This window comes from Hermetia illucens, chromosome 5 (assembly GCF_905115235.1).
Source record: "Hermetia illucens chromosome 5, iHerIll2.2.curated.20191125, whole genome shotgun sequence".
Classification (NCBI taxonomy): domain Eukaryota; kingdom Metazoa; phylum Arthropoda; class Insecta; order Diptera; family Stratiomyidae; genus Hermetia; species Hermetia illucens.
Window position 1 is genome coordinate 49,091,800 of NC_051853.1, and position 144,179 is coordinate 49,235,978.

The following is a 144,179-nucleotide window of genomic DNA, read 5'->3' on the forward strand; positions in this document are numbered from 1 at the left end:
AGATAGAGGAGAATATCTTATAGATAGTGCTCATGAACTTGATACCTCTATAATTGCTGCAATGTGTGATATCTCCTTTTTATGTATGAGCCAGATAATTCCTCGTTGCCAATCGTCAGGCATTGATTCGCTGCCCCATACCCTGAGCACAAGTTGATGAACTACTTGGTGTAAGTGGTCGCCCCCATATTCAACTAATTCGGCTGTAATTCCATCGGGACCTGGCGACTTATGATTTTTAGCCGATGAATTGCACAGAGTGTTTTCCAATACTTGGTGATGGCGGTATTTGTCCGTTGTCTTCAGTTGGCGGGACCTAGTTCAGTAGTTCATCAAAGTACTCAAGCCATCGCTCCAATATGAACATTCTGTCGAAAATCAGATTTCCCTCTTTGGCTCGGCAGGATGAGTATCGTGGTGTATAAAGCTTCATCCCGCTGACTTGTTGGTAAAACTTCCGCGCCTGGTGTGGTTGCTCCCTGTACTTTTCGAGTTCACAGATTTGTTGGTTCTCCCAGGCTTCCTTTTTCCGTCTCTGAAGTCTCTTCTCGACTCCACTGAGTTCGTGATAAGTCTCTGCGAGTGCCCGCATTCTTTGAGAATGCAACATTACTCGGTATACAGCATTCTTTCGTTCCGTTGCTAGCTAAAATTCATCGTCAAATCAGCCGTTCCGACTTTTTTTGCGGCTGGGGCCAAGTGCCTTCAGGTGGTTGTGAAGATCATTTGTTGGTGCTTCATCTCCAGGACCTCCGTTGACTGCGGTTGTTGCGGCATCCATTTCCCTCTTATAGGTCTTGCGGAGGGCTGTGTTGTGGATGGCTTCAGTATTCACTCTCACCTGATTGTCAGAGGGGATTGTGAGTGGTGTCGTAATTCTAGCTCGAAGCACCATGCCAACGAGATAGTGGTCCGGGTCTATATTGGCCCCCTTATATGTTCTGACATTCATCAAGGCTGAGAGGTGGCGGCGTTCAATCAACACGTGGTCAATTTGGTTGAAAGTGGTCCCGTCTGGAGAGGCCCACGTATGTTTGTGACCCGCTTTCCGCGCAAACCAGGTACTTCCAACAACCATTTCGTGTGATACTGCTAACTGGATAATGCGCAATACGTTATCATTTGTATCCCTATGTAAACTATGGGAGCCAACGTATCACCTGAATACGGGCTCCGTCCCTACTTGACTGTTGAAATCTCCAAGTATGATTTTGATATCATACTTGAGACAGGCTTCGAAGGTCCGCTCAACTGTCTCGTAGAAGGTATTCTTCTCCGACTCTTCAGTCTCTTCTCTAGGGGCGTGAACGTTTATGAGGCTTATATTTCTAAACTTGCCTCGCAAACACAGAGCCTTTCGCTTGTATTTTCAAAGCCAATAACAGCAGGTTTCGTTTTTTGGCTGACTGAAAAACCTACTCCCAGCGCATGGTTTACTGGATGGCCACTATAATATATGGTGTAGCGACTCTTCTCCAGGAAACCGGTCCCTGTCTCATCTCTTGTAACACTGTTACATCAGCCCTATATTGAGGCTGAGTATCGCCTAGCTGCTCGGCAGCATTCGGTCTGTACAGGGAGCGCACGTTCCATGAGAAAATATGCAAATCGTTAATCCGTTGTCGTTGCCGGGTTCATCGTTGTAAGACCCATTTTGTCCGAGGCTCCTTTCGTGGCTTCGTAACATCGGTTTGTCGTGTAGGGTTGTCAGCCCTTCCCAACTTCCAGCCTGGAGGACCAGTTGGTACATTTTGTCTCGTTTTCAGGCGCTGGAGACTCATCATCCTTCCCCGTCTTCAGTCTTTAATAAAGTTTTTTCATTCATAAGCCATCACCCCGTTGAAGTGGAGATAGTGTTTGGTAGTGGAGCTGTTGGTGTTGGTTCAGCAGGCGTTTCCCAGGTTTTATGCTCCATCGTGGGTACCAATCCACGTTTCGCCCTAGAACCCTTTGACCGCCAAAAAGCAATAAAGCTAGACTTATCACTGGGAGTTCCAGTGTGTTACATTTGTTCATAAACAGGTAAACCTGTTTTTGTAGTACTCTATCCAACTGATCATCTCCTGTCCCCATAGCAAGGATTTAAAGTCATCAGTATATTGGTAGGTTTTAGTTGGGTCATTGAGTTTGGAGTGAAGCGGGGATAAGCCACTATTTACCAAGCACGACCACTACCCAGCTTCAGCTCCCTGTATTCCAGAAAGCGCAGGGTCCAGAAGTATATGTCAGATGGCACATTGTTTTATCTTATGATTTCGGCAGGCAGGGGTAGGTCCAATCTCTCGAGCACTTTGCTGACCTCAACAGACGCAGCTTTCATGACTCTGTCCCTACTCTTGGCTACAGAAATTTTCAGCAACAGGTCATTTAAGCACGTCTTGATCGATTTCCCTTTTCTGTACGCATAGCAATGTTCCGCAAGCACGTTTTTAAGGTTTTGTGTAAAATGTTGTTTCGCCAAATCACCCGAGTCTCCAAAGGCAATTGCTCTGGCATTGAAGTCTCTAATGATAATGACATTTTGCAGGTTGCAGAGAAAGTTCATGAGTCTCGTAATTGCGTCCATACTCCCTTCTTGGCTAGTTCGTCTGCTGCCTCATTACCTTTCAACCCAACATGGCCTGGAACTCAGAGTATCCAGACCTTGTAGAGCGAGCCGAGCTTATTCAGTCTCTCAAGCTAGCGCGACGGTTAGTCACAACTGCTTCAAGAATAGACATGGGATCAATGAACAAATTACACCCGCAAAAAGTATGGCAATTAAGATGCGATGGATGACTGTCATAAAGAAGTTTCTTCGAATTGTGCTATAATTCGACTGCTGTAGATATAAACGAAAACATTATTTTTCATAAGTACGCTGTAGTGTTCCAACTAAAAGCAGATCAAAGAAGGGCTAACTATATTGATTGGAGCGAACATAGCTGCGCCAAATAAGTTGAAATAATACGGAGAGAATTCATCAGATGCTCACCTCTACCCTGGGAGCAGCAGAGACGAGGCAGCTCTGGTGAGTTTTGCCTACCCTGAACGAAACTGTAATCGGCCACATTCTTTTAACTTTGGGTGCTAACCTAATAAAGGAGCCTATAAATGAAAAAGATAGAAGAAAATTCCTTTCCGATTGACTCAGAGTTTCCCCAATTCCATACAAAAATTATATTAAAAGTTTCGACATTTCTCAGCTATCGGACTATGTCCAAACTGACGATGATACCCTTATAGCAGATATCCTTGATAAACATCGAATTCTAGAAAATGTTCGCCAAATTGTCACAAAAATCACAGAAAATCACAGAAACAAGCCGCTCAGGCAAGAATAAAGAATTAATTTAAAAATTGAGAGATTTTCTTATAAAATTACAATTTTTTATTATTAATAAATCTCTTGTTTGCTTCCATTTGACTATTTGAGTAGAACGGCTTAGAATTACTTTTTATGTTCATCCATCTTTCATTTTTGTATTGTAGTAATATATAGTAGTAGTATAGTATTCAATTTGAATTAAATATATGCGTATGCAATGAATTGCAATTCTCCAGCCGAAAACTATATAACTCGAACAATTTTTCCTGCCAAGTAAGAATTCAACTTCGAGAGTTTTTACTGTGGTTTGTTTTGTCTCATTAACATTGAAAGCAAATTGTCAAAAATTCTAAAGAATTTGTAGAATAAGAAAAGCGCAACCATTGCGTTATATAATATCATGGCCCAAAAGACGGTTTCACGCTTTACTTTCCACTCCCAAAGTGGCGATTGAGTATTCAACTTTACCTTCCAACTATGGCAGGTATTTTATTCTATACGTGAAAAATATAAATGCGAATGGTCAGAAGTACTTAATATACAAAGTTTTTTGGAACTATAAGCTTTATCACAGACTTTTGCCTTCGACGAAAATTCAACCATGCAAGAAGTCAGTTTTTTACGATAATTTGACAGGTTTGACAGCCTGTACATGCCTTTATTTTCCAATAGGCCCTCTGACTTTCCGGGTTTTAATTTACGAACAACAATGCAACCAATTCCAGATAAAGTTTTTCGTGCAACGAGCCTTGTTGACTCCTCTTAGAATATTTAGTGATGACAAATGCTTTTTTCTATCGTCTTGGCCTTTCATTGCTCCGCGCGTTAGTTCCTCGAATTCGGTGATGATTCCTTGGCGTTTGCTTACAGCACTCGCGAGTCCATCGGTGTAAGGGTCGAATTTGACTAATTTTTCGATAAAAAAGTTTTTCACAATACCCAATATCGTTCTAAACCCTAAGTTTTACATAAAAAGGAAGCCTCCCTGGCAGTATCTTTTGAAATTCACCGTAAAGTGCGATGCACCGTCATATCCGATATCGCTATAAATGCTTCGATTAAAAGTGCAGTTGTTTTATTAGTTTTGTTCTTAGCAAACATGAATCCAGTGGATATCCTGTTTACGTTTATCGGTCCTCTTGAAATGCATCGAATTCTTAAGTGCCAATTATAAAAAAATCAATTTCAATATGGCCAATGCCTCATTTTGGTTAACGCTCGCCTCTTCAGTACTCATAATCTCATCTCATCCAACCACAACGTAGTGAAATTCATTAAAAATTCCTCTCTTTATTGAAAATGAAACATTTTTTTCAACAAATGATTGCAAAAACCATTTCCATGAAAACTCCAAAAAAAAAACAGTCCGCGTAAACAAAAAAAAAATAATTCCAATTAAAAGTTATTTATGAGAGTATGGTTCAATCAAATATAAAATTGGGGAATACTAAATTATTTATAGAAGCTGCTTGTTCGTGTGGTGCACGTACGATGTTCCAGCATAAGCACTGCAACCGTGAAAAAGTGCTTTTGTCATCCCTCTGTCCGTCAAAAAAGTGCCATGTATGAGGGGGTTTGGGGGTGTGTTTCACAAGTGTATGAGATTCATGACTTTCCTGAAAGCCAGTCTACCGTTTCGCAACTATATGCTCCAAATTTCCACGAAAACTTAATATTTCTTTTCCTTCTTTAGCAACAACTTTATTTAGAACGGATGCAAAAAAGAATCCTTGCAATATGAAAAGCCAAATAAATAAACAAAAATAATATAAAAATAAAAAGATAAAAAGCCAGAAACTTACTTTTTCTAAAACTCCAGACCCAGAACAGTAGGGAATTCGAAGAAAAAAGATCATTAAAAAATCCAAGAGGTAGCAATTCCCATAGTAAAATTCCACAAACGAACACCAGGTCCAGGCCCTCCTCCTCGAGAACCACCACTCGCATTATATACATATGCATGCTCTCCAAACTTCTCGCACACACATTTTATCTCTCCCTCTTTCCGCCGGGCAAAACGCAGCTTGACACATAGGCACTTGATGCCAGCAGACAGGCATGGCGAAGGGGAGTGTCTACACACGCAACAATAACTCACTGTCGCCCATCCTCCTTGAATATTTTTCATTTCCCGAGTTCATGCCATGCGTACAAAAACCTGCCCCTACGTCAGAAGTCATGACCGTCGCATATCCTTTCCTGTTTCGGAGTCGACCCTCCCCAGTCAACCAACTGTAATTAAAGTTCAGAGCGAGTGCGACTGGGACAACGCTATCAATACCAGGGTCCATTTTGGATTCAGGTAATAATTTCGTACGCGTGGGCGCGAACTTCTTCTTGTACGGTGCATAAAAATGAGGAAAAGAAATTGTCTGGACCAAAAATGGGCAGGTAGTGTGCGTGCGAGAGAGGGATAGACGATGGAGGAGGAGGGTGTTCTGGTTGGTTGGCGTGTAGACCGGTTCTGTCTTTTTTACTCGTTAGGTGTACTAACGACCGGGCTTGGTCTGACCGGTTTCCCACCCTTGCATGACCAGTTTTCTGACTACTTTTTTTTCAATTTGGGAACTTCTTGGATTTCTGGGTTGTCGCCAATCTTCAAGTCAGTTTCAAGGTGTCGTTCAGTTCGAATACATTTTGTTGGGCGAAGTGAGTGCGGCGCGCGTTTGGAATTCTTGTGTGTTTTTTTGTTTGTCCTGGATTTCTCTATCGGCAAAGTGTTTACGGTAACGGTGTATGAAAACATCGTCGGCAATAAAGTCAACGGGCTTCTATGGATAGTGCACGGATTTTTTAATGATCCTTTTTCTGTGGATTTATACGCGCGGGGCATATTACTAGGTGATTTCAGTGTGATATATTATTTGGCTGAATAATTTCTGTTTACGAGATTTAAACAATTCACTAAGAAGTTTGATTTCGCCGGGATATGTTTGCTGCACATATGCGTACGCTTTACCAATCTGTTGTTTCTCGTTCTTGTGGATTAGTCGCCATTGACCGTAAATAGTGCCCATGTCTACATCTTTCATGCTGGAATAAATAGGATGTACCATAAAAAGGATACTTTATAGCCAGATTTTAAATAGTTGCACAACAAATATCACCACAAATCCCCATGAAAACAAATTGAATTGAGAAGTCGAGGATAATTCGCGTAATTTTCTGATCCTGAGAGAAAGTGTTCAGTGCGGGAACTCGATAAAATCGGAAACATCAGTATTTTCTTCGACTCAAGAAACAATTTGCTGGAAATTACATATCAGTTCTATTAGAGAAGCGTATCCTTTATCGGCAACGCGGCTTTTTGAGAATACCACAATAAAAGGCTGACCCTAAATTTTGAGTGCAGTGGTTTTGAGATCAAACCACTAGAGAGTAATCAGGCAAACTTGGGTACGTAATTGAATGTATAATATTTGACTTGCATCGTGATAACTACTGTATTACCTTCCAAATGAAAATATGTTAGTTCCGTGCGACTTTAGTTTTGCATATTATCAAAAATTATCCATTAAGTAGAATAAACATAACCATCTATTCCATATGCCCCTTAGCGTTGCTGCAGTTTATAAAAGATACAATCAGCTGATTCGATGCATCATAGTCAGTCATAGCGAGTCTGAAAGACCGTTAGATTGTCATATGTTCACATGCTGCTTTCAAAGCAACCGCAAAGCCATGTCTGATGAATTTGCCACTACTTTGAACGAAACCGCATCTCATTTGCTTGCATTTGCATTTCGTGTAAACCAGTTTTGCTATTCATTTATATTCCAAATGAGAACTACAAAATGGCGACGGGGATCACTGAACTGTTTTTCGAAAACAATCCTGAATTTTGTTGTAGACTGTGGGTAATTCCTACTTAAAATAATTTGGCATCTAGGCAACCTTCATTATCTAGACTGATTTTGATACTTTTATGCAAGTAAGCCGGGCTGGCTGATGAATCTATTCAGAATAAGAGGGTCTAAGGATTGCGTTTTACCACATGGATTTTGCAGGTACGATGGCTACGAATTTCCCTGGCAGGTACCACAAAAGTCAAATTATTGAAAACATCTTCGGAGGTACTTTACTGACGAAATCTGCAAAACTCAATTCGCAAGGACTGTCTGATAGTAAGCTCGTCCTAAATTTTGATTATAATTTATTCCCCTATTTTACCAATGTCAGATAGGTTATGCCCTTCTGACTCATAGCCAGTTAAAAGGTAATAATTAAGGACAAATCACATCTCATTCCCATTTAGCCATTCTTGAAGTTATAGTTTGAAGGCTACTTTACATTTATCATTTCAAAAAATCTAATTTGATCCATAACGTGCCTTGTTTCACATCACATCATTGGGGTAAACATCAGAATATTATTGATTCTACAGTCATCTAAAAAAGCAATCCTTTTTCTTCAACAACATTTTAAAAAAGCAATCCTTTTTCTTCTGATATCTAGGATCTGCTATTTTTGCAGCTACATTTTTATTATTACGAGATAAAAAAATATCAATTATCCCTTAATATTGTACCTACTGTATCTAAATAGCAAATTTACAAAATTTTTTTAGAATATTTCCCATTTTTACAAAGTATTTTGGGAATACACGGTTTATCAAGAAACACGGGCAGCTTCTCGGGTACTTCCCTTTTTACACATTTTCTTTTAAAAATAGGACGAATGAAGGCTCCGTTGATACAGAAGATTAGTTCAGGTCTTCGTCATTCTCATGTTTAGCGAACTTGAATTTGGGAATGCTACCGAGACTAGGTGCTTGACGATTTCTTTGTTTAAATGTAAATATTTATAGCTCCTGTCTACCCCTTTAAGTAGTTATCTGAGAAGAAAATAAAGTGACACTTTTTCTTATTTAAAAACAGTTTCAAGACTACAACTTAAATGAACCAATGACCGGGTATGATTGAAGCTATCCTTAGTTTGTAATACTTAAGAGAGCATGAGTATCATATTTAATGGCCTTGGCAAGGATCTCAATATGACCCTATGTAAACGTTTTGTACTGTTGTATGGTAAAGCGCCTGCACAAATAAAATCTTGAAAATCAGTTCTTAATGTGGAGTTTAAAATGGTCAATTTTATTGAACCGTACCTGAACAGAACTTTCATTAAAATGCTTTAAATTTTTGAAATTGTTTCAACTCTTGAAGATAATGTATGTAAGCATGCTTGCCCTATTATTGGGCCCTTAAGTATGAAATACAAAATTTCAAATCAGCGAACAAATACATTCAATCTAAACATTCGCCAGATGGATCAACACAATTTTGTTATCTTAACGGTCTATTGATTATATCGGCAGCAAAGGAGATCTAAAGCCCAAAATAAACGGCTATCCGTTGGTACAAGGTCCGGTGCAAAAGATTAGTTTCAACGTCCAGTTCTTGTAGTTTTAACAATGTTGCACTGTCTTGTACAGGGTTTGGTCTATCCTTGTTCACCAATCTTCGGTTTCGATCGTCAACTTTCTTTCTTCCAATTCCTTACAATATACCTCTGACGTAATTGATTAACCAAGTTTCGCAAAACTATGGTTTAGAAATGACAGTCTGTCATTTCGTGAGGGCAAAAAAATCCAAAATTCAAAACGAGTTCGGCTGTGTTGTTCCGATAAATCATGAGGTATCCGTCTGTCTAACTTTTTAACATTTTTGATCTGTTTCAAATGTTTACTCATTGTTGGAAAAGATACACGAAACATTGCTGCTAATTCATGAAGTTTTTGCGGAGGTCCAGCTTCCAATACGGTTTTTAATTCATCTTTATTAACATTAGCTTCAGATGTTCTACGGATCTGATTTTCAAGGCTAAAAGAAAGTCTCGTATTTTCACTAAAAACAAGCGATATATTAGGAGCCGTTTCTGCTGCGTTTGTTCCCCAACGAGACTCATACTCAAAAAGAAGTCTTATCCACGATTAAAATTACTCTAAACAGTTTAAAGGGCAAACTTTGGGATTGTTTTTAAAAAGCTAAAGAAGATATCGATATTCGGTAAAGAGATGTTTATTACAGAGGAGTGTGGAGGGCTAGTAAATTTCACGAGAGCTATTCAAGACAAAGTAGTGGCTTTCCAGCGTTTTCGAAGAGTTGTCTTTTTTGTCATAGCAGCGTGGCCGGGTCCATACCTGAAACAGTTTTAAAGATACAATACTGAGGCAAAAGGAAATAGATTAGGTATCATAACAGCAACGGATAGGACTTTCTTTCCAGATTAACTTTGGCAAAAATGGAATGTTTTTTAATAAAATAATTGAAAAAAAATCTCTTGGAAGGTGCTAATAAAATTTTAACCGCGCAAAATAATGAAAGATATCCTAAGTAGTGTCGAGGACCCAATTGTTCTAGATATACAGTAAAAATTTCAATTCAAGTGAACCAAAATTATTGGAGATATCTGTCCGACCAACTCGAAATTTATTGTATTGAGAAAAACGCGTTTAAAGTTTTAAACGTCTAAATTGCACTCATATTGAGCAATGAAAGCGACCGCGCAATTCGAGCTTCTGTAGATTTTTGTCGTACATGAAACTTTCTTATGTAATTCTTAAGATATTGAAGTATAACTTAAGCGAAAAAAGAATTTCAATTTCCCGAGCGTACTAGCATGGTGTTCCCTCGTAAAAAATAATTAGAAACTCTAATTTACGTTTAACAGAGCAGGAGTTTACGGGCACATTAAAAAAAATCGAGATCGGATTTGACAGCTGTCAAAAGAAGTATTTAAGATTTTCAAACATTTCATATTTAATGACTTAATATCTTGCGCATATCTATTGGGGACCCGACAGTTTAAATTATGTATAAGAAGATACGGCTGGCGGTTCGATAGATGAGAGTGTTCCATAGAAACAATACACCTACTTTTTTATTAAAGATTCAACATCATAACATTAACATTATTTATTATTAATGTATGATTAATACTCTAAATTTACAAACAAAACAAGTTGTGAAGAGAAAACAATCCTCTAATGATTAAGAAGCTTTTTTTTTCAAAAGATACTAAATCTATTTTTGAAATATTTAGATTTTTATTTTTTAAAAGGCTGAGCGCCTCCTCCATTCATTTTTTTTTTTAAAAACACACTAAATCCCCAATTTTGAAATTTGTGAGAAGAAGTAACCAGAGTATCCACGAATAAAAATAATTATTTTATTTTCAAAACAGTTTCTGAAATAAAGATGCTCATGAGTGATCACGCAATTCCACGGGCGTGAAACCAGTATAAGACAATAAGAGTAATTACTTGTTTTCATTGATTTAATGCTTTACTTAGATAACTAACAGTTATATTTTAGTCTTATTTCTATGCACTTTTCAAAAAGTAGAACCTTAAGGAAATCAGAATATAACACGGCGGCCATATGGCATATTAGTTTGGGGTAGAAACATTTTCACATTTTGACGATACGTTTGAAGTCGACTATCTCTAGCAATACTGGTTCCATTTTCACCAACGCTTAGATGTAGTAAAGATGTAGCTCTAAAGAATGTTTTATGTGAAAAAGCACTATATCTTTCAAAGTGGTAAAAGCAATTTGGATTGAAAACCTACAGCTTCAAGCTATTTTAAAATGTTGGTTCCTGAAAGGCGAACTTTTGAAAGGTCCCGGCGAAAAGGCTTATGTGGTTTACAGAAAGATACTCTAAAAGTCTAAATAGAGTAGTATTGTTTCCAGAATTTATTTATTTATTATTTTGGCAATTTCGATGTAAAGAGAGCCCCTTGCATTGGTCGACCGATATGTCTAAATGACTTCTGAGGTGCTATAATACTAATTGTTACTCGCAAAGCTTGTCTGAAATCGTTTGATTTCACGCGGATTTAATAAAAAACTCAAAAAATCTATATCACATCATTTAATTGCGATTTTTTTAACCAAGTTTACACATGCAATGAACTACCCAAGCGGGTCAAAAATATGTAATTATTAAAACGAATTGCCACTGGCGGTGACAAATCGACTATGTCTGATAATGTCAACCAAAAACCATCCAAGCAGTAGCTATTTGAAGCTGAACAAGAAGGTAATACTCTGTTGCAGGGGGTAGTAGAAGTAAATAGTTAACTATAAGTTGCCCGACTATTCCCAAACGAGTAATTCTAACATACTCTTTATCGCAAGCAATTGATAGAGAGACCCTGAGAATGAGAGAAGCGTTTTAGGAAACCATGTAAAATTGAGGAAATCTCGAAGTGGTATCTTCCAGCAGGACGATACGATACTATAGGTATGGTGGCTAGTTAAAAACTGGAAGAACTAGATTGAGGAGTTTTGATTCATCTACAGTGCAGTTTAGACATTGCACCACAATCTCCCGCCATGAAGAAAAGCTAAATTTGAAATGTGTCTATGAAAAATACTTACTGAAATTTTTGGGCTAAAACCATAGAAGTTTTAAGAGAATGGAACCCCATGGCTACTCCCATGCGATAGAAAGTATTTCAGCAACCATGTCATTTTATAGGAAAAGGTAACACAAGCGAGAATCAAAACCAAAAAACAAAGAATGAATAATAATAATAATAATCGTTGGCGCAACAATCCATATTGGATCTAGGCCTTGAAGTGTGTTAGAGCACTTCATTCAAGACCGTAACGGTACACTACAGTATACTGTAGGAGGCAATGTGGTCAGCATTGCGGTCGCCCGAGATTATTACCCTGATTTGACTCAGGTACTCATTCACAGCTGAGTCGATTGGTATCCGACGTCAAATCACGATACAAATTCCACTGTCACCAGTGAGATTTGAACCGCGACCTTCCGCACGACAGCCTTGTGCTCTAACCACTCAGCTATCCGGACAGCACTAAAGTATAGCTTTAATTTTGAACAAAATAGTCATCTGTTAACATTTTTCAAACCATCATTTTCTTACCAACTATTATTTGGGCCTTTTCCAATTTAGCTCCCTCACTTACGGAAATCTTTGCCTCTTTCAGATTAAATTGTTCAAATTTAATTGAACCAAATTCTAGGAGTAATGAAATTCAGAGAGCTTTTTTTTCAAAATCTTCACTCAATTGTCAACAAACGACGTCCTTCATGTGAATATTTTAGAACATACTTTCATGCATACTTTCGTTGTCCACATTTTGTTAAACCACAATTTTACAAAGCAGAGTTCTTATAAAATTTTGAAAGAGAACTGTCAACAAAATATAAATTTTATTTGATATATCAAATAAATTCAATATATCAAATAAATTTGATATATCAAATAAAATTCATATTTTGTTGACAGTTCTCTTTAAAATTTTTATAAGAACTCTGCTTTGTATGTGTGTATACACCAACCAAGATTTCGCAAGTCACCTGCTCGCTCCTTCGATGTCCAACAAAAGTACAGAACTTTTACATTTTGGTCCATTATTGGATAACTTTTGGTGGCATGCCCAAAATTTTCCTTCGTCAGTCACTAGTTCTTCTGATAAATGTGCTGATCGACTACCAAACTATCGAATAGCTGGTTCATCCAAACAATTCTCCTTTGGAGGATTTCCTAGAATTCCAACCAAAATTCCTGCTGGAGCCAATCTAAGAAAGTTGGTTTACTTACCAATGCGGCCTCGGTAAAAAACTGGTAAATTAGCTGAACCAAAGCCGCAGTTTTTCGTCATGATTTTTCAATAACTATCAAATGGTGTTTTTATTTCCCAGAGGCATGAGAGCAAACCCTGAATAACTAATGTGTGTTTTCGGTGTTTCAAGAACATACAAAAAAATCACGCGCAAACCCCATTTCGGCCGTTTTATGAGCCAGCGCCAGTTGCGAGGTATAATACAATCGAAACGGCCTCTATAATAGAATTTCTTGAAGGCCTGCATGTTGTTCAGTCTTTGGACATTTCTCTCCTCTCTTAGTCGTTTAAAACGAGGATTTTTCGATGACGAAAGCCTAAATAAAACTAATTCGTCTATGTTGCAGATGTTAGAGACTAATGTTCCATTCATGCCTGAAATTTTATCCTAAATTGCTCAATTCATGCTCAATTTCTGCTGCCAAAATTATAAATTTTGCATTTTTTAAATGGGTCTAGTGGCGATCGCCAAAATTGTCCTAATATCCTGATATTCGCACTTTTAGACGTCCATAAATATATCATAAAAGTATATTTTTGACAGGAAGGTACTCTGAATTCTTCGACGTTTTCCTTCTATGAAGGTCAAGTTAGTCCGATTTTTTGAAAGTTTTCTTTTAACTTTTATGTTTTGTTATCCTTTTCAAGCTTTGTTCCATTCGGTAACGGCTTCAATTCGTCTAAATCGGGTTCCCAATATCTCACAATCATAAGGTCTAACATCTTGTTTTGGCGAGCGTTTAGGTTTTCTTCCAATGCTTGAACGTTAATGCCAAACTTAGCAAGCGAGTTATCATCAACGGGGAGGACATGACCGAATCATCGAGGGTACTTTTTCCACAACTTTCCGATGATGAATGCGGCGCCATGTCGGCCATAAACTGTAAAATATTTTTTTTTGGCTTGAATGTCAGCCAAAGTTGTTTTTGCTACTGTTTTTATGCTATTTTTAAATAACTTATTCCACAGTCAGATATTTTAAGCAGAACATTTTCGATTTGTAGTTGGCTTGTATGACTCGAAATGAAAAAAAAACGTCTGAAACGTGGGGAAGAAATTTGCAGACGCATATATTATTTATGCGAAAAATATGACAGACCTGTGGTAGCCTGTGAAATCATGTTCTAGCATTATAGCTTATTTAAATTAGCGAGAAGCAACAAAACAAAATCATAAATAAATAAATAGCATAAGAAAGGATGATCCGTTTGAATCACTACGATCAAAGAGACTTCGATTAATGCGCCGCCGTTGCAAATAAATACCTTTTCCATCGTGTTTCAGCAAAGAGGAAGTTGTTTTATCTACGACAAGGTTTTTTAAAAATACTATAACAATAAAGGCGTGTCTGATATTTATTGTTCTTTCTGGCAAAAACTCCCAATTACCAATTTCCAAGTGGCGCTTCTAGGTTTCATCTATTCCTGAGTTTTCTTTGAAGGCATGAAAGTTGCAGATGTACAAAAAGAATGCTTTTCATTACTGATTGGCATCCGGTATTATACCTTTTTTTAAATCAAAATTAATTTTTGTGAGCTTTATATTATGATCATAGAATGTCAGCTGAATCAATTTTAACTGCGTTTGGTGCAGTTTCCGCTCTTCTTTTTGGTGAACGACACAATTTTCGATAGAGTCCACTGAGCCTTCGGGAGAAAAGTGACCAAAGCCGCAATATTTAGTTTTTTAAATAACTCAAGAAAATCAGTTCCAAAAAACTATTGAATTTGCTGGAGGAACCCATATTTTTATTTTGCCTTCAAATAAAATTAATCAATAAAATCTGTCTAGTTCTTGATGTTTTGCGTTCATTATTGTCTGCGACAGCCAATTTATGACATTAGGACCATTTTGCATAATTTTTTTATTCATAAAAGAAATGGCAAATGCACGGCCTTTTCAGAATAAAGTTATTTGCATTAATCAAAATTTTATATTTTTTGAGATTTTTTGTTTAGGGAGTAACGACATCACAAAATCTTCAAAAAATATCTTTTTTTGTTGGTGTTAAGTATGCTTTCAATTTTCTTGAACAAGGAGAAGAAGCTTAATATCTTCGGGAAAAAAAACTTTCCTTAGAATTGCGTGTTTTTCGTGTGCGAGAAATGCCTATATATGGTGCGTACGACACGTTTCAAGGATATGACCTAATAGATTTGGGACAGTTCGACTAAAATCAGGGCTTCTACTATGAAACTGAAATTGACTGATTATGGTTTTAATGTTAATTTTAAGTTTGCCCTTGGAATCATAAACCTCATTGCCGTTTTTGCTGTTATTTCGCAACACGGTTGATTTAGGTGCAAAATTTTTCCTAGCTGCTCCTCAGGGTTGGCCTTCTAAAGTCTACTCAACTTGCTAAAAGATATAAAATCAAGTAACTGACATTGCAGTGTCTTTCTTCAATGCTGGTTTTGTAATCATGTTGTGTCCGAAACACGTGTCTGCTGAAAACTTATCCTTTCAATAGTTTTACGAAACGGGAGGATATTCCGAAACGAACTATAGGAAACAAAGGAACTACTTTTAAAAAAATTAAAAAAATAGTGCCCTTTTTTCAGAAGAAAATTCTTTTTTTCTTTCAAATTTGTTCAATCTATTCTCCGGTCTTTTTTTGTTTTCTTGGTTAAGCTGGAGAGACGTTCATATCCTCAATTGTTCCGCAAATCCCTTCGAATGAATACCGTAGTTCATTTTTCCATCCAATTCACGACCTTAATGTCTATAGTCCTCCTTCAAAAGCACTTTAGGACGATCGTTGTCGAATTCTGAAAATCGTCAAAATCGACACAATATTCCATTGCAGCAAATTACAAAAGCACAAATATCAAGTGGGATGATTTTCTTTTACTAAATCTTACAAAGACTGAATTTCGGGAACCGGTTACCTCCTTTCATGCTTTTTTTCCATTACTGCCAATTTGGCAAAAAATGAAGCCTTTTATATTGAATCTTGAATCTTTTTAATGTAGGTGCTGACTGTAAAATATTAATTGTTTGGGTAAAATAATTTATTATTATATTATTTTTTTTTGAGGGAGTTGAAGTAAAACAAATCCTCATTGTAATCTGTTCACTGTCGGCCTGACTTTTAGCGAAAACGGTTACATCGATTAAAAATAAATTTGGTTAATATATCTATCAAATTCCCAGCAAAACGTGGGAAGCTTGAATTTGTGTACACTTTAAGGGGGTTCCCTATATATACATACTTATATATATATATACACATACTTTTGTTGCTGGAAAATACAACATACAAGTCGTAGTTTTCATTTCAGCTGCAAAATAGAAGAGTATGGGGTCGGAAAGAAAAAACCGAAGTGAGACAGGATTCATTTTCAAAAACTACGCAAAAATCAGGCTTATATAAAATCTAGGCTTCGAAATACATCTCTTTTCAATATACTCTCACATAAAATTTATTATATGATATTCAGGTATTTCCACACTTTTTAAATTCCCATAAAGCCCATCCTGAAACAACAAGATCATACAACAGCATAAGGTATGATATAGTGCATAATACTGGAAAGTTTAGCGGAAATCTTACTGTTATTAACAATATTGTGTATGATTTCATTATATTTTAAGGCATAGAATGTCAGTATTACATTAAGCTGGATAATCTGACATATAATGCAAAAGGCGAAGGAGTTACTTTTTTAGTATCTTCTTTAAGTGAACTTCTGTAAGCCTGCTAAACTCACTGTGAAACCAGATACTAACGCAAGCAGACTAATATCAATGCGGTACTTTTCAGAACTATTCCTAAAAATAATGCATAATTGAATTTAAAAATGAGTACGAATGGAGCTATGGTGTTCCCAGGGCTCCTTGCATCCTGCTTGCAGTTCACCGACTTGTTTCTTCAGTTTTGATTAATGATTTGCAACATTCCTTTGATTTTAACTAAAAGAATTATTTTAACTAGCAAAATGAAGCGAGAAACTATGTTGACTTATGTTCCAGAGGGGGATAACTAAGAAACGCAAGGTATCTACTTTAAGTGACAAAATACGGAACAAAACGAAGCGCGTGATGCCATATCTGCCTCACCATCTAGTAAGTGAATAACGGCAACGTGCCAACCTTACCAATTAACTCCAATAATTTTATTATTTGTTTTCTGTATCAACGGAGCGGCTTGAATTTCCATATGTTCCTCCCTCAGTGACACGGAGACTATGTAGGGTCATTTATTTCTCCACGAAAATTAACCTAAAATTATGCCATAAAATCACCCTACCTCCAATATTAGCTCATCTTCCTTCAGTATCCAGGCACTTTCCAATCTACAAATGAACCTAGCAACCAAAAAAAAAAATTAATTCTCATCAACCCTCAAAATCAAAAGGAATATCCTCGTGGCTTAAAAAAGATATTTTGAAAACAAATCATTTCTTCATTCAAATGCAAACCAACATGATCATCTTGAATGTGACTAAGAACAAGTTTCTGCTTCTAATACAAACGAATGCAAATTTACCGAAATACATTTAAAATATATTATTCAATTTCTGTCAAATTGCCATTAACAGCTTATATGATATTGTCAAAATTCAACCTACCGAATTTAGTCCTAATGAAAACAGCAAACTTCTAGTTTTATCAGAATAAGCACCAACGTCGCATTGATGTCTATCTTCCTTTCGCTTTTTGAAATTCTTCTTTCTTTTTTCTGTGATTTTTTCTTTGCTATTTATATATTCTGTACCAAAACAATATTTTAATAAATTTTATATCATCTCTTGGAAAAATATGTGGAGAATTTGGCGGTTTTATTGGGGCTGAAGAGGGTTTTGCTGTTTTCTTCTTTGTAACTAAGTGGAATAAAAAATGGCTTGAAAGCGAAAAAGTGAAAAAATGTTTAGACTTAAAAATAGGATGTTGATTTTTTCTTGAACGGGTGGACTTTGCCAATATGACAATCTGCAGTATTACTAAATAGAAAGCACGAAACATATTATGAAATTAAAGTTAAAGTTAAAGAACATTTCAACTTTTCGACACAGTTCAGAAACATCTTCGCCATTACTTACCGAATGTCGGTTTTTAATTAGTCTAGATTTTGGTTCGACACCTTGCTTCGAGTATTCCAATCGAGTTCTAGTTCTAATCCGTACTATTGACTAAGTGACACCACGAATTCTGAAAATTGAGTGTTCTGAGAACTTTTCGGGCAGTAATGATAAAATTTGTATTTTATGTGGCTTGTAACCCTAATGCGCTAAAACCTTACATTGCGCTGATCAAAATACTGAGGGTCAGAAATGCTGGTAAATGCGAAAATAGGTGGAGAAAGACGTATCTTGGCCATTTTCAAAAAGTTGGAGTAAGACAACCGTAGATTATACATAAACTAACTTGAGTGTAGTCATTTGATAATCAAAGCCTTATTAATTCATGGCTTCAACAAACAAGAAACTCACCTGACCCCTTTTAGCTGAGACAGCGTACAAACCAGTTACGGGTAGATGTGTTGATTAGACGGCGTAAGTGGCAGTGGATAGATCAGATTTCAAGAAACGAGCGGCAACAGCCTTGTCGGTTATGTTGTGTCATGAAAGCTAATATCCCAGAGAGGGCCGCCCTAGAAACACATGGTGCAGAACTATGCAGCCAAAAACCATAAAATGGGGTCGTTCTTAACCTTTCTTATGCTGACATTTTCATTGCACGATAGTTTCCTTCAAAACAAAAAAATAAAAGCCATCAACAGCGAATGTTATAGACGCTCTGGGGGCGTTAAAAGGAAGAAGTTGTTAAAAAACGATTACATCTAAACAAGAAAAAAAAAATTCCATCACTAAAAAAATTTCCCGACCGTATTCTCCCAATGTGGTGTTACAACTATCTGCCGTACTTCAGGAAAATAGATTTGAATCCAATCAAGAAGTGGCTGTCGAAACCGAAGTATATTTTGAGGTCCAAGGCATTTCATTTATTGGGGCCTATAAGACGTCATGTACTCCAAAACCACGCCTACTGATAGAATGTAATGAATAAATATGATAACAAAAGCCCAATTAAGCAGTCAGAAATGGTTATATGCTAATAATTGTTGGTGCGACAATCCATTTGAATCTGGACCTTGGAGCACATTAGAGTACTTCATTCAAGACCAGCACCTATACTTATGTAAAACTAGTCGGAATTCCGGACGCTGGATGCTTGGGGTATAACAGTTTCGTATTCATCTTTTGTGAGAAATTTTCTATGAACATTTTCCCACATACCTAAAAATTAAAAATATTTATTGATTTATGTGTTTCCAAACTCCATCTCTGCCATTCATATAAGTTTACTTTATTTGATTATGACGTCGTACACGGTTTAGAGTGTGATAAATTCACGGAAAATACGTAACTTTGGCCTTCTACAACTATGTTAATAATAGTTGGATTTCTTCCAAACTTTCCAAAATTGTGTCCTATATTATTACTTATAATGGTACTATATTTTGCACTTATAGTATGAACTTAAAGGTTTTTTTGATAAATTTCCAAAATTAGGTAATATGCTATTATTAACTTTATTTGAGCAGACACCTGAACGGGATGTATTTTGAGACATAGGTTCGGTATGGATACACCATTATGAATTTTCCCAGATTTTTCGATTGGACAGGTTCTGGGAACGATACCTGTTACATCTATTAGGACACACACTTTGACTCCTCACTCTCATATGTTTCACCCGGTATCAAAAATAAGATCAGTTAGGAAAATTACTAATAGAGTCCTTTCATTTGATATCCCACAAGACCATATTCTGTGAAAAAAATATAAGACCCCTTTTTCGTATATATATTAGGAACCCCTCTTCAACCTAGTGGAAAATGATGCTGTAAATGGATTCATATACTACAGGCTCGCACCAAATTTCAATTTTAATTGGCTCAGCTGTTTTCGAATCAATAGGATGCGACTGACAGACAGACAGACATTGAATCGATTCTAATAAGGTTTTGTTTCAGACAAAAAAATCTATTTTTAAAAAGGATGATCCGTGATTTCGTCTGTGATAAATACAACACATTGCTTCACGCTTGCCCTGGATGCAGCGTGACCGAAGTATGTAGTTCTCAGACGTTGATTGCTTCCTTTTACGAATATATGAATATATACCAGCAAAACATGGGTGTGAATTATAACGCGGAACTTTGTCCCAATTTCCAGTTCCCTCACGACCCTCTAAGCACCGAACTGTTTTTGAAGAAGATAACTTGCGATTTCGTCCAGTGGAAGGGCAACTTCCTGATCTATATTTTTTGAAACTATTTTGGTGTACCAATAATAGCTTACTGCAGAGTTATGCCTGCATTTTCCAATCCATTCCCTAAAAAAGGAAATAAATTAGGCGCAAAACACATGATTTGTTCCATATTTTCTTGAGCCTAATTTAAGGCAAAGTCACAACAACTGTCTGGGTGTCTGGCGAGTAGGTCGCGTTTTGAGGTATGGTGCAGTAACATCGAGCATAAGTCCGATCTTCTCAGAAAATCGTGAGGGGAGCTGAAGCATATCATCAGGAAACAAAGAAGATGCTGCATGGCAGTGGTTGATGTGCTACAACTCCACATAGGTGTTTAATAATAATTTAACCGCTGATTTTCATTCAGCGGTATCTACTTATTTAGTCCATTTCAATCTAACCTTCAACGTTAACAGGTGCAACCACGTGAATATTTTTTTAGAACACAAGGTAATGAAAGGTCAGTGAAACACGTCGCTTGCTCCCTAGTGTGCTTGCCTTGAATTACAGATTTGTATGTCACCCATTTCTCTTACGAAAGTTGCATTTGTCTGAAGTCATACCTAAGAGTATAGTATCTGACTATGAATTTTAAGCCAGCAGTCCGTTCTAGAGTATATTTTGGGCATTTCGGCCTACGATATTAAGGCATAGCTTGGAATTATAATTTGTTTAAATATCAACTTTCCAGAATTTACTTTTAATTGTAAATTATCTTTACTTCTAACTGTGGTGGCAATAGTGGCTGAAGATCTAACTCTACCTCAGAGAAAGGTACTACAAAACCCTAAATATGACGCGTTAAATGTGGTTTAGATGACCTATACAGAAAAAATTAAGAATATATCGAACGCACTGTGTATCTTTTCATCGATTAGATAATGGTGAAGAGAAAAGCTATTCATATCTCGATGACTAATATAATAATTGCTTGGTTTTTATTTTTATTCAAAAATATCTGGTATGCCAAAACTCAGATAAATAATATAACCGTTCAGACAAAAGAACATACTTCACGACAAATTCATCTTTTTCAGGCATCTACCTTGAAAAAAGTTTCAGTTTCATACATTGATTGAAATAAGATGAAAAAAAATTGTGTTATCTAAAATGATCATTTTATGTAAATTTAGCAAATTGATTTCTCGTTTTTTTCTGTTCGATTAATGAGGTTCATTCTGCCTGACGTCTGTTCGGTTTACTTCTCGCTTCTCTGCCATTAAACCATTTCGTGATTTCATATTATGGAAATGCCCAGAAAATCGGAGGGAAGAAAAAAAGAAATCTAGAAGACCCAACGTATAGTAGATATTGTGAAAGAAAAAAGCCATTGAGGCACTTTATCGGAGGATATAAATTTGACACCTCGGTGCTCAAATTTCTGATGGAATCATTGGAATTTTATTTGACTCGGTATCTCCTGTCGCGACAAGGCCAATATTCATCTTGGGCTGCTGACAAAAAGAAATAGATGTGAATGTTGTCTTCGTTTTTGTGGATGGTATATGCGAATGGCATAGAGTTTACTTTCCTGGATTCAGAAAATCAAGTCTTGTTTTTGGAAGAAAGAAAAATGCTTTCAAGAGTAGAAAAACTCGCAACTTATGAAATGTTGCACTATCAACTGGGTTTCATTCAAGAAACGATCAAAAGATGATAAATATCTCTCTGTTTTGAGTGTCTAATGGTCATTTGTCTTTTGAACCTGTGTGTGTTGTGTTTAACGGGCGCCTGACCTGTCGCTGTCGCGACCGATCAATTTGTTTAAAGTCGATTAGTTTGTCAGTCGTATCTGATGCAGGCAGCAAGGTTCGAGTAGTATCTTGAGATTTAAGGGTGTATTCTACTCAATTCATTGAAAGTGTATTGTCTTCTAAGTATATAAACCAATGAAAAATTGACTTTAACTACGGTTAAACAAACTGATCAGTTAAAATCACTTCCATGTCATAAGCTGATGTTCGAACATGTAATATGTTTCCCGTCTTGTAAGATATTTTGCAATTAGAATGTAAATTATTTTATGGTTCACAGAGAATTTAACCTAACTCTAAAAATTGCTAGCCTATGGCCTGAAAGCTCTCCTTAAAATATGAACCTGACGTCTAAATGTTAGAAACCCAGGAACTCACATAATTCTTCGTCAACAAGGAAATATGGTGTATACATTTATGTTTATGGTATTTTTCCAGTATTTTAATCCTATTTGTACCAGGTCTGATTACATCTTAATTTATATTAGGTACTTACAAGAAGCGGCAAAAATGATCTAATTTTGAACACCCGCTTAAGTTGAACCATTACCCAAACCAAGACCTCACACTTCTGCATAAATTGTGAAACGCAATGACAAACATCGAAGCATGAATCCAGATAAACCGGAAATCTTAATCGCAGCAAAGCATCTGAGCAATTCAAAATATCGTGCAAACTCTAGGCCTCAATCAAATTAATATCATTTCTACTTTTGATTTAGAATATATAAATTAATTTATTATATTGTAGTGGATCCTAACTCGTACATTAAATGCTTTTTATCTACAATTAAAATTATCTGATCGTATATTGACAATATGCCAGAAAACCAATAGGCATGCCAATTTGCTCTAAATTAATAGGCGGTGGCTAATGTGCAGACTATAAGGGTTCAATCGATTAATTTAGTATCAATGTGTTATATTTAAATGGAGTTAGTTCTGCAATATGGAGTAGGGACATATTTTCAACTGAATGAATCGACACCGACAGCCTCCATGAACACGCGAGACTGCTAAAGAGTTCAAAGCAATAAAAATATGATGTCTATCTAGGCCCGATTTAGGCAAAGCAACCTTTTAAATTTAGTTTGATAGAAATTAAATCAAATAACTCCTACACATTACACAGTCGAGACTTGACTTTTAGGCAAACAGGAAATCGTTAGGAATATGATTTCTCGATATGATATTTGTTATTGTTCCAAAATTTAAAAATAAACAATAATGACAAAGAGCGGTCGTTGCAGACATAGACGATCTCCGAGATCTTGAGACAATTTCTTGAAGTAATTTTGTATTGTTATTTAATTATAAACATGTTCTGCGGAGCTGGTTTTGTTGTAACAATGGTTTCAAGAACAAGTGATTGTTAATGAATTTATATTGAATGAGAATGGTTTTATTCAATGACTGTTCTTGATTATGAATGAAACAAGTACATTCCTTTTAACAGTGTAGTGGAGTTTTTTCCCGGCACGTGTTATTGGTGTAGCAGGTAGAGCAACTTATAACAATTCAAGAGTATGGAAGCTTAATTCGTGGCAGCATTATGCTTCCACTATTATTTAAGATGAATGAATAATGCTCACCATACGCCACTACATAGCGGGTGAATGTCGCAACACTGGTCTTAAATGACCTACTGATACTGATCTTATAGGTAGCCCTTAATATTTTTCTTTTTTCCTAAAAAAAATGACTACAAACACTTGGATCCTTTTTCTGTGGCCACGACTCTATATCATATTTATACTGACGTGAAGTTTCCTCAATTTTTGGAACAAAAGGTAGAGTCTTCCAGCTGATTTGGTCTGTCAAGTAATTTAAAAAGAAAAAACTAATCAAATACGGGCCTGAAAAAGGCCGGTGAAAAGGGGAAGATTCTGTCTCGAGCTGGGTTTTTTTGGGGACCGAAATTGAAATTTCAGTGAAAGAAAGATCAACCACACCTACTTTCAGTGTCAGTCCAGCGTTATCCTTCGAATGTTCTTACGACACAACTATGAACTACCACTCTATGCATCGTTTTCCCGAACCGCTCCAATAAGGAGCTCTCCTTGTACCACCACGTTCGTGCTATTACTTCTGCTTAGTTCTGGACACCTTTAGCCGGCGTTCTCTAGTATAGTTGCGTCACTGGCGTCGGTGCGTCATGAATGTTTGCGTTCGTCTTTGTGCGGTCCCGCCGCTGTAGGCCTATGGCTTGGGCAGTATTTGATGTACTGATAATGAAACTGAAGCAACTCTCAAAAAATATTATCAATAGGAAAAAGAATCGAAATAAAGACTTGGAAGATGCCCTATACTCCATAAGAAGGCGTCTATAGGAGCCCAAATTAGAACAAATGCATGATAAAGATCAATATGATGACCCAAGAAAACTTGCAAGCCCACGGTTGCTCATTCTATGAAAAGTACTTAATCTTCTCCCTAGCAATGGACCGAGTTCAAGAGTTCTACAAGTGGATCCTAATAAATGAAGTTATTGGTGGATTATCGCTTAGAGAGAGGATTGCAGAAGATACGAAAGTATTATCTGACTGGAATTTGATAAAAGAAAAGCAAATCAAAAAATAGTGCTGCTTACTAGAAAATATTGAATAATTCATGACATCGAGTATGGAGACCATCACTACAGCCTGCTTTAAGCTTTCACTCCCACCAGAAGCGTAAAGTCTTTTTATTCTCTTCGTCACTTTATTCTGTAGAAGATCAGTATTAATCCTTTCTACATCAATCAGTGGGAGTTCAATAGTGATCACGTTCGTTAGGATCATTCTCTCAATCTTTTTCTCAAAGTTAAGTTATGAATGACAAAATGGGCAGGTAGTCCTAAGATGTTTTGCGACAAGCAGCTGGCATATACGCTTTAGGAAGTTGGTATAATGAGCATCTCCCAACAAAGCTGCTGATTCAGTTACTCCTTCACGCTAACCTTTCTACTAAAGAAATGTTCACGTCCGTACCCGCTCATCGATTTAGGAAAGTAGGGGCGGTACTTGTATCGACTATAGCTAGTGAAAAAGCATGTAGTCTGATCGTTAATGTCACCACTATTAGAATGTCTAAAGCTTACAGAGTAAAACATCAATACTCTACTTACCACAATGCAACATCAACAGTGCAGTCAGAAGCTCTGGGATGGATTTGTGCCTCAGGGTTTCCATATTGATACAGCAAAGTCCAATTTGTTCATTAGCAATAGATTAAACGGTCTCATTTCCATACAGCCCCAAGTTTGGCATGCTTTGCCGATGCAACCACTTCAAAATTATTTATGAAGGAGATTATGGCTATATCCTGCGGTATGACCGAGGCTACGGTTTTTTTAATAATATATTCTTTTAGTTCGTTTGTACCATACCGGAGCAGTCTTTTCCAAGCGGTGATTAGTCGAAACAAGTAAATCTGTGAATTCATTTAAAGATAAATTTATATCTTCTCCCCTTTCTGGTGCAATAAGCTCAACCTTACTATCCATCAGAATGGATTAGATGCACCTAAAGGGCCTAATTCAGTGCCTTCCAAAAATTGAAAAAAGGAACACCTGAATTAGGGTCTCTTTACCTTAAGATAAGTACCGGTCTTTCTCAAGTCCACACTTGATATCCACAGTGATGTAAGTAACGCTTACTTGATACCTACTTCTTTGGGTACCTTCACTTCTTTTTCTTCAGCTTGTGTCTCGTTCCAAAAGGGGTCGGCTCATCGTGATCAGTTAAAAAAAAAACTGTCCCTCCATTTTTGCGATATCAACCATAGTCGCCAAAATAACCAAACCGCAGGGGATTAAAGCGTCGGGTACCAGTCAAGAATGACACAACTCGGCATCGGAGACCAAAAAATTTGGAAAATTCGACGTCAAAACTTTAATACGAAACGCAACTTTTATGATGATGATGATCAGAAGCTCAGAAAAAGGACGGGAGTTCCGTACCACAAGAATGAGATGTCTCATTCTAGGTATTGGCAGTATTTTGGCTTTTGATGACTTTGTTGCTAAGAAGCAATTGCTGGTGTCTGTATCCCTCTTGCTGAAGTAAGCAAGCAACAATAAGTTATTGCTTTTTTTGTTATGGTGTATGGCGAAAACTCATTACGTGAAACATTTGAAGGATGAACATGAAAAGATTTTCCAAAATTAAGTCGTGTGGAAAAGCGATCGGCAAATGACATTGCACTTAACGATGTTGTCTAAAAATGCGTTTTTGTTCACTTAATAGCTCATGGCAGATCACGAAGAGTATCTTCTGGTTACCACATTGCTGGAATAAGGGATTGTCGTGGAATCAGCACGTGGTAAACAGCATAGCATACGAACGGCTGAAGAAAGGATTGCGTTTCATAATCTTAGAAAGCACTAGCTAAACATTAACATCGGCCCATAGAGAGTCAGGTGGAAAATTATTACTTAGGAACCGGCCGCATTATGATCATCCAGGTCTACGTTAACTTCCAAATTTTTATTCATCCCATTTAAGTCGGTTTTATCAAAAAAACACAAACCCTCTGAAATCTACCCTTTCTTCACCATAAAAGAGAAGAGGGGATATTATCGACGAAAGGCTTAGAAAACAATATTACAGAATTCTACTGCTAATAGAGTATTAAAGGTGACAGTCAGAAACTGGAAAGACTTGTTCCAGTACAGCGGTAATAGACGTCACCCCCTCCCCTCCTACATAATTGATTGAATCGGAGTTGATTACTAAAGACAAAGTAAACTTCTAACTGACATGCGGGTACCTCCCCCTTAGAAAAATCAATCCTGGAGTCAAGGATAACTAACATTGCACAAGAAGCCAGTGAAATGTCATAGAGATTGTATTGCTTTCAACCAGCCCGATTCGAAATCGACACGGCAAAAACATGGTTTGTCAGGCTGCGGTATATAAATGTCACCCATCGTGAAACTGTCAAGCTTCCAGTTTTTAATCAACGTCCTGTTGTTCCCACGCCGTCACCTTAATTACATTATATTACTCCAACTAAAAATAGATGACGCATCTCAATAAAAAAGGAAATGTGCTCCGAATTTTCCTATTCAATTCCGGAAATATGTTGTCCCAAAGATAACACAATTCAAGCATTCGCTTTGAGATGAATTTTACAAAAATAACTAATTATCTATTCAAGATTTCAGATAATTTGCCTCTAAATTCCAATTTAGCACGCTTGAAACCCAATTAATATTTTGCTAAACTATTTTTATGATTAAGCTATTAAACCAGTGACCCAGGTGTTGCGAATTTATCCAAGTTAGAGGGAAAACAATTTGAAAAATATGAAAAGCGAAATTTCCATGATTTATATTTAACCTGCGGGGTCACGCTGCCAAGTACTAGAAGCGATATGAATATATGTATGACTATTAAAATGCTGATGGCTTAATATCTACATTATAATTTGGAGAATCAGTTATGAAATATATCTCTGCGATATATTCCGCGAGTTCTAAATTTAATTTGAAGCTATAAATAGATACGCCATGGGGCAATTTAACAGAATTAAAACTCATCAACGGATCCACAATGCATATTCAATTGTTTTACATCTTTTAATGTCTTTTGGATACAAAGTTTTTAATAAAGACCGTTATCGATAAAGATTAATGGACTAAATATCATAAGAGTTTTCAGAAAATATTGTTAGATTGATTCATGTTAACAGGAGGATCGAGGTATCGAACAAAATCAAACATGTGTCCAAAACTGGAGATGTAGATCGACCGCGGATATCTTTGGCAAATGGTAGTTCAAACAGACTAGTGTGCCTAAATAGTAAGCTTGGGAGTACAAATAAATTCTTATCTATTTTGTCGTCTCCATTTGCAAAATTCAAGTCATAGTTGGGAAGCGAAAAATAGCTGCCGATTATATGGCGATTGTCTATTACTTTTTTGGAATCTTGACGGTCATTTGCATATATATAAGATCCCTTTACCTCTTTCAATAGTTTTGCCTCAAAGCACATTTTGGTGGATAAACAGGAGAATAGTTAGCAGTACTAAGACGAGTTCCTACTATTATTATTTTTGTGGTTTAATCTTGCTTATTACCAAACACAGAACTAAGTTCAGGGACTAGATAGTAAGAAATCTAGTTGGACGTTGGACTTTCTGGCGTGCGGAATTCAAGAAATTTGTGAAAATAATCTACGGTTTAGGTTCCTAAGAAACAGATAAAATAAGTAGTATCCAAGCAATATAATAGGGGCTGAGATAGTATAAAGTCTGCGTCAATGCTCCTGCTCAAGGTACCGCTCACATAGAAATGCGACGTGACAAACGGATTATATGTAATGGGCCTTTGAAACTAGGGTATGAAATCCAGTTCAAATGAATGGATCTTAACACTGAATATTCTCTGAAATATATGCAACTAATATGCAGCTCAGGGAAAGATGTAGTTAAACATTCATCTTATATATGGTTGCCTTTTATGGGGTATAGTGCACCTACGCGCCATTATTTGCAGTTTCCTGAAATACACTTCAGTTTCCCCCAGGATTTCCAGGTATCTTGGAACTCCAATTTTAAAAGAACGCTGAAGTATATGTACAACCTGGGTAAAACCTATTTTACCAAAATATGGCTTAGTAATGATGAAAAAATAAGAAAAACATAAGTTTTCCGAACAAATAGTTTTGGAATTGGAAGAGTAGACGAAAAATTATCAATGTCACCAGAATGCTGGGACATACTATAAAGACCTCAGAACCCGAGCCGATAACACATTAAAGCGGTCATCGAAGAATGCGAACTTTAATTAAGTTAATCCCATTCTCGTTGCTAAAACAACGGCGGCTTTGGACTACCAGCATTCTTCCTTTCCGAGGTAGTAGCTGCAACGGGTATAGAATAGACCAAGTGTGATGGTCGAGTTCCCAAAATGTACCAGCTGAAGTTTGGTAATAGTAACTCCGGTCTGTCATCAAGTTGTTGGCGGACTCAGGACTCCTTCAAGCCCACGCAAAAATCTTCTTCTAAAATTTACCTCGAAAAGTGGATAATTTCTCACTCATATGGTCCTTGGAGAAGCTATCATTATATGGTGATGTTCTCCCTTATTGCATTTCTTCTTTTAGTCCCCAAGCCGACACTAGCTGCTGCTAAGATTTGACCGACCGAACGGCAACTTGACAATGAAGATGCTGTCATACTTGTTCATCTGCCTTCACAGTGATGGGACCCCAGACAGAACTTGGTATGAGACCATCCGCTGCCAAGTCTACGCATTCATGCAGCCAATAAGTGAACATTTTTGCGAAAAACTCGGGGTCTCCATTACGGCATTTCTATTATTCGTTAAGAAGGGAGACATGAAAACCGTAGTAAGGCTTCAAACAGAACACTGATTCTAGAACTGCCACATGAACAAATTGATGTGGTGGACAACTGTGAGGCAAGAGAAAAAAAACGGCCCTAGATTTCATATGCAGCTGCCCAGCTCCTTAGTCCTTAAAGGATGATATCTCGAAACGAAGAACCCTTGTTCTCTTTGCCTCTGGAAGACGTTTTTAGATCGGTAGGAGTCTGCCGTCGCCGCAGGCAGGAAGCTAGTTAATAGGCGATGTTGAGGGATGGTACAATGAACTCTTCTAAAGAGCTGCTTTCTAATCTTAGCCTATTGTGTCAATAACTATATCGGTAATTTGTTGGCACGAAGTTTGCTACATCTTTTGTGATCTCATTCCCGGGGTATAATATTTTTGGATTATAGACGTATGATCTCCGAAAAGGTTGAATTAAACATTCTTACCTATGCGGCGTTGCATAATTCAATGGTTTTGCCAATATGTTTAAGTTCACCGAAGGTTCCCATTGGGCTGGTTAATTTACTAATGGCAACAAGGTCATACGTTTCCTTGTCCAAATAGGACATAATAAAAATTCTGTAAACATACAGTGAATACATACATACTCGAATAACAATTCGAGTTGAAAAAAAAATCTGTTTGTTCCGAGATAGAAAAGAGAAAATAGTAGATTTAGTAATACACTTTTCACTTCATACTTTTTCAGGTGGTTCATCAGATTTTTGTTTTCATTTCAGGCTAAGTTTCTTATTCGGAAATGGCATTTATCACTTTTAAAAATTTTTTCATCCCGTTAGCTACCATCCTTGACAGCAATCATCGTTTTTTGAACTAAAGGACTTAATGCTAGTCAAAGGTTACTAAGTAGGCGTCTGCATGAAGAAACGGACTAACCGCATTGAGACTGCTTAACCTTTGCACGTTTCATATCACTATATCCGTACGTTGTACATCCTAATGCTCTCAAATCAGGTGGTGAATGGCCTGCCCTCTCAGTCCCTCTTACCCACTCATTTTGTTTATATAAATATTTGAATATTATGAGACAGCTCAACTCAGAAATGCGTTCATTAAAAATTTAATTCTTTTATTATTTTTTTCCCAAAATATATGGAAAATCCGATTTGAAATCGTGAGTCAATAGAAAACTGAGAGAAATAAGATTAAGATAATTTTGTGGTTAAAAAAGTACCAAATACAGTGGTTATCCTACCGATAGAGCCTCGATTGTTTAGAAATAGGCATTTGATGGAACTATGAACGCATAAAAGTACCAAATACATCATTTGTGCGAAAAAATTGTCGAAAATATCTGGAACTTTCATTAGAAGTTCAATTCAAATTTGGTAGTTTAATGAGTGCTTAGAGGGGATAATTGTAATCAAGTGAATTTGGTTGTAAGGATAAGTAGTAGTTGCTCATATGAGAATTATCTTAAGAAGCTTATAGTTACAAAAAGCTGGTGCCAATAAAATTAGGAATTGGTAAATGTTTATCTTCTCTACAGGAAATGCCGTATTATTAACTCAAAAGTCCAGTAAGCATTGTCAGTGTCAGTTTCGCCTCAATATTAACTCGGAATCGTATTTGGTAAACTACTCAAAAAAAAGTTCAACCTACTAATCATTGCCTTATCTAGTTTGAAAAAATCTAATGGTCTACGGCTTTTAGAAAAGAGCCCCAAAAAAGAATTTTCTTACAATGGTTTTCCTGAAGATTCCCTTCCATATTAACTTCAAAATTCATCGAATTAATTTTCGACATATCTCAAAATGCTCTCGTCAAGGGGTTTACTATCATATATACACATATGGTAAGACAATGGTAATTTCTTTGTGAGGAACCTATTGCACCCACAGTCTCTAGCTTCTTATTGTTATCTTCTTTCATCCCAATTTCAATGAGACTCTCTTTCAGTATCATTATCGTGACAATTCATGTTGTGTCAGCGGAAAGCCTACAGTAGTGGAACAAGCACAAAGTCAAACACAAAATTCCAGGATCAAAACCAGGATTCCAAACGCAGAGTCTCACTCAAGTCGGTCAACGCTCTTGGATAATCATTTAAATCTCCAGCTCTCCATTTTCCGCGAATTGCAAGAAGTTAGCACTGCTTATTGTGTAAAGACCTTGCCATAAAATTAGTTTTAGATATTTTTCTAGGGCAGGATGTAGCATTCTCCAGATTCTTTGGACTAAAAAGCACTCTAGATACACATGGTCCAAACAGAATCGCCTGAAGTTCCTTCAACTGCAAATAATGAAACACCTCCACCATGACTAGTAAATGAGTTACTAATCTCATCAACTTAATAACCATAAATCAATTTGTAACTTTTCTTCTTTCCATCCGGAGAATCAACTGTCATTCAATGTGGACTCTGAGATCAATCAACCCAAGATCGAAATCGAATGAACCGGATGTCGCATTGTTAGCCCGATAAAAATATAGGTAGATCTGGATAATAAACATTTCATGATCAGTCAATTATGCAATGGATATCGATTACTACTGGAGCTACTTCAATGTGGCATTATCATAGTTCTGAATTCAATGAATTTCACTATTTTTCAATGAATGTGTTCGAGTTACGCTAATTCATTCTTCTGCACACATTTCGGAGTTTGGAAACATGACCATAGGCTCTATGTTTTGGCCGCTATAATAGGCATAGGCATATTCTTTTTTGCTACAATCTTATGATATTGACTGGAAATAATCAATTTTTAAACTGAGAAAAAAAAATTGGGGTGTTGCTGAGGGGATATTTAGGAGAAACATGATGTTTGTGGCAATATCTTTCGCTCTTAGTCTGTTTAGTCTGTTTTCGATTCTCAATTGAGAAGGCCCTTTAAGTTCACCTCAGCCATTTTTTCGATATGATGATTTAGCTATTTGCAGAGTAGATATCGATATCAAGTTGCGGAATGGTTATATCATTTGGATAGATCACGGTTTGGAATGACTTTAGCGATCGTCATAGTTTACTATTGACTTCTACTTGCATTATCGTGCATATTATTCAACCGCGCCCCCATGTGAGGCAAAGCGCAATCACTCCTATGCACCATCGTTGTTAGTTTCTATCAATGCACCTTAGTTCCCCTACGACTTTCTGAGAAGCTTGCACTCGTCGTCCTGCTTTGCACTAAGTAATTCTACTCTGGGGAAGTGAGTTACATTGCATGGTATAACCCACTGCCGCTTCTGCTTTCTGACCAATTCGTCTTTCTGGGCCATGTGCCGGTGAATCTATCCATTTGTTGCAGGCCAGAGTACCTGGAGCACATTGTTCACGAAGTAACAACGAATGTATTTTCATTCTTAAGCCCATTTTAAAAATAATGAATATTTGTGACTAAATTTTTTTCGTAAAGAACGAACAGAATAGTGATTAAACTTCATCAACTGCGAAGGTGTTAATTCGAAAATTCTCGGTGGCTGGCTCAATGCTCTTAGACTCTGTGGGTGTCCTTCAACAAGTCGTCCAATGAGGCAAATCCAAGAACGCCAATTCGTGAACCTGATTAACAATTGGGCCTTTCGAAAAGTCCTCCACAGTGTATTTTTCGAAAGAAAGAAACTGATGCCTAGTGGCCGTACACAGCCAATAGAGCCCATTCTGTGCCTTATGGCACAAAAATAAGTAGAAGCAGATTTTTTAAATAAAATCATATATAGAGGTGGGGCTATGGTAGGTCTATTAATTGTCAAAACTATCAGGATTCAGAAAATTCATCAGTGGTTCTTGAGAAACTGATACATTTTAAATGTATCACTAATATGAACCTCCGGCTGAAAGGATCTCCGGATTATCTCCTTTAAAAATTTATCAATGTTCTGCTTTGTTGCTTTATTGGTGGTGCTCACAATTGTTGCATAAAAATTAAGGTTTTTGCGCCTAAGTAGCAGGATATGATCATATGTAGGCAATTTTTCAATTATTGCTTAAGTCATTTATTGACAGTTACTTACGTTCTGGTCTCGCAGATCATAGCATCCATCATCGACTTTTTTTGGGTTTCTTGGGTAGAAAGCTGAACTCTGGGCCAACGGGAGTTAGCCACTTTTTGCAATACATCCTAGAAAACTTTGGTAAAGTAATAGACGACCTGATTTGGTTGCTATCTATCAAAAGAGGGACGACAGTTTCGTTCATCTCTGCCCTTGGAGCAGCGTAATTGAAGCAGCTCGCAGGTGTTTTATGCTCCCTTTTATAATTCGCAAAACAGGATAAGGGGCGAATTATATCCAACGTAATCCACCCATAGTTCGGTCCAAAGCTTGGCCGGAGCTTTGGTCCGGTTCGACATCAAGTAGACGCGGACTTAGGACTCCTCAATCCCTAAACAAATACTATCTATCGTTCTGTCATTTTTTCAACCAATATTCGGACGCTTCTGTAGCGGCATATCTAATAGTATATCACAGAATAACTTGCTATTCGTAGTGATCCCAGAATATCTGGAATATAGGGCATAGTATTGGATCAAATTTTGTGAAAAATTTAAAGAAGCACCTACTTTTCCTTCAACTATTCCTTTTATCAATTTCCAAGTTCCACCGTCCAAGTCGCTGTGACTTACTCGAGTTGCTCACATTGTGGGAGACTGCTACCACTAGTTTTCAGCGGAAATTTTTCCTTAGCCTTATAAAAAGCTATTCACTGAAAGCAATTATATTATATTTTTCTTTTATTTTACATAGCCTATAGTTACTCCTTACAGTACCTTCCTTCGTATGTGTCTTGCTTTAGCTCCACTTGATGCAGTGATCCCCAAAAACCAGTGATCGTCTCCATTGGTGTCTTCAGCAACTAATTCTCACATTCTAGGCATATTTGCTGAGATTTCTGTTGGTCGGTACCCAATTTTCTTCCAAAAATTAGATCGTTATTAATTTGACTCTAAAGAATTCGTCATTCACTATTGTTTTTCCCTTTGATCCTCATATCGAAGTCTTCTCACTATTTTCTCCCGGGATAAACCTTCATTTTTTTCCTTCTGTTAGGGTATAGTTGAGGAACACTGCGCAACTTTCAAAGTAAAATTTTCGAATGTAAGTCGTTATACACATTGCGTTTTCACATGATAACACTCACATGATTTTTGAGACTCATAGACTATCGAACTGCATGAATCAGTGTTGTATGCTGCGCGACGCTGGGCTCGAAACTCATCCTACATTGAATATGATTCAAGCTTGTTCTAGCGCGTTCAAAGATACCGCGATAGTGCTATTTCTTCAAGGCGTTACCCATACTAGACGTGTAGCGAGATTTATAACAGAAGAGGTTTTTGTTAGGCTGAATGATATCTGATTTGGACCTCATTCATTCAGATTTTAGTTAGTGCTTGGTGGGCAGTCAGCATCCCCGCAGTCAGATTGTGTTTCTGTTTCACTATCATCACACTTAACCCTGTGCAAGTGATAAGCTCAGAAAGAGCGAAACAAACATAAGACGAACACAAACACCCATGACGACTGGGATTCGAATCCAGAGCAGCGAGACTAGGAGGCTGACGCTCTACCCCTTCAGGCATCGCGCCGTCAGATTTTAGCATGCGCCTGAGGAATGCCATCTGAGATAGATACTGAGGGCTACCAAATACCCCTCTACTCCTTCATCTTCTCTCAGAAAATAGTACGTTTTCATGGCAAGTGAACCACACTTGTTAAACTTTCATGCAAGTTGAAAGACGTTGAAAACACAGAAAAAAAATGTATTAAAAATTTTCGAAAGCCAGAAGAAGGAAATTCTTTTCACGTTTGCTAGTTGCAAATTAGGTACTTCTTCTACTTCAAATATTGAAATAGTCCAAATATAATAGAAGCGCTCCAACTGCCCACATTGGGCGCCTAATACGAATTATGAGGCTCTTCATTGAATTTGAAGATTTATATAATATTTTGATACACCAACATAAAATTAATTGTGCCATTCTCCGGCAACAGAAATTACTCCTTATCTATTGCTTAAGAGGTGTTAACTTCTTTATCAACACTTCAGGCCACAGATTAGCGTTATCAAGATCTTAGATTCAGATTCGATTGCTCTCATATCTTTTATCGCAGGGGATTCCGGCCCCGAAGCATAAAAAAGACCATAAAATCTGCGCTTTGTTCTGCATCAGATTTTGAATATGCAAAATTCGTGTATCTTTATTGACTAGTACAAGCTTAATCCTAATTTAAAAGCAATATGTTACGTATTTCCTGTGAGCGATAGACTTGCTACCGGTTTTCTCAAAAAATTGGAAATTAACAAATTGTATATTTTTTTCTATGTTTACCAGCGACCTATATGCTAATACGACCTATACGCTAATACGTATGCACATATATTTACAGACCGACTAATTTTACGTATCTTTTAATGTCATAAAAATTAAAGAACACCATCAAGCATACATGTGGATCGGTTCCCCTTTGCAATCACAGAAAAATCCAATTAGCTAACTAGAAATACAAGCAATAAATAATAAGAGAATAAATAAAATCTATTGATGTACGGAGTCGGAGGGGAAACGGCACGCCAATAATGCCACCAAATTCCACAAGTTTGAACTGGGAGCCGTGGTCGGAAATGAGAAAGGCTGGAATGAAAAAAAACACGTCCACTGGACAAACTTCGAACACAACAAAACAGTTTATAAATAATGGAACATTAACTAACCAGATGCGGCATGCTGTTAAGACACCTTTATAGCTCTTTCTCCTCCCTATTAAACAGTAGCCTACAACAACCGTAATACTATTTCTTATTAATTTCTTGGACATTTCGAATAATTTTTACATATACAGCGTGACGGACCGGAGACGGTCTGGTCTGCACCTACGGGGTCCCGAAAAATCAAGTCAACATCTTTTTTTCGGATTTTATATTTGTATCTGTTACTTTTTTCTGCTTTGCTGCTACTAACCAACTGAAAATTTATGACATAAATTTTGAAATTGGTATTAATTTCTTTTCATCTTTGCTGATGTTACTGCCGTTGCTGCCGCTGGGTGATGCTGCCGTGGAGACTGTTTAGGGGGACCTCTCGAAAAGGGTTAGTCAAGAATGGTATTTCGAGAAGAATTGACCGGCATTATCATTTCCATGTCGCCCAGTAACCATGACAACCAACAACAAGAACAATAATAAAAACCTGATGGTCATATAATGATGACCGTGAAGAAATATGAAGAAGTTCATCAGAGACACACAATTTTTGAAATTCTCTTCGATTTGTTGGTGTTTTTTTTTGTTCGTTCGGTCACTTTCTTATGAGTGGTCTTTGCGTTGTCAAAAAGCCAACGTCCAAATATCAGAAATGTTGAAAACCAGTTCGTGATAACAAAAACACAGAAAAGCCTAAACTGGACAGTTTCATATGAATGCTGGCTGCTGCCAGATGATATTGGTGGCATGGTCATATGGAGATGGACCGTTTGAATTCAATCCTCACTTGCTCTCTGATTTATTTATACTTTTTTTCTCCTTTCCATTCATTCTTGGCTTTCTTAAATTCACATCTACCAAGTTATTTTAAGTGTAGATATCAACATACATATTTATTGACCTGTAATGCACTCACTCACTCTTTGGTTGTCGCCGTTATAGGGTCCCAATATTGATAAAAATGAAAGTAAAATAAAATAGGAATTCTGGATAGGAAATGCCAGGTGACCGAAGGAAATTGGATTTTGAAAAGTACGGTGTTTTGGTGGTTTGGATAGCTAATATGAGGTTAAGGAACTTACGATCTGAACTTACTTTGCCAATGTTACAAATGCTGAAACGATTTGAGTTGGGCTACCACAGCTTGAAAAATAAGAGATCAGAATCTTATGCAGTAAGCATGAACAATTTTAGTCCCACTTAGAAAATAATTTTTAGGAAGAGCATATTCTGGCAGGACAGCAGAACTAAACAAGTCGGGAAACAGGAACCTGGACGCTTCAGGTACAAACGGTTTTGTGTATTTCTTATATAAAGGGATTTGAGTGTGCATTTGTCCCATTAGTACGTATTACGCAATATAGGCATATATTATGTGAGAATATCCACTTTCGGGAGATATTGACATTCATAGTCTTGAATTTGCAAAGAAGCGACAAATTTGACCTATTCTAACTGTGTTAGTAATAGTGCGATTTCCACCAAACTTGGTAGGATCATGCTCTTTGTCATAACCTATATCACTGCAAAATTTCGTGGTGCTAAGATGTACTCAATGGGGGGAGAAGGGGGGGGGGGTTGTAATCAATTACTAAAAATTATAGTAATACACTATTATTCACTTTATTTAAACAGATATACGTATGGAAGGTAGTTCGGAGCCCAGGCATCATATAGTGACAGCCTCGTGAATTTTTCCAAATTTTTCGGGTGAGTAGCTTCTGAGAACGGCTCGTTAAAGAAATGATCACTTGACCCCCCACATTCCCCATCTATCCAACAAATGTCAAAACTCCGGCTTCAGAAAGTACTAATCGAGACTTTTGATTTGATACCCACATGCCTATATTTGGCGAAAAAAATATACACCCCCCTTTTGCTTTTATGGGGTCCTTCCTGTAAAGTCGACGTAAAACGATGTAACTTACTGTATGCGTGACTGTTCACAGTTCCCACCTTCCCACCAAATTTCCATCAATTTCCGAGAAAAATGAGTGTGACGGAGACAGTAAACCGATTTTAATAAGGTTTAGTGTTACACAAAACCTAAAAATGTCCTTTATTATGGATGAGTAAAATGTTTTAATTGAAACAATACTTTTGCTTTTAGATTTTAGATTTAGATTCACAACTGGGTCGACTGGTATCCGACATCCTTCAGCCACCAGTGAGATTTAAACTACGACCTTCCGCTACGACGACCCAAGGCTCTAACCACTTGACCCATCCATAAACTAAACTTCCATTAGTTGTTAGGGGTGAGAAGATAATGAAGAATACCTGCATAGGGCACCCAACAGTTAACTACAGAGAATAGGGTACGACAGACGGATGCCTATTGTAACTGGTTTTGTCAACATTGAAGGACGAAAATTCACATCGGACCTCCAGCCACGAAATACTAACTTCAATCAGCCTTCATTTTTAGCATTGAAAAAAGGAAGCCTTCCTTTTTTCTACCCTTTCGGTTGTTCGAAATATACTGCTCAGAAAATATTCTTAATTTCTAATCCCATATTCTAAGTTCTATGTTCAATTGCTATGATACATGTATTGCATCCGCCCAAAAACTCTCATAGGAGAGGAGAGCATCCATCTAGTCAAGAGCAAATTTTAAAAAGATCTCTTGAAACCGCATTGGATCACATTCTTATTGTCGTGGCACTGACAACCATTCATTGAGTAGATGGTTGAGCAGAGGGAGTGAAAGCGACTTCGATGAATTTCTAACCAAAGGAACTAATTTCATAAAAAATAGGGCAAGTGGAAATACTATGTCTATGCCAAAAACGCGTTTGATATTCATACTGGTAGGTGCGAAATGATTCGAGTGTTGATGCCTGGTTTCTACAAAGTTCATTTCTGAGGGACTACGACAGTTTTCCGCCCCAGCTAAAATCGCAGATTAGACACGAACTGAAGGCATGCACCTAGGTATATGGGTAGGCATTATCTGAACGCAATTAGAGGAAAACAGTTGTTCTCGTTTTCAACCCAATACGACGTTCTCTAGATATTGATCGGTCTAATAAAATATTTCGCTTATATGCTCGATGGTCTACCTGAAGGTATAACAGTTAAGCCCATTAAATGCATCTAATTCAGGGATGGGAAGTGAACCCCAGTATCTGTCAACAGATAAATTTTGTTAATTTAAAACGTGTCTAACGTCCGTGAATTTAACTAGTTGACCCTCAATCTTATCCTCACCATAACAAAAATAAAATAAAATAAAATAAAAAGTTGATGGAGTACTGAAGAAGGAAATAATTGGTTGCCGAGTTACTGTATATACGAGAATGGACTCAAAACTTGTCCAGAAAAGGAAAGAAATTTTTTAATCACCTCCAAAAAGTGAATTTCCACAAATCTGAGAGACTATTTAGGATCATTGATATGGACTTTCGCTGAAAGGATCTTCGGACTATGTACTTTCGAAAATTCGTCACAACAGGGCAGTTGGTGGTGCTCAAGAAAATCAAGTTTTTTTCAGCCTAAGCAGCAGGATTTGGATGTAGGCAATATTACAATTAATTCTAAATCACTAATATACTGAGGACCAAATGCGGGCTAAGAATTGGCCGAAATAGGGCAAGTTTTGCATCTGCCGCCTTTTGAAGAACATCATCTCCCACCACAGCAATGCATTTCAGCTAGAGAACTACCATATAACTACCATTAATGCTAAGTTATTTGAAAGTGCACTTAACGTTGTCGATTCCGGTTTAGTATTTCTAACTGGCATAACATTCAGTCTAGCGATTCCGGGGACCATCACGAATAGCTACTCTTTTTGGGTACTCAGCCCCTCCAGAATCCTCCGAATGCTGCTTGAAACCTTAGGAATACACAGATTCTAACCAAATCGAGTCGCCGAGTAAATATTTTTATGATTTCGCGTCGAATGGGAGTTTTCCATTAGTGTCAATGCATCTATTCAGCGAATCTGCTTTAGATTTGACGTGGGTTTTCGAGGGCTGATTCATAGGTTGCTCATTAAGCGCGGAGTGTCATTAAATAAGCACCTAAACCACCATTGAGAGTTCCTTTAATTTATTACACACTTCCTATATGGAGCACAGGGACAGCTTTAGGGACTTCCAAGTAAAAAGTAGGTAGTATTTTGAGCCAACCCCAAAAAGTCTCATTAATGCTTCATATGCTCAGACTACTATTTTGAAATGTTTTTCAATGACCACCTATATTGGCGATATTGCAAACATAGCTAACAGTTAACATAGTGAAAAACAAGAGGTAGTTAAGCTCACTTCGCCTGTGTTAACTTACTAACTGAGCTTAGTTTGCGATTGGTTGAACGTTAGCCTTTCAATATCGTGCCTTGGCTACAACTCCTATATGCGGTCATGGCTGCTTGTATCTAGCTTTGTGCTTGGCGGCTTTCTCTAGGCTCAGCACATTCCTGTCGTTCTGGTTGGGAATCCAGTTCAGAAAGGGTATAAAGGCGATATCTATGCTAGAAAAAGAGGTCTCAAATGGAGCGAGAGCGTAGAACAGGACGCCAAACAGCTATAGAGATATCGAATTAGTGGATCTGGGCGTAAAACTGGGTTGTTTGGAGTTCCTTACCAAGGCATTGTGCCCTTGATCATGATGATGGTGATAATTTTGAAGCTAAATTATCTGGTGTTTTAAGCACACTGCAGAAATCAGTGGAATTTTCTACCTTTTAATTAATGAGTGGCTGTTTAAGATGATGCGCTTACCATCAGGTAGGGTAGGTAGGTAAGTAAGCAGAGTCTAGCTGGCTCGGATCTTCGAAGCCAGCCCGTAGCATTCACGAGAGAAAGCGGCTCTCCTACTTTGCAGCTAGAAATCTCTCTGAGGTCCATCATCAGGACTCTAAAATGTATAGAGTAGCTTTGGGAAGTGCACATTCAGTAAGTTGGGTCACTAGCTAATATTCGCAACATCTACATTCATCTTTTTTTTTAATAAGATAAAGTCATAGATTAGCGAATTCGAAGATACCCTGCCTAAATCAGGGATGAAATTGGGGATATAGATATATGACTTGCCCAGTACTTGGGGATGATAACGAAAGCGAAGCATAGTTTCATAAAAAATTGCGTAGTAAGAAAATAACAATTTATAAAGAGGAGAGTTTGTAGTTGCGCTTTACAGTCTACAAAGTAGCGACCATAAATGATCCATCCTCACACACTTTTTGCTTAGAAAAGAAAATTGATATTTCCGCTGGCACAAGAATATGTGATTTTGAAGAAATTAATAATAATCGTTAGGGCAACAATCCATATTCGATCAGCAACCTGGTAGAACACTTCATTCAAGACCGTCACCGTATACTACAGTACAATGTAGGAGGCATTTGCGCTCGCCCGAGATTATTACCCTGATTTGACCCAGGTACTCATTCACAGCTGAGTCGATGGATATCCGACATCCAGTCACCATAAGAAATCCTTCTGTCACCAGTAAGATTTGAACCGCGACCTTCCGCTACGACAGCTCTAACCACCTGAGCTGGACACTTTCAAGAAATTAGTTGTTAAAAATTGGATGCACTTTGAATTCAATTGGCTACAAAGAATTATGTTAGTAATTCCAACAGTCCAAGAGAACCCATTCATTCAAAATCACTAGGTTCAGGTGTTACTCACATTCCAGAATCCACCATCGAACCATATGCCGCTTTTATGTAAAAAATCATTCCCAGAAAAGTCAATAATCTTCCACTTATTCCAGTACCATCTCCAGCAAACCCTCCCATTTCAGCCTTTCTTCTGCACCATTGCACTTCTATTTCTAATCTCAAAAAAGGTAAACAGTGAATAAAGTAATCTTTCTAATCAATCCTCTTAAAATCATTGTAGTGTAATCCGCGATGTCCATCATCAAATCAAAAGTCCATTAACCTCCTTTTTCGATCCCATTTTTACTCTGAAGCTATTCAAAGACAACTGCGAAATTGGAAATTCCAATTGCGTCGGCAGGAGCTCTATACTGTTTTGTAAAAATCTCAAATTACGAGGACCCTGAATATGCGGATGACAGGTTCATGGTCCTTGATCCGCCCTGAATGTGTACATGGAATTTCAAATTGACCGAAAATTTCGATGATTCTCTTGGATTCATAGTAAGGATGATGAACACCCATCTTTTTGAGTCAAAGTACTGGGTTTCAATAACCAACTTGTCGTCAGTTGGGCTTTGTATCCTAACTACATATTCATAACATATCTCATCAAGAGGGGTTGAGAATCTAACGATTTTTGCGGATAAATGAAAAACAAAATTAGTAATCTAACACTCCATTCAAGGTCTAAGAAGCTGATCCTTATTGGTAAACAGGAAATGCCTAGAAAATCAAGTGCAATGTCACGTTGATTCATTGATTCACCTTTTGGATGTTTTCGGCCCCGTTGCCTTCAATTCATTTCTGGTTTCGCTATGGCAACAAAGATATCAAGTGAAGTATATCACGTGCGCTCCATCCTTGTAAGTAGGTGTTTTGTTAGTCTTATTCCCGATACCCTCACTTTTCGCTAAACGAAAGATGATGATGGTGGTGTGTTGATGATGATGAGGTTACCAACGATATTTCAAGGGCTCTTGAGTGCCACTACTGAAAACACTTGAGAGATCGGAGAATTTCAGTTGTGTAAAAGGGATCGGGCCTATTGAGCTCGTGCCAACACTAAACTGTTGAATGGTGGTGTAATAGTTGATTCGCATATAGTCTGGGAGTGTTGGTTTGGTTCAGTTTAGATGTTTTAAAGTAAAGTATAGGTTTCAATGAATGGATGGTGTCACTGAGATATTTCACATCGTTTGCGTGATAAAAATCTGTTTGTTTTGCGACTGTTCAATTACCAATAGTTTGGGGTGAATTACCAATTTTTCTTTTTTGGAGAAGCTTGTTCTCGATCTACTTGCTTGTAAAAAAGCTTTCATCCAAACTCCAGATACGTATTCAAAAAAGTTTTCCAGTGTGTAAAACAAGTATCTGAAATTCATTCGATTTAATACAACATGGGATGGATTTCAACGCACAATTCAAAATCTTTAGATGAGTTTTTATTAGTAATGACCTCTAAAGTTGATGTTATTTTTAGAGCAAAGTGTTTTTCGATAGCCCAAAATATGGCAAAAGCAACAACATTTTTCTCTCTTCCATTTCTACATAAACAAATTCCTATCCCCATTCATTGACAAAACATCACAGAAATAAAAAAAGTCATACGCATACTCAAATTTATCATTGATTTTTCTTCACGGCGTAGACACAATAGACTCACTGTGGTGGCCAGCTTCATCGACCAAGAGTTGGTTATTGCTTGTTGCTGCCATCACTAAAGTAATTTTAGGAATGGACAAACAACGGCAACTGAACAATACAAGAGACAAGAAAAAATAAACTCAGAGAAATAAAAAAAGACCAATTTTGGGACACTGAAAACTCTTAAAAGCTTCAATAAATTACAGTTGGAGTGCTGATAGCGACCTGAGGAGTCTAAAAGCCAGACAAAGTTTGGGCTTTTGATTTTGAATTGGGGAAAAAAATAAAAGATTGTTTTAAAATTTCATTAAATTATATTTTGGTGATTTTATTCATTAGACAAATTTGAATATTTTGTTCAGGCTTTTTTGGTTTCTTGCACTTAGCGACCACCTGACAGGGTTTAGAATTTGATGCAGCAGCATGAATCCTAAGCTAGAGGTGAAAACCAGCAAGCGCAAAAAGCCATGCATCGTTACAGGGATGACACTCTTTCCGATTCGCAGATTTCATACGCAATCCATTGTTCATCACCAGTTTGAAGATTCTTTATGGTGTGGTCGTGGATAGGCTGTGATGTCTGTTTTGATTTAATACGATATGCATGGACGTAACTCTTCTGATCCTAAAGTGAAAAAATGCTTATTATCTTTTATATATCTTTCAATGGTAACAAAGGAAGTACAAAGTTAATTAAAAGCGAATAAATAATAAAAGTAACAACATCAGTCAGACAAGGATAACGCTGATGTGAAACTTTCAATATGTCTATCTACCAAAAATTTCAAAAGACACCCATCGAAAGAATATTCAAAGTGGGTCCTATTGATTTTTGCAGTTCTGTTGCCTATAGAATTTCATACAGTTGCCAATTTAAAAATGTCAGTTACAACATTGTCACCCGATCTTTCAAAACAACTTGAGGTCTGTCTCGCATTACCTCCGTACTGCAGCAGGTTGTTAAGCAACTCAACGCAATTTACAACAATCTAATCCGATTGAATTTAGCAATATTGCACACATATATCTTTTAAGATTCGCGGAGCTCAGTTTATCTGTATGCACCTACAAGTCCAATTCAGTAAACAATTATTTAGGACAATATCAAATTCAATCCAATTATTTCCCAAGATGGCAAAATATAACAAGAGAGAAAGTTGCATTTCATACTTTACGCTGTAGCTGATCATATTATCTGAAACGCAATATTTTTTAAGCCTCCGGTAATAATGGTTGGAGGTTGGCATAATACTAATATTTTAGCTACGAATATTAATGTAATGCACATATATATTTCGCCCAATTGCTGATCTGCACACCAGGTAACATTTCAACTGCCCATTGGTCTTTTTTTCTGTTCATTTTCAATTGCTTTCAAATTAAATACCAACGAAATCTATTGTGTCCGGGACGAATTTGAGTAATTTTGGGGCTTTTTTTTTGTTGCATTTCAACTTTATTTTGATACGTAGGTACTGAAAGTATTTGTTCGTTTTCAAGGAGATGAAATTAACTCTTTCATAACATTTGGAATATTGCCATTTTGGTACGTGAAGTGATGGTTGTGGATGTGGATAAGATATTTATTTAGATAGATGCTGTGGTGACGGAAATGATAATTAAACTGGCATTTTCAGAAATTATTTATTGTCCTGGGTGTTTGCATGGGTTGGATTTTGAACCAGGATATTTGTGAACGAAACTGAAGTTTAACGACGAACCTTTAAGATTTTTACCATAATTTTGTTCTAAATATGGCGTTTGTGAATTTTTGTAGAATTGTAATGACGCGCGAATATTCTTGAAATATAATATTATCCAAGTTAGCCAGACTTTGAGAAACTAATTTCTTTTTCTTTCTTAGTAGGTAATGTGACATCACATCACTTTTAGAAAAAGGGCACATTACAATATAATATCACATTATTAGCCTACTCGTGCATGTGATATTATATCACCAATATCACATGTTAAACTTAATAGCCGACATTATTAAATAATCCTTATCACTAAATGATCTCAACTATAGTTGCAATCGCTACTCGTTAGCCGTGATCGCCACTTGCAGAAAGAACGGTGATGTTCGGTGATAGTTTGTAGTGTAACATCATATCGGCATGTACAGATAATACAAATACCACTTCTCTACTGGGTGGTAATGCTGTAATGTTATAATGTTGTGAGTGAGGGTGTGATGGTGGGCGTTGTTTGGATCACGTTTGGTAATTCTAATGTAGTATCACATTTTAAAGTGATTTCACTTCGTGCTATTGCATACGATATCTACTCACCCCTAAACCAAATAATCAACAAGAGTTAACTATCATATTACAAATTACTAGAGCAGAAGTATATCTCACCTTGGGAAAACTAGCGATTGGTAGGTCTTCAAATCCGCTCATATGAACATGCCCAAATGGAAATGAAATTCACAAAACACCGCCCAACCACCTAAAACTTTTACCAGTCCATGACACTGCTACCGTTCTTAAGTATATATATAAGAAACAAACAAAGGTCCCAGACACGTATGTACAAATTTCATGGCTCTTTGAAAGCCATGAAAGTGAGAGAGTCAAAAGAAAATTTTCTGACGGTGTTTTGTGGTGGCCGTGCTTACGTCTAAATTACTAGTAAGGTTCCTTCTGGACTTAATGTCTGGTTTTATTCATTACAACTCGGAGACCAAACCCCTTAATTAAAGCAAAGTTGCTAAAGAGGTCAAGTATCCACCCATTGGTATGCATGCTCACCCCGCACTGAATATGGAACACTAAACACCACTTCTGTGGCTATCCGAATAGGGCAGTTAAACATAAAGTCCCTCAGGCTTACACACTGCTTTCGAATTTTTGGCCAAAAAAAATTTCGCAATATTTTTCCAAACCATGATCGGTCACTTATGTATCTCCTCCAGATAGCTCTCCTCGGAAAGCGCCAATCCAATCGAATTATTCAACGATACTTTTTTTTGGCCAGCAAGCGCACGTCAGATATAATTGTTAATTTCTTATCATGGATTTTGTTGGCAAGAGGAAATATTTTACACTTAGCACCAGTCACAAATATCATATTTTTTTATGTATTTTTTTCGCTAATATCGACATTTCGGAAACAACTGACTCTCATCCTTAGTGCAATGCGGCTGGTGAACTAAACAATTTATACCCGAAATATTGAGATTTTCGAAAAAATTGTGAAGGAAACGTCGCTCAATGTTTTTGATCTCTATCTACAAAAGATAACAATAGGGAGAATAAAAACATTCTCCTAAAAGAAAACCGCCATGGTTGGGAGAATAGAGTGCTAGTCTTTTAATTTCTTTACCCTAAGCTCGAATCTCGAAATGTAATTTAACTTCCACCACGTCTTATCAAAAGGCTTACAGTTTATCCACCCCGAAATGCTTAATTTTACTTAGCCACTTGTTTTCATACTTCAGCGTTCTATTAACTTCCCATCTCACAACTTCAGTGGCGATAATTGACTAAACAATATTCCGAGCCGTAATGTTTAACTTTATGTAATCATTTGCAGGGGTAGGTATCGATCAGATGTGCTTTTTCAAACAGAGATTAGGTGTGTTTTCAGCTTTCATTCCATTTTAAACAGATATAAGGGAAATAAGGATTTTTAAGGAATATTTTCCAGATTAAAAAAATCTGAGGAAAAAGTGGGAGCACAAAAATTAGTGTCCGAATTACCACTAAATATAATCCCCCCTTAGATTTACTATACAATCATCTAAGAACTCATAGTTTCTGTATCCCTCCTTTAGATATTGAGTTGTCGCGGTACTCTTCGAATATTTAGGTCAAAGCCGAACCCTTCCTTCCCCATCAACTAGAACCGAGTGATAATTTCCATGTTATCTTCAACCTAAATGGGCTCCAGCCCCACAATCTTTCCAATTAAAATTATGAGCAAAAAAAGCGAAGTGAATGTCGAATAATAATATACCAACACCCGGTTTTTTAAACGGGATTTAAAATCGAATCATTCTTCACTAACCAGAATTTAAATCTTCCAATTCATATATCAAATGGAAATTACCCTTTCATTTTTCCTTACACAAAGACTAAAATTTCCCAAGTTTCCTTTCCGATTCTATGGCACACTTTTCGGATAACTTTGGCCAGCAACCATAAGTCCCTAGCCTAGCCTGTGATATTCAAAATCAGCTTTTCAGAAACATTAATAGGTAAATGCTTTTAAATTTCTTGAACGATGAAAACAATCAGATAAAAATGAAAAGAATCTCAACTAGAAAGAAAAACATATTTCCTATTATCTTCTAACACTGTAAATTTAAATTTTGACAAATTGGTGGACCGGTTTTCGATAGTGCGGTTGGCTTTGTCGTCATCATCATAGTCTTGGACATTTTGTCCTCTTTTCGTTTTTTTTTTTCTATATTTTTTTTGTCAATCATTTCACTAATGAGTAAGAAAAAAATCATGCCTACATCGTAGTCTAAATTTGAAATGCTTCATTTTTTCTTGTAGATTTGTCGGATTTCTGCATCTTTGATTTAAAAATATTTAGGCGTGCATCTATGATGTTATAAATGAGTTTATCAAGAATACAATCAAGGAAAGGAAATATTGAAATGAAGGTTAAGAGAAAAAGGAAGTTGAAAGCCAAAAATAAATGCAAAAGAAAATACAATCCAGAAAATTAATTTATTATCGATAATCAAGTTCAGCGTACCAACTTAAAAAAGATTTCCGATGGCTGGAAGAAAAAAACTAATTAGCTTACTAGTCTTTAAATTTCAATTTTTAGCACTTTATAAGAAACGTGAAATGTTAAACGCCCACGCAAATGTCATTCATATTGATATGCAGAGTGGATATAACTGAGTGACGCTACTGTGCATTGAAAGGGTTACCAGATAAATCGATAAGTTTCTGAACAAATTACCAAGACTAAAATTTGTCAATTGCTTAGCAACATCCGGAAATTTTCTAATTTCTTTATCGCTTTCCACTTTTTATTTCAATGCTCAATATTTTTCATATTTATTTATATCTTCTTTGCCTGACACAGTTTTCATCTAAAAATAAGTTTATGGTCTTCAAAAAGATGTATAATTCCTACTCAGACAAAATTATTCAATTTCACATTAATATGCGATCCACCTGTATCATCCACCTGAACTAATGTTCAACTAAGTTCATACTCATCAAACTGTGCTTCCTGCCTCATACTTACCTAATCGACAACACCCGTCGTGGTATGTCCACCGGCGACTCAAGAGCAGTTCAGTTGATTTTTTTTATAGAAAAAAAAAATTAATTCATTCCTGACATTCACACTAATTTTATTCAGTCAAATCAAAATCAAATTTGTTGTAAATTTTCTATATGCATACAATTATGGCGAAATATTGTAATTTTTGCTTCGCCGGCAAAGATGTCCAGGGCGTAAAAGACAGGCCATAGAATCTAAATATTGTAAGAATCAGATAATATGATTCGACATATTCATAGATGTTATTTCTATCTACCCACCGCTGTGTTTTTCTGATTTCTCTTACACGATCGTTCACATTTAAATGACTAAATAATTTCCACATTTCCATTAATTAATAAAACAGTAGTAAATTTATTTTCATGAAAATGGTTATCATGAATTCATTTAATTTTTGTGTGTGGATGTATCTCTTTCGGGTTTGTATTCTGTCTTTTCCTCTTGTTGATTACGTAAAACCATATTTGTATTTGATAAATAATTGAAATGCCAAAATGCCAACGGGAGCCGAAAAGATGCATGGACATGAAAGCATGGAAGCAATTAAATATTTAAAAATGTGATTTTTTTGAAAGAGAATAATTGGATTTGTGTTTTTGGTTATTTATGGTAGCAATGACCATTAGCCATCATTCCTACAAATTTGGATGGACAATGTATTGGCTATGAAAACTGTGAATTAGCCTCAATTATTGTATGCATAAGCAGAGGAAAACATGCAGATTTTAGGAACACCCTCCAGCAGTTCAGGCAACATACTTGAAATATTAATTTCTTATTATAAAAATGATAAACTTTGCCTCCAAAACACACATTTTTTATTCATTTGATTGATTAAGATGTGTTCTCGGAGTGAAATTTTTCGGATTGCTAAGATCGCGTTACTGGCTTAAGTCTTTTGTTTCTTTGTAAGGATTTCTATGGTTACTTGATCAAGCAACCAACGCATCTAAAATCGTGATTAAAATTGTATAACAATTTTAAATTTGTTAAAAACGTACAAATTCACGAATTCTGGATGTAATTAAGGCCTATTTGAAAATGCCGATAGTTTTTTCTAGGAAATATTTTCAAATATTCATTTTTTCACAATTCTCCAAACCGTTTGTGCATTTTGTGTTAAGGTAACCAATGGCATTTAATATAGTTTCAGTAAACAGATAAAGGGTTTTCTCCGTATGAGAGGAAAACTAGCTCAGTTTATCCGAAGGGCCTTTCGAGTATGAGATGGTTTAGCGTTTTTTTATCCAAAAAATGTACTCATCATACGGGGCCCATATATTTATGTTAATTAAGTAAAGAAGTATTTTTACACATAATTGGCATTATTCTTGAAGTATTTAGCGAGCCATGAGTGCCAATTCTTCTAAAGCTATCCATAACTGTGAATATCCAACCTATGTAGCATGCTAATTTTGACAATATTTTTTTCGGTAGCAACCCCAGTGGTTGCTTCAACATCTAGCACTATAGCGGGTAAAAATAACTTTGGGAGTCGAGACTGGAGTCGTAGCCTCCTTTCAAAAATCTTCACTGTCGGCATAGTAGGGGTAAACTCTCCTGTTGCTTTTGACACTTTCTCGTTTTTTTGGTTTTCTAACCCCAAAAGGTGGGTGGGAGGTCAGTGAAAACGAAGAGTTCCCCACATCAGAATAGAGTTATGAAAACTATAATAGGCTGAGCTTGTAGAAAGGGGGCACAGCTTACAAGGGGATGATTCAATCCAGGTTATTATATCGTTTAACCTGGAGTCATCTCCTTGTAAGTTCCGCCTCCTTTCTTACATTGTAGTATGGAACAAAAATGTGTGTAGGGCCCGCAATACATGGACAAAACAGGTTTTCGAAGAGTAAAAATTGTGTGGCAAAAATCGAACAGAAATGGCTGCGATGGCGCTGGACAGGTTTCGATGGGCAAACTTTGTGAAGGTCACATTTGCCGGGATGAAAATTAACTTTTTTTCTTTTTCAAATCTACCGAATTTGTAGCAGCGAACTCCTAGTAATACCCGAAACAGAACTGTCGGATATAGTTTTTGAATCAAGATTATACTCCGCAATTAAGCCTTGGAAACGATAGCTGGCGCTCCAGAAAATAAAAAACAGATTCGCCTACATGTAAGCAAGTGTTTAATGACCTCTATGTGATGAATAAATATAATTTTTCTGAAAATTCGTCATACCTTCAAATTGGCAGTAATAAATGGATAGCATTATATCTTTTCCTTCTGAATATCATCTGGTACAATTTATTAAAATCAGGCTCATTTAAAATATACATTTTCCGTTCCTTTCTCAAATAAAAAAAAGTTTTACTACCTTGTGGATGATTGATCACAACATTAAGATGCATTCGGCTACTGTATGCTTTCATTGAGTCTTTTTTTTCTTAATCTCTTTCATTGTAATCAATCTTAACATCTGGATTCTTGCAACACGATGGTGTTTACGGCATGGTTATGAATATTGTAAACATTATTAATCTTTGCTTTTATTTGAGGGGCATAGAAGCTCCACATTCTCATGATATCAGTTGGTATGTTTCGGACCACGAAGGTTGAGGAGTAGAAAAAACATACGATAATAGTCGCAGGGAAGTGGTTTATACAGTTGCAATATAAATAAACATAATATTTGTGCAAAATTTTCTTCAAGCGAAAAGTCCTTGGAGATTTTAGGGATGGATACGCATCAGTAGATCTCAACTAGCTATTCCATGACTTTTCACGGTACGAAGCTTGATATCCATAAAGACTAAAATTGAATACAATTATTACAGCGTCTTCCAATGTACCCACGGCAACCGCTCTTCTCCCACTTAATTTTTAATAAACGGATAAGTTTGTCACTCCGAATGTTTCTTCACTTCTTCCAAATCAAAACCAAACCAATTGAGAGCCACATCCTTTCGCAACAATTTAGTAGACCTCGGTTAAAATCAAATCCAAAACAATAGAACCAAAGAAAATACGAAATCTTATAGAAAGTCCGAAAAAGCTGGGAAGTGAAGCCTGTTTTCCATCTAAGAAGCCAGTTTTTGATTCACTCTAAGCGGATTCGCCAAGTTTTTGATGTAACTTGAGGATATTGCGGTTTTCAAGAAAGGGTTATTTGGTCGGTCCGGAGTGAGGATGAGGTAGACTATTGGTCCAAGGAGCTTGCCTTCGCAAACTTCAATTTGGTTGTTATAGTTGTGAGACGTTTTGTTTCTCCCTGAATCCGCGCCACAAGAGAAAAGAATCCAAAGTACCATGCAACTATGCTGGAAGGAGAACTTTGCCCTAGAGGCATGTGAATCATCAATTTAGTAGCAACTTATCACTATCCCAACCATACATGAAATGTTGTATCATTAACATCACTTTTTATACTTGCAGCCAATATTACTAACTATTTCTTATCACTATACTGACATCCACCCCGTATTTATCGTATTCGTAGCGCAATATACTTGGAGGGACTTTGTGGCCCATCGAACGATACCTTACGGTATTACTCAGTGTTGATCACTATTGTGTTGTAACATCGGCTCAGACATTACCAATCATTACTTATCACCAGAGTTATTTCATCACCACATCCATACCAAGCGGTGAAGCTGTGTGTGATGTTCGATAATGTTTGGATCACAATCGGCAGTAGTAATGTGGTATTACACTTTAAAGCTATATCACTCTCCTGATATTATATTACTTATCCATTTCTACTTCAACTGCCACTGAACCCATGAGCCGTGCGCATTAAAGAGATCGCTTCAGTCTTTTTCTTTTTTCCATAGTCAAAAAGTCGTTGAAGTACAATAGTAGACGACAAGCTTCGTAAGTAGCTTTGTAACGCCTGTTCCCAAAGATCCTTAAGATCTTCAGGAAGCGAAAAACTTGTTGTGGCTAGTTGTTTTTTTTCACATTTTGGAGATCTACCTTCGTTTGGGAATTTCCAGTCTGGTTCCCCCATTAAATCTGCTTGGCGACGAATTCTTGAAATATTGAAAGGCTGTAGACCGTGGTGGTAGTTATCTTAATGCTTATTGTAGAAGATGGTGCTTCCAGTACCACCATAAGCTTCCCCTTCCATATGCTTAGTATCCTAGAATCAATGCCTATCAACTTGGAAATTAATTTAGCTACCAAGTATTGATTTTAAGTCCAAAAGTTGGCGTGAAACTGCGAGAAAGATATACGTTGATGGGTACTTGAGGCGATAGACGTTTAGATAGGCTTCGATTCCAGCAGTAATACTGACGAAGCCTATATCCTTTCATAAACTTTCACCTTAGTAGACTTTCTTTACTTCTGTGGTGCGCTCATCTGCATCCTCAGTAAGATGACAATCAGATTGTCAGTTTATGAAAGGATATTGGCTTCGTCAGTATTACTGCTGGAATCGAAGCCTATCTAAACGTCTATCGCCTCAAGTACTCATCAACGTATATTCCCCACATCAACAATACTCCCCAACATCGATAAACATTCCGTATGCAGAACACTGAAAGGCTACCTTGAATCTCATAGTACACGGTATTTTCCGCTGCTGGTGAGGTAAGGTTGCGGCTTTATGCTGAGGAGAATTTACCTACCAACTAGTTTACTTCGGTATATCATTCAAAGGCGTTTGAAGAGAACACTCCACATAAGCCTTCTAGGAATCAAATGAAACCAAGCAAATCTTTCTACCTAACGCACTTCCCTACGAACAAATAATGCGTTACCATCTCAGGTATGTATGAATACTAGCTTCTGGAATAGCAGCCATACTATTACTGCAACCATTCTAAGGATGCTGAGTATTGTGCAATATCAATACTAATAGTATCAGAAATCAAGTTAGCATTTCCGTGATTAAATGGTGTCCTGGGTTTTCGTCCTGGCCTTTAATATACTACCAAAGATGTTGCCAGCGCTGTGTTGTCCAATGATCCTTTACTACCTGAAAGACGCGGCAATCTATTTTAAACATATAGACCTTGAAGGGTGATTGGAGCCTTAATTTTTAGACTAGAAGGATATGGTAGGAGGATACAACTTTCTCTACCAGCGGGCATTCTCTTCCTCATATCTGTCAGTTGCATTGCTGAAGCCTTCCAGATGGCATTGAGGAACCTGATTCTTGATAGCGTCTCCAATACTGATCTGTAGCATAGGAGGACCCTTTCTAATTATTCATTATCATATCGTTGCTAGTTCCGAAGTTTGCTGTAAATACTGAGTGAGTCAATGATGTATCTCTGAAGTAATCGCTAGTCTCAAACACTGCTAACCCAAAACATGATTATCACGACATAGCGGGTGCTCCTCCATCTTCAAATTACAAAAAAAAAAGAAAAACCTAAACAGACCGAAAGGAATATCGCACGTCCACCATTAACACATTCAAACATGTTCACATATGATTGCAAAAAAAGAAGTCGAATAACGACAAATATTTTATAGACTTTACTAAGAGGCCTGACATTATTGATCAATAAAACACCACGACGTCGAAAAAACCACTTCATCGAATCCATATATTTTCCCTATCCCCATCAAGTGAACCCAGCCTACATACATATTTGCCTCAGCAATTTTATCGATGTCAAAAATTGTTAATAGTAGCTAGATATCTTTTTAGAATTCAATATAAACATAAATAACACAGTTCACTTTTGAATGTATGCATTTGCATAAATACTGGAAGCGTTAAAACATTTCTTGAAAGAATATTTGCTACCTTTTTTGAGTGAGACGACCTTGTACGTGAATTTTCGAAAAAAATGATCTTATGGAAAAGATACAGTAAAAAAAGACCTATAATGTCCAACGTAGTCCGATTACGTGATACGAACAAATGAGAATTCGTGTCTTTGTTAGAACACGAGAACGATGACGATCCTTTTTAAGTGTGGATGCCTATGGGAAATTAAGATCGAATGGGACTTGTTCTGGCTTTTGAAAGGAATGTCCCATGGCGTACTGGGACAATGTCGATTTGGATGTTAATTCAGTAGAATCATGTCGAACACACCAGCATTTTATGCCGGAAATGTCGACTACATTCAACGGACATTTGTGTATTCAACGGGTCACGTGCAAAGGATACATGTGGCGGAGACTGGAAATTAATTGCTAAAAGTGAAGAATCGGTTTCGTTACTATCATTAGGTATGCAATGATGTAGGTCTGTCTTAGAACAGAGATCTTTACTTATATTAAAAATGTTTGGACTATTTCATCTACAATTCCAAAAAAACCATGTATGTTTATTTTAAATACCCGAAAGTGACGAACAAAATGATTTAAACTAGTTTAACTCCTGGTATATGTCACTAACTGCAAAAGCCACTGTTTTTTCCAACTCAATGGAATCAATTTCCATTGAGTGATCTATGGAAACACTCAGTGTGTGAGGCTTTTATCCATAAATATCAAATCTATTATTCAAATTAAATTGAGAAAAAGAAGAAATACAGAAAAAAAACTTGATACATTTAGATAAGGCTTTGATTGGAATCTATTTATAGTTGGAATGTCATTCAAATTAGTCCGAATGGTCTTTAAAAGTGAAAAATGGATCGATGGTAATTGTTATGGAGAACTATATTCGCTTGCTGTAGAACTATAATTTTTTAATATCTTTTTTGTTTGAAATAATACGAAGACCGCATGTTCAAAGCTTAAGGAATGAGGGCTTTTTTCCTCTATTTTATGGCGTAAACTGTGACGCAGAAAGGTTCAAATATGCAGAAAAGATTCTCCGATAGTTGTATATGTATTTTATTTTGTGCTGTTTTATCTAAGGGTGAATATCTTTTAGGATACAATAGAAGGCTGTAAGGAAGATCTCTTTCCTTGATGGTGTCAAACTCCTCCGCAATAAGTTACAGAATGCCTAGAGACTTTATTGTTCAACAAAAACGACAACAAGAAAACGGTTTCACACACACTGGCAGACATAAAAAGAACGACCGACGTTAATCAATAAACACTTTTTGGCTGACCTTACACGATCAGTACTTCATCTGTCTACCGTAGGTCAATCTATCAAAAATGGACTGATGAAATTCCTGATGGAATGACGTATTTGGTATAACCAAGACGACAAAAAAAGATTTGTACCATTCGGAAAACATGTTTTGATTAATAATACAATGACAACTGCATTACAATCAAAATATAATCAGTCCAGCCAGTCTGATAGATTTTATTTAAAAATTTAAATACCCATCAGTCCGTCAATCATTACCATTAAAATACACTAGACGATCAGTTTGTCATAATTTGGTCATTCAGACTGACCCCAGGTTGATGAAATATGACGTCAATATCGTCTAAGGTCAGCCTTTGAGAGAAAGCCTTCAATCTAGTGTTGAGTTCCCCTTTTAAAGATGAATTACTGACCATACTTTAGGGGAAAGCTTTGACATGGGTAGGGGGAGGGCCCCAAATCCAATGATATTGAGATAGTAGCAACGGTGATAATCTGGTTATTTATCTGCCACTCCAATCAACTGGTTTATTGGAAGCGATCAAATTGAAGCAGTGCGCATCAATTTTCAGTATCCTTTAAGATTCTCGAAACCATCCGGAGCTCCCTCGATCGAAAGAGGCCATAACCAAGATTCAAACAATGTAAAAATTTATAAGAAGCCTGAAATCGTTGGATTCCACGGAAAATAGTTCATTTGTAAGAAGAGGCGGCACAGACTAGGAATTTGCAGATTTTTCTGACTCCTATCAATCTAGTGTGTTCATGGGTTTGAGCGAGAATTTTGACGATACGACGTAGACCTAGAAAATAACTATCTGGAAAGAGACCAAAAAGTAAAGAAAATGTTCCCTCATTTTGCTGCTTACAGAAATATTCAAACCAAAAATTACCATATAGCAGGCAGTAAAAGAGGATGCCATTATCTTACCTCATATTGAGCGACTGATTTACGATTTACGATCTCTAAGGGTGCAGCAGTATAAATTTTCTAACCTAAATTATATTATAGATCAATAGAGGGCTGCTGCTTCTTTGTGCTCTTAAGGCAATATTAAGATCGATATATCAAGTATATTATCACTTCACTTCAGAGTTCCCATCTATCATCATTTCTCATCCGATAAAGACTTATGTTGAATTTACAAGGGCCCTCAATAGATTCGAAATTGGGGCGGGGTGATAGCCGTGTTATATTAAATGAACCTCAGCCGGATCTCAATTTCAATGTCTGTAGCGAAAAACGGGAATAAGGGGTTAAAAAATTCAGACTCGCGGCCTATTCTTATAAAACATGCAACCAAAACTTCCGAAGAAAAAAACTCATATTGCTTCCTCAATATAACTTTTAGATTACATCCTGATATCTACTCTAATGAAATGCCTAATAATATATTACTACATTTCATTGGAGCTTCAATTGAAACTGACAAATTCACCCTAAAAGTTTCGAAGTACCATACCAATACAAAACAAATTTTAGGACACTTTTTGGAAAGTTTGGGGTAATTCCTTCTATTATTAGGAAAGTTATAGTAGACCTGACTTATTATTATTCATATTAAACAGAGTAGTACGATATGCGTAAGGTTCCTATATATCAAGAAACGCTGTAATCTACTGGGAAAATCTATTTATAGCATCAACAAGAACAAAATTTGGAGAACAATACCGATTTTTTGTCCAAAAAATTCCTTAAAAAAAGCCTTCCATACCTGAAGTCGCAGGGTCCGGGTGTTTGACTTGGTGGTGTTGATTTTATAACTATTAATCCATTATATTTTATTCAAATTTCTTTCTAATACGACATTACTATCCAACAAGGAGTGTCATTGTGAATAAACAGGAAAACACAGTATTTTCGTTTTTTCCAAAATTAGCAAAAGTGCCGCCAGATGTCCGCTTTGGCTTCCCTGACAAATTCACTTTTTGAGATGGTTATTGCATGGTATACGACTATATTTTGCCTATATGGGGTTGAAATTGTATCAATCACGCCCAGATGTCATCGTTGATTGTTCGTGGTAATTTGGTTCAGCTCTCCTGGACTTTTCGGGACCCTGGGACTCCTTATCCACCATTCTATGCCTGGTGTTTCCGAGGACATTCACTTGTGGGCAATCCTGGGATAATTCTTTTTGCATGGTGTTGCCAGCAGTGAAGCTATCGCCTACCGTAATGGCATGGCAAAGCGTTAACGAAAGGTTGGAGTGTTCGAGTTTTTCCAATATGCTATTCTAACATAGCACAACAGAAAGGATATTACAATGAATCAGTTGCTATTGAGATGCTGCATTTTTCGCCTGTTGCTTCTCTTATATTGTCTTTGAATGGTTAATTCGGAGTAGGATCATTAATTGTTATCTTACTGAACGTAAACGTCTTTACATCCTGAAGAATAAACCCAGAAGAGGGTCTTCACACCATGTGGTTCTAATGGAATACCCCCTAGTGAATAAGACGAGACTATTCAGTGTGAAATTCATTAAAGCATTAGAGCACAAAAGCCAATCCTACCAAAGTTATGAATCCATTCATGATCCAAATTGTCAATCGTTGTGGTTGGAAAGGTTACTCTACTATTTGTATTGAGTTTTAGGAGCCCTATACGTGACAGTGCTACTTCTTTGCGTACCCAAACTGATGAAGATGCGCCTCATCACACATTGTATACCAAGCGTCAGTAGGTAAAGTCGCTTCAATTCGGACTAGAAATTATCACTTTAACTAACTCCGGCAAAACTCTCACTACATTAAAATAAGGTTTTGTTTTTCACAAAACTTTAAAAATCATAAAAAGAAACGAAAAAATCTTGACTGACGGTTTCGTGCAGGGCAAAAGCAACTCATCAGGCGCAGCCTCACCTCTGCCTGGGAGCAGCGTGACCGAAAATGGCGAAAGGTGGTAATCGTCCGAAATGAATTTTTTTTGGTGTAGGTTTGCAATTATATATAAACGTGTTTGCAATTATATATAAACGTAGCGATTACCACCTGTCGCCACTTTCGGTCAGGCTGCTCTCAGGGCAGAGGTCTGATTAGTTGCCTCTGGCCTGGACGAAACCGTCAGTCAAGATTTTTCTTTCCTTTTTGAACTTGGGTGTTTAACCCAAAAAGAGGAGGCCGTGTACTCCACGCGAGAGGAAGTAAGTTGCTTCCCAAGTGGTCCGGTCTGTCATCAAATGGATGCGGACTCAGGACTCTGCATCCTCAACTTAAAAATTATATTTAATTTTTATGTCCGTAAAATGCTAAGGTAGGGAGAGAACTCCGAAGGGCGCACTCTATTAAATTCTAAGACAGAAGAAACATCGATCGGGAATGCGATCTGTGGTGGATTCCTCTTCGATCGCGGCTACTCCGATACCACGAGCTGATGAACACAGTCGAGCCTCGAGACAGACGATTTTGCCACTTTTCTTTACAAAATGGGCTAGATGATAAAAATGAAACCAGGATACCACATCCCTGCATATATATAATGCGATGAAGGATTAACACTCCATTACAACACCGTCTAGTAGACCAGCAACCACGTGGCAGGAATGCTAGACCAATCGTCCAGAATAGAGTAACACTGTTGCTTTAGCAAACGAGGCGAAGCCAAAAATCTTTCAGTACATGAAAAGTATAAAGGACAATACCTTCTCAGGCTGCCCCCAAAGCCACGTTTAGCAATTTCCACCATTTTTGGATGCATACTCTGCAAAACTGAAACAAATGGAAGGAGTTTCGAGACCACAAACGTCAACTCAAAAGAAACTCAGTTAACCAACTGCCTAACCTACTGCCTAATGACCGAATAAGTTCTATAAAGTCTCTATGTCAGCTTAGTAACAAACTGGAATTTCTACTTTCATCAATCCTCTTTTTCCGGCCTCTTGGCTTTTGAAGCAGTGGATTCGGGCGTCTACTATATTCAATACCTCTTTAGTAAAAAGTCAGGATTGTTTTCGTATATAGGCTCCTCTCTGCAAAGCTTTGAGTTCTCAGGTTAATATTTGCAATATCCTCATTGAGATTTCGTAACGGTGGAGCTACTATTTTCGAAATAATCCAGCTGTGATAAGTGGGCCAATAGGTAGGCATTGAATTGATTTTAATAGCATTTTATATTTCACAAAACATAATTGTCTTTGAAAAGCCTTGGGTCTTCGGGTCAACGTTTGCAATATTCTTATTAAACACTTTGCAACGGTCAGGCTAGCAGTTCCCGAGCGATCCAGCTGTACCAGAGAAGTAGACAGGCTAACTGAATCGATTTTAATAGTTTTCTTTATTTTCATAAAATTTTAATCAATAAGAAATCGATTTTTCCGAAGATTATCCGAATACACCATCAGCATTCCATTTTTATCTTTTATTTTCGCGAAAAACTCCTCATACAAACGTTACCACCAACAATTGTAAATAATGAAGCTAATTTTAGTACAAAAAAAAAAGCCGCGATAAACTATGGGATCTGTGGGGTTTCTAATTAAAATGAAACCGCATAATCGATCGGTGCGCACACATATGCAAATCGTCAGTAGTAAAATCAACCGTCGAGACTGTTAATCCTCCGAGCGGGAATTGTTTGAAAAAAGGGCAGTAGCACAGAAATTATTAATAATCATCTTAATGGAATGCTGTTAACATTGACAGGAATATCTAGCTACTGTATTGCTTGATCGGCTGATCAGATACTCAAATCTCAGACGGAGTTTTTCAACATCTGCCCAACTTTCGGTACGGGAAAGCTTCCAAAGGTCTATGAACCTTTTCCCTTCATTTATCATAAATGCTCAATGTTTTTTTTTCTGACAATCAAAATCATTTCGATACAACATACATAAAATCAACGGGATAGCAACGGTTTTCGAGATTTTTTTCTTTGGTTTATTCGATATTCATAGCCATTTCAGAGAGTTTTTAATTAATTTGTCGAATTTGTAATGGCTACTTAATTAAGATTGTACGTTTGTGCTCATGTTATGCTTTCTTTTAATTTTTCCATGTAACTCGGTGGGCTACGAACAGAAGAATTTACATTTCTGATTTACAAACGTATGTGATTATTAATCAAAACGTGTGTAGATTGACCAATATGATTTATGTCAATGACATTTGATTAACTTCTGTGTGTCGTGTTTTCATCTGCCATGCGCTTTTTCGTCCCTCCTCCTCCGTCCTGAAGCGCTTTCGTTATTGTGCCACTTTTTTATGTTTATGGTAATTAAACAAAATGAGATTGATTAGGTTAATTGCGCGGCTGCTTGCCTCTTTTTTTGACAATAATTATTTATGTATATTTTCCATGAGTTTTTTTTCCTCTTTACCTCAAGATGGAATTCGTCAAAACCATAAAAATGTACTACGTGAGCAACGATAAAAAACACCGTCCAGGCAACAAAGATTTTGATTAACGATCTTTGAAATGATGTTGCTTATAAAACTGCACCCATAAAACGGCCATAATTGATATATTGGCCGTAACGAAGCATCAGGCCAGCATATCCTCACATACACTTAAATATTTATTCATGAGCAGCAACGTGTCTTCTTAATTTTTGCGGCCGCTTTTCTCCATCATTTTATGCTTTTATTATAATATGCATTTCGAATCACATATCAATAAATTTCGATAATGAAGCATATACTGACGACAAGATCATCAATCAAGTTTTTGGCAATTTTTACTGTTTTTGGCAAAGCTTCTTCAGCGGACGAGGTGTTTATCGAATTACACGCGGATTACATTATTAGGCTGCGATATGCATCTGGATAATTTGGAAGTGGTAAAACTTTTAGAATAAAGTTTCTTAATCCTGATCGGTATTTTGTAGGATGTATTTCTGTAAAAGTGTGCCGAGTGTGCGGGTGGAGGATGATTGGATCGAAAGGTGTAGAATTTTTATGACCACATTAGAGAATAGGGAAAGGAAGAGTAGGGATACACGAGCGGTAAATGAGCCACTGAAGCTACTGTTTACTGCACTAAGTTATACTCGATGTTAATCGAATTCTTTTTAACAGTGCCCAAAATGGCCAACGGCTTTTGAAATAAAAAATGTCAAAAACCGTTAAAGATGTGCATAGATACTGAGATCAGTAACTGCAGAAAAGCTTCACCTACTCCAACTTTCCGGATTCCATCTATCATTATGCTTCACGAATGCAACTAGAGAACTGGATCCCAACCTCCACGACCCTAGAATCAAACTAAGCTACCTAATAAGGAAGGGAATTCCCAACAGGCCCCAAAAAATAAATGAGAAGCACATCTATAGCAAACATGTGGATCGACGTGGGCTATGCATCTGTGTACTACAAGTAAGTGCGAATGATAAATGATAAGGAAGTGGAGGCGAAGGCTTAGCACAGACGATCGAGAACTATCAAATGCTTTTGTCAAAATTGCGCCTTAGTTTACTGCCCTCAAAACAGTTTAATTTTCATTTCAATTTGTTCGTGATCATTCAAAGAATGCTGAGTTCAAGTGCATTTCAGAAACCCACCTCCGAAGCAGGCAGACTTTAAATTGTGTTGGATATATTATACAGCTATCCCGGCTGAAAAGTGCGCACATCGTTATATATTTGTGAAAGAGGTCTCGGAATTAAAAAGTTCCAAGCACTAGGTCAGCAGGTCTACTCTTCTTTCATCGTAATCATAAAAAAAATACAAGAAGATCGGCCAATGATATATGTATCCCTTTTGGTCTATTGTCTTTCTTTGACCACTCTAACTCTGATGATCCACCGCGGTCAAATGTTTTTCGAAATTAAAGCGGCTTTCCTTCTCTTGTACTGATTTTATTTGGTATTCCTATAATTTTGCGGTATTGAGGTCAACTTTTATCAGCCAGTCGTTAAAACAATCTATATATGATATATCATGGTTTCAGATTATAACCCACATTGGGCGCCATTCGACAAAAGTCTACACATGCTCCTTTTAGCAGTATTTTACACCAATGTCATGGCAGTTTACCATCGTGTCCTTCAGGAAGCGTCAAACGTCATTTTTCATGTTATCTTCGGAGCTAAAAAAAGCCCAGTTTGGATGGGTGATGCCATTTGCCTCGTACTATGTATGCGAGGAGAGATATAAAGTTGATTGAAAGAAACATACAAATCAAAAACCAATATTAAAATAGAAAGTCCTCGTCATCCAATGGAGAGTGGTTACCAACATAATGTCATGGAAACATCAATTTCGGAGGCTATCTATACATTTCCAATAAATTCGCTTAGAGGAAGATGTTAACAAATATATCGTGCGTTTGCAAACCCTTAGAAAACTCCCCCTACTTTTTCGGGTTTTCCATTATATAACCTGATTGTTGCGGCTTACAACATTTTACTTTAGAACATATCAGCCCAATGGAGACAGGAAACCTAATTTTCTTCTTGCCAGCGAAACTTCAATAGACAGACTGAAATGAAAACAATAGTAAGCTTTATGGATGACTCGCTCTCGTCAAAGGTTGCTAAACTATGCTACTTAGAAAAAGCATAAAAAGAATGCCACTGTATCGAGCGGATAATGCAATTGGTGCATATATCATTTGAACTAGGCAATGGAAAATTTGGAAATTGTTCACACGAAACAACAAAAAGAAGAAACCATAAATTAACTCTCCTGAAGACAAAACATATTTATAATTTCTATGAACGAAGAAAGAGGTCATCTATTTTGGGGACTATGGGCAAGACAGCTCTTTATACCAATGTTCAATGAGTCTGGTTAGCAAAAAAGATGAGGAAATCAAGATAGATACGCAGTTATACACTTCAAAATCCAGAATAAGACCATTATATAAAGAAGAGAATTTACTTTCAGCTGCCATTTAGCAAATGTTCCTCAGAAAATGGTTTATCTCGGAAAGCTTTTAAAAAGACCAGACTTGGAACCACTGAAAGGTAGAAACGAAACGAATATTAAAAAGCATAATGAAGCGTACCTATGAAGGAAAAACTAACTGAGAACTTAACTTAAAGGAGGCGAGGGTTATCGCAAGACATACTCTTGTACACTGAAAAACTGATAAATGAAAAATATTTCTTTCCTGATCATATCACTGTATTCCAGATTTCTGAAATATTTTACTATGGCTAACAATCGGTCGTTCTAAAGTCTATGGAAAGTGGCTGTTTATGGGCAATAATGCTATTAAATTGAGCCAATTTGACAATTGTCCATCACCTTCCATCGTACTCGAGGAGGGCGATCAGACCCAAGTCTGCAAGGGACTCATCTAAAGCCTCACCGGAAGTTATCTGGTACCATGGGAACCGGGATGACCCTCTAAGAGCATATGCTCCAGGAGAATTCCTGGAGGATATGTTCTCGGCCCGATTATTTGCAATTGACCACCTAGTGGGAATTTCATGGTGGTTGTGATTATACCTGCATCGCGGGCAGAGCTCCTCGGAGCTCAAGCGTGGAGTTGTGCTGTACAACTCGGGTGCCGTACCCCTTAGTTGCGACAGAGGTGTTAGATAGGCTTTGCATCCACTGGTATGAATGCTGAGCCTGCACTCAGTATAAACAACTACCGCTGTGCCAGTCATGGCGGGGCTCTGATTGTGGTCACAAAATCAATCCGTGTCCAAAGAGAACCGTGGGATTATGCCTACACGACAGGTACTCACGTTAAACCCCCAGGACTTTCATCGCCTTCCATCAAGCGATTACTGTCAAGTCCCCTGCAATGATCCAGCGGTCCTGTGAAAGTTGTTGAGTAGCCTAAGCTAAAGTATGAACATTTTCCATCCTCACCCATTATATCAACAAATAAGCAATGGGTTATGGAAGGATACTATTGAAAATAGCTCGATTATAGCATAGGACACGCAACAACCGTGCTGTTCTTGTTGAGAAAGTGCGTCTGAAGGACCTCCTTTATGGACCCTGCAATAGTAACACCTGAAGCAGAAAGAACTGTCAGATGAGGATTTAATGTGTCAGGATTTGCTCTCAATTGATCGCGGCATACGGCGTGTCTAGCTACCTACGCATGCTCATTTAATTTTTGCATTACAATTTTCTTATTCGTATTGATTCGACCGATACCGTGGAATGTTATGAAATGGGGGGGGGGTTCAGGTTTCCTTGAAGTGCAAACTTATTAGTGTCATTTAAAGGTAATTTGATTCAGTGTACTATTCAGGGGTTGGGCCAAGCACAAAGCCAAATTAAGAATATTTGGAACGAGCCTAAAATTGATTGATATTAGTTTGTAGAACAGGTACCCCAAGTCGGATGAAGGAGGAAGATAACCAGGGTCGAAAATATGTTAATACGTGTGACCACGTGCTCACATAAATAAGAAAGTATGTGTTTCGGAATTAACGTACTAGTATTAGTACGGAAAAGCTATGAATTGGGGACCAGAAAACCAAATCATGCATTACTTGAAAAAAAATTTTGAAAAAGAGTCAAAATTCTTGTGCCCATTTCTTTCACTGAAACAGGGGAAAGTCTTATTATTACAGCCTTGCTGTGTTAAGTTAATTTTTTCTAGGTGAGGCCAACCCGGTCAATGAAATCGTTCAAAATAGAAAAAAGCTACCTTACTGCCGAAAAGACAAGCGTACTTAACAAATAGGACTTACTTGTGATGTCAGGCTAGTCAGTTTTCGTATGAGAAAACTGCATCGATTCTGCAGAAAGCGAGTAAAATTCTCCTGGTCGAACGTCAAAGAATAGACTCCAACCAAACTTCAAGTTTTTTTCAAAAATATAATTTAGAACCCATACAATTATATGAACAAAAAGAAGTCAATAATATGCCTGACAGACTTCATAAGACGGTAGCAAGTCAGACGGAATGCAATAAAACCAGTAGAACCGCATGGACGAAAACAAAACCTTGCACTCCTTACGCACTTATTTAATTGAAATCATTTTCAATTACCTGCTTGAACCCACACTGAACAGTCTTTTCGAACCCGACCTCCTTCCGAGTATTTCGATTATCTGGAGCTGGGATTAACTAGAAGATGACAAAGTCCGATCTTTTCAGTCACATTTAATCTTATCCTTTAGTGTCTAGCAATATTGCAATACCGTACTTACGCATTGCATTGAAAAACCTAAGTACCTGAAAAATGTTCATTATTATCCTTTTTTGACAGGCTTGTTGCTGGTCAGAACATCGCTCTCCTGACAAAACAAGAATTTAAAATTAGCCCGCAAATATGCTGAGGTTTTCTTCATACTTTCCTTTTTTCTTCACTAGACAAAAGCCGTACGCTGCGCTGAAAATTCAACAAAAATAAATCGAAAATTTTCTTTTTTGAATGAAAAAAAGATCGAAGATATTTGAAAAGAGAAAGAATGGTGTAGGTATTTAAATCCTAATCCAAATTCAAAGTGAATTTGCCGACATTGTTTTCCTACCTCTGGTGTCAGACTAAAAGGAAAATACACTTTGGTTTCAATGAACAAGGACGAATTTGTCACCACGTTCGGGGTGGAAAAATGGCAAAAGAAAAATGCACAATATTTCAAAAGAATAATTTGGACAAAAAAAAAATACTGCTCGGCAAATCTATTACTGCTTGGACTACTTACCGCACTAAATTACACGATTCAGTGAACTTTTAGTGGTTTCGGGTAGAATAGGTACTTCTTAATTCTCCTGCGTACACTGTGTATTCGCATACAAAATTTGCGGTCGTATCGATGAGGGTACAAGGCTAAGGGAAACTGAAGAACATGCCAGCAACAAAAGATAGTGGTCCGAAATTAATTTCACATCTGTCAATTATTTCTCGATGATGCAATCATGATTATCCTTTTCTTTCTGTTGGGAAAGCAGCAAAGGCAATGACTGGAAAGGCTACAGGAATGAGAGAAGAAAAAAAGGGTGGACTTGTTTTAGTGGCCTGTCAAAATTTCAATCATTTCGGGACAGCGACCAAAAAAATTGAAAGTATGCATGGAGAAGGCCACCCGTGCAACTCATGGTGAATCTATCAGTTGATGTATCTTGTTCTGATATTTAATTTATTGATATTATCTTGAAACATCATTCGCACCTCCGGAAATTATATCTCAGATCGGCTGTAATAAGTGTGATATTTCGGTGTATGGAGGATTTATAAAAAGGTGTCATAACATGATGCGCTCTTGTCTGATTTGTCCATCGATACCATCTATTTAATTGATGGGTGTCCGCATTTTTGAATGACAATATTTGTTTTCTATTACACGATTTTCTGTCAATACTTTTCCGTTTTTGTCAGGGATGGGCTTGCTTTGAGTAAATGGTTGAATTTTCTGAGGAATAGTGATACTTAATTTTAGTTGTACCAAGAATTCGGGTCCTTAAACACTTTGACTCCAAAAAAGAAAAATGATTAGTATTGTTCTAAGGACGATCACCGAAAAAACGAGCAGATATTGTCAGTGATTAACAAGTAGATCAAATTTGACAGGAGCTAACTTCTATACTATAGTATATCTGAAAGACTGGAAATTACGTAGTATATGACTGATTTTCTTGGGACGTGAAATGACTAATATTACAGATTTGTGTTTTCTGAAATAACAAACTTTTTACCTTATTTTTTCCGACTTTTGGTAAAGCACATTTTTATGAAGTAAAGCCCATACTTAGAGCCGGAAAACCTTACATTTTGACTTTAGAAAATTGGAAATTTTGTCTATGAAAAACTAAATTTTTTTAATGATAATTAAAACAATTTTCTAACAATTTTCCTTTTTATTTTTTACAGGTTATTCAATAATAAATTAAAATAAAATTTGCTGCAGTGGCGCTACATACGAGCGAAGCCTTCATGGCGGGCTTTCTTAAAACGGGCGAATTAGGTCCGCATGGATATGGGGCACCACACCCGCATCATGCTGTGGCGCATGGGCCTTTACCGCCTGGTATGCCCATGGTGGGGCATTTTGGACTTCCACATGGGCTTGATGCTGTTGGGTTCCCCCAAGGTATGTGGGGTAAATATTGCAATTTTCTATTCTTTTTATCTAGTTTATAAGACAAGGATATTACAGAGAGTATGAGTAGTCTATCATTCCATGTAGTATTCTATTGATGAATGGAGCAAATTAATACAGATTTTTCCATTTAATTAAAAAAAAACGAAATTTTTTTTTCGGAACATAAAGAAATTTGCTTTATTCATAATTATTTTTACTAAATTTAAGGAAGGTATTTTGCTCCTTTAAACATTTTAGATTTTATATTGGCTTGGCATTCTCACAGATTCCTTAATGACTACTGAGAAATTTTTAATTGGTTCGTAATTATCCTTTTCAGGATTAGCCTCTAGGATTTAAATTTGGCAAGACAGTTAAGCTATTCCTCCAAGCCTACCTGCTCCCTTAACATTTCTAAACCTCTTCTTCGTTTTACTACACCTAAAATTCTGTAAACGTTTTATAATTACACATTGTATGGTAAATTTCCGATATTATTTCCTGGGTAGATTCCAAAAAGTATTTACCTTATTATTAAACCTATCTGACTTATTTCATTGCTTCTCAAGACAGTGCGTTCAAAGCATAGGTCTCTTAAACAGCCTCTCTATTCGGATCTTATTTTCAAAGAAGCAGAAAACACATGGAATACACCTTCAATTATTGGGTGAAGGTATCGGGCGAAATAGGATTTTTTCAATAATATTCACAAATAAATTAACAACTACTTGATAACGGAACGGTGCCTAGCATCGAGGAGGAATCCATTTAGAAAATCCTATTAAGACTTTAATTGAAAACAATTTTATTTTTTTGATTTACATTGCAAAACATCAAATGAAGATCCCTAACTCCCCAAGTTGTCTATGTTCTTTCTTCGACACTGCTAAAACACAGGAAACGCAATCAATCATGGTATGACCCTGCTGGAAGTACTCAACTAACATGCCATCATTCAAAACGGGTTCTTTGTTTTCTGCAACATGAAAATTGCATAGGTACTATTCTGAACTCAATTTTACTCCACTTTTGTTAGTTCCTTGGGTTTTCCTGTCATTTAAATATATCAACTAAATCACATCTAAATGTGGACCTGTCCTAATCACAAAATTTTTCACCAAATTTTAGGCCCGCTGCCGTGTCTCCGAGAAGACACACTTTTAACCTTTCTCATGAGCGGCGGACCAGAAAATTTACGATGACGAAAGTCAATAAAGTCAAGACAAGGGCGATATTACAATTACAAATCGCTGCAGTGACCTCAAAGAAGGTGGAGAATTGTCTGTGCTATTCGCATTATTGGTCGCAGGGTATCATGCGGATTTAAAAGATGGCTTACAGTTTACGCCGATCGTATTTAATACATTTTGGAAGGACTTCCGTAGCAAGCCTCCACACCACTCCACGAGATTTGCTCAAATGGGTTATCACTCAACCGCAAAGAATGCAAACGCCTTGCGTGGTCGTCCTTACAACAAAGGGCGTCTGCTTGGTTCAAAGTTGTGAAGCCTCTACCCACCAAATCTACTCTTGCACCATCTTCAAAGTGTTAATACAGTCCCATTCTTCCAATTTCTCAAAAGGATGCTGTCTACACACACCTAATTTGTCTCGATCTCGATCAAAATGATTGCTTTCACATATTTGCGCTGGCTCCTCAGAATAGTTCTAAACACTTGTACAACCAACCCCTATAATGTAGTGCTGCCACCATAAATGCAATAAATTGTAACGACAGCACTCTGAAATTGGAACTCTGAAATGCTGAGCAATACCAAGTGGTCAACGGTGACTATCGGTTTTCACAGCCGGTAGTCAGGCTTTCACACACCGACAACTGTCTTCCTTAAGGATAATGTTCTGCGTTGATATGTCGAGATACTTTTGAATATGTTCCTTCTGTTACCTTGTTGATGTTCAAAGTCTTTATCTTGTTCATGGTTTCATGGATGGTTTTCTCCTGTTTTTTACATAGTTTCTTTATACCTGCTAATGACTCCTGGACGACGTAAGTCGATACTGACTTCTTGAAATATCATAACTTCCTGCTATTCATCCGTATCCTGTTTGTCCTTATCTTCACATGCTTATCAAATTACCTGAATTTTGCATATTCAAACTCTACAACTTCCATCTGTTTGAAATTTTTGCATCGCCGTGTATAGACCTCATTACTAATGTAAATTCAACAATTCCATGGGACAGATCGCTTAGTTTTTTTGAAGACAGTCGGTACTAAGTTTAAAAGTTTTCTATATCTCCGATCAATGATAGGGATTCTAATGAAATCCTCTGATTACGAAAATTCCTCCATTTTGTAAAATAGACGAAGGTCAAGCCTCCCAAGATTGGGAGAACATGGTGTACGAACATTTACATTTCGCCCCTATATCGCCGATATATGAGGGCAAACATTCCTCGTCTTCTTTGGTCTTTGTCCCAGTTAGTAGTGGAGTCGGCTCGTCTGGATTAAATTCTCAATTTTCTTCGGTCATAGGCTTGGTCCAAGTGTAGTCAGACACTTTGAAATTACCATCTAGTGTATCAAGCCTTTTGGTCGTTTGCCATCGACTTCAATGCTCAGGCCAAATTTAACTAGTGAGTTCCTGCTGGCGTGAATCACTTGACCATACCATCGAAGATGCTACTCATTGACTGCAGATGTTCTTATTTGGAATGTCATCATCGTGTTATGCTCCAGGCTTATTATCTTTGATAGTCGGCCAGCACTCAGACATTTCTTGATACGTTAACCACAGCCCAATTCACCGTTGGCTGATAGCATTGATTCGAGATATATTTAAATCACTCAGTTCTGGGTATCTCACTCTCACGATAGTATCTGTTTCATTGAGATCTATCAGCAAAAACTGTTTTCAGTCGAAGGCTGTGCCACAAGTTGATAGACTTTCTTGTGAGGCGCTACCAAAACATGACCGGTCTAGAGCATTGTATTAGGAAAAGAAGCGTCGTGGTGAAAGCTGACTGCGCACTTTCGAGTAAATCCTGATTCTTTCCGCAGATCATCAAGGTGCTGACACTACCCTTTAGCGATAATCACTCGACTGCGCAGAAGAAGGATTTTTACATCTGATTGACTTCCCTGGCTGGAATTGATACAGGACATTTTTGCAAGTTCAGTACGAACTATTAGCAGGCAATGCATCTACCGATAGCTGAATGTAAAACCTACAATTCTTTCACAGGCTTCTGCGGCGGTATTCTCTCTCTTCTCCTTAAGGGCCGACTTCTACATTCGAAGGACTTATGACCCTAGGTTTGCCTTCCAAATCAAATTTCATGCAAAATTTCGTAGCAGTCGATTCAACATGCTCTAATCAAAACTTGTACAATATCCTTAAGCTTATATGAAATTTTCGATTCGCCGAGTTTACAGGATACAAGCTTCCTAATTTTTCAAGCAGTATTAAAAACGTGAAAGGTCGTTTCATTAATTTTTAGATAAATTGTTCACCAATCCGAAAATGCTTTCTTTATGCGGTATGGCTCATGTGGCACTTACTGTTGTTATTCCGGAATAAAACCCTTTTTTAACGATCCTACCTTTCTCAATACGTACTATCACTTTTGCAAAACTACCCGCCTTCGCTATCGTATACCCCACCGTTGACTTTAACTATTCTTCCTAGCACATTTTATTCAAAAAGCAAACATAACTTTACCTAACTCAATTCACTTAAGTTTATTTGTTTAACTTTCTCTCCTTCGCAACACCTTTAAGCAAACATTAACACACACATATGACCCGAACCACAACATTACGAATTAAAGTTAATTCAGAATTTATATGACTTACTTATTACATTTACCAGAGGTCGTTATCACTCACAAATCCACCTTAACATTTACTGGGGCATATAAAATATGTGTTATTGAATTTTCCGGATGAATCCTCGTAATCTTCTCAACCCACCCACCCGACAACCGTAAAAAAAATTTCCCCAAAGGCATAGTATAAACATTGCGCGAACAACGTCATCTGCTATAGAGGTTAATGTATCCGGGCGTCTACTGCCTACTTGAAAAGCAGAACTTTCATATGTACAGGCTGCAGGGTGGAGCGCAGGAAGAAATGAAAAACTCGGCCGCAAAGTGGCAAACATTGTTCAAATTATCAAGGTTTACTTTAGCCCCAGGATATGTGAGATCTTAGCACCCAAAGTTGCTTCTATATTAGCATAATGCATTGCAGATGTCATGAATGTCGAACGTTTTCTATGTGCTCAGTGGAAATCAAAGGTAATCGAATTGAGGAGGAAATTCACTGAAGAAGTCTTCCGTGCTGAATAAGAAATAAGATAGAAGATTGAATCTGGAGTAAAACGTATCAGATACCCCTACTACTATGCAACAATACAGGAAGCATTCTCGCTTAGCATCACCTCTTTGAACTCCACGTATTCATCCACAAGGCAGTCACTGCTTACGCATCCTTTAACCTTTGAAATCCCTTCGAAGGGCTTGTGCATGGTATACCCAAAAGATACATTATCGCTCATGAAATACTAATTTGGGCAATGCCATATCGAAAAGAAACACTGATCCACCCTACTCATATATGTACCGAAACCAAAAGCATTCAAACAGAGGGCTTGCTTTCTGAGAACAAACAATGAGAACCCGTCCATTGGGATGTTTTGGAAGGGAGTTGGTAGGCCACCCTTCAGAAAAGTGATTTCCTATTTTCACTCTTAACATTTCCCGGCGCTTTTACACGAAGTGGTTGTTTTGTTTCGGTTTGGGTTTTGTTGGTTGTTCTTCTTCTGAGTGAGTATTCATGACCATGACTATAGGATGTTGACGTACATTCATTCGGGTTTTTCGTCCCTGCCTCGCCTGGTTCCCTCCTCATCACTCGTTCTACGTATTACTACCAAATTTCCCGTACTAAATAACATTTGCTCGATTTTCCACTTGGTTGTGTTTAGCAATGATTTCTCTTCTATATAGCGTATCCTATGTGTTCCGTTCATCCTGCTCGGTATAAACTACAACAATGACAGTTTCGCAAAAGGATCTTGTGGGTAGGTAACGACTGCAGAAGTAGGGATGAAATTGTGAATGGGGGAGTTCTGATTTCTCGGTTTGGTAGAATGAATATTCTACATTAAATGGACCAACCAATAACTGAGTGAAGAATGGAAAACGAATATCCAAGGAAGGGAAATAGGTTGACATTGTGTTTCCGAAAAGTTATGCAAACGTAACTTTGATGTATATATTCCAGTCATTCTCGCATAGAAAAAAAAAGAAAAAGAAGGGGATTGGTATTGAAGGGTGTAGTTAGTTTTATTTCATTTCTTTCCAGTTTTTGCTGATCCCTTGCAACATCCGACTAGGGAGGCATGTACAAAGCAAGGATTTCTCTTTGCCTTTTATAATGGATATTCTGCTATGTATATCCATCGTTTTCGTCACATTCACAGTTCTCTACCTATAGCATGACAGGACTAACATTTGCTTGAATATTGCCCGCCATTGAATCCTTTTGTTAAAACGTAAATAATACCGTCTGCGGACAGAAAGTATGAATGCACGAAAGAGTGTGACGGTGACGACGACAACGAGTTGAATGATGAAAGGAGTATTGAATATAATGAATGCTTCCTTTTTTTTGAAACATTTTCGAGTATAAACTTTTGTATTGACTGTTGATAAACATTCATACATATGTATACATTTGACAGAGGAGCCTGTATCGGTTCTGGAAAAATGGCAGATGTTTTCTGAGTCAGATAGATACGGATGACGACTAGTTTCAATGACTTTCTCTACTTTCAAAACAAGAAAAAACTCGATTTTCTATTATGTTTGATTGAATTAGAATTTTGTATTCAGATCTAGCTTTTTCTGTGGATAATACCGACAAATTTCAGAGTTACTGATGATGAATCGGATTACCGTTTTTATCGGTTGATGATCCTTTTTATCCCACAACAGCGACGTATGCTCTGGCTTAAATTTGTCTTTCGTGTTTTTAGAATTTTGTGCGAATGAGGCTCTGCATCTTTTCTGAACATCCTAGTTTCCAAAGGTATAATTATTTCCAGCTAGATAGAGAAGCATGTCCAATTTTACCTCTTCATTGTGAAGGAGTTTGCCTTTAAGCATGGCCGGAAATGGTCTCGCAATTCATTGGTTGTAGTACGCACTTCATGCAGAGAGGAGTTATTTGCTATACATATAAGGGAATGCTTCAATACCTCTATGTGAAAGCATCGCCTCCAAAGCTAGTCTCAACTTATATCATGTATAAAGTCAGAAACATTGCTTTTGAACTAAGGTTGAGTAATTTTTACCTTATGAACTGGAGCCGAATCTTATTAGAAGGTCCTCAACTTAGCAACGATCATTGAATGAAAAAGAAAAGCGGTTTCATCAAGGATAGAAGCGTTAGACACTGTCTTACCTCTGCCTGGGAGTAGCATGACCAAATGGCGTTGCTATATGTTGTTCGTTGCTTCATAAAATTTCACAATCTCGCCATGGGCATAAATCATATCGAGGACGAAAACCGCCTAGTTCGTATCTAAGCATGGTTGAAACAAACTTTTTCGTTTAAGAATTGAGGGTACCTGAGTCCGCATGTCGATCAGGATCAATAGAACAGAAACTTTCTACCACTTTATTTGGTTCACGGACCTCTCTTTTTGGGACACGCACGATGATTCGCAATTTCGTCACAAGAAGCTGGATGGGTTGTTCGCTCCTTTATATAGATTCAACACATATTTGACAGTGGCTTAATTGGGTCGAATAATAATCAGATACAGAAGTTCTAATTCGAGGGACAAGAATTAATAGCCTTAGTTTAAATGGATGTTCAACTACAGGATTCCTAACTCACAACAAAATCTAATATTGCAATGTCAAAATTCGCCTAGCATGTTATGACTTGTGCCAAAATCGTCCTGTATACTAAATTATCCTGTTTGCGCGCAACAAGTTAACGAAAAAATAACGGTTTCATTCAGGCAAAGTAAGAGAGAGGGTGGTTTCCAATCTTTCTTAAGAAGTGAGAGGGTATCTTCTTGAGCCGTCTGTCCATCATTTTATTTGATGCAGCCTGATTCAAAAAAAAATCTGACTGAGGCACGTGCAAACTGTGAGTATATTAAAGACCGCATTGCAGCAGCATAACTATTGAATTTTCGATCGTTTATGGAAAATATAGTCACGGAAGGAAGCTAGTTGCAGTTTTAACCTAAAAGCTTAATTTGGAGAATACTGTCTTGTTTTTTTGGGTTGATAGCTTAATTTACCCTAATCTTATTTAAAAAAATACTAACCGTGAGCCGCTCATTTCCAAAATTACCACCTTGAGAAAATCGCTCTAAAGAACTTGCCAATTAGGAGAAACGCACAAATAGACTCTTCGAGCTTCTTCGAAATTAAAGCGAAAGTATCTTCCTAGCGTCCCCTTCAATGAAGAATCTAAACACTCTCTGCTCCACTAAAGCATGCTTCAAATGCCTGAAAAACGGTTCACGTAGAAAAGTGATAGGCAGTAGACTCTCCATAAAGTAATATAACAGCGCCAGTAATGCTGGCACTCACCCCCCATTTTTCCATTTTCTAATCTAACCAAATCTGAGCCAAGAACAATAGAACATTAATTAAAGAATCCTCGAAGTTTTCTTTGTCAAACTCACTCTCATTTTGCCATTGCTCTTCAAGTTTTCAGAACTCATAGAAACACCAACCCTGGTTTTTGGAATCGAAAAGATGTTTCGGCAATTTCCAGAGTGCCTCGATTGAATCGATTCTTTCCGTGATAATGAGATTTTGTGTTGCCAACAAAGACAAACACCGGAATCCGTCATTATGGAAGGGAAACTATATTTTATAGTTTCTTAGAATTATCCATAATTAACAGTAGAGCTAACCGCATCCCCTGATTCAAAACTTCCTCAAAAAGTAGTTAACACCAGTTGCTCACAATAGACCAAATGTTAGTCCATGTTAGTCCTATTGTTCAAGAGCTAATTTTTTCGAAACACATTTTTGTTTGGGGATTGAAGGAGCCCTGAATCATCCATCCCCATGATGGCAGGCTGCATTAATTCTAAAGAGCCACTTAGTCCTGTCTTTAGGAATATGGACCTCTTATAGGAGAATACCAACTTTTTCAAAAACTACTGACGGAAGAGCCCTTATTCAAACGCTTCCTCACCTTTGGCCTACGAAACAGCGTCACCGAAAAGGGTTACAGCTGTTGCTAGCTCCTGGCATGGGTGTAAATTATTCCGAACGAAACATCGTTGGTTTAAACCTTTGCTGAACTAAGTTTATATGCACGGTTTTTTGTTTGGAGATTGATTGCTCCTGCCTTCTTTTCAATCACGCTAAGTGATTTTCACTTCTCACTATTTTTGTGCAAAATAATTTCGTATGGGACGATTGCTAGAAAACGACGAATTTCAACCATCGTACCATCCACAATGGCAACAGAGAAAAGGCAGGATCCTCTTGAAAATAGAAGAATTCGTCCTCTCCCACCTTGATCCATACAGGCACAACCTTACCAGATTTTAGCGCTAGTTGCGCAACGAACCCAAGCTAATGAAAAAAAACCGACAAAATCGTTCCAAATTGAGCTATAAAATTCGATACACAGAATACCACTCTTGGTGTAAGCCCATATAACAGACAGGAAAACAACATCGATCCCAATCAGTGGATGGGAGACGCAATTCGCATGAAACCGTCTAAATTAGAGATTCGCCCAAAAAGACGCTTGACACTAGGACTTTGCCAGTCAAGAAAGCAAACGCATCAATGCTTTTCAGAAAGTAGCAGTAGCACGACCCTAAGCTCGCAAAACTGTACACCTAGATAAAGAACCACATTAAGATGTGCAGCCCGCCTTCAACTGAAGTGTCACTTCGCTACATAGCCCATCCTGCTAACTGTTTGCGAACATAGTCCTCTGATCCTAGATCAATCACCGCAGCGAAAATTGGCAAAACTCAATATTCCGGAGGTTCAGCAAAACACGCATAACATGCTGAGTTAAATAGCTTATCATATGTGACTTGAGAGATCTGCCAATACAGACTAGACTAGAGGAATTGTATTATGAGACTCGTCAACTTTTTAAAACTTGTACCCCCAAATTTCGCAATTTTGAAATTGCTCAATGTCATCTGAGGTTTCAAAATTGCAGGACTTATACTGTACACACTTTCCTTCACAAGCAAAAGGACTTTCTTATTTCGATCCGGTGATTTGTTAATGGAGAATTTTTAGCGACCAGAAGGCCGCATTGGTTTCTTCCACTACTGCTTTCTTTTATACCCACGGAAGCGGTACTAGTGTCATCCCTAGGAACCTGTCCAAGCCGCAAGGGATTCCACATCCCTTAATTATGGCAAAGGAGTTTGGTATGAAATCTGAACCAATATTTTGTGAAAACCTGCCTCCTACAATGATATACAGTGGGATTATATTAGAAAATTATTAGCAAATGCCGGAAACTCACTAAATGTGATAGCACCAAATGTTGGGGAGGAATGTTTGGTATTGAATAGCATTCTTTTTAAAGTTCTTTGACAACCTAATTTTATAATTGTAACCAAACCCCGTGTCTTATCATGGATAAACCCTATCAGCTTCCTTCTCCTCAAGGAGGGAAACACTCATTGAATTGTCAATTTCTAGCCCTGTTTATCTCATCATACCAAAAGAAAACCTGTATGACTGATTTTCATTCTAAATACAGTGCAATACTGAAGGTTCTCATTTGTCCTCTTTAGTTAGCCTAAGGACTCATCATCATCATCATCATCAACGGCGCAACAACCGGTATCCGGTCTAGGCCTGCCTTAATAAGCAACTCCAGACATCCCGGTTTTGCGCCGAGGTCCACCAATTCGATATCCCTAAAAGCTGTCTGGCGTCCTGACCTACGCCATCGCTCCATCTTAGGCAGGGTCTGCCTCGTCTTCTTTTTCTACCATAGATATTGCCCTTATAGACTTTCCGGGTGGGATCATCCTCATCCATACGGATTAAGTGACCCGCCCACCGTAACCTATTGAGCCGGATTTATTTAACTCATCAGTTAGCTTAAATTTTTAGCAGTTTGAACCTCGAAAGTGTTTTCGAAGTAGCCGAAATCCCGATAGGCCTTCATAATTAGGGAAACCTTCCACATTTTTTAACTCCAAAGTTTTTGAGGCTATTCCAAGAATTAAGATCGCCAAAAACATGAACTTCAGACTTTGGATACTGTTCCATCCTGTAATGTTTTCCTTTAAGACATGCAAAAGTGCTTTTGAGTCAACCGCGATCCGCATCACTCCTAGGATGGACATTCTATATCTTTGAACTCAATATGTCCAGAATGGACAGAAGTGGGAAAAAGCACTCAAATCACAACCATTTTACTATATTTTAGAGGATTTGTACAAAACAAAACCTAATTATTTAATGCCTGTTTCTCACTGTGTCCGTTACGCCCAATTAATTTGTGAACGGCTGAACCTATTGTCATGAAATTTAGTGGGAGCGTGTGGTCTATGAATGGTATAGTTCGCAGCTGACTACATGATCGAAAGGTCTTCTCCTTCGTCTGCATAATGAGCAAAAAGTCTCCAGCAAATCTCCAAATTGGATTTTTTCGGATTAATAGAGGGAAATCGGGCAAACAATCTTTAAGACGCCAGGTTTCCCCCTGATTGAATATGTTCCACCAAGCCTTAGATAAGATCCACTGCTGAATTGCTTACGTCAACGGTCAATGTTTGTCTTTCTCCAAAAACTCGTTTGTCGCAAGGATATGTTGTCTTGCGATGAGAATTCGAAAATACCAAAAATAACTTTGGTTTTCCTCCATTTCATGCCCTTAAAAAAAACCGTTTCTGTCACAAATTTGAGGGAGAGTGTCATCAATGAATCGAATTCCTAAACTAGTTCCGGTTCTGGTGTGGGTAAAACTTTACAAAGGTCCTTAGCGTAACGAGTAACTTTTATTCGTTCTATAGATCAGTATCGACTTCAGGAGATTAAGATTGTCAATAAATGCGATCATGAAGTAGATAAGCTCTTAGACTTATTAAGTATCCGTATTCCGTATATATGTACATATTTAAATGACCCTTTACTATTATATCTATGACCCTTTACTATTGTACCTATCTAGTGGCTCCTATTGATATTTGGCCGCTAACTAAACGTAAGCACCAAATAATTTCCATCGTGTTCTTTGCCATTTCGGAAATATACTAACAGACAAAGATTTTCTAAGGCGGAAGGTTTGAGTCAAAATTGCCACCCGCTGGGCAGATTTTTTACGAAATTTCCTTAGTTTTCGCTAATGTCTCATATATATCATTCTACACCCCATTTACTTCAGAAATCGGCAACCTCAACTAAAATTCATTCCTCCAATACTTTACTAGTAGCGTTTACTACAAAATAACACCCCAATTCCTAAAGAATATTCTTCCTTTTGTCGTTTTTCGCTCCAAATCCATAAGCAATTGTTCCGATACAGCAGCCACACTTAGCCCTGAAACGCTTCCTAGCTTGTCGGTGACTACAAACCATACACATCAAATCCTTGTTCGAGTACTTTTTCCCTCATAATGGAATGCTTTTAAGCTGACAAAAACGATATCCATCTGTTCCATGAACATCCAAATCTATCGAAGCGTGGACCCAAAATCTGATAGGGTTCAATTTTGTTTTCATGCGACAAAGGAGAAAACAACCGCTGACACAAGGGTATACCGACAACAGGTAACGAGTGAACTTATCTTTTTTTGCTTCTTTCCCATAATCATTCACACAATCTGTCACTAGGTTCTTGACGAACGACAAATCCCGTTCCAATCCCCAACTAGTAAGCTACTAGTATTCAATCAATCCAAGATGCGACTGTGGCCCTCAATCCAGAACCCATTTCATCAGCAATATCGGTCACATCAAAAACTCATTTTGATGTTAAGTCCAATATTTCAATTTTGATGTGTTCGATGATCAAGGTGGTGACATACATACATTGTCTCCCCGTGTAGATGGACGAGAAAAAAAAGGTCAGAAATCAAAGTAATGTACCCAACACCGTTAAAAGGAAAAAGTCAAGCTGAAAACATTATTTCTAGAAATCGAAGAAGGAGGCAAAGTCAACCAGTGTCCAAGAACAACAACAAGACCAACATCAGCAAATAAAAATGCGACATAAGTCTTTATGCTTTCAAAAGCAACAACAATAACCCGGGAAGGATAAAGATAATGCTAATGTACTTATGTAATTTACGGAGGTTATCTTCGTCAGGTTCTTGTTCTCGTTTCGATTCCTACATTATTTTCATTTCTGCTTTATTTTTTTCCTTTACATGTCTTTCATTCGAGTTCTTTCCGGACGATTTTGATGGAGTCATTTCGTTGATTTTTGGGGGCACTTTGAGTTCATGTTCACCAAGAAAGTAATCAGTTGTCCACCTTCTTGTTTAGATGAAGTTGCCTCCTCGCCGGTCTGGCAGCCAGGCAACGAGCACCTCGGGATAGGGGTCCACCGGATCCAGTACGGGGCGTTCGACCTCTACAATTACTCATTATGTCAGCGCTGATAAATTTTGATACCTTGTTGCTATTGCTTGTTATTATGATTGCTGGGCTGAGTGATTGTTGTTGCTATTGTTATTATTTGGGATGTTGGTGCTGTTACACTTTGGCGGCGTTCTGATTTTGACATTTATTTTTGATATCGGTCTCTCGACGTTTGATATCTCCGCATTAAAATTATAAAGCGCCTGAAACTGTGACCCGCGAACCATACCGGCGTCTAATGTGAGGTTTCTCCGGAAAAGTTAGAGTTTCAGCCTTGGTCTTCCATATGGAGGCTGACTAATGGCAATGGTATGCCAATCTACAATAAGAAAAAGATAATTTGAATTGCCAATTCCTGAATTTCAAACAAAGAAAGCTACCTCATTCCTCAACATCTTTTCATCAACAAATCAAAGTATCTTTCTCTTCACTGCCCAAAAATCTAAGACCTGTAACCACTGTCGTCACCGTCAAAATCAATCTGCACCGCAGACATCATGTATCTGAAGTACTTTCGGTTTGCTGTTTGTGTATAGATTTGGCCTGTCACTCTGTTAATTGAGTTATTATTCCGAGGTTTACATTGTTTTAAATCATTCCATAGATTCTTCGGTACTCTTTTGTCTGAACCGGCATTAGATACTGTTCCAATCCAGACTCGGGGTCGAGGGTAGGGTATTGGGTCGTTTGTATATGAGTGATTTAAGAAAAACAGATTTCATCGCCTTCAGGCACTAACCATGTTAGAAGCATCGCACGCCAACTAACTAGTCTAAGACTTTCCCGCTTCGAACTGACTAACCAGATTTTTAATGTGTTGGTATAACATCGAAATTCATTTTATGGTCGATGAAAAATGATTGACAATTTTTTTGATATGAAAATTTTACCTACACGTACACTTGCTTGAAACTTCATTAGTTGGAGGACTTTTAAAAGTGTTGATTTGAATTGGGGTTGACTGGTTGAGTGAGGTGCGGTTTGACTTTGAATATTTCGGCAGGTATCTTGTTGGATTTTGGCATGTAAGAGAGCGACAACTGTTAAAGTAATTAGTCATGAGGTTAAAATATTTTTTTTAGTCGAGTTGAAGTTTGGAGGGACAAACGTCAATTATAAAAACTGTCCAATAGCAATGGAATTTTACCAGTTTTATTCACGGAAACAGTAGTTTTTCAAACGGTTGGCTCCGACGTACCATTGGGGATAGTATAAAGGCAGATGGAGATTTGCCAATCTAATCGCAGATACTTCAGCCCTTACATTTCGAAGTTTTAGCGCATTCTCACGGATGCTCTGCTGCAATACGTTTGGTAGTCCCAGAAAAGCTCCCTCCATCTTTATGTAAAGTATCTTTTTTCTTGCAAAGAACTAATCCCACCGTTTATCATTCTACTAAAGTTGCTCAAACAGCAAGGTTGAAATTTTATCTTAGAAATATATCCACATGTTACTTGCTAGCTTATTTAGCACTATTAGCTCTAGCTTCCTTCCAGGAATATTGCTAAGTTAAACTATCTTACGTTTCCTATTTTTGGACCCAGTTAATATCTAGCACTATTCTTATGCTGAAACTGGCGCCCAAGTTGGCGTTGACTGTAAATAAACTATAAGTTTCCGTCACACAAATGTAGATTTCTCTCACAAATGTGTACCACCCTTCATTTGCTTTTTGCTTTTAGGTCGTTGTTTAGCTTGTGAAACCCTTGCTGTTTCAAGCGGCGTTTGCAGTGTTCTCTGTCACCTTGGATATTGAGGCCAATTTCACAGCATAGTAACCGTGTCTTCAATTTACTAACATTGTAGCATTCAGCGTCCTGTAAAATCGCATTTCCTATTTGAAACAGTTCCTGTCATATAAATATCGACCTTGGAATCCCATTTTGCCAGGGCTACTCCTCCCTGTCTGATATCTTACTTGACAAGTACTTACATAGACATATTTTTAAAAGACTGAACTTCTATTTCGTATCCGTCTTCTATTCTAAACTAAGAAGAGATCCTATTTATTTAATTTAGAAGTCTATTTCGATTGACAGTCTAGTTTAAGATTGTTTTTTGTTGTAAGAAGAAGTACAAACGCTCTCTTCAACTACACGGACTCCCTATAAAATATTTCCTTTTGAACCAGAAGTGAATAGAAAACATTTTGTTCACTTCCACGGGCAATCTGTCGTATGCTACCTTTCGATTCGATATCATCTGTTGGAGATGATTCCCTAAACCTATTCACTTCTTTATAGCACAAGAAACCGTTCTGACATTTGACGCCCCTGGTACGCTGCTCCAATCTTCTCGATCTTTAACAGTATGTAATAGCGGTACACTGCCTGCGCCAAATATATGGATCTTTCCGATCTTTAGTAGTTCCCCTACTCATACACTCATTGAATATCCACTAGACGTTACTTAATCGTGGTGGCAACCAACTTCCGGTTCGTTATATATATATTGAGCAATTTCCTTTAATCGCCTTAGACACCCCTTCCGCACTGCTTTGAGATTCATCCTCAGGATTTTCATTCTGAAAAGGAGTTAGTAGTTTCTCAGAATTTTTTGTTAATTCCAAGTTTTCTAATGACGGTCTGAGTGGATGAGTTGCTTCATCCATGCTTGGTAAAATTAGCGCCCAGCGTGGGCCAGGCATTCATTTGGTTCCGCCTAAGTAAACCTTTGAAAGATGGCCATTTCCGGCTCCAAATTTCAGTTTAAGGCTACCAGATGAAAATGATTTCAATCTCTCATATTCTCCTATAGTTACGACACATTTCTTCTCCCTGAAGCAAGTGTTTGTACGTCTCATTCCCGCCCCATCTTCTATAGTAAAATTGTCAATCCTTGCCTGAATAGCAGATGCGTCCAGGTGCTGGAAAGTATCTTGCCCTTCGTTTATGTTGTGTTTAAGACTTTAGATCTCTCCAGCGTCTATTGAGTCTCTGGAATATGAACCTTATTGGAAAGTCGTGCTGTCAGTGCTTCCGGGAACTGTCTCCCCTTACTATTTTACCAATTAGGACCCCTTTCGTAACTTTCGGTGAGCGATTCGTACTGGTAATTTACAGGTATTAGGTTAGAAACCCAGGTCTGAAGCTAGGTATTATCCTGACTTACCCCATACATCATTCTAGGTCAGTTTTCTGAATACAAAAAAAAAAGAAAGAAGAAGGAAAAACTAAACATTTCCCCTTCTCTTCCGAGTTCAAAAAACGCAGAGAGTGCGTATTAGGTTGGAGCAGAGCAGAGAACGATAGTCAGGCACTATGGCTGTCTATTCCGAATATTTTGATCTCTCTCGTCTCGGATGTCTTACATTGAAGTAGAGATGTTCAGCATTCGACCACCAGGATGAATTGAAGGAACGTCTTTCTTTTTTATCAGGACAGGAAAGTCGGTCTATGACGAGCATTCGGTTATAAATCGGGGTACGATGCGTGAGACTATTCCTGACTATCCCTAATACTTCGTCTCTTCTCAACTTTTTGAGTTCAGCCAACGATGATTAGGATTTCGTGTTGAAGTCATCATCACCTGCCCTTCATTGCGGGGAAGGAGACACTGAAAATTACGTAGCGTTTGATTGAATAACGGAAGTCACAGCTTAGTTCTAGAGCTGGCATCCTCAATTGCGTATTGTCATCTCTTTATCGGATTCCAGACAAGGAAGAATGGATTCTTGCGTTTTGTCTCCTCTGATTTTTATTTACTTTATCTTTCTATTCAGCGACAAGGAGCAGCTCATTCGACATTTTCATGGATAGTCATAGTTAACCTTCATGGTCATATTGGCCATCTGTTTCAACTACGTCTATTACATACTCTTTTACTTTTAGGTAGGGTTTGCTTGTTTGCGAATTTTCAGTCAAAACTGACATTGTTTAAAGAACCTTATTCCCTGAACATCTATTCACTTTTATTTCCCACGTTTTGGGAAAGATAGACATTTTCTCATCATTGGGGCTATAAATTCTGCATTGTTAGGAGGCCATACCAGGAAATAAAAGTATAAACGTTGTATATCTATTTGAACAAGCCTTGTGAACGGAACTCAACTGGTGCCTGACATGTAATTTTATGTAATAAAACGGAGACTGAGATAGCGCTCACTTTTCGAAAGCTCATACGAATACCAAGCGTGCACTAAGCATAGACAACATGGAGGAAGAGTCACTATCAGAGATTTGTCCGTTACTATTTAGAAGCACTGGAGGGGGGGGGGGGGTTCTCAGTAAGATCAGCGTTACGCACGATTAAATTTCGATATCTTCCCTTGACTCTTTATTTTGTTAGTCCCTTTGGAAAATTATCTCTGAACCTCGCACGCACTTTCAAAAATGAAGTTTTCTATTCAAAATCTCTTAACACTGATCGGTACTTCCCAAATCAATTGTTCCCTTTGCAGAATAATTGGACACTCAATGGCACCTCTTTCCTTTATTTTTCGTACATATTTTTTCTAAAATATTTGCCACGCTTTTCTTGTTTAAGGTATGAGAGATCCTAAATCTGCATCTACTTTATGTGGGACCTTTACAACTATAGGTTCCTTTTTATCTTCTTCTTTTTCTTCAGCCTTTGTCCCGTTCATAAGCGGGGTCGGCTCGTCGTAATCGGTTTCGACATTTGGCTCTATCGAATGCCTGATCTGGATGCAATTTCAAGGCCCCCCCATCCAGCATATCAATCCACCGTTGTTTCGGCCTGCCTTTTGGTCGTTTACCATCGGCTTCGATGTTCAGACCAATCTTGGCAAGTGAATTCTCGTTAGCATAAATTTTAGATTTGAGACGTTCGTTGATACGTCAATCACAAAGAACACCAGATATGGAACGCCACTTCATTCAGGTTGCGTTAATGCGTGAAGCAATTTCATAACGCAGTTCTCCAAAGTTCCTTTTTTTAGGCGTGTGAAAAAGTTACTTCCTGGGCATAAATTCAAGCTGCACAGCTTATAAACTGGACGATAGTGATAGCGCTATGGTTTTCAGGTTTTTTTAAGGAAAGGATACCCTTAAAGTGCTTAAAGTGGATGCGAAGGAGAGAATCTCTCGGAGAAATCTCCCAACTCAACTTTAAGGAACTGTCACATATTTTCCAAATCAGGAATTTACTATGATATATTTCCTGAGTAAGAGAAAATATTGTTTCATTAAATATGAGAAAACCAAGCCGTTGAAAATACAAAAGCTTGCACTTGTACTTGTCAAAAAGGTGCTCATCCGCTGGTCATCATTCATTTTTTCATATGACAGTTCAAGTAGTCCAGTATCTATCTGAACAAGTCTTACCTTTGTGAATGGCTTTAGGATGCTTATTTTCCCTAACTTGTTCCGCAACGATCTATCTTTCGACCATTTTTATTGTCATCTCTTTATGAAACACTGTCCTTAGCTTATAGAAGAGAGAAGACATTAAACTTGTTTTTCCACCACTGAATACATCCTAAAAGCTCTTCATAGTTAAAACCATTTTCAAACGATATTTGTTAGTCGATGATTCTATGAAAAGTAAAAGAAAATTGTGGACATTTCCATTGTTGGCTAACATTTTTTTCTGAAATTTAACAAATTCTGTATTTCGGGAACCAACTCTCCCTTTATCAATACGCCCGCTAAACCGCAGTACCCAAAAACTCTTATTAAAGCGAGTACGTGTTTTTTTCAAAGTATGGGAAGGCATTGGAGATACTCTCATCTCTCCAATTACCTTGCAAGAAAAAAATCATTTTAACAAATTTTTCGAAAGTTATAAGATATTTGCATGTACTGAAAAATCGATTTCTCATCCTAGGTGTTGTGCTAAGTATCTCAGAACAACTACATTAATCAAAAGCAGATTTTAATAAGCAAAACCTAAGGCTGCATATTTCAATTTCTCTGGATTTTAAGCCTAATATTCACCAAATATTAAATAAAACATTTCTCTTGGCTGCATTCTCACACAAGAAATACCCTAAATAAAATAGCAAATGCTATAGCGTCCTATGCGTTCGGATCCATATAACCTCTCTCTACAAATTTGAAATACCCACTGTATAGTATATATGTATGTATACAACGTTATTAGACTGAAAACAGGGCAAAGAGAAATAGCATAAATTTATGTCTATATGATATGTACGAGTATACACATACCAAGCGTACAACACTCAGTTCAAGAGGGTAGTTTTCAGTTGCCACCCCGATAAGCGGTTTATCTTCCCTTTTCAGGCTTACTCTCCATCAATGCAGTACTCGTACATGTATTCAGATACAAATGAATGGTATGTCTGCAAATGTGTGTGGTACATATGAGCAGAATTTTTATATACACATATGATACCACTTTGGGTACTAAGTAAGCATATACAGGAAATTGTTGATGACGAATGACGTATACAGAGGTTTTGTATATAATTTTGATCTGTTCGTTTGAATCCTTGTAAATTTTCTACTTGTTCAGACATAGGTACATTTGTATGATTGTCACATGTTCTGCAGATAAAAAGACACATTTAATATATATGACGAAGAAAGGCATGGATAGTAGTGAATACCAACGTGCTAAGGCCTAGGAGAGAAACTTTCTCCAGCTCAGGGAAAGCACTTGTATGATATTCACACATATAATACTTTTACACGTCCTATCCATAGCCTTCCCGAGAAGCCCATCTAGACTCCATACAATCTACGACTATTTATAGATTTATATTCACTTGTCGTTCATTTCATCTAAGTGCAGTCCTTTTTTTGCGTCATGGAAAAGCCAACTCCGAAACGATTATAGCGTCGAAAAAGTTGGTAAACATTATGAAAAAGATGTTCTTCCTCTCCATAGTTGTTGAGCAAGTTGAGGATGGTAGCTGTTTTCAAAAGAAACTCTAGCTACGTCAGGTTTTAGCAATTTCCCATGATGACGGAGGAAAATGAATCTAAAACAGAAAGAAAGAAAATTGTCCTTATTATAAGGTTGCCAGTATCCTGTGGACATCGTAAAGTAGGAGTATAGAAAAATGGGAAAATATATAATCATAAATAAAGGAGAAGCACTCATTTTTCCTTTTATTCGGGTACTGCTGATGAGAATTCTTCGTAGGGAATATCATCAAAATTTTATGAGACTTTTAGATGGGAATATCAAGCTTTTTTGGGGTTTTGGGACGGTGGGAATTTCTTTGTTTGGCTAAATACATATTTTATACGTGACATTTGGTGCTGACAAGATGGCTTTTCGTGTATTATTTTTTGAAAGGATATAACGACGGACTGTTTTTCCAAATTGGTTGTGGAATATATCCTGCTTGCGAAATGAATTGTAAAAGAAATATGAGAAGCGTAATCGCAAAACTGAGATAGCAAGGATAAAAAGGTCAGAAAATTCTTTTGTTGCTATAAAAACTAAAGACCGAATCTTTCTGGGTAAAGAACAGTAAACGAACCTCCTTTTGCATGATTGAAATGAAAAGTACTTTTGATTTCGATTTTGAAAATCATTCAAATGTTCAAAATGTTTGGTATTTTCCAAAAAACCGTGCTAAATTTTAAGACCTTCGTAGAATTTTTTATCTGGAAATATTTCCTGAGATGAAAATATTGCAAAGAAAACCATAGAAGTAATAAACTATTCAAGTTGGCCTCATCACCGATACACTAAAAATATTCATTTAGATGGGATAATAGCTGAATCATGCAGTTGTTTGGACAGACTAGCTTTCTTTTGTCGATCAGACGGGATTCAGCCCTTATCAATAATGTGATTCAAAAGCTGACTTAACCAGAATGTTGGATTGGATCTTTTCGCAATACACAACGAATCTGTAACGCCTGCAGGTTCTGTTGCTTTTACCGGTTTCACTGATCCTTGATTTCTTGCAAGGTAACTGGCCTTCTCGAATTATACGACACTGGCAAGCGGTATTGGTCCGAATACTGAAACTGCTTGCCGGAGTGAGGAATGTCAATAGTATTTCCTAGATATGTGCTAGACTCAAAGGTCGATACAGTTACATAAAGACGACATCCTGACCGCATTGGTATCGACTTTTGACTAACGATCCAGATTATACTCGTGTATAAGTGATTCCTTAGGTAATAGCAATTCCTTTCTTTACTTCCTGTTTGGTATTCTTTAGATTTAGTAATTGGTGAACGTTATATTGTGGAGGAGCTCGTGAGAGACGTTTCTTCTAACGGACGCTCCAATTTGAAGGTTGATAAAATGCCTACCATACTTGGTAACTTGATAGATCTCAGAGCCAAAACCAGAACATCTGGAATTCCTTACAAAAGCAGGCCTACACCGGGTATCGCTTCTTGCGCAATCTCCGGAACGATAGTTTAGAATGATTCGATATTATTTATACCTGCTCAGAGGCTTGCATTTTCTAGTATGAACTAGTGCCAAATTTTCAGTATTTGTCAGTCTTGGGCGTTGTTACGAAAGTATTCTCTGCGAATAGTTTCGCAGCAAACACACATACATATATATATATAATACTTCATAAAAAATTAATACCCAATTTTGGTGCTGCCACTACTATGTTGTGATTTACAGAACAACAATATGCATATGTGATTTCAGAAAGCATATAATGAACTCCCACTGATCCAACTCTTTGGTATTCACTATACCCGCCAGTTGCGATTGATGCAGTTACGTATCTATAATTTACAAGATTTCCTTGTCTCCCGCAGCTAATCTTGCCAGCTTTTTTGCTTATTGTTTTAATAACGATCAAAACTCACTTCGATTGGGGTTTCAATACCGGACCTTTATCCTTTTCTGGTCTAGTTCCCTTGTTAGGTTACAAAATTCTTTAAAATCTTCATTATATGCGGCCCATCTCGCTAGTACTCTAACACATCATCATCTTTTTTTCTCTGTAAAGCATACTCCGCTTTCTCTTTCAATGAACTTGCCCTAATACTTTGCATTGCATCTCCAAGATACTTTTGTCATTGTATTTGATTAATTTCCATAGCTGCAAATGCGTGAAGCTTGGGTGCAAATAACTTCTGTGTTATTCTTAAAATCTTTTGATGATCGGTGTCCTTCTCTTCTAGGCATATAATCAGTTGTCACTGAGGAAGAAGTGAGTTTTAGTCTCACTAGGTTGGCTAGATTAAAACACCCTGAGGAAGAGGACAACTGATCCTCCGGAATGAAAAATAAAAATTCTTATTCGGCATTTTAGGAAAAAACAACATATATAAAAGTAGAATCCATTCGATAGCTGCCTTGAGTTGCATTCATTGTGGGGTCTTAATTTAAAAGCATGCGTAACTCTTAGCCTCAGTGTTAACCGTTATATTGTAGGGCTGTCTTTTAATGTATTCTGTTTATTGATGGATATGTATCGCTTAACCTTCCGCTAACGCATCATTTGACATTAAATCGACTGGAGCCAATATCATATATACTTTGAAAAATGAGGATCTGCAAACACAAAAAATGCTGGAATAACCATTACCCGATTTAGTTTGCATAGTAAATATCGGTTTTTCACGAAAGTAACCCATCCTATGTTATAGACCAAATCATGTATTTGGCTCAAAATCTCAAATTGATATTAGCATATCTATGCCAGTCACTAAATCGGGACGGGGTTCGTGGGTTCTTTGACGAACATCAAGGGATAAAGACTTTCCGTGTAGACGCTGTTACTATGCGAACGTGTGCTGGGAGGTATGGTCAACCACTTTTTTTTCAGAATCGAATGATGCTGATTCTCCTATCCACTTAAAAGCGAGCCGCTCAGAACTCTTATAACCCAAAGTATGCCCACAACACATATAGTCGGCTTTGGCTACGCTGCACCGCGAGGCAGCGGTAAGGCAGCGTGTGAACTGGTGCCTCTGCCCTAAAGGTGAAAGTGTCAACAATTTTTGAGGCAGATATGGTATTTTTGAATAGATTGGCTTGACCATGCAAGGAGTCGGTCGCCTTCCTTTAGAACGATTAGGATTGACTCGCCATTTTAGTCAGTAATAATGGCGTGGTCCACAGCACTTCATGCCTTTGTTTATAGTATATTCATTGAAACGGATCATTCTGCAGTGCACCCGCAATATCAAATCCAGAACCAGTATAATGTTCGTTGTGACATCACATACCGAAATGCGATGCCATTATGAATTAGGGGACTAATTTTGCAACTTGAGCTCAGAGCCCACGAACTATCGGTCGTGAAGACCAAACTATACCAACACCAGCAAATATTGAAAGGAAGCGGCAAGCTTTCCAAGCTAACCACCGTTCCTCAAGGGCAAATCACTCTCTGGTTTTTCCGATATCTGACCGATTATTTCACAGACCGGTAGACACCGTTTCCACCCCTAAAAACCTATGATTTCAATAATAGCAGGGGACAACAACAATAAAAAGTTCATATTCGCGGAAAGGATGTTATCGATTGAACATCGAAGAACTGTAGCAGACACCTCCCCACGGACGGAGAGTGACAGTATGATGGGACGAACCCGAAACTTGCATAACTGGACCTTATTTTGTCGAAAAAAACAGACGACAGGGACTGCCACCACAAATGTTGTCTGACCATCCTACGTGATTATTTCCTGGCAGAGGTAAGAAGACAACGCACCAACACCAACACAGTGTGGTTTTCGCAAGATTGAGGAACTTACCATATATCAAGGGCAGCAATGGCTGTTTCGCATTTTGCTGGAATTCTGATTTCATTGTGTGGGGAAGTGGAATGGCCCCCCACGCTCATCCGACCATTTTGCTTGGGACTATTTTTTTATGTGTCTACATTAATATTCCAGTTTACGCTGACACTGCAAATGCATTCAAGATTACGGCGGTCTGCACGGGGCACTGGCCCATAGGAGACCATGCCGCTAGACTCGGCATACCCTACAACTCGCATTGACGAAGCTGCGAAGAAGGAAGGGAAACCCTCATGCACTTCCTCTGCGATTGCGTAGCTCTGGCTGGAGTCAGACTGCGGACACTGAGTAAACCATTCCTTGGGGACCTCAAAGAGATTTATAGCTGCAGGGTGGGAGAGCTGCTTTCTTTCGTGAATGCTACGGGCTGGCTCTAAAGATCTGAGCCGGCTGGACTCTGCCTCCCTGCTCCCTTAACAACAGTCACGGTCTTGTTTGTGGCATCAAAACGGCGCACCAAAGCGCTAATTGTGCTCCTCGGAACGGCCACTGATACCTACCTACCTACCCTTACGTTGACACTCCATGTACTCTTCAAGCTCTCGCGGAGACCATAACGCAAGAAATTCTAAAAGTTTCGTCTGCATGCCTGAAAGGACTATGAACACAAGTCTGCAAAAATGGGCGCCACCTAAGTGATGTAATTTTCGCTACTGACAATTTTATTTTACTTACTCAAATGGCAATCTACCACTATTGTAAAAAATTATAAATTTACAAATACAATCAACAAGAAATGTGTGATAGTTCTTTTAGAAAAAAGAAGCCATTCCTCCTTGCCAGCCCCAGAAGGCCTCCGCTTAAGTCGACTCATTTGATTCACTTTGAGTGTTAGCGTATTACTCTGCAAAATCGATATTAGGAAAGCAATCACCTTCTCGATCGAAGAAAAGGATTACCTTCCAATTTTAGTAAGCCTATTGCTTTTTAAATGCTAAAATTTAATAACAACTCGATAATGAACTTTTTCCCGTTTTGCTTGAACGCCAACATTGATTTGCTGAGGATGCTGTGAGTCCTGAGTCCGCAACCATTTGATGACGGACCGGACCACTTGGGAAGCAACTTACTTCCTCTCTTATGGTCCACGGACTCCTCTTTTTTAACTTAAACACCCAAATTGCTTAAAATTTTCGGACGTCCCTTGCGAACAAACAGAGGACGACCAAAACATAAGTGGTACTACTTCAGCAGTCGAATCACCTCCAGCTTATAGCGCTGGATGCCCTACTGGCGGCAAATAAAGTTTAGATGGTCAATCTGCTGGTATCGTAATTACGCCGTTTTTGAAAAGTATGTAGAAATCCTTCATGGGCTCACAGCCAGTAAAGAAACTTCTAGGCAACTTTCTATGGTAAAACACTTAATGGTAAAACATTTAAAAGTTTTACACACACTTGATAGCTGTTAGAAATATATATATCCCTGGAGCTGCCCACTGATCCTGCGGTAACTTTTACTGTACGAATCAATCTTGATATGCAAGTTATAATAGAAAACTGAATAGGCGAGAAAGCCCCCAATAGTCCTTGCGCTCACAATAAGTAGCCAAAATTGTATCTGTATAATGATGCCATTAATAAAATTACTTAATTCATATTATGTGTATAATGGATTCTATGCAGATTGCCTTCGACGAGGTTTTTGTTTGAATTTTTTGAGTTAAGTCCACTTCTTGTTCAGAGATATATATGTAGCTTTAGATGAAATCAAAATGCAAGATATGGTTTCTAATCGAAAAAAGTGTGAAGAAAGGATAAAAATACTGAATTCATCTTAATTTTTTCTAACTCTCCTGCAAATACAGTCTCTGAATATATTTCACACGCCCGGTCAACAAAGTATCTGGCAGGAAAGTAAACAATCTATAAATCTATCATTTAATCTACGATGAAAGCCATTATTCCAAAAATTACATATTGCAAACCTCAACTGAACTCCCTATCTTACCACACCATCACCTCCTCTCCGCTTCATCTCACACGCTATCAATCCCGATAATGATCATAAAAGTTGGCCCTACTCCTTTACAATGAGAACCTCACATCCACACTCCATACCCAGCCATAAGGAGAACCCTAATAAAGCGAAATGGAAACCATATGCTGTACAGTAGAATCAGTAAATTGACGACATAAAAATTCCTAAATCAAACCGCCCAAACTGCATGAAATTATAGAGGCGTGATTTTATGCGAACTGTCAACATTAACAAAAGGACATTCAGCTGCATGCTTGCATGCAATATACTATATTTCAGCAGCAACAACTAACAATAGTTTCCGTAAGGGGTGCAAGCGTGTCATTTCAGATTCTTCGACTTATAGAGCAAAAAATTCTTTCCACGGAGCCCAGGGAAGGGAGGCATGTGTGGCATTCGTGTCTAGGGTGAATTTCTCTGTTCGCGCTCGTCATTTTTTCTTCCTTTTTCAAAATTGATTTGATATAGAAACCATAGAGGGACGTTTCAATGCTATTAAATTATATTACATTGATCGGTTCAATATGGCGGCGAGTGCAATGTCGAGAATGCAGTGCGCTCAAATAGCGTGGCGTCGTTTTGTGTTGGGTCTGGTTGAGCGACCGACGGCAAAAACATCGCTAACTCCCATTGGCAGCCATGGTCGTTCAAATGCATATTTCTTCAGTAGGTGATACATATATGTATATATCCAGGAATATATGAACGTGTGTTTGTATCAATGATCGCCAAAGCGGCAATCGGAAGTTTTTGAAAAACGTGTTTATGATGTGCTTCCATAGCTCGCAATGACTGTCACAGTCAGGGGGAAAACGAATAAAAAGTAAAATTAATTCGAATTTATGACAGAATTTATGCATTTTGAGCTTGGTTGCGTGTTACTTTACTATCCAGACTCGTCTGTTCAGTTTGATTTCAATGTAGGGACGCCTTGTTTGGGGGATATTTTCAAAGAAGCAATATCAGTTGTTTCAGAAAATGATTTGATTTGAGTACCAGATCTTTAGGAGTAATTGCTGTCATTTTGAATGCATCTTAAATTGTCATTTGAATTCTCTCTTCATAGAGATCAGCTGGACCAAAACGGTCACAATTTCATGCATGGAAAGACAACATTGGACTAGCATTCATATCGTATCTGCTGTTTTGGGTTGAAGATTCATAACTCAGGAATGCAGTTGGTCTCGGAGGGAAATGCTCTGTTTACTATCAAAATTTTGGCTAGGATAGTTTACTATGTATATGGCGTTTTAGGAGGATGAAATTTGTGTACGAAATTTGCTTTGCACTTTTTGACAATTAAACAGAAGGAGAAGCCAAAGGGGTAATAATCGAGAGCATAAAGTCTAATTTTGTCCCCAACCTTAAAGTGTATTAGACCACATCCCGTTACCATAACGGTACACTAGGAAGAAATATCGACGTAGCATTTTATCATTGTTACCCCGATTTGGTTCAAGTGTCCAATCACTGTTGAGTAGGTTGGCATCCGCCATCCAGCGTAAGATCAAAATCCCCGACATCTGAAGTGAGGCCTCCCATTTCAAAAGCTTAACGTTGAAGCCGCTAACCCATTGAGCAGAAACTTCGCGAGTATAGAAGGATCTAACGCCGCCCGACAAATCCTGATATTTTTAGTAGGATTACTAAACAGCAAGCAAGATCATCCCATTTTTCAATTCTTCCGAGCATATACATCGAGAACTTCTGCTCTCTATTCAAATAGTCCTGGAATCTGCTACAGGAAGATATTGGAATGTATGCTAAATCGCATTCGATAAATCTGCGAGTCTTGGTATTGATTTTTGCTTCATCTCGGTTTTTGTTCCGAAGAAAATGGCCCCAGTTCTAGAGGAACTCTGTTATTCATCTTATTTAGCTATAACAAACTTTATGCAGTTTTCAAAACACATCCATTCTGAAGCTACTCAGTAAATATGATCACAATTTACAAGAAGACCCCGTTGGTGGATTTCAAATGGACTTTCCAGACACTCCGCGGATGCCGATAGAGAAGGATTTATGCAGGTTTAGTCCTGCGACTTTTCAATGCGTTATATATAATAAAACTTCCGTTTAATAAACCGCTTCTAAGAATCAAAAGAAATGAAATCTTGAATGATGCATCCGGCAAACAACATCCTACAATAAAGCGAGGAACCACTGGACATAGCCCTACCTTTTAATATTATAAAGCAATTGTCCTGAAACTTTATCCTTAAAATTTGTTCATAAATCTTAATTTACTGATACACATTTTAGATAGAAAGAGCTATTCGCAAAGTTAAAAACTTCACCTGCGATGGAAATCACGCCGAACATGACATTAGTGTTTGAAATTCTTACTTGAACGATTCCTTTGAACAACGGAAACCCGGTCAAATTTTGAAAACTCCCTGCAAATCTAGTTCCTCCAGTAGGAACTACTTTAAGCAGGAGAGCCTGATTTTATTGCTTAGAAGGCAACAAATGCACCACACATACATTTGGCTGTTCTTAACGTACTGGTGCCCAGGGTATTATACTATTTTCACTATAGAACTTGGTTTCAAAAATACATAGCTGCATTCATCGCGCCATGGGCTGTGGCACAAAGTTAGGTACCCTTTGGTTTTCACTATTCACTACGCAACATCCGATAAAAAGGTATATAAGGTATTTGGGTCAATTGACTTCCGTTACTGCGTATGAGTCCATGCACAAAATTGGCTATCTCTGAGTTACATACTCAACCAAAATCAAAATGAAAAACAAAAAGCTACTGGAAATCGCGGACCTAGCCTCAATAGGTCTCAAAAAGAAGAAAGAAAAGAAGCAGACCAAACAACCACGTGGAGCTGATCTACTTCAATCCCTGCGTAATCCGATCAAAACTAAGAAAAACTCTCCTCTTTAGATGTCATGAGCTACAACTTTGGTACTCCTAGTTTTCCTAGCATTTATTGATTGAATTTTGCTTGCTCTATTGTGTACTTCATATAAGAATGTAGGCGGGGATTATGAAGATAACTTCCTTTCCGTGTGCGCAATTGTTGTCAAACTTCTCATGTGCTCCGAGTTCCTTCAAATTTCTTGATTGCAAAACCCTCGCTTATTGCAGGAAATCCATTTCCCATTCCTTTCTTTCCAGTGCCCGAAGACCATTGAAGAGTTCGATGATTCTATTCCTACTTCATGTTGAGCTGTCTGAAATTGCTGCTTTTCTTCCTTCAAGTTCGTATTATAGATTCATGAAATTCCTAACTACAGAAATGTTTACCTACTTTCAAGTTACACCTTTGACGAAATCAGAATCAATCAATCAAATTGACAAACAAATGAATACTCAAACAGTAACATAAAAAATATATTTCACTATCACTTTCTAGCAAGGCAATTGGAATTCTGTAGTGAGCATAAGACTGGAGGATGCTCAAAACAGCATCCCAGTTTAAGATTGCCAACCATAAAGGGAGAGCTACCAAACAAGCTGGCAAAGTGCCCAATTTGGATCGTTCTGGTCCGCCAGTATCTCAGTGCAATACTACCGGAAAACCTGTCGGCACTCGTTTGCTTGGGACCACCAAGCTCGGTTGGTAGACTATGATACTCATAAGCTGGGTTCACACGCTTGGCACTTGCAACAAACTTCAAACTTCACCCTCCTTCAAACGGTTGGCTGGATTTTGGAGTCCATGCATCGCCATCTAAACGCTTGCAATTGTAGCAAGCAAGGATGATTAACAGGCTTTTCTTAGACGACTCCATGCATCGACTTCTTCGCTTTGTTCTTTGTAAACGTGTACATGCGTCGCAAGCGCTTAAGCGCAAAAAAAACCCACACTCGATCAGATCGGCTGCAAACGCTTGCAAACCTACACAAACAAAACCAAACATTCTATTCACATCTTTGAATTTGCGTTTATTCGGGTTTGGAAAGCGGGTGGATCCGCATAAAGTTCAAGGGCCAATCCCACGTTGGGCGCCACTAGAACGGACTTTTCCGTTTCAATAGAGGTTACTGTTAAATTCGTATTAAAGTGCATACAATTATCCTGTTCCAAATCAGTTTCGCATTTTAATTCAAAACATCCTTTCCACTGCGAATGAGACTTGACAACTCGCACTCCTCTCTCCATCTTATTGGTAATCGCCTTGCTTAAATCAGTTCACTGGCTGCTCGATCACCACCTGTGGTTACTGCTTCGAACCAGTCCAGTAGACAAATACTTGTACTAATTAGCCGCTAGGACAACACATAATTCGGCTATATCACTTTTTCGCTAAGATAAATAAGTAAAATATGACACTTTGAAGAGGGAAGGGAGAAAAAGAGCCAGATAAAGGACATCTTTCTGTCAAAGAAACCTCACGATATGGAATTAACCTGACTCCAATAGTGAGGGAAGGTGGACACAGCAAATATTGTTTGGTGTCCTGAAATCATATGATCGGACTTTCTCCATCATTTTGATATCAAATTTATCCAGGCACCTAAAATTCGCCAGAGAAGGAAGTTCTCAATTCTCCTCATTTCAATTCCGTTCGATGTAATTTGAGGGAAGCTGAATTAATGTCCTTTCCACTGATGCATCCTTATTCACATCCACATTAAATGAGTTAAAGATGCTTTGAGAGAATATTTTCACATTTTTTGGTTGATAGGCTGATGATAGAGGGGACAGTTGGTTCCCGAAATACAGTTCTGATTTCAAATAAAAAATCTTAGCCAGTAAAGAAAATTTGCCTTCAATTTTGTTTCTTTAGTAAAAACTTTCTAAAGAAGAAAGGAATTTCTCCACGAGTCTAATGCAAATAAGATAACGAATTAGATATCTTTTTAATCCAATTATAAACCAAAGAAGTGGAGATTCCTCTATTGTGCAAAACATATCTTATCGGAAATCAAATTCAGATTTGAACATTTCGTGTGAATAATTTTTCAAGTTCATCCCTCCCCCAATTAAATTTAAACAAATGCAGACAGACTAAAAGAAAACGCAAAACATCAGAAGAAATGAATGATAAAAACAAAGAATTCAAAAAAAAACACGCTCATGCATAAATAATTTTCCTTAGTCAAAGATAAAATATATAAACGAAACGATTCTTCCAAGAAAACGAGACAAAATTTCAACTTGTTAAATTCAAAATGGTGGAATTCCACTTCTGACTGCTTTTTTTATTCATTTTATTTTCACTTATATTAGCATATAAGGCAGAGAAGTTGTCTACGACATTTTTGGAGAAATATTGTTCCAGTCGACTGCTGTCGCCATCTTTTTACAATCAAAGTTTGTATGCATGCATATAAATTATTTATTTACTTGAACGTTTCTCTGTCTTGTCTTCGTTTTTCTTTTTCTTGCTGGTCCCCTACCTCCCACTGCCATTTGTAATGGAAATTAATTGAATCATTTAAAATTTAAAATTCAATTTTCAAAGATTCTAAAGGTTTCTGTCTGGATTTCTTCTTCCTGTGAGACGAGGTTGTTGTATTCCGCTCCGACATGCTATCAATTTGCAACTAAATATATAGGAAGCAAAAAAGATACTCTGAAAAGTCTGCTGTAGGTGGAGATGAGCAAAACTAAGTGGTAAATCGAAGCAAAGGACAATTGCAAAAAGATATTTCTCCTTTTAAATGGCATTACACTCAATGAAAAACGAAATTGATATCGGCACGCAATACAGATGTAGATATTTTGTATCTTATCTGAGTTATGTGAATTTTCTAAAGATGCTGGACGGTTTTCATGGTCTGTTGTCACGCTCTTCTGAGGTCGCTCGTGTAGCTCTTCTTGTTATGCAATTAATTTAGTATTAAGACGATAAACACTTTAGCACTTTTAAGATACCATTGTGTTAAAGTAGAACTAATGTCGGGTTTTTTCTCTTTTGTTCTGTATTAGCAGGTGTTAATCCGCGAAAACAACGTCGGGAACGTACAACATTCACTCGAGCACAATTAGATGTTCTTGAATCGTTATTTGGGAAAACACGGTATCCAGACATATTCATGAGGGAGGAAGTAGCATTAAAAATTAATTTGCCCGAATCAAGGGTGCAGGTAAGTGAACATGCGTTTTTATTTATCCTAATTAAGCTAAGGAAGGTAGTATGGTGACTGCCGTCGGCAATGATACATTTCTTTTAAAAGCTATAGAGTTAAGCAGTTACAGCCGAATTGGTTAAATATGGAGGCGACCAGTTACACCAAGTGGTTCATCAACTTGTGCTCAAGGTATGGGACAGCGAATCAATGCCTGACGATTGGCAGCGAGGCATAATCTGTCTCATACATAAAAAGGGAGATATCACACAGTGCAGCAATTATAGAGGTATCACGTTGCTGAGTACCATCTATAAGATATTCTCCACTATCTTGCTAGGCCGGATAGCCCCATACGCCCAGAACATCATTGGCCCATACCAAAGAGGCTTCACTCCAGGCAAATCAGCAACAGATCAGATTTTCTCTCTGCGGCAAGCGATGGAAAAACTGTTGGAATATGGACAACAGTTGCACCATCTGTTCATCGACTTTAAAGCCGCCTATGATAGCATAGCCAGGGTAAAACTGTACACGGCCATGAGGGAATTCGGTATCCCGACGAAATTAATAAGACTGACTAGGCTGACCCTGACCAATGTGCGAGGCCAGATAAAAGCAGCAGGATCACTCTCAAGACCATTTGACATCAACAACGGTCTACGACAAGGGGATGCGCTATCATGCGTCCTCTTTAACCTGGCCCTCGAGAAGGTGATCCGTGATGCTGAGGTGAATGCAAGAGGTACGATCCTCTTCAAGTCCACCCAACTACTGGCCTATGCTGACGATATCGACATCATGGGAAGAACCACCCGAGACGTTCAAACTGCCTTCATCCAGATCGCGCAGGCGGCGATTGGCGCGAGATCTTGGGCTGCACATCAATGAAGGCAAGACAAAATACATGGTGGCAACGTCAGCACCGAAGACGAATCAACCAACAACATCAAACCGCACTGGTCAAACACAAGCACGAACAAGAATAAGGATAGGGGAATACAACTTTGAGACCGTTGACAATTTCTCCTATCTAGGGTCGAAAATCACAACCGATAACAACTATGATGATGAAATCCGCGCACGGTTGTTGTCAGCCAACAGAGCCTACTTCAGCTTACAAAGACTGTTCCGCTCGAAACGTCTCACCATAGGGTCAAAGCTCTTACTGTACAAGACTATGATCTTGCCAGTCCTCATGTATTCCTCGGAAACTTGGGTTCTTAGCAAGAAAAATTGCGAACTCTTGGCCGCGTTCGAGAGAAGAATCCTCCGAAGAATTTTTGGCCCCCTACATGAGGATGGACGATTCCGTAGCCTACACAATGACGAAATCTATGAGCGATACCATGACCGTCCGGTTGTGGATAAAATCCGGCTCAATAGGTTACGGTGGGCGGGTCACTTAATCCGTATGGATGAAGATGATCCCACCCGGAAAGTCTATAAGGGCAATATCTATGGTAGGAAAAGAAGACGAGGCAGACCCTGCCTAAGATGGAGCGATGGCGTGGGCCAGGACGCCAGACAGCTTTTAGGGATATCGAATTGGTGGACCTCGGCGCAAAACCGGGATGTCTGGAGTTCCTTATTAAGGCAGGCCTAGACCGGATACCGGTTGTTGCGCCGTTGATGATGATGATGAGAGTTAAGCAGATATCCCTAGTTTAAACATGTTTTCTATTCTAACATTATTTTCAGTAAGGTAAACTCAAACAAACAAACACTAATTAAATAAGGACACCGTTGACGGTGTCACGGCCAGGTTAGGAAACCAACTTGATCTCACCTCCCAGGTTAGAATTCTAGTTGCATTTTGAGTATCTCGTCTTTGTGTTTGTCCCACTGCTTTAAGCTTATCACTTCAACAACGTTAGCTACACTTAATGAAACAACCCTCACACTTCGAAAACATGAATCGATCTTAGTGAGGTAACTCGCAACCACTAAATATTACATTTTGGGTTATGCTCAACTTTGCATCAGCAAATAAAAGTTTATCACGTTTATCTTGTTTGCCATGTGGAAGTCAGTTCACCAAGAATAGAGACTCCTTCCAAAGGACTTTGATCTTCTTAGCCATCATGTTCCGCAAACAGTTTCCTTAGATCATTACGCTTTTCCCCCAAGTTATAGTTCGGTCCACTTTACAATACAGAAGATTCAAGTTGACTTCATTTGATTGTAGTGTCTAATCTTTCCAGCATTACTTCCTTCGAAGTAGCATCAGTGTCCATTTATATTTTGTCTGCACATCGATTCCCCGCTAAAGTAAATTTTTCCAAGGTATTTTCATCTAAGAACAGAGCGCCAGGCAGCTAAATACAAGAGTAATGCCAGCTCATCCCCTGCCTCATACTAGCTGTAAATAGCCAAGCGCTCCGCCTGATTTTTGCGTGATAGTTTCATGAGGAGTACCTTTTTATGTCCCTTAAAGGGCAAGGCTATAGCCGCTTCAGCTCCTTTGATATCTTTCTTTGGGGAGTCATCCTTGGTGATCATATGTTAGTCATGTTTTAAGTTCACTAACCATGGGAGTCAAGTGTAGTCTACTAAATTCACGTTGATAACCACGCTCCGCAATGAATACATATCTTGTGTTTAGGGGTAACACACCGCATGACCTAAACTGGAAGCTTAATTTCACTAATCAGTTATCAACTAGATGCCTTTGAGAAAGCAGGAAGAATTTTAACCCTCGTTTTTCTGGAATTTCGGTTTAAAATTAATTGTGGGGTCTTGTATCCCTACCGCCTCTTACAATTTTGTTCTTCATCGACCGTAACAGCTAGTTTCATATTGAGATAGGTCTGAAAATAATGGTACACCTAATTCAACAAAATACTTCCCAATAAAACCAACGCCACATTTTCAGAAAAACTGGCTATGGTGCACTGAAAATGGTCCTAAGTTGAAAACTGCTTGAACTGCAACTAGCGAAGAAGAGACAGTTGAAGGACCCCTCCGAAGCTGCTCAGAGATTATTTACAACTTCGTTTGTTGTTCTATCTGCACTCGCGCTGTTGTTATTATACCGAGAAACATTTGAAAAGATTGTCAACTGTGTTAGTTATTATGTAAAATTATAACTGAATTCCGTACGTCCAAATCGGTTTAATCGCCGACTCGTAATGTAGATGCAGGCTAGGATTCTGATTAATTACCCAGTGAATGCTGTTTATTTATTTTTAACTTGCATCTTTTCAGTTTCGTTGTTTGTTCACGTAAAGCGTCGATCAATATGAAAGCGAATACAACCCAGTTCATATTTTTAAGATTTCAATTGTGGTTAAACGCTTCATGAAAACTTTTGGATTCATTTGCACGAATTTTCCATGTTGATAGCCATTGTTCAAGTTTTTAATTCAACTTAGGAAAGGCTTGGGAAGCAGCCTGTGAATTATTATGGGGGACTACGCGTCGCAATGTTTTATGAGAACGTAAATCTAAGCTATTTATCGTCAACCGGTAAGTGGAAAACATAAATCAGATACAGTAATGGTCTTAGAACGCTACCTTGGGGGACTCTTACTTTGACGGGATGACCTCTAGGAGTGGAACTTTCTGTTTTGTTTGCGTAGAAATGACAAACACTTCGGATAAAACTTCGAAAAGCTGGTCCTATTTGCCGGCCGAATTTTTCGAATCCTATAATCAACCCAAAGTCTATCGGAAGCCTCAACAATATCGAGGAAACTTACCTTTTTGCTGATTTAATAAAGTAAATTTATTCTATTTTTCCACAATTTTCTTGGAAACCGAGTTAATGGTCAATGACTATTCGAGTAGGGAATGGAAAATGTTTGACGGTATCAATTAGGTATTTGATGACGTGAGAAAAGGAAGCTTTTTTTCCATTAAGCCTATAATTTTGTCTCTTCCTTTCCACATGCTTCTTTCGGAACTATTAATTCTCTGATAATTCAAGCGATAGTTTATTCTATACTAAGCATTTTGAAAACGATGTTCCACTTTCCGTGACTAAAGTGTAAAAGCGCGAAAAACCACCGACCATCTTTTTCAAGGACATAATAATTGAAAGGTAATTTTACAAATATATCGGTATCACTACGAGCTACTCTGAATGTTAAATATCTTTTCAAACCTTTCCTAACAAAATGAGTAATAAAATAAACAACTAATGATGTATAATTTCTATCTTATTGAGGGAAATATCCCCCACTTTTTGCATTTGGCGGGGAAAAGCTGTTTTACAATACATTCCCTTTAGTTTCAAGGGCCTTCCTCCAATTGTTTCTAGCGTGGCTGGGGAATAGTGCTCCGACACCTTATGTCCTGTAATCACTAACAATTATGGTGGAATTCACCCTAATAGTGATAGTAATCTTAGTATTACAAACAGTCAGTCTAGATGCGTAGCTACCCTCACTTTAGTTATGCCAAACTCTTCTTCAGTTACAAAGGATAACAAGAAAGAAATTTTGTGATTTTTTATTTTTTGTTTTCATTTTGCCTGAGGGAAGCGAAGAGTTCTGCAGCTCTTTTTTCTGGTGTACTTCATTACCCAGCCTTATTTTGGACATAATTATTCAGATATTGATTCCTATCTAGACGAAGAACAATTCAAAATATATCCTCTATCCTTTGCCAGTTACATGCTTAGACTTACCTTGAAAATCCTTAAATAATGAAAAAAAAAAATAAATTTTATTTTTTAACGCCGAACAGTGAGTTTTTTAATGCTCATATACCGGTATTTTGAAGACTAGTTGCCCTCCCCCTCAGTGAGTTTTTGTCATTATTTGCGTATTCAGCATTTGGCAATTTTTAGCTTCTTGCCCACAGCTATTGTAAGAGATTGTAAGTTTGTGATTTCTTAGTTCACCCAAAATTTTGTGGTACACCCTTTATATCCCCAGGAAAGCCCACTATTTGGTTGTGCATTATTTGCTGGAATTCTTTGGGGATGAAATCGGTGCCAAAACAAATCCTAATTTCTAACATTTTCGTTGTTCTCCTTTCGTAACGTGAAAATAAGGTGGAATTACATTTGTCCCTATCTGTACTTCTTCAAACATGTCATTCTATTGGAAATAGAAACGTTTGAATAGTCGGCTAATTCTTTTAACCAAAAACACTTCCTCATGAATTTGGCTATGAAGCAGCTGTTTGTGTTGTAATGCGAGGTTCAGAGAGGTGTGTGCACACTGATTACTAACTCAATTCGCCAAAATTATATTGCACTCCCTATGGTCCCTTACCACCAATGTTCCTATGTCCATTTTCAAACTTCCATTCAGTAGTAGGGTCAACTCGTCTGGTTTGGGTTCGCCACTTCTTTGATTGGAAGTTTGTTTGGGATGAAGTCAAACAGTTTTCCTTATTTAATGAGTCGATTGGTCACAGCAATAGGCAGCTCCAAGGTGCTTCTGACACGTTAAGACAATCGCGTGGTGCTTTATTGTGAATTCCCTCCATTCAAACGCTATCGTAACGAGTTGTGCCCTTAATCCACCGCAATACCTCCTTCTTCATATTCCAAAGGTGTCGTTAATATCCTTGGTAAACGCCCTGCGTTCGCAGGAGACATATAGTACCATTCTAAATTTTTGATTGAAGACATTTTTTCTCAGGTCAATCACAATGGACGGTAGATGCAAGAGGAAGTTTTATTCGGGTTGTATTGATTTCCAAAATGAATATGATTGCGCATAGCTCAGGACACATGGTATACAAATTTTCTGATCCGTTATCTAGATATGAATTTATTTCTTTTGATCCTGATTGTCCTTGGTAATCTACCGTAACACGTTATCCATATGCATGTGATAATTCATCTATCCTGGAGATATCGAGTTCGACTTTATGGCCCAAAACTCGTGCCAAACAGAACAACTCAAAGCGCCTGAGAAATTTTCAAACTCTTTGGCGATTAAATATATCTTTTTTACCTTTACTGGCAACGTATTTCGGAAACCGGTTACTTCAGACTGCGTTTTTTCGTGTATAATGGTAAATTAATTAATAATGCACCATTGGACTAACTAATTTGTAGAATTCCTACCGTTATCAGATGTTTCGCTAGTCAATTTGCTAAAAATGAAATGGAATAAGTAGTACTCACTTAGTGAAAGTTGTGGAAAGTAAGCAAGGCGGTGCTCCTACTTCTCTATTGGGTCTCAGAAGGGCTTCTTCGGCGAGTATCGATGTGTGAAAATTGACGTAATTGTAGTGCTGGATTACCTGGCCTGTGCGATTCGGCTTTTTATAGCCTCAATTGAATTCATGTTAATGCACGGTTTTATTTTGGAGAGTACCTTTCAACAAATCACTGCTTTTTTTGGATGTCATTTCGGCTTTGGCATACCACCTAGGCTTGCCCATTCTTTACTTTGCCTTAAATTAACATATATGCCCTACTTCTCGTATCCTGTGATGATTCTGAACAAATCTCGCTGCAGGTGACCGTATGATCGTTGATGATCTTCTCTTCCTATTTTCGCTCAGTTCGTGGAGGAGTTAAACTCCGCGTCATCTTCGCTGCCAATTCCTAAATTATTTGATGACTAGACCTTAGAAGATCTTCGTCAAACCCAACAGATCGGATGAAGCAAGTCTATTGAACTTTAGAAATCAACGCTGAAGAACATTGTTTCATTCATAGGTACGATATTATTCCACAAACCCTAAACAAACTATTAACCTCTGGGAATTGCATCGCAGATGCCTTTGTAACGGCAGGGAACCCCAAACCATTCAGATTAGCAAACCTTTACAGTTGAAGGACCGAAAATCATGCTTACTACTGCAAGATTACTATAAAATTTGTTGATAGAAATGTGATGAAAATTTGTTATTCAAATTAACCATTTTTGTAGTGAGTTTGTTTGCCAGTCTTTTACGTGAAAACAAAAACAAGGGGCTGCCTTTGTTGGCTACAATTTTCTTTATTAAAAAAAATACCGCATTTCGGAAATCATTTTTGCCCTTCCTTTGTGTTTTTGATCCTATTTAAGAATTTTTTCGTTGTTTTAAATATACTTTGCAAGGTGGGATGGTCGCGTTAGTTAAGTGACAATCTGTCGATTTCGTGCCCTGTTTCACATCATTTCAATAAATGGCATTTTCTAAAAAATTGGTCAACACCGTTCCATAAAACATATCCCAATACACTGCGGAAAAGTCAAATAAAACCGCATATTCATGATATTTTTCTGGCTGCTCTTATTGCTTCCCCAAAGATCCAAATTTCCATGACTACACTACCACCTACTTCTCGCGAAATATTCCATCCTTAAACTTTTGAAACATGTGTTGGAAAATGAACTCCTTTCGGACTTGCATGGTCATTTTCTGAAACTTAACCCATTCCTGTTTTTTTTTCAAAGTTCCAAAGTAAATTAGGTTCATATTTAAGGGAAATGCCTTTGGTTTTGTTTGCTATTATCAGAAAACTATTTACATTTTAAATGGAGATATGTTAGATATCCTGTAGATTTCGTGGGTTTGTGTAAGGGTTTACTCATTTACTGGTTGCAACAATTAACCCTTGAAAATAGGCATTCTCACAAACCGAAACAGTAGTCGCCAAACTAACAAACTAACCGAAAAATTACTCAATTATCCCATCACTTACGCTACCGCCTTCATCTCTGCACTATCACTTACTTCCCATCAAACACTTCATCTAATTAAATACTACAATCTACTGCTAACTGATATCACAAATTAGCAGTCAGTGTGGAATAATAATCGACCTGACCGACCCCATGTTGACAAATTCCAGGTCATTTTCGTCCCCCTTCAGTAAGTGTAGCGCTACTAAATTTCATTAGTATTCCACACGGGGGAGAAATCAACATCAGATGTACATTTTTGGAAGCCCTAGACATGTTCTAAAACCTTCTCTAATACCTACACTAGTCACACTCTAGGAAATCTTACGAACATACAGTAGCATGAAAAGATCCCGCCCTCTCGTCTTATACCATAGAGAGAAAAAAGAGGTCCATAAACATTGATGGTAGCTGAAAGAATGGAACGAAATTGTGTGTCATAAATTACAGTAATTACCCGAAACTAAGTAAATAGACCATGATGGTGTGGGAAGGAATAATTTTATGGCCATCGAACCAGCAGTAGGGGAGAGTTCCTCGGTTTGATCCCAGCGGTGGTGTGTGTTTGAATGAAGATAGCCATTTCCGTGTCATAATCACCAGCGTGAAGTAAAGTGAAATCCTTTAATGATATGCATAACTGGGGGAGGGATACGCAAGGGAGCAATTTTTGATTTGTTTAATGTGTGAATTCAGTGTTCAAGGTGGAAACTTTTAAGGCAAATTTGGGGTTTAGGAACATCCACAATTTTCAGGAAAACTTTACCTTTTAATATGACCCTCAGTAATATGAAAGCAGAACAAAGAAATTAAAGTTATAATCCCTTCATTTGTATATTCTCAGACCTGTAACGAACCCCATCCCAAGATGTGTTCATGTGTGTACCCATTCTCCAAATCCGATGTCTCCTTTCTAAACTTGATGACGTAGCAAACTCATCCATTTAATCCTTATAATTCCGTTATAAAATCAAATGGGGTTAGACGACAAGAATATCTGCCATTGTCCTTATTTAGGAGAAAATCTGTAAAATCTTAAATGCAAACAAACTGACATAATAGCGTGTAGCACAAGGAGCCTCCGAAAGTACACAAAATTTCAGACCGTCGATATGCCCGAAGGATAATTAACCAAACCCAGCCAGCCCTACAATATTATGGTTACTCACTTTACAATCAGAATTTCGCAAGGAGAAAAATTGAAATTTCATCCCCCATTGTGTTGCGACTACGAATTCGCATGTTGGCGGTGTGTCCTCAGCCTATTCCGAAGGCGGAAAAATACAATTGAAATGTCATATTATGGACAAATTGTCATCAAATCCGTATTGCTTTTGTTTATTGTCCTGTTTCGTCTCTCATGCATGAATGGATGGTATGTAGTAGGTCCTTGCCCTTCAGGTAATTCCAGAAGGTAAAAGGAGAAATGCAAACAAGACGACATTTAGTGTCATCGATTGACCCATTGTTAGAGTGTAGCTGATGATTGCAAAAGGAGAATCAGAAAGACAGGACTCAATAGGGTGTAGCAAATACAGCCGTTTCGAATTTTTATTTTGACGACAAACACCCCAAGTGATTTTTCCCTTGTTATGAGGTTTTTACCTCTGGCGGAGTTCTTCCTCGGATCGAAGCCTATCTAAGTTTCTATTATCGTTGTTGTGGATATGCACTCATAGTATTGACATTAGAAAACTGGAATAACAGAGAAAAAAAATAGAATATGCAGTTTAGAGGCTCGAGTTCGCATACTTTCTTGTTTTCTAGTTTCGATTTTTGGGTCACGTTTCAAGCCATGGATATTATCACCATGCAACATTATGTTTCGATATTTGTTTTTCCTTTTGAAGAAAAAGTGTACGTCATTGAACTCATATCGGGAGGTAGTGTAAAATAACAGAAAAACAATTGAGTTGTGCAAGGAGGAAAAACCAAACCAGCAGAAATGGGAGAAAGGTATCCGGGGAAATATCCACATTTCTAACGTGCACGGAGAAACCTTTGGAAAACGAACATTCCAATATGTTTTATGCCCGTCGATATTCATTTGCCTGGCTTTCTTCCTATTGTTTTGTGACACAGTAGACACATGACTATCGGAAAAAGAAACCTTTCAAAAGATGGTGGCCAGTATCTCTCTTATCGTTACGTAACTGGCTGGCCAAGCTAAGATAGTCCAAACTGAATAATTAATTGAATATGTAATTTGGTTTGTAATGATGAAGTGTGGCGGAAACCAATGATGATTTGTGTTCTAGAAATGTAAATTTTAGATATGAAACTGTTCATAGGTGCATCGTCCTATTTGTTCAAAGCTTTAGTCAGCCATAACGCCAATTAATTTTCCACCGGTTGTGGAACTTTTGAACTTGAGTGAAAGGAGAAGAACTGAATTTCATCAGAACTTGAATCTTCAATCAACCGACTACAGGGAGATAAAGTATTGTGATGTAATGTCAAAATGACTTTTAGTTTACCATAACAATATGTTCATTGTCGATAAAAATCGATTCATATATTTCGAAATTTGGTACCCCACAAATCACAATCGATTTCGTATTGATAATCTACGACTTTCCAGAATTACTGTTGGATAAAATATGACCAATATTTAGTGCCTTCTTTTATATTTTTAAGTATAATATAGTTTTTTTTCCGAAGGACATTTCAAAGTTGCATCAAGCTTTTCCAAAATGAGTCAAAATTTTTCCTCAAAATCATCAAAAACTCTTCAATTTTCATTTAATTGCATTTTGTGATTTTCATGCCCATTTCAAACTAAGCTGCTTTATCTACGTGCCATCGCTTCAGGTAATTCATCCCAAGATTTGATTTGTGAAGACCCATTGCTCTACAGCGGTAATGGGTCCAAACGGAAATTGAAAGAGTTACTCCACAAGCAAAGTTTTCCGCGCCTGAAGAAAGCTAATATCGATCATGGCGGAGATATAATACGTTCAAAAGGAAGCAATCGACTCCTCAGAAATATAGACCTTCATTTAAGAAATTATTTCACTTTTACCATGATATCTTGTTCTTTCGCAATGTCTCGAATTGTTCAATTTGACTTCAGAAGTGAAATTCTGAAATTTAGGATACTTTCGGTGTAAGGAATTACCTGTTTCGTTCTGATGAAAGAAAAAATTAAGATAAAAATAGTAAGTTATCAAGACCAAATATTCGTAAAGACAGATTGAATTGCCGAATAGTACCAGGTCTGAATGGCAATCAGCAATTACCACGCATTCAATCATCAACACTACCTAGTTTCCCCGTTTGTAGCTTCCATTTGCAAATTTCCACACTAACACAAGCATATCAAAGTATGCCAAGTTGATTCCTAACTAGCTGGCTTTACTAACTGAGTGCTAACAGTTAATAAACACAGCACATAAAATGGAGATGGAGATCTGTAAAAACTCAACTAGTCCGTGCACCATGATGTATCAATTACACACGAATAGATCTTCAACTAACACCTCTTGTCTTGAAACCAGTTCCGAGTGTCTAGACTGATGGGAAAACTTATTAAACCCAAAAGGCAGGCCGGGTACGATCCAGTTATAGGCCAAATTATCAAGGAATTTTCTATATTCAAGGGCTTACTATAAGTTGAAACAGCTGCAAATCATCCCAGACAACCATAAGCCTAATAGAAGGTAAAGATCTGAAACTGCTAGTCTAGTTCGACTAATAAGCCGTTTGCCTGTTTCTTGAAAACCTTTCGCAAAATTTCTACCCATAAATCATCACCAATACTTAGACTGAACAAAAATGGCTGCATATAATATATTTCAGGATGTTTACGAATTTAATTCACGGCGCATTGGGAAACTAAAATAATCAAATAACAACAAAATACCAATAATAACAACCAAGAGATTTTGTCGATGCTCTCTGCTCTGCAAAGGAATGAAAAGGACTAAAGAATATTTGCTTAGTGATATTGAGCACAGATTTGGAACCCATTCAGGATCATCTGAAAAGTATTGAAAAATGTTCGGTGCAATGGTGAATAAAAGTAGACGATACGAAATCATGCTATATTTCTTCCATGCGGAAGTGCAACCCTGTCGAAGTTAGTGGTATATTCATCCCACAGTCTGCTGCTGCCATTCCCGTTCTTCTCGTTTGCATCGATCTACCATAACCCCTCGGCACTCCAATAGTTTGCAATGGTTAGTAGTGTCGCGAAGAAGTAATTGATCCACGTGGTGTCAGATAACTTTAAGCTACTGAGCAGCCTGTATCTGTTCGTACGTCAAGTTGCTACCGGTTTTCTGGCCTGGGTTGGAGACCGTTCGGATTGAGGATGTAGACAACCTTTTAGTTCCCTGGAAAGAATACTGAAGCTCGGTTTTCCGGACTTCAACCAACCTGAAATCTACAATGCATCCTGTTTTCCCCGGATGTCAACTTTTTTATTATCAACTCAATAACTACTAAATATTCATAACCCTAACACATTAATAACTAATACCTGTTAAGCTTGCAACACGTATTCAATCTGTCCGGGCAGACTTTGATACTTACGTGTTTATAAGTGTGCCGACTAACTAAAAAAAGAATCAAATTTAATAAATTTGTATTTGGCTTTTTCTGACCATAAATGATAGTGTGTTTCTGACAAAATAGGCTAAGTAGCTGCCATCAGAGATGTTGATGTACTTGTTCAAATCGGGTCCTGCCTGGACTGTTAGCCTGCCGAATCCCAGGGGACAAATAAAAAATAACAACGACAACAACTATTGAACTTTGAAACCAAGGCCTGCGAGTGAAAAGTAATAATCAAGAAAAAAGTGTCCTCCGTTAGGAGGAGGGGAAGGTTACTTCAGACCACAACAAGAAATTCCTTGCATGAGGGAGACTTTCCGTGCCTGAAAAAGATCCATAGCACGCGGGATTACTATTAACGTCATGGTAACATTCCCTAAAATCGCATATCCAGCGGCGGGCCTGAGGCCTGTAATCGCTCTCTTTTGCTTTGCTTAAGGTTTGAGAAGGGAAGGCAGCTACATATGAAATGCAAGGTAGTGTCCTCTTCTTCCTCGTAATCACTCAAAAGGACTGTCCAACATTTTCTGACACGAAGACAAATGTTTCCATTAGATGAAAGATTAGATGAAGTTGTTTTACTATTAGAAACAATGTTGTGGTAAAGTCGAAACCCTGTTAGCAACTGCAACATCCTTTTTAATGTCAACTAACCTCGGATACCTGGTTGGTTAGAGCACAAGGCTGTCGTACGGAAGGTCGCGTTTCAAATCTCATTGGTGGCAGTGGAATTTGCATCGTGATTTGACGTCGGAGTCAAGTCAGGGTAATAATCTCGGGCGAGCGCAATGCTGACCACATTGCCTCCTACAGTGTACTGTAGTGTACCGTTACGGTCTTGAATAAAGTGCTCTAACACACTTTAAGGCCCTGATCCAATTGGATTGTTGCGCCAACGATTATTATTATTAGTAACTCAACTAACTCTACGTGTCCAACCTGAATTGCTAGAGCCCGAAGCAAAGCAAGCAGATATGGACTACCCATAGCAACCGGTATTTATGATGGTTGTGATATTCCATTGGAAAAAAGTTTGGGTACACACTCGAGTCCCGCGCACCATCGATTCAGGAACCTTGAGTCGTCAATCCTCATAGGTATACTCAGAATTGGCTGAACCAAAGTAAGCCGTAAACGTGACATTTTTTCACCGAAAAACACCTCCTTCAATGTCAATATTGTATAGCCCCAGGTATGGACAATATGACATTTAGGTGTGTCAACGGCATACAGAATGAGGGGAGTCACTAACTCCTTAGTAGGCTTGAACTTCAAAGTTTCTGGTCATAAAATGCATCACGGTCACACGGTGTTATCAACGATAGTGTTTCGAAAATTATCCAGTAGTCTTCTAACAAAGGGGTAAGTGACAGAAGAGTCCTGTCTAACATTAAAAAGTTCACCCGATATTGACGCTCTGCTAGCAGATCTGGTAGTGTTCGAAGAAACTTGAACTGTTTAGAGCTAATTTCAGCTGGATTCGCAAGAAATAATGAAAAGCAATATTCAGGAACAAGGTCTGCTATGCACTGTAAGTTGTTTCTCCTAATTAGAGTTGTATTTACAACACTGAATAATATATGGTCGATTAGCATCCAATTGGTATCTAAACCAAAAAATGTGGGGCTACTCCACGATTTTCCCTTGTGTCCATAAAGTAGCTGTTTTTATTGGCAAGTATATAAAGGATTTTGAAAGATCTCATGGTGTAACCGCAGGAGTAGTATTTCAGGATCAGAGATTGTCTTGATATTATAAAGCTTGTCAACCTCAAAATTACAGAAATTCGCTGCAACCGCAATCTAGAATATAAATTTCAAACATTTATATTCGTGGAATTCCTATTTATACATAATTATCAAAACGAGCACATCACCCACTTCGATTATTGGCACGAACCACAAATTAACAATAATAAAAAATTTATCACAGTTAAAACATCCTTGACATCTCGAAAATGATTCTAGAATTCATTCACTTGTGTAAATAACGAAATAAGTGAAATGGACCCCAAAACTAAGAGCCCAAGATGAAGAGACAAAAAAATGTCAAAATGAAAACATATCTAGGCAGGAAGAAAAAAAATGTTCACTTTGTCATTTTTATTATTTACCCAGCAAACAAAACTCCTAAATAAATTAGATACAGAACGAGCTTGTATACATTTGCCACAATGAGGAACACATACATAAATTTTTCGCACTGTGTACACAAATCCTTGATTGTACGTGGGTTTGTATCCGTACGAAAGGAGCGAAAATAGGGGTTGAAAACGATGTCAATAGTATAAATCACACTATGTGAAAATTTATCACCAGAAACATCTGTGCCAAAAATAATTTGTTTAGTGTTGAGAATAGTGGATTGAGTGAGTCCTTGTTGCTGGGCTTCATATCAAAGTTTCGATTCATGGTAGAGTGAAAATGATTCGTTAGTTTAGGAAATGAGTTTTAAGGACTAACGTTTGCTTGACTTGATGGGCTTGTTATACTACCTACACTTCTGAAATAACTTCCGAAATGAGAGAAATTTTCAAGGCATCTAATTTGAAACAAGTTTTCTTAACGTTCCTACCCATCTCCAGCTTGCTAACGGAGCTACAGGAATAGAGAAAAAATAAGTTCTCAAACAAATTTTATAAAGACTGAAAAAACACGTGTTAATTTTGGAAAACAAAGAAACGGAAAAGAGTAAATGACAACAAGGACATGATGGGAAATAATGGGTTAGTTTTTGGCCTGATGGATGGAGGCATCACCTCGCCAAGAATATTTCAAACATAATCCCATCTATTGTTTATTGACGATACCCACAGACGCAGCAATGCTTGCACGATCCCATACATATAAGTATCCGCTAGTAATCCTCCCTGCCAATATATTTTGGACAATTTATTCTACAACAGGAATAGCTATGTTGTCTCGTATAAGATGCATATAAACATACAGTCCAGACAAGGGAAACTTAACTACAGAAATAAGTGCTATATATAGCTTACTAATTTTTACTAAGAATTGAGATTTCCAATTCACTGTTTTGAGCTAGCTATAACTATACCGTCATAAATTTTTTGCTTTCTAACAAAATTCCATAATCACATAGCATTCTTTCCTGGCCCCTGATTACGAAAAAAATTCTTATAATATATCACTTTCAAGGAATACACCACGTGAAATATCATCCCCAACGAATTGCTCTTAAAATGCAGTTTAAATTGTTACACCTGAAAATTTCCAAAAAGTTCGCAACCAAAAAAATCAATAAAAAGCCTGCCTTCCCTACCCCCTATCCATCTATGCCAAGTCACAGGGGTGCAATTTGAAACCACTAATTCAAACAAACAAATCATATGCTTGAATTGGCATCAAATGACTGATTGTGAGACTCCTGTATGCCTTTGCATTCACTCCCCTGGCGATTAGTAGCATTCCAAACACCCTGTTAAAGTACAATTCAATGCCATTTAAGCCGGGCGTCGTCATGCCTTATTCTTCCTTAGGAAGGGCTTTGCAACAAGACTCCAACATATAGTATGATAAATCGGAAGGACTTCCTCGATTTGGTTCAAAATTTGTTCGCCAAATCTTTGTAGACAGAAGATTGATTCTATTTGAGGCAAATTGAATCTCAGTCAACTTCTTCGTAGTAGAGATCCTCCCTTCATAGCCATTTTTTAGGTTTTTGAAGGATGTACAAAGTTTTACGCTTCTCTCAGTCCAATCGAAATTAACAATCCACCACTAACTGTGGAAAAAGTGAGTCCCCTCGTTCGAATTATTTTTTATATCACTTTGGTATTCCAAGCTTCCAAACAGGCATTCTTTGCTCTTTTCTTCCAGATTCTAGAGTTGTCCCCATTAATAAATGTGATTTCAGGGAGTATATTAAAATGACATCAAGGGTAGCATCCCCCAAGGATTTTCTGTTCGAAGCGATGACAATACGAAGTGAATAAAATTAGATTTTGCTAGGGGGTCATATCATTTGAAATCTTTGAAAATTTTCTAATAGGAACATGAGGGAGAGTTGGGATTTGTTTAAAAAGTCGGAAGAGTCTAAAAGGAGCAATAAACGAGGCGTTGAAAATGTTATTATCCAAACTGATTTTGTGAAAATTATAGAATTTTTGGGGTTTTTAATAATTTTTGAGGATTATTCTTAGGTGGACTAATCAAAGATTTATAATCCATTCCAACTCTAGGGTTGGGTAAAACAGGGAATGGAGGATATAGTTAGCAGTCGAATAACTCCTTGCACCGGCAAATCTCCGAAATCGCCCACTAGGGTTTGTGAATGTATACTTCATAGCCTGTTCCAACACTTTACTGCAGCATGCTAGACAAGTGGTTTCTTCTTGCACTGGCCATGTCGATTTACTGGTACGCACTTTTTCAATCATATTTTGGAGCCAATAATTTCTTATATTAATTCTCTTCCCTTCTAGCCTTTGTTGCGTTTGCTAGGTTCGACAAGATTGGGTTCGCTACTTGTCGTGATCGTAAGTTCCAGATAAAGTATTTCGGTTAACCTTTGGACTATTTCCCATCAGTTTGAGTGTTCAGACCATCAGCGTGAATTACATTACCATACCATTGAAAAAGTTCCCCTTATTTCGGACATGATCTAATCATGCCGTGCTACCGATCCAGCGCAACAACGATTCCATTACGATGAGGCGACTCTCATTGCTTTTTGTGGCCGATCAACACTTAAAACCGGAGATGACAAGATGAACAACGCCGCGATAGATTATGAATGTAAGATGTTCATCGGTGTGTTAATAACAAAGGAACAAGTGTATATTGCTCCATAGCTTGAACTGAAATTCGTCGTTTTTAAATTGTTTCTGAGTTAATTTCTCATGTGCCTGGAGTCCTAGAAGTACGAAAGATTTAAAATCTTCAATTACTACGCCACCAAATTTCAATGAATATTGAGTGCTCTGCTTACCTCTGGGAAACCCGTCTGTCATGGTTTCTGCGTTGCTTCGTTGGGGGCAATGAAGCTAGTCTAAGGATCCCAAGTGAGCTAAAGGCTTGTATTTTGAGCTCCATTCCGTTTCTTTTCTGTCTCCTCGTCCTGCGCTAGTTCTATCCTATTCGTCTGCTGCTTTGATTGTGAAGGCTAGGGCTCCATATCTTGTTGACTATAGAAGTAAATGGACTTTCTCGAAAATAACGTATGTCATTAGTCATTATATAAGCCCAATCCAATCTTTTGAGTTATGTGAACACCCTCATTAACCAATTATTCTTGTCTCTTACAGGTGTGGTTCAAAAATCGTCGTGCCAAATGCCGTCAACAGCTGCAACATCAGCAATCTAGCAATTTAAATAGTTCCAAATCAAATTCAAATTCCACATCAAGTTCGTCGGGTAGTCGTCATTCATCCAATAACAATAACAATTCCAGCAGTAATAATAGCAGTGGCACTGCATCATCAGCCAATGGCAATTCATCGCAAAAATCAAACACATCATCTTCAGCGGCAGGAAGTGGTACAGGTTCCTCAAGTCACAACAGCAAATCCTCATCTATGAAAACACATCACAATTCGCAATCACATTCAACACACGCGCACTCACATCCGCATAGTATTCCACAAAATCTGGTTCAAACTAGTTCCGCCAGTTCTTTAAACAATAGCATCGGAGCAGGACACAATTCTTCGCCAATCCTACCGATAACACCTTCGACATCAGTGAGTCCGCCTATCAATGTGATCTGTAAAAAAGAAGTAGTTGGTTCATATCATACCCCCGTCGGAACAAACCCTGATACCTTGAAATCCGGGGTTGGAATCGTATCTGGATATGATTCAGTTAAAGAGTCCGAACTTGGCAACTTGGCCCATCACATGTCATACGCTCGTCTAGGACAAACAGGCGGAAACCTGACACCTCTCGGATCAAATTCATCGATTATGACTACGCCGTCACCACCTATAACACCACAGGCTTCCCACAACCCGCTATCCTATGTTCCAAATCATGATTCCTACAACTTTTGGCACAATCAATATAACCAATATCCCAACAATTATCAAACCCCCACCTACTATTCTCAAATGGACTATTTCAACCCCAACCAGTCCAACTACAACATGAGCCACTCAGGCTATGGAACATCGAATTTTGGTCTATCATCGAACTCGACGCTACCCAGTTCGATGTCGGGTCAAACCTTCTCACCGAATGGCCTCGAATATCCACAAGACAAGTACGTTAATATGGTGTAGAAAATTATGAAAATTAAGGAATCTTTCAATCTGTTTAGTGGTAGTAATTTAATGCTAGATAATAATAGGAGTTTGGCAGACATATTTGATGCTGTCGAGACCGGGGACGATTCAAATTCGGTCAAATAGTTACATTTGGAAACTATCTTGTTAGCAAAGGTCGGGTTGAGATTCAGTTTGGTATTGACCCTCATTATAAGTTACCGGCCCAGCCTAAATTATCAAAGCAATTAGTTGGAACTAAAACGGCACATTAATAATTAATTTTCAGTTCTTTCTTTAGAAATCCACTTCCTTTTTTAATCCTCTTCTCTCTTTTCAATCAACTTTTGCAGATACGTGTAATTATAAAAATACAGCACATTCCTACGAGTCCGTACAATGTCGAACATCATCAAATCAATGTTCTGCCTCACAATTTCGAGATTTGACTTATATCATTATTATGTCGATATGTAAATAGTAAAGAAATTTATCAAATATATTTAGAATTCCTAGAGATATGTAAAAAAAAATATAATTAAAACTAAAAAAGTAAATTTAAAAGAAGCAAATTGCTTAATTTATAAATTAAAGGTAAACAAATAATAAACTAATTTTATTTGATAGGTAAAATTATATCATAATTAATTATTTCGTCCTTCCGTCTTTAATAAATAGCCAAAAATCAATTTAAATACCTTCATATATAAATTTTTTTTTTTGTTTTTTTTTTTTAAGCTAATCGAAACGTTAAAAAAAATCGTAAATTTTCAAAGATATCACACAATCCAAACTCGTTATTTTTTGAATGAAATATCTCTCATATTTCTCACTCAAATCTATAAAGGTTATTTTGTCCCAAAGAAGATGAAGCGAAAGGCGTCAATGTAAAGCGATATAGTAGAAGGGAAACTTAATAAAATCTTTGTAAATTTTAAAATTCATCCGCAAATGATCAATGTGTGTGTATGATTGTATATAAAAGGATTCAAGCCGAATATCAAAGTCTGTATAACTTATCGGCACCTCATCAATAGATTAACAGAAATTTTGTTGTACTTTAATAATTTATAAGACTATCATTTATATCACATCATTTTGAAGGACTAATTAAGAAAATATCCGGAATTTCTACTCCAAAATTTGGCTACCCTGGATACATTCTCATTTTACGTTCATATTGTTTTAAGAGTCAGAGTTTTATAAATAATAACGCATAGTATCGGAGTTTATTCATTAGGTTAAAAAGATCAGGTGAAAATGATATCCGTATTGAATAATTCTTTAATTTTTTGGGACTTTTTTATCTGAGTCATACGATATATAAGATACATCAACCATCATCTTGTGTTAGTATTTTATTATTTTTAAATATTTTGACATTTAATTATTTTTATTAGCTCTTCAAAAAATCTTCAGAATATTATTTTTGAAATTTCTTGATCATTAAAACTTTAGGAAATTGGCCAGGTGCTTCCTTCTTGGAATATGCCACTCTGGTGGTTTATTTTTCAAGTGTCATACTAAAGGTCCATCTAAAGTCCTTTTATCTTTTATATTAAATCATATTTTTATTTGAAATTATAGATGAAAAACTCCCCTACTTTTGTGAACATTTTATTTTGTTAAAAATCATTTCACGGGAAAACTATTATCTCCAACTATGCGTTTGAAAGTGTAAAAAATAATTAATCTTGTCTAGGGTTAATGTTTGTGGATGAATTTTCTGTTTTGTGGTTATAAAATCGGCACTGTGAATATTTTTTTGCGTAGATAACGATAATCTCTTTACTACTTATAAGCAGAAATGAATACTCCTTTGCCTATCTTTGATTATAGTAATTATGATTGTAATGTCATAAAATACACTATCTGAATTAAGTACAGAAAATTAATTATAAATAAACGTTTATAACTCAATTGAAAATTGTGTTTTTTTCTTATAAAGTATTTTGGTTTGGAAGACATAGTAAGGATATAATTACAAAGAGAGGGGTGAGTATTTATAGAAATAATTTCATGGTTAGCTCACGATACACCTCCGAGTTTCCTTGTGCCATCGAGCGTCAATCGCCAAAAAAGTTCTACAGTTGATTCCGGTTTTATTTGCTTCGGAATTATGCTAACCAGTAACGTCACCTCATTTATATTTACACTACAGATTTCCATGTGCCCTTAATCCGATCCTTTGGGGCAGCACCAAAGCTTGAGATACTAATAAGGGAATATCGTAGAAAGTTTGGAAAATGAATGCAAAACTGAAAATTGGAAAACGCCAAAAACACCCGCTCAATTGTGTATGAGACCAGAAAACCTATATAGCGATCGAAAGAAAAACTCACGAATTATAACATCCATCACCTCTGATATTTCTTCTGCCTCAGGTGTGAATGAGGCACGGTCTTTGAAGAACCCATTGCTTCGGTATCTCCCGGCTATTGACTACGAAGATACACCTCTAGAGAGTTAAAAGAACAGCGGGGAGAGATCCTTCAGTTAAAGCGAAGCGGGGGACGCGAATGCATGTTTGAAATGTTATTAGTCAAAGAAAGAAATTGTAATAGTAAAAAGGAAATTCGAATAAAATTCTGCGCACAACATCGAAAATTCATACATAAATATTTCTCTGTTCCCTGTTCCGATCCGTTACGCAGGATGCATTAAAATGTATTGCTACATGATCATGTGCTTGACATTCCAATATAAATTGTAAGAAAGAAAGGTCAATGATTATTTCCGGCATAAAATGTACATATATAATCGCATGGTTATAAAATAGGGTCTCAGAGTTGTCGGAGTTTTTATTTGATGATGATTTGTTGCTGGGGTTTGGGCTGAAATTTCACAATGAAGTTAATATGTTCATGTAAACATCAGTTAAAAGACATTAAATTTTAATACTCTGGGGATGGAAAAAATAAAAAATGTTTTTTTTTTGTTTTAAGAAACGGGAATTGAAATGCATTTATCACACAAGAAAATAGAAAAACCCCGATGATTCGCAACTGGTGAAATCGGCAAAGACTATAAATAAGAAGACAGTTGCAAATACAATATTATTCTAATTGCCCATATTGTAGGAGCTTCTGCAAAGGCTCTACTTCAGGACCAAGGTGAATCCAATTAAAGTCTTCTCGCGTGTTACAAATTGTCAAAAATATTATGAGATCCGAACCGACTCGAAAAATTTATATAGAAGTCAAGAAAACCTTCAAACCAACAATAGGGCAATATGGCTTTCAAGTAGAAATGACAGTTGCTTGATAAATTGTCACTACAGATAATATGACTCACACGAGACACAATTTCCACTCCATTTTAGCGACCGACTTTCTTGAAATAATATCTCCATGAAAACACAACAGAAGCCTCTTTCAAAAACACTGGGAAATAGTGAAAATGTTGACTACATGAAGCAACGCCTACATATACCAATTGGATCACTCGTAGCAGCGACGAAGGTATCCAGCTTTTAACCAATTAAGAAATGAATACCTTCGCCCCTACCTCACGCGGTTAAACAGAGAAAAAGTCCTGTGGACTTAGTTGATTCGACGTTCGCCCGTCATTTCAGTCAAAATTCTAACAAAACAGGTTATTAAAAAAATTTCCCATATTCTTATTGCAAAGCTTGCGGTAAATTTGACGATTACCCATGTTCCATCCAATATCGTTGGGGCCAAAGTATAAAAGTCTCCACCAGAAAGACTGGTGTTCACTAAAACCATTGCCGCAATTAACGTGCAGCAAGAAAGCTCCAATCACCCACCCCAAAGTTTTAAAGTTAGGATTTCGCGTCTAACTATGCATTGCAGAACAGCAATCCAAGTCCACTAAAGGCATTACAAATAACAATAGTAATCGACAGGGCTACATGTACTGTTCAGTTTGGCCTTGTCCTTGAAGTGTGTTAGAGCACTTCGTTGCTAGATTGAAACGATGCATGTGACCAGAATTGCGCTAACTGTAACTTACGATGCCAGCCCGAATTTCTGTGACTTGGCTTCCCAGTCTCCTAGGCTCCTAAAAATTAAGAACGTTGAAATTTGTAAGCCAAAGATACATTAAATAGTTAGCCCAGTTCATAGACATGAACTTGAACTATTTCTCAGTCCGTTCGTTTTCTGTTCTGTTATAGGTCTGTCTTCTTATCTTCCCACGTTTTAAATTGCTTTAGATATTCTACATACGCAGGCACCATCCAAACCAAATAAACACAAGAAATACCGGAGGCGTTGCGACGCCATCATCCGATAAATTTTTCCCCAGTCAACTTTTTTTGCCTGCAAGCTCATCATCTTAACGAAAGTTCATTCGGCTCCCCAAAGAACGCATCCATCTACTGTCTCACCCAACTATTCGAACCCAATGATCTCAGCACCACGAAATCCTTCTGTGCGAGCCAACCTAACCCTGGTCCTATGGAGGGCTTTTGAAGGCCAGAAACCTCTTGTTAGATATATGTAACACAATCAACCGCCAGCTCCACTTACTCCTTTGTATGAAGTATGCTTAGTTTTAGCCCAACTTTCCTCAACGTAAATGTACAAAACAAATGGTTTTGGCCAAACCGACACAAATTCCTGCTTTGCAACAATATGCTATTTCTGTTACTCCCAACTCAAATATATTTTCATTCCTTGAAACTGTTCTAGGGGTCAGTGATAACTTTGCCATGATCGTCCATATTCATTAGCATGGCCGAGCCATCCACCCACTGCTGTTGACGACACCTGACAACAGCACGACCAATTCGTGACTCTTCTTCCTATATTGCCTTCGTACCGTTTAGTTTTTGAAGTCACATGGTGATTCACGCTGCAGTAGGATTTAGATTAGAGAGATTTGTTGGTACGTCGATCGCAAAGAAGGCCGGTTATGCAGCGTCAACTCATTAAGGTTGCAATAACTGGCCATCCATCAACCAGGTAAAGAAGGACGTTTTGACGTAATTTGTACTATCTTCAGTGAAACATAAATAAAATGGTCGGATCAGGGAAAGCCATAAATAAAATATAGTTATAGTTATCTCACTTTGCTAAATCCGACTTGATCTCTTTTGGTGACAGACCCCGCGACAGACCGATCAAGTAAATGCATCCAATGTCCTTAAAAATCAAATGATCGTAAGTCTCGGAAAAATGCGGCAGAACGGGCCCCGGTCCTGTCAAGAAATTGACAAAGCCTCTTGAAACATGGGCGGCACAATACGTATCTACACACTAAATATTGGCACTCTCACTGGAAGGCCGAGGAATTCGCAAGATTTATTCGGAAAAGGCGCATTGATATTTGCAGTCTACAAGAAACTATATGATGTAGTGTCAAAAGCTGCAATATAGAACGCGAACATTGTAAAAATGGCTACAAATTTCTCTATTTTGGTAGCCTAAACACTCAACGTGTTGGCATTGCCATCTCAAATATTATTAAAGAAGTCAATCTATTTGATAACCAGCTGATGAAGCTCACCCTCATATCAACTGATCGCACTAGAGATCTACCTTTTTTAAACTCCCTGAAATTTTTTATATTACTTGCCGTTGTAGTTTGGTTCGCAGGTCATTTCCAGTAGTCTACCGGCTTATTTCTGAAGCATAATTTCGAAGTTAACACTTAAATCACTTAAGGGAAACCAAGCGCCAAACAGTCTGATTACTTGCTTCGAAACGCCACTAAAGAAATTAAGTAGAATTAAAAACAATGTTGACCTCCCATAAAAATGAAGAATAACGATGATTCTAAAAAAAAATTCCTGAAATTTTCCTTGAAAATAGTTTTCTATAGCTGAATTGGTCCGACTGTTGGCGAAAAACCTTCGCCCCGGTTTAAATTTGAAGAAAAGGAAAAGCCACTAAGACCGGGATTGGTATTGCGGGCTGGGTGGCCAATTTCTCTGAATCATGTAGTTTTTAAGAATACCTTCGCAACCCGAGCAATGTAAATGCGCACACTGTCATTTAAGAACAGAAATCTGCCCGCCAACTGACAATGTTCTTTCGTACAACTGCCTCATAAGCCTGGCCTTTTTAACCACTATATTAATCCTTGCTAGAACGCCAAACTATACTAGAGAACCCAGCTTCTAAGCACTCAGACACTATAGGTCTATTGGACTCCATTCTCCCGTCTAACGGAATATCCCGGACTAATTTATGTATTGCTGGATCTCCGTTAGTAGATGTGATTCTACCCGCTGCAGCACATCAGCACGAAAAGTCTGATACGTGATATGTATCATATAAAAACTGATGCATGGATTTCACTTCCTCATTACGCCAGAAACACATATCATCTTGGAGAATCGCACCTGCCTTGTAAATGCTCGTCCATCGCCCAGGTTGCTTCCTTTAAGATCGTATATACTTCAGCACAACCACCTTTCAGTGTTGCATATTGTCCCAGTGAAAAAACTATCTACATGGTTTTATTCGAAAAATAGACTTCTTTCCAAATAACTCTTCCAATGGTCTTGCCCTCCACGTCCATTGTTACCCCATAACTCTAATTGAATTTGCATATGAGCTGCTCTCATTCAGAGTTGCGATTCACCTTCACAACCCAAGCTAGAAAAGATTGTTTCATTTTTACCTCCACATGTTCCAAAAAGTAACACCCATTTCAACACACAGCAGTCTCTGCGTTAGCATAGCATAGACCCACTGAATTAAAGAAAAATCGGGACCACGCGCTCAGGTGGCATCACAGAGTTTTTGGAAAAACGCATAGTCCAAGCTCTCTTCAATGTCTGCCAACACCCATCGTGTACTCTCCCTTTAGAGTTGCATCCTCTATCTTTGAAACCACAGAGTAAAGAGTAGGCTCGCAGAACTCCCCATGGTGGTAAGCATATTGGTTTTCATTTAGTGGATGCGTTCGTAGTGCCTTACGAATGTGATTCGCAACCATTCTCCCCAGAGATTTCAACGAGAATGGTGTTAAGCTCATTTGCCTGCAGTTTTTTGGATTTCAATTGTCATTTTTCCTACGAACCTACCTTCACCTTCTAGTATGAAGTAGGCACGTAACCCAGAGCAAAACATCCCTGAAAAATATTTCTTACAAATCTCTCTAAGTACTCTAAACCGTCTTTAGCATCCATGGTAGGTAGTTTGAAGGGTTTAGAGAAAAATATTGCCCTCTCCGCGTTAGCATTGCAGACCCATTGCAGACAATTCCCTTGGCTACTCTTTCGTGTTGAAGTGTTTGCAGAAACGGCCAATTCTTTCTCTTACATCTGTCACCAGATCTCTCCGATGGTGTACGTCCAAGAAAGCCTATATACAATCAACTATTGGAGTTCAAAAAAGAAAGTTTCTTCCGGGTTTATAAAAGAATCCAACTTGGCCAACTCATTACTTTTAAGGACTAAGCACAGCATGAAAATATCTTTTTCGACTTAATCACACTTAGCTCCAAAGAAATATTCACGCATTACGAGTTAGGAAATCTACCCAGTCTTCATTCTTATTGTTATTACAGGAACAATTCGGAAGTTGTTTGTTTGACTTCCTGAGTCTTTGCTGTTTTTGATTCCACCAAGACCTCAAATAATAGAACCAGCCTCTTCAAAGCTCTCTCAAAGTGAGCGATTCAGAGATTCCAATCGATTTTCTATCCTGAAAGGAGTATTCCTGAATGGATGGATGGTAGCTTGAAGAGCTGCACTTTGTTTTCAAGAAGTTAATTGAATTTTGCTCAATCCACTTTCCTAAAACTCCATCTTTGTATTACAGTCGGTTTGCCTACAGTAGTCAGACTAAATTCAAAGTAAAGTGATCTAACAGTGACACTTCGTCTCGCATTCACCAGTCATCAATTGTAACAGCTTTGAAGTGGAAATTGTTAGAACATTTACTTCACTTCTTCTTGACTGCACAAACTTTGCGGCGCATTCTATGTCCTCGGTCATCAGACCAGCTGAAATGATAATATCAAAAAGCTTCCCTCCACTGCCCTAGTAACTATGCTGGCCGTTTACATCACAACCTATTAAAAATTCAAGGCGATCTGATTGTTCATACACTACTAGATCCCTTAGTTCTTGCGTCGGCGAAGGACACAAAGAATCGTAGGGTAAGTATGCTAAGCAACTATAACGTTTCTCTTCTTCCTCTACATTAACCTAGTATTGTAAGTTGAGAGCAACTAGGTCCTGGGAACAAAATTTTTTTCAGCAGTGCTATTTCTAGCAATTTGAACATCACAAAGCATTCTTAGTTCTCTGTCTCGAGGATCTTCAATAGAAGTATTACCTGATTATCACAGATTCTGTTAAAACCAAACCATGGCTCTTATACAAAAAATATATATAAGGGAGTTCTGGAACTGAAAGAGGCTTTTATATCCTATAGGTTAATTTGGCTATCCTTTATGTTTGTAGAAGAGTGTGTTGAGTGCAGCGTGAATCTCACCAGGGCTTTATTATCATTATTCTGTTAAGGGAAGTTGCACTGCGTCCTTAAAGAACTATTGTGCCTTTTCTACTGGTTATAATATGTCAAGCTATAAAAGTTAGAAATTTTTAATATATTCCTTGCTTCCAAGTACTTTAACTTGGCATCTGGTATTGAGTATTCTCCCAGGTGCTTCTACCTACTTTGTAGAAGTGCCGGAAACTGTCCCAGAATGCGTGAATGTGACACACTCCGCGCAGATCCTGCAGACTGTGTCCATAGATATTCCTAGCTTGCCTAGGTGTTAGTTTAGTCTCCAGTGACTGGTGAGAATTCCCACTATGATCCGGAGGTTCCTTTCGGTGAGGTTTAAACAGTCCTTTGCGCGCTTGAGTTCCTATCCCCCAAAAGCACCCTGGACAGCTCCATTCCTGGTAGGCTTGTCCAGTAAAATTTCCTCAGCTATTCCTCTTCATTTTTTAATGTCATAGCCACGTACCCGTTTTTGATTCCACAGAAGGGTACTGGCCCGTGAAGAGTCGATTGTGCTCCCTTCTTGGCGAATCCAATATGGCCTGGAACCCAGAGTATCCGACCTTATTGTTCGAGCCGAACGTATTCAATCTCTCAAGGCATTCCCATACCAATTTAGAGTTCACCTGGTTGGGCCTAAGTGCCATGATCACCGCTTGGCTGTTAGTCAGACTAGCAATATTCTGCCCCTTGAAGTTCATTTCGGAGGTTGGAGACACATCTACCTATGGCACATTTTTCCTTCTAGAATATGCTATTGTGCTTACCCATTGGTTCCAAGTACATTTTCCGTGAACCAATAACTCCGGCGCCCGCTCCCTCTGCTGTTAGGCATCCGTCAGTGTTTTTTTTTTTTTTTTTTTATGGATGGAGGTGGAAATTTTAGAAAGACGCTGCTGCGCCAGGTTGCAGCAGTGTGTGGGATTCACACCCACTAAAACCACCCCCACTCTTCCGCCCCTCCCCGCGGGACCACCGTGAAGTATTACTTCGCGGGGGAGGCTCTGGTTCGCTATACCAGCTCGTCCATGTCACGTCTCCGTCGCGCCGCCTTCCGAGCTCGATCCAACTCCAGGAGTTATGTCTGCACCACGGCTACTGCCTCATTTACCGCCATCCAGTTTTCCTCCGACTTCAACATCTCTTTCACCAGGTTGGAGGGCTCGATGTCCGCCCCTAAGATGCTGTTCAACCTCCTTTTCTGCTGCAGAAATCTGGGACAATGGAACATAACGTGCTCCGGGTCCTCGAGTGTAGCACCGCATTCAGGACAGTTGGGAGACTCGTCCAACTCGAAGCGATGCAAGTACTTCCTATAGCCACCGTGTCCCGTAAGGAACTGTGTCAGGTGGTAATTCAATTCTCCGTGCTTTCGGTTGACCCATTTCTCGATGCACGGAATCAATGTATGGGTCCACCTGCCCTTGTCGGAGTTATCCCATCGTTGTTGCCACTTGCCACACAACTCTCTCCTGATGGCTTTTCGGAAATCCGCATTCACCTCGGCTGGATTTGCCTTCCGTTTTTCGTAGAGCCAGTGTGCCTCGCTCGCTAGAAGATCTATAGGGATCATTCCTGCGATAACACACACTGCCTCCGTCGACGCCGTCCTAAATGCGCTGCACACCCTTAGCGCAATTGGCAAGTATGCCGAACATATCTTCCTTAGGTTGACAGCGTGGTTCAACGCTCCCGCCCAGACAGGGGCCGCGTATAGCAGGATCGACCTCACCACTCCCGCGATGAGTAGCCTGCGACTATACTTCGGCCCTCCCACGTTAGGCATCATCCTTGCAAGGGATGAGCTGGCATTTGCTGCCTTCTCTCGCGCATAATCCAAGTGTCCCTTGAAACTCAGCTTGGCATCGATCATCACCCCCAGGTATTTGACAACCGATTTTGAGACGACCTCACGATTACCAACCCGGATGGTAACCGTGTTGTTCTTCCTACGGTTGGTAATGAGGACCGCCTCCGTCTTTTCGTCCGCCAGGTCCAGCTTGGCCATTCGTAACCATGACTTGATGATATGAATGGCTTCATTTGCATAAAGCTCCACGTCCTCGGGATGCTTTGCAATTGCAACTACCGCCAAGTCGTCCGCAAAACCAATCAGCGTTGTCTCCTCCGGCACGCGAAGGCCAAGCACTCCGTCGTACATTATGTTCCACAGCAGCGGTCCCAATACAGAACCTTGAGGCACACCTGCTGTCACAATGTACTCCTTCGGCCCGTCGTCCGTCTCGTACCAGAGAAGTCTGTCCGAAAGGTAACTCTCGATGAGCCGAGCCAAGTAGCTAGGAACACCCAGTTTGGCCAAAGCGCCCTTAATCCAGCCCCAGTTGGCTGAGTTAAAAGCATTTTTGACGTCCAGCGTCACCAGAGCACAGCATTTGCCCATGGCCATTGCATTTCGAGCCAATTCCACGACCTTTGCTACTGCATCGACCGTAGAACGGGCTCGCCGAAACCCATATTGCCGTTCTGAAAGATCACCCGCAAGCTCGATGAACGGGAGCAGCCTGTTGTATATCACCCTCTCCAACATCTTCCCCATGGTGTCTAAGAGACAAATAGGGCGATATGAAGAGGGCACGCCGGGTGATTTTTGAGGCTTCGGTAGCAAGACCAGCTTCTGCCTCTTCCACTGGGCGGGATGCGTCAGTGTACCAAGTAATCAATTACCGGTTTAAGTCATATGGCCACTCTATACCAATTTTTCCAGTTATTCCAACATGTTAGTTTGTGTAACTCCATGGTTTGTGTGCTGAGTTCAGTTCTTCCAGCCCGGATTATCGCCTCATAGGTAATAAGTGGCCTTACTATTGCAGTGTACATCCAAAGTAATATCTTCGACGTGCAACCCCATTTTTACTTGCTATGGACCTGCAAGTCATCAGAACCCTCGTAGCTTTCCAACAAGCGTTTCCGACATGCATCTTCCAGAGTAATTTTTGGTCTAATGTAATTCCCAAATACTTAACCAATATTTCTCGTTTTACCTCTATTTCATGTAACCTTATACCTCTCAGCTGAATGGTGATTTTAACTGGTTTGATATGCAGCCCCACCCTCTTGCACTAGGCACTAGTAACCCTTAGTCCAGTTTGGATTCTATCTTCATATTTGGCCCTGCAGATTAGAACAATGTAGTCAGTGCAACCCTGGAGCTGTATTCAAATATTTGTTAGCTCGTCGGAGTTCATCCACTACCATACGCTACATAGGCGGTGTTAGTACGCCCCAGTCGACAACTTTGAGTAGTTTTCATGACAACAGAATTTGGACATGTCGATACTTTTATTTGCCAACTCTCTAACATTCTGCCCATCCAGAAACCCACGGTGTTTCCAACTGCCTTGTGGGTAAGGGCATCTTGTATCTCGGTGTGCGATGTGTTATCCGAAGCTCCATCGATAACCAAAAACGCATAGATTGGTACTTTTTTGTTTCTATGGCATCTCGTTATACATCCATTAGCTGATACAAAACAGTTGCGGTTGACACTCTTGTCGGGTAAACGTGTTAACACTGATGCCACGCGGAGTTACCAACTTGTCCCCATTTTCCTAGATATTGCCTCAATTAGTAGTGCAGCAACGTCCATTTTCTCATTCCCAAGAGACTTCGCTTTCCTTCGCTGTTGCTGTCGTCGGCTGGAAACCTTTCCACGTTCACGGTGTCCAGGCTGTATGGATATATTTCCAGATACCCGTATTAGACCAGTTACGTTCACGTCACCAGCTTTCCTTTTATCCGCTTTTCATGATAGAGGTGTAAAAAAAGGTTCTGAGAAGCAAGCCTCTCCTTTGCGCCCGATATTTCCTTCTGCCGAGTCTTCATCTCCCATTTTCAAGACGAATTAGGAAACAAGTTTCCAGTTCCTCTCATTAAGTGAGTTGCTGTAGTCTATTTTCTAGCTGACCGCGCCGTAGATACTATGTACCGATTTCTCCGTAGGGAACGTAAATATGCTGAGGTCCCCAAAATCTTTGGTGACTCCTTGCTGTTTGAAGAATTGCAATCCGTTGCGTCCATTTTCTTGTGTTTTGGACTCCCTTAGTATAGCAGTGCACTACTGCATGCTCCCTCAACCTGAAAATCTAAATTTCTTCTTTTAATTTACATTGAGTTTTCGTGAATACGGAATGGAGCCTCGATGCCAAAATGGAAAATAATGCAGTATCTATAATGTAGTGTCCTATCCGCTGAATGAAGCAAATTATTATATAATTATTATTCCAATTACTCGAATTGTTTCAGTGCCTTTTTTTAGATCCGAAGCTATTTAAATTCCATAAGACACGGTTGCTGTTGAGTGAATTTTTGTTGGGGTAGAAAGGTCGACTGAGCAAAATCACCGACTTGATGGTTCACCTGCAGGAATATCCCTTGCAGCCCCTGCAGTCTCTATAGAATTATTAGTTTCACTGGGAACAGCGTGACCGAAAAGGCTTGGAGGTGATATACGCTGCCTTTTATAATTCACAAGACACGACAAGGGAGTGAATTATATCCAACGTAAATCCGCCCACAGTTCGGACTTGGAGCTTGGCCGGAGATAGACAATTTGTGTTTAGGGATTGGGAAGTCCACTTGATGTTGGACCGGACCAAATGAAGAGTAACTTACCCCCACCCTTTATGCTCCTAGGACAGAGGTGAGGCAAGCGTCTGATGAGTTGCCTCTGCCCTGGCACCATCTTCGTCCCTCTTTAGATTAACAAACCTAGAGTTTCGTTGGCGTACAGAAGACATGTTATTTAAGAAGTGGACGTGGCATGTTGAAAAAGACCGAAAATTCCATTGCGGGATATGCCATGCAATGACCTCCCAAGATGGGTGGCGAGTGAGTGGTTCGCCCTAAAGCCATGTGACATGGAAATGCACGCTTCTAGGCAAAACATAGGATGAATTGAAGGACATTGTCAAAAATCAACAATGACGACGCGGCATCAGTTTAGCGGATAATTTGATTCATGATTTTGGATTAATTTGACAGGCATCTCCGATTACAATGGTTCTTTTTGGAACTTGTTTTGTTACTTCTTTTAACAAGTAAAAAAGGTCGGTATCACGTCAAAGTGATTAATCTGATGTACACGCATCACTCTGTACAGTTAATACCTCACTAAAATTGAATTTAAATAAGTGGATATTCAAATGTTGTTTCGATAAAGGCATACCCAGTTACCAAGGATTATTTCTCACCATTTTTAATCAAAGCCGCTAAAGCATTGTCAATTAGAAACTCTTTAAATCGCATCAGTAAAGATTATTTGCCAATGAATATCATATCGATCCACCAACGCTCTCCGAAATTAGTGCAAACAAACAAACTACGAACAACCCCCATCCCTTTGACTTCACTCTATCGAATAGTGCGTGATCCCTTAATGAAAACATAGCATGTACCGCATACCACCCGGTCGACTGATTAAATGCAGATTAACTTTTTAAGGACGTTCTGGTTTGCGGTTGCCAGACTCTTTATCTTGCACATTCCATAGAGTTTTCTACCCGCCCCAGATTACCTTCTTGATAATCGATAGTAGATAGTCGAAGGACAACTTAATTTGGATGATTAGTCCCTGCCAGTTGAGCAATACACGGATGACGATGAAGGCGGCAGGAGCCCTGCAGACATGAGTGGCCAACTGATAGATGGCGCGTGTTTGTTATCCCATTTCGCATCCAAGATGCTTATCTCACATTCACGGCACGTGTTCATTTGTCATTCATTGCGATTTTAATTTGAAATATGACTCCTTTATCCTTGCTGGTGGAAATTCCCAGGACTTATGAATCTATTGCGAATAGAGGCGATACACTTTGCTTTGAAAAACAAACGAACTTTTGATTTTAGATAAATTTATGTAGTGAAAATTATCCCTGTATTCTATAAGACGAAAAGCGAATCATAATCTGATGTCTTATGAAGTTCCTTTGCAATTAAAATGACATTTATTTCAAATACTACGCCTAGTGAAAATCTACCAACGCATTCCCACCCTCAACCAGAGCCTACAAAACAAACTAAACCACCCACATTTCTCTGCAGACTGTATAGTCTCTCGCGTACCTCAAGAAGACGACATTGAATTCAATTAGAATTTTGCAGGATTCCTTTCTTTTGTAATTCCAGTTGCCGAATTAAATTGAACGAACACTTTTTTGGGTTTCCCGATCGCACGCTATAGAGAACAAGAGCCCTTTCATTTCTCAAAGGAACGGGACGAACGATGAGGAAAAATATTTGTCACACTACCATGCCATCCCTTATACTTAACGTGTATGTTCCCAACTCTCCGTTCATTCTCACAAAACACATCTCCAATCGTGGAATCCGGAAGCGATTCGGTGAGGTGATGTGTATTTTACGGACATCAGGACAATAATTATTGTTCCGTAATTTACAGATATTTTGATCCGATTTAGGATCTGATTTTTTTTCGTAATGCGATCAATTGCGTTTTTTATTCCTTCGGACATTAGATATAACGTTCACGGTTTAGATGTTTCAAAAAGGAACGGGGAGGACATAAAAAATGATGATACTGATGTCCAGAACTTCCGGCTTAGTGATGATTCTCTGGGCCATGTCTTCTCTAACATATACGAAAGCGAACCGGAGTTTTATTTTTATTCAGTTTGAGGAATACCATTTCCTTCTTCCTCGTTTTATTACATGTGCACATATTACGATATTTGAAGGGACTTTCAAAATTTGATAATGAATATTAACGTTCCATTATATTCAAAGTTTTCCTTTATCCTGTTCGTGGAGGGTAAATTCAAAAATATTTACATGATCGTAGTTAATGAGCCGCTTTTTTGAAGATGTAAGACGTCTACTTGTAAGACGGAAGGAAGAAGGAGCTGATGGAAGTTATATTAGTTGTATTAGCGTAAAAAGATAACGATATATCTTGGCCGAATTATTTATGCATGTATTTACTTTGAATTCCCTCAGAATCAATAGAATTCTTAATATAAGTGATCCGTAATAAGAGAACTCTAAAGATCGACTTTCTCAACCATATAAAATCTAATTCATAATCGGACCATATTGCTGCAGTATTTTTTCGATTATTCTAATTTGGGATAATTCACTGAGATATTAAGCAGTTCGTCTAGTAATATTTTAGGTTTGGCTGCCATTGATGGTACTCTATTGCCCACATGTACAGCGTTATGAATTTCGGAAGAAAGAATCTTTATATAAAACACCTAAATTAAAATCTGCCAACTCGACCGCTGAATCTTACTAGAAGTTTTTAGCCAGTTTAATGAATGCCCTTAATTGTGACATATGACTTACTGTGCTAAAGTTACCTTCAGGTCTTTTTCAAATGGGATATTAATAACTCAAGGTAATTAAAGATACATATCTATTTTAAAGCATATATTTCACCTGAACTGGTATTTCTACCTTGTGCTGTACAAATGTTGACCTGTCCTATTTGTCTGCGCTTCTAGACAATGTAGTCAAACAGGAAAGAATCCTGATATTTTCTGCAGTTTCTATATCAAAGCATCTATGGAACGCTGGTGTATCTCCTTTATTGACGCCTCTGCTGGTATGTCAAAGACCATGTGATAAATGCTGGATAAGATTACTAGAAAAATACTTCATGAAACAAAATATTCTATGTAAACTATGGGCCTACATGGGACTCAGTTAAAGGTGGGTCACCGCCAAAATGTCATCGTTATTAAAAAAACCAAAAAATGACTGACGGTTTCGTCCAGGGCAGAGGCAACTCATCTGACGATGCCTCACCTCTGCCCTGGCAGCAGCGTGACCGAAAGTGCCAAAAGGTGGAAAAACGCTCCTTTTTATCATCTTTGCGACACGACAAGGTTGCCAATCATATTGGACTAAAACGCCAGTTGTTTTAGCTGCTAGACGTGAGTAAATAAGCCATGGTGTTCGACGCTGACGCCTAACGGGATAACCCAGATTTATTTACGAACCGCAACATTTTTGTTGGTGTGTACGATTCTTCCCTTTCACAGACGACATATTCCAAGCAAACCAGTGCAAAAAAAATCTTTTCATCTTTATCTGAGTATTTTCTCTCAAGAGCAGGTGCAATGCCAAATTCATCTAATATAGCTCAATCCGGAATGACATAAACGATGGCACTGCCCTTTTACTCAGAAAAGATAATCTTTTTGACGAAGTCCTCACGGAGAACCTGCTCACCTCTTCCGCGGATTAGGTAGTTTCCTTTTACTTCGAATGCAGTTCTGGAATTAATGAACTGGGATAAGACTTAAAAATCTTGGGCAATCTCCAGTCAAAATCTAAATACCTAATTTTGTGTACGGATTTCAACTCGTGGCATACCTCCTGGGGCAATACAGCAGCAAATCTAAATGGTGATCCAAAACTCTTATTCGTCAGCCTATGTTGACATGGTCATGCCAGATTCACCGACAAGGCCCAGTAGTCACTCCACCATATACTACTTCCTGCTATCTGAAAAAATTGCTCTAAACTTTCAAGCGATATCTTGCCAAACTCTACCATTTTTGCAGTTCAACTTCAACTTTCCTCATTTTTCCGACTGCAAAAGGCAGTAATAACCACCACAAGATCATTCGCCCATACCAACTGAGATTTCTGGTGATGTTGGTAAAAAAAATCGAGGCTGTGATGAGGTTAACATATTGTGGGATCAAAGCGATCGTCATTGTCCCAGTTGATAAAAGATGCAGCAGTGATTAAAGTTGTAGTCGAGAGTTGTTCGACCGATTGTGTGGCAATTCTTGTACTGAAAAACTTATCAGTTTCAGATTTGCACAAAACGAATCAAATTTGATATTAGTATATGTATTCCACTGGAGAGATGATGAGACAGTATGAACCTCCTGGAATGGAAGTGTTCAATAATTTTCTGAGCCTCGTTGCGCAATTTAATGTTGGGGATGATGTCCCTAATCGTAGAAGGTACTAATAAAATTTCAAACCTTACATAGGAGCAGCTTTTCGATGACGAAGAAATCCTATTTTTTCAAGGTTAATTTGGTGTAAAGTAAGTCCTGATTTTTTTAAGACCAAAACTAACAAAAATCAACGGAAGGTGTTTATAATTAATCTGATTTTTCCCTGCTGCTTCGTGCCGGACATCTGCAGAATGTCTATTCGTTTTAGATATTAGCAGGCTCCTTTTTCGTCTTTTTCAATTGATCTGGAGAAAGTTTGACATTGAAAATCTAAAAAAGTCTCATTTAGAAATTCGGAAACGCTTTTTTGTTTGTCAATGATTTTCCATCCTCTACCTCTATTGTTGCAATTTTTGTGTCACGAGATTTGTATCGTGATTTGACGTCGGATACTAGTCGACTCAGCTGTGAATTAGTACCTGAGGCAAATCAGGGTAATAATCTCGGACAAGCGCAATGATGACTACATTGCCTCCTACATGTACCGTAGTGCACCGTTCCCGTCTTGAATGAAGTGCTCTAACAAATTTCAAGGCCCTGATCAAATATGAATTGTTGGCACCTGCCAGATGGTAATGTGGGACTCTAACCCACTAAAACCACCTCCTTCTCCTTTCAGTCTCCCCGCCGGACCCCCATGTTGTATTACGTCGCGGGTCTGTATCAGGATTTATCCTGCACTCGTGTTTACATTCGTGCTCCTCTGTCGTTCATTCTCCCGTTTCACATATCATTCTATGTATCACATATCATTCTATTGATCTAGTGGTCTTTTTCTGTCTCGTCCGACCTCTCCTCTGTTTCGTCTATAATTTCAGCTCGTTCAAGGTGCCGCCAAACGGCAGGAGTTTCTCCGGTGAGATTTGCTCGATGGTGAAGACGTTGTCCTTCTCTCGGCAGAATGTCAATCGGGATCATTCCTGCTACCAAGCAGTCTACTTCATCGGAAATGCAATACACAGCTCCAATTTTTCCATTTATTTTATTATTCAGTGCATCCACCCTCACTGGGACTACATATAATACGATCGACCTGACCACTCCTTAAATAAGGAGTCAACAGCTCTGCTTTGGGTCACCTATATTTGATAGCATTCTCGCAATCAGTGCTCCGGTATACATATATAACCTTCGTTGCTGCACACCTCACATGTGATTTGAAATTCAGGTTCTGGTCAATTACGCGAAGTACGCAAGTGTGTTCCAGCTCGGAAATAAGCACTGCTCCTCTCTTATGTTCTACAAGCAATAGCGCAGCATTCTCGAACCAGGACTTAATTTCATGGACTGCTTCATTCGAATAAAGCTCAACATCTTTGGGAAGGCATGCAACAACGTCCGCGAAACCAATGACAGCCACGCCAGCAGGAAGATGTAGTGGTGGTACTTCATTATTCACAATAATCCACAAGAGTGGGCCTAAGACGGACCGTTGTGGGACTTCGCATGTTGTCCGTAGCACAAAAACCTATCAATTTAGAAGGCGGCAACGGTACGCACTAGGCACCAGGCCAGCCTAATTTGATAAGGGACTCAAGTATTTTGCTTCATCTCACGGCATTGAAAGCATTCTTCACATCGAGTGTAATCACTGCACGGCATTTATTCTCGTCAGAAGCGGCCATGGCTGTATTAGCTACCTGTTAACGCATCAGTCGTAGACCCCTCTTTTAAAAAACCGAACTGATTCTCAGAGAGACCGCTTTCCTTTTTGGCAATTGAAAGTAATTTGTGGTAGATATATTCATTCGAATAGTTTGCCAGTATTATTTAGAAGGCATATCGACAAACGGTTTATTTGCCTTGACGATTAGCATAAGTTTCTTTTTCTTTCATTGTTTAAGAAATGCTCCTTCTTTAAGGCATGTGATAAATTCCTCGGTAAACTAATTCGGCGCTACTTTGACTGCAGCCCTGAGAACTTTGTTAGGGGTCCTATTCAAGCCGCTATCCCAACTCTTTTTTCGCGGCTTCTAGGACCTCCTCTCCACTTACCAAGGGAACTTTGTTGGTGTCTATTTCGTCAGTGAGAAGATTTGCGGTACTACTACTAGTACTACATTATGGAAGAAGATTCGTCACTATTTTATTAAGCAAGTTAGGGCGAAAAATTAGTGGAGAGTATTTGCTTTTGACTTTCGACATTATTCTCAGCGGTCCAAATGAACTTCCTTACACAGTCGCTTAAAGTGTTCGCTCTTACTTTTTATGAGAGCCACAAGTATATTTTTTCGAGCACTTTACATTCTTCATGTAGCTGGATCTATTTTTGTTTCGCTGACTGTATCTTCTGGCCTTGAAAGTTCCACCAAAAGTTTGGGTCTCGCTTCTGGGATACAATACACCTTGGCATGGAGACGTCACATGCTCACAGTAACTTTTCACCGATCAATAAGGCTATATCGTCTGCGTTTCTTTCTAGCGGTATATTTTACTGCAAAATCTCTTTGAACATCTTCTCGTCAAACTTATTGGCTGCGCATCTCTCAACTGCCTCCCGGGACCAGTCCATTTTTGCACACTGTATTGTTTCAAAATTGATGGCTTGGTCGTCACTATGCATATATTTTTCGCTGATCTACCACTCAGGCCTTTATTAGGCTCATTGTACTATCACCATAAATCGCCTATTCAATGGCTTCCCACAAACGAGGTTCGGAGGTTTTAGGGAGTCTGAGGATATTCTCTAGAGGCAGAGAGTGTGAAGATTCTTCATGTGGATCCAGACCTTTGGAGAGCGAGTATGTCTGCCTCCTCGCTAACAGCAATGCCCAGATACCCAAATCAAATATATATTGTTCAATCCACCAAATTTCGGCCGTTTCCGTTCCTCTGTGTCCGATACATCTTCCGTGGCTGACCAGTCGGTGAAGATTATTCAGTATGTAATCTGAAAAGACTTATGGCCATTTACCAACTATTCTCCTCTTTTGGTGATTACGACAATGTATGGCTTTTCAAAGGCGGATCTGGTAACCATATGATCGGCCTCATCAGAGCTGCCCGATGTTTGTCCAGGAATTTCCAGATAAACGCATAACGAAATGATTGGCCACCTTTCTACGCTCCCGTGGTGTTGGGCCGACAGCCGCATAGTAACTATAGATGAATATCTAAGTGTAATTTCGCGGTGCTTTTAGCGATTAAATTATTTGAAATAATTAAAACTTGTTTTTTTCCTATTCGCTAGTGATATTTATTAATCCTGCAAATACCGATATTTCGGGAACTACTTTTTTTCTTCTCCCGCTGCTAACAAGTTCTGACTTGACTTTTAATTATTTCAAATAATTTGAGTCTTAATTATTTCAAATAATTTAATCACAACACAAATTCCACTGTCTAAATCATTGCACTGCTTGCAAACAATGGCGGCGTCAATTTTTTTGTCCAGTCTGGGAGAGCAGGTCCTAAACCGCTTGGTAATGGTTCAGGTTTAGCTGTAAAAACCTCATTAACGCATAGTACCGATGGCCTTCCTGAACAACGGACATGTGCTGCTGCCAGTGATGTGGGCGCTATCAATGTCACTTATTTGTCTTCAGGACCGACAGTTAGGTCTTTCTCCACAGTCTTTTGCAATTTGGGCTTTTTTCGCATTTCCGGCACAGCTGGGACCTACCTAATACATTTTTCGCCTTATGTCCAAATTACAAGCACCTGAAACATCTTTTTAGAGTTATCCGCAGTGGGCAAACGACCTAACCAATCCGGACTTGGCTGGTAGTGACTGCTCTTTTCGCCTCTTCAAGGGTTAGACTTATCGACGCAGTTTGTGTGCCGCAATATGTTCTCCTTATCCGTAGGCCTCTCTGTTTGCCTATCACACCCGATTTATTCGGAGAGGGCCGTAGTTGTTGTCACGAAATGTAATGATAATATGTGGTCATGTACCTTTATATACAGTATGTGGCGCCATTTTGTGATGAGTCTAAGTAAGGTGTAAAATTACCCACACAGAATATGGTCACGTGGGGCATCAATTGAAAGGTCTCGATTAGTACCTTTTGAAACTAATTAAGGTTTGTCTTTTCCATTCGTTAGTGATATTTATTAAGCTTGCAAATACTTCGATGATATTTCGGAAACAACTTGTTCCCTTCATCAGTGCACTGATGCAAAGACAAATCTTAATTATTTCAAATAATTTAGTCGCTAGAAACACCGCGAGACTACACTTAAATTTTCGAAACTGATCTTATTTTGGATATCAGGTGAAACATCGGAGACTGACGGCTCAAAATGTATGCCCTGAAAAGTGTAACAGGTGTCGTTTTCAGAGCCTATCCAATTAAAAAATCTTTAGAAAAGTCGCAAGGCTACACCTACATCCCATTCCGATACGTTCTCATATAAAGTTAATAATAGCATATTACCATATTTTAGATATTTATCTGAAAACCCCCTTTAAGTTCATCCTAGAGGTATAACATTTTACACCATCATAAGTAGTTATAGTGTACCTATTGATCATAGTATCCCAAGCAGACCTATAACCGTCAGGAACTTTAGTATGTTCCCTACTTCCAGATCTTGCAGCCTTGCATGTGGTATGTTCTCCCAGGTGTCTCCACCTACTTTGCACAAGTGCTGGACACTGTCCCAGGACGTGTATAGAGATTTCGTTATACTCCTCACAAAACCTGCAGGTAGTGTCCGTAGGTATCCCTAGCTTCCCTAGGTGATAGTTCAGCCGACAATAACCAGTGAGAATTCCCACTATGATTCAGAGGTTCTTTTTAGTGAAGTTTAAGCAATCCTTTGTCCGTATGGGGTCGTATCACCCCACCCTCGGTATAGTAGTATAGTTCCCTCAAGCGCTCCTTTTCTCTTCTTTTAGTCATAGCCATGAAACCATTTCCGATTCCACAGAAGGATTCTGGCCCGTGCAAGGACGTCTCTGCTCCCTTCTTGGCTAGTTCGTCCGCTGCCTCGTTGCCTTCCAACCCAGCATGGCCTGGAACCCAAAGAATCCAAACCTTATTCAGTCTCAGTGAGTCAGTATTCAGTCTCTCAAGGCATTTCCACACTACTTTAGAGTTCACCTGGTTGGATCTAAGTGCCTTGATCACTGCTTGGCTATCGGTGAGAATAGCTATGTTCTGCCCCCTATAGTTCCTTTCCAGATTAAAGGAGGCCCATTTGTCTATGGCGTATATTTCCGCCTGGAATATGCTAGTGTACCTGCCCATTGACTCAAAGTACATTTTCCTTAAACCCATGACACCGGCATCCGCTCCCTCCGCTGTGAGGGATCCGTCAGTGTACCAAAACGAATATTCAGTTGCTGTTTTAAGCCGTATGTCGCAGCCACACTCTCCCAGTTTGCCTTGTTACTCCACCGTGTTTCAATCTTCTTATCGAAGTGAAACCTCGTTGTCATGTTATCCCTTGGTGTCAGTAATTCGGGATACCGCCTAGAAAGAATATCAATTTTCCTTCCCGCCTCACTGATACTACCGGCCATCCTGAATGTTGCCATCTTTGCCTGCAACTGTATGTGCAGAGGGAGAGGGGTTAATCCCAGAAGAACCTCTAGGGATACCGTTGGGTATGTCCTCATTGCCCCACTTATACAAACGCAAGCCAGCCTTTGGAGTTGGACATATAAGGACACATTTTGAATTTTTAGCTTTGTACGAATGGAAGAACGTGCACAGGAAATTTCTCACATGAGATGAACACAAACCCTTTAAAATTGAAGCGTCCAGCTTACGGTTTTCCGACTTACTTTATTCTTGTCATGGATACTATCACGCGGGACATCCAACGTTCAGCGCCCTACACACTGTTTTCTGCCAATAACGTTTTCCTAGCGCCTCAGAATAAAGCTGATTTCGAAGGACTCGTCCAAAAATGAAATGATCGTCTCATGCAGCCTAGTCTCCGACTGAACCTGAATGTAACAGGATTTCCGAAGACTGATCCCAGTGAAACCGGCTATACTATCAATGGCTTCTCCCCATGGTGATCTGCGTTATAAAATTGCTTCGTAAATTAGCGCCAGCGCAAGCGTCAAGTGGTATTCCATGACTGAAGGTTTTATGTGATTGGCGCATCAGCAAACGTCTCAAATTTAAAATTCACTGCAGTGGCGTTCAACCTTTCGTCCTCTCTTGATTCTGAATATTGACCGACCACCAAAGGCAATAAATATCCCCCCGGAATGTAACGGAAACGAAGATGGTGTGTTGGATTAGTGACATAAGAGATTATAACTTCGTTCGATATGAGAACATCCACGGTCGATATGAGATTGCGAGAGAGTTGCCTGCAAAGGTGTGGTCATATAATTTGTAGTGACGACAATTCACTGACTAAGATCGACTTTCATCGATTGAAAACTCCTCTCCGCCCGGATCAAGCATGTGACCGAGAAAAGTCACGAATCCGATCTGGACTATCCAACACCATTGCCGAACGAAACAGAGGCTTAAAAAAATAAAAGTTGAAAATTGTTATCCCAGAAAAATCGTGAATACAGAAAAATATAAGCTTTGGGAGGCAAGGAATGAACCAAAGCCTTCAAAAATCTGGTAAACTAAACACTTGCTCTTTTACACAACTAAGGAAGGTATATGGAGTCCATTCCGGGGACAAGAGGCAGCTTTGAATGGTTTCAGCTATCTTTTAGTAATGAGTTTGCTATAAATATTTTACCTCAATGAATAATTACAATAGTTCTGAAAATTTTCAAAGCAAATAATTAGCTCTTTTCGGAATTATAAGAAAATTCGCCGCATAAGTGTTCAAATTTACTCTCGTTGGAGATTCTTAAAATATTTCTTGGCATATTCATAAAATTTTATCGACAACTCTCCAAACTCAAAGACCCTGACCCTCCTTCATTATCCTGAAGTCTTTCAATTGAAGGGAATCATTTGTTGTCCTCGAACAATAACTAGATATCACCCTCGCTCAAGTCCTCTTTCCACCGTTACTGCCTCACAGTCATTGTTCATTCGCTTCTCTGAAACTGTGAGAAATTTTATTTCGAAGAAATAAGTCTCGAAGATGAATCAAGAATCATTTCTTCTTCAATTTTGATAAATTATGAAGGTCAGGTGCCTGGACCGTTCGTTGAAGGTATCATATCCGTTTTATTCATTACGCCAGTCTTTAGCGGAAGTACACAAAGGTGGCGTATATTTCAAAGGGGCACTCCGCTACAGTAACAATGAGCGTTCGGGCTACCGGGCAAGCAATGGCCAGTTAATTGAACAATATCTCGAATCAGGTTCAATGAAAGCACGATAACATGCCGTGAACGAATTATGCCACCATGATTGGAATGGGAACAGGCAGCATTTGGGGTTCTGACTCGTTACCTGCGTGCGTTACCACTAATTAGAGTCTTTTGATGGTTTGATAGCTGGCAAGCCAAGTCGATGCACTGTTGGCCATTGTCGCGAACCAATAGAAGGTTTCCAAGGAACCAACAATGGAAAAGTGTTGAATTGGACTGAGTAATTCCCTGCAATAAAATAGTCACCAAGACGAATAGAAAAATCAGAATAAACGTAGTTCCGCCAGCGGGCTCGGAATATTCCCTGAGCCTATTTTCTGCGCCGTTTCCAATCATTTCGATATACGCATTTTGCGTACATTTGGCGCCTCTTCCAAGGCTTCCCCATTTTACTGAATGGATTCCAACAAAAGCCGAATTCGCCACACTGCGGCAATGAAAAATTGGCAAACTGCTTATGCTGTTGTGTATTCAATTACGCGATCACCTTACATTTGGTCCATAAGGTGCGTTTTCTCGAGTGTCCATTGTGGCGTTCTCGACGACCCTGTTGACGCTCAAGTGGAATTTCGATTTCGACTCAATGCCAGAGCGTCAACAAAAAGCGCGCCGCAGGAACGATCGTCAAAAATAGTCTAAACTTCATTTACTCTAGATAAATAAACGATACGCCCGCTCATACCTGTGCCGGTTAGGTCGCCCTCAATGCTCTGGGCTCTGATTTTCGCGAAGTCATCATCCATTAATGTATCATTCTCACCTGAAGTGCGACCTGGTCTCTTGAGTTTCAGTCTTGAAATACGGAAACCACTTGGTAATTGAAAGTCAATTGAAATTCTCGTGTAGAATGACGCGATCAATGGCACGGGAACAATACGATCCGAATCATTTGTCATTTTCTTTGGATGCTGTCATAATTTGTATTTGAAATTCAGTTCTGCTTCTTCGGTGGATGTTTGTGACGGTGATGGGGCACTGAATGGCGGGGAAGTAGTGTTGTCAATTGAGGATGGGAGTGTTATTAAATTGTCTTTAAAAGACCATCTTCCCCAGCAACATCCAGGAAACATGTAAGATCATTAAATCATTAGACAAATTTGACTGTGAAAACAAGGTTCCGATGGTGGTTGTAGTAACTTATCAAATTTTAAGCGAAGACCTAGGGGATTATATTATTCCAGTTGTGTCAGAAAAGAAAACATTATAGTTGCACCAAAAAAGCTTCCGGATAAGAAACCATTTTCAAAATGAACCGCCAACAGCAAAGCTTCTGTCACTACTTTAATCTGTGATCTACTGTATCACGCCAGACCGACTAAACCGTCGGTCACCCCAAGACAGTGAAAGCCATAGCGAGTAATGGACTTATATCCCTTCCTAAATGTGTAACCTAATAATAATGACGTGCTGCTGCTAAAGCAGCAAAAAGAGAACAGAACAACCCTAACTTGGTTTTTTGACACACCTATACTTCAATATTTTAGGTGAAACAACGAAAACGGCTGGCCGGCTGCCCTTCTCCGAAATTATAATAATCGTCACGTTCCTCCACCTCCTAGAAAGTTCTCAGATTTCCAGGATTTTCGAGGAGAAATGCACTGCATAGTTTCCAAAGAACAGCTTTGCGGAGTGATCATTAGGACCTACAGCTTTATTTCAAAGAGAGCACAGTTCGTATTCGCATGTTGAGGTCATCAGCTACTTCATCTACGAGAGGTGGAACTTCAACGGATATTCTACAACAAGTTCGTGGTGAAGTACTCCTTTCACCTATAAGGTCGCTTGTAATCACGGATCAACAGCCTATCGGTAGCATTCTTTGTTTTCTGTCGGCGGAGATTTCGCAAAGGATAGGTGATAGTCGATTGTTCATTTCCGCTTCAGCCTCTACCTTATAAACTTTTTCCAAATCCAGAGTGCGATTCATTTATATAGATGTTTTTTGCACAGATTAGGCTTTTTTCTTCATTTGACTGTCTCCGTGTGTGGTGTAGATCACTCTGGTATCCAATTCGATATCCCTAAAAGCTGTCTGGCGTCCTGGCCTACGCCATCGCTCCATTTTAGGCAGGGTCTACCTCGTCTTCTTTTTCTACCATAGATATTGCCCTTATAGACTTTCCGGGTGCGATCATCCTCATCCATACGGATTAAGTGACCCGCCCACCGTAACCTATTGAGCCGGATTTTATCCACAACCGGACCGTCATGGTATCGCTCATTGATTTCGTCGTTGTGTAGGCTACGGAATCGTCCATCCTCATGTAGGGGGCCAAAAAATCTTCGGAGGATTCTTCTCTCGAACGCGGCCAAGAGTTCACAATTTTTCTTGCTAAGAACCCAAGTTTCCGAGGAATACATGAGGACTGGTAAGATCATAGTCTTGTACAGTAAGCGACGTGCCGATACCAGATTGTCGATATCGTCAGCATAGGCTAGACAAATATGCTGCGAACAACTCGGTGAAAATATCCAGTCTAAACTTCATGTTGCTAACCCCGCTGCGCCACAAACCGCTTCAGAGGCTCCTTAAGGCACTCCTTTTAACCGACTTGAGACTTCTGCGGGTTACCTTGTAAAAGTGCTCTTTACGTCCTTACCTGGCCCTCTGGGCAGTTCGTCCGGCTCAATACCAA

General features: G+C 38.4%; 1 protein-coding gene across 8 annotated transcripts; it reads left to right on the forward strand.

The window, feature by feature from the left end:
* The first annotated feature begins 5,924 nt into the window (after positions 1 to 5,924).
* On the forward strand, positions 5,925 to 118,034 carry LOC119657811 (homeotic protein ocelliless). Of its 8 annotated transcripts, XM_038064918.1 has the most exons (5): positions 5,925 to 6,703; positions 67,105 to 67,333; positions 98,427 to 98,584; positions 115,964 to 116,916; positions 117,271 to 118,034. In XM_038064918.1, the coding sequence occupies exons 2-5, from the start codon at positions 67,168 to 67,170 to the stop codon at positions 117,278 to 117,280; spliced, it is 1,287 nt and encodes a 428-aa protein (XP_037920846.1). In that variant the 5' UTR covers positions 5,925 to 6,703; positions 67,105 to 67,167; the 3' UTR covers positions 117,281 to 118,034. The 8 variants fall into 8 exon arrangements, with proteins under 8 accessions (XP_037920846.1, XP_037920841.1, XP_037920844.1 ...); XM_038064913.1 differs by having other exon boundaries at positions 5,929 to 6,703; positions 115,964 to 118,034; XM_038064916.1 differs by having other exon boundaries at positions 5,929 to 6,703; positions 67,105 to 67,324; positions 115,964 to 118,034.
* Positions 118,035 to 144,179: the final 26,145 nt, after the last annotated feature.

Bases quoted from the DNA above. Each gene is read 5' to 3' on its own strand.
- LOC119657811 (XM_038064913.1), top strand. From the start codon at position 67,168: ATGGCGGGCTTTCTTAAAACGGGCGAATTAGGTCCGCATGGATATGGG. The intron at 67,334-98,426 runs GTAAATATTGCA...GTTCTGTATTAG, and splicing joins GTTCCCCCAAGGTATGTGGG to CAGGTGTTAATCCGCGAAAA. The intron at 98,585-115,963 runs GTAAGTGAACAT...TGTCTCTTACAG, and splicing joins TGCCCGAATCAAGGGTGCAG to GTGTGGTTCAAAAATCGTCG.